This window comes from Periophthalmus magnuspinnatus, chromosome 1, assembly GCF_009829125.3.
Source record: "Periophthalmus magnuspinnatus isolate fPerMag1 chromosome 1, fPerMag1.2.pri, whole genome shotgun sequence".
NCBI lineage: Eukaryota > Metazoa > Chordata > Actinopteri > Gobiiformes > Gobiidae > Periophthalmus > Periophthalmus magnuspinnatus.
The window spans coordinates 26,504,089-26,648,267 of record NC_047126.1 but is presented as its reverse complement, the minus strand read 5'-3'; the positions used below and the strand labels follow the sequence as shown (position 1 = coordinate 26,648,267).

The window sequence follows — 144,179 nt, the reverse complement described above, 5'->3', positions numbered from 1 at the left end:
TGGCTTTAAGTGTTACTTTTTGGAGAAGCGGCAGACTTGAATGTATATCCAGTCATTGGGCAGTGCAAAAACCACGTTAAGTTTGGCTCAGCCCTCGATAACCTGCACTCTGCCCATGGAGCTGAGAAGTGTCCACACACCCTCCATCCTACGTGAATTTAGTGTAGGACAGAGTTATAACACAATATATGTTCCTGAAGGGGAGGGGGAGGCCTCCAGCTGTTTGTTACTTCCCCTGTGTCTAGCTGAGCTGGATTGTAACGTTGTTAAACAGCAGCACTGCAGTGTCCATTCATACAAATATATGTGATCCTTTTTTACTCAATTCCAAGCACTGTTACTTGTACCGTGGAGTGTGTAGGCCGGCCCAGGTCGACCACATTCACACTGCACTCGCCCCAGTGCCAGTGCGAGTGTCAACAGTCACATTCTGGACCGTTTACTTCCTTACTTATAAGATAACTCAAAGTACTTTACAAGTAGCAAAATTGTGATGGTGTCATGTGTAAATTTGATGGGTTTTGTTTACAGTATGTTTGCTGGGTAACAGGCAATGTTCCCTCTAATTTTTCACGAGTCTGAGCAAACACACAAACTCCCTGAGTGTCCCATGGGCCACTGTGAGCGACATCAGACATGCGCACTGTGGTCATGCTGCATCACATCCATCCAAGTTAAATGGTTTATTAAAAGAATCAAATTACCGCATTTACATTTGTGTTATAAGACTTTTAATTAAGTGCTTTAGCCACTTATACAATGAAAATGACAAAAATCTTGCTCATGACCTGTGTAGTATGTTAATGCTATTGGAAGTATAAATATTTAATTTTACAGTTGGCTTGGTTTGGTTGGAAGCTCATGTTTTGCCATAGTTAAACTCCAATGTTGAAAACACACTTAACATTTTTATTATAAAGCTCTGACTTGTATTATGAGTAAAAGCCATTGTGTGAAGCTTTTGCTGTGACTGAGTGAGATTGTCCTACTGTGTCTGGGAGACAGTCCGGTAACTCTTTTTCAATATATGACACGATCATTTGATTTTTACAACTCATAAACTAGTGACAGTTTCAATGACCAATACACACTGAGAGGAATCTGTATCTGCACACCCTGCTGCTCTATTACTGTACATTTACATATCATATAAAAATACAATATATAATGTGTATTTGTATATAAAATATATTCAAAACAAGTGGTATGGGTCAAAATAAATATATTTACAAACCACACACTGCAAACAGTGAACAAACACACACTGGAAACTAAAAATACACTGTACATGTGACAGTGTGACAGTCATTCTGTGACAGAGGTTGGAGGATCGAGTCCCGCTCGGATCAATTTCTGTCATTGTGTCCTTAGGCAAGACACTTCACCCAAGTGGTGTGTGAGTGAAGGATTGGTGGCGGTGGTGCAGATTGGCATTAGCTAATGCTAATAATTACAAATAATACACATTTGACCCACAATTAAGTTAATAGCAGAATAAACCACGCTTACCAATCAGGAACAGCATCCAATCCATCAAAACATAAGGTCCCTCTGCTCCTGAGTCCATCATGAGATCTTCACTCGGTTCCATGAACCGCTCCGGGTCCGAGATGCCTCTAGTTGAACTTGTACAAACATCCACAGTGTCCTCGGTCGCGTACTTCCTTTGTTTTGTCCGTTTCGTCATGTCATGTTTAAAACGCAAAACTGCTGCAAAACAGTGCATAAAGTTACGCAATTAGGCGCGGATCTTTGCCCGAGGGCGGGCCGTCAGAGCGTTAAGGGGTTAAACACTTAGAATCATTAGCGAGTTTTCACTCTGCGTTGGCCATGTCACGTTGCTGTGATTTCTATGCTAGTGTCCAACCAGGAAGTAAAATTAGAAACCAAAATTGTCAAATTAGGAAAATCTAGATTTTATTTACCTGGAGTTTAAAGAATAGCCGGGTCTAACCTGTCGTATATGCACTTTAGACTTTATTCTGTAACATATTAAATTATGACATTAAAACAGTAAATGTTGAACTATAGTGATTCTAGATCATTATGATGTTGTTCCTTCTTTTTTCACTTACATCTGAACTAAACTTCAGCGTACCCATGGTAACCACAAAGCCCTTAACTGGAGTTTAAACAAGATTTTATTCTGTTACATATCAAATGATGCAATCTGACATTAAAACAACAAATTCCACCATAGAATGTGATCCTAGAATATTGTGTGGTTACCATGGATTCCTTCGTATCCATGGTAACGTGTGGTTACCATGGATACCTTCGTATCCACAAAGCCCTTTGAATCAAAGCACTTGAAATTCTGGACAGAAGTGTGTAAAGGACCACTCGGTGCCATCTATCCACATTTGAACCAAACGGAGGTGACACATAACAGAAAGCTTCTAAAGCAGTGAGAGAGAATATTTCAACTTAACATTTTTACATTTTACAACCCACACAGATATACACAAGAGTCCACAATGCCAGTTCACCCCGCATGGTGGACACCCGAACCTGCCCAGGTGGCCACGACACAGCACCTGAATCCAGACTATCTGACGGAGGAAAAGAAAATAGAACTGAAAAAACAAACTAGAGTCAAACCTCAAGTCGACGTTTCTAAACCTCCAGTCATAACTAAACCCAAACCTGTTGTTATAAGTGACCAGACATTAACATCCACGACACAGCACTTGAATCCAGAATATCTGACGGAGGAAAAGAAAATAGAACTGAAAAAACAAACTAGAGTCAAAGCTCAAGTCGACGTTTCTAAACCTCCAGTCATAACTAAACCCAAACCTGTTGTTATAAGTGACCAGACATTAACATCCACGACACAGCACTTGAATCCAGAATATCTGACGGAGGAAAAGAAAATAGAACTGAAAAAACAAACTAGAGTCAAACCTCAAGTCGACGTTTCTAAACCTCCAGTCATAACTAAACCCAAACCTGTTGTTATAAGTGACCAGACATTAACATCCACGACACAGCACTTGAATCCAGAATATCTGACGGAGGAAAAGAAAATAGAACTGAAAAAACAAACTAGAGTCAAACCTCAAGTCGACGTTTCTAAACCTCCAGTCATAACTAAACCCAAACCTGTTGTTATAAGTGACCAGACATTAACATCCACGACACAGCACTTGAATCCAGAATATCTGACGGAGGAAAAGAAAATAGAACTGAAAAAACAAACTAGAGTCAAACCTCAAGTCCAAGTGAGACAGCGTCTTAGAAATATAAGTGACCAGACATTAACATCCACGACACAGCACTTGAATCCAGACTATCTGACGGAGGAAAAGAAAATAGAACTGAAAAAACAAACTAGAGTCAAACCTCAAGTCGACGTTTCTAAACCTCCAGTCATAACTAAACCCAAACCTGTTGTTCCCAAACCAGCTGAGTACCATAAGCCAGCACTGCGTGTCTTAACAGACAATTCCCACCCTGGAGCTTGCAAAAGTAGAAATCTCATTGAGAAGGTGGTGGAAAGAGTGACATATGAAGAAACACACAATATGACTGTATTTCCACCCTCTGACTCTGCAGCTCAATCCAAGACGACGATTCAGTTGATAGCTGACATTCTAGACAGGAATGATAAGCAACTGTTTGTCCTTAAAGACTGCCCAAGTTTAAACCTAACTCTGAAATGCCACATCGCGGTAAGCTTGGTCGATGACACAAAGGAAGCGGCCAAGAAGATCAAGAAAATTTACAGAGAATATTTTGCTGGAGAACTGCAGGTAACAGAGAGCAAACACGTTGAGCGGGTACGTAACTCCATAAGGGAGTTTTTCCTCTATAGAATGGCCAAACAGGGAGTGCTTGCCCTGTTGACCAAGCTGACTTTTCTCTCCAAGAATCACCCTGAACACATTATGGTTGCACTGATGGAGGGGCTGGATTGTTTACTGAGGGATGTACTAGTGCCAATCATCATCAAGTGCTTCTATGGTCGCCTCATATCACAGTCTGATCAGACTGTCTATAGAATTGACAAGTTTATAAATCATCTGGCGAACATCATAGAGTTCCACTTGAAATCTAACAACAAGGCACAAATATTCCAGCAAGTAAAAGATGAGATCCTTGAGGTTTTAGTTATGGTGGACGAGTGGCTGCAAAAGGAAGCACAAAAACTGTCCGGAGGGGAAATCGACCTTGCTTATAGAAATATCCACCAACTAATGTCTGTAAGCAAGCCCAAGACAGCCCCTGTCACAAAGATAATACCAGCTACCTTGCAGCCGACTCCAGCCCCTGTCCCAACTAGGCCCCGTATTTGTCCACGAGTCCCCGTCTCAAGGAAGTCCCCTGTCTGTCCAAAGACACCAGCCCCTGTCCCAACTATGCCCAGTATTTGTCCACGAGCCCCCGTACCCAGGAAGTCCCCTGTCCGTCCAAAGTCACCAGCCCCTGTCTCACTGACACCCCCTGTTTCTACGGAGAAGACCACCCCCCCATATTGTGCAGCAAAGACACCAGAACAGGTTCATATGCTGACCACACCAGTCTCTGTTGAGTCTCAAGAAGCCTCTGTTCTCAACCTCAACACAGATAAACCTCAAAGCTGTTTTATGAGAGTTAGAGAAGCTCCTGTCACAAATACAGAATGTCCAAAGTCACAAGCCTCGGTGATGCCTCCTGCTTCTATGAAGAAGACCGCCCCCCTACATTGCTCAGTTAATAAGCCGACCACACCAGCACCGGTTTATAATGAGAAGGCATGTGACCTTTCCTCAGTCCGACAGGCCAAAACGGTGATAAATAAGATACCGTCCAGCTGCAGTGACAATGAGCAGAGTGAAGACAGCAATGATGAAGAAAGTGGGGAATGCTTATGGAACCTGGAGCTCTTCACGATTATGGCGCACACTATAGTAGAGAGGGTTGAGAAATACAACAAGGTGTATGAAAAGTACGACCTGGATGAGAAGTACTTCAAAATCAACCGTAAGTGCTTAGCAGCAGACCTGGCTGCTGCACTGAAGGGATGGCACATTGCTGTGGTGCCATCTGTTGACAGTGCTCTGAAAGTAGCCAGGCAGGTGATCAAGGAACTGAAAAAGAAGTACTCAAAGAAACAAATCTGTACTTATTTTGTAGAAGGCTCCTTGACACGTATCATCGTCCAGGTGGCTAAAGAGCGTCTGGTCTCAGGTACTGGCATGGTACATAAGACCTACAGCTGGGACAGACGGGACTTCTTGTACTTGACCATCAGACTGCTCGTTAAGCTGTGTAAAGAGGAGCAGGTATCCACCTGCTCCTCTTTACACATTCCAACCATCACCAACCGTATAACTGCTCAGTTATTGGAAGAGCTCCAAGGTGGGCCCATTTTTATCAAACCGAATAAGGATTATTTCATAAAGGTGGCCAACAAAGTGTCTAAGAAGATTAGGAAGTACTACCCCAGAGAAGCCTTCATGGATCTCCTCCAGGATGGAGCAGCGGACAGAGTCATCTTGGATAAGCTGAAGAAGAAGCTGTGTACACCTCAGAAAGGTGTCAGGCCTTTTTTCAAGGCCATAGGCAAAACGATTGCAGCTTAAAACACTGTCTGCAACCAAACAGAGACAGAGCTCTTCAAATTAGCTCAAATTAGACTCACCACGACTAGTAAGAGCAGTTTATAATAGTAAGCTGCTCTTACTGTCATAACTGCTAATGCAGCTACCACAGATACTACTGTTAATGTACATTTACCAAACAATCGCATTTCTGATGTGGTTGGTTGGTGAAACAGTTTTGCATTGAGAAGTCTTGGAATTGGTGCATTTAATGTGAACAATTTTACAAAAATCACAATAAAACAACCTACAACAAAAAACTCTAATAATCTATGAAGTGATTTAAAACGTGTGTGAATTTAGTGTGTGTATTTATTATAAACTTTACAGTTTATGTCACGGTAACTGCAATATTGCAATACAATGGTATGTTCACACCGCACAGATGCTCAAGTAACCACAGTATCCATGTTTTAATGAGGCTCAACACACACACATCCTGTAATTGTTCTATTCAACTATGAACCAATTCATATTTACTCGGCTCTAGGCTGCAGAGTGTGTCATACGGTGGAGGACACTGCCATTTTTACCAGAGAAGGAAAAGGGTACAAAACTAAGCAAAATCACAAATGAAACAATTTTCTTCAATTAACCACTTAGCGTTCCGATGGCCGTCTTTACAGCAATGTACATGTATTTCTGCGTCACCCACACAAACAATCTACACATCAAATGAAAGCTACGGCATTCATCTTTCTGAATATGTAAACCATTTACACCTGTAATCACCACAGTGCTGACAGCACTTACCATTTAGCGCTCTGGTTCTGTCAAACATCAACATATTCACACAAAGTTGGTCTCATTCGTTCTGTAAAGGTCCAGAGAATATAATCCAGTCAAGAAGTTAGAGCCTCCATGTCCAATCTGCTGCAGGAAAGTGAAATCTGTTCTGTCACTTCTCTGCATTTCTTTTGTCAGTTTCAGGCATAATAAACTTCTGACAGCGCCAACTTTGTTCCTCAAACTTGTTAGCTTGTGATTGACACCAAAGTTGGCCAATACGGTGGGGGCTGTGGGTTACTGGAGCCGCGGACAGTGAATGAGTACCACAGATGACTGAAAGAGTACGCCCCACTCTCCCCCTTGTAGAATCAAGCTGTTACATTACACATGTTTAGTGATGTTTTCCTCTTAAAGCCCATGAACTGCGGAACACGCTGATGCGTGACATGCAATGGTTTACTGTAAACAGACGGAGTTTGCTGCGCGCTTAATAAGACAAGGCTAGATATAAAGATCTGTGCGTAATTTCACGCAGCAGTTTTGCGTTTTAAACATGACGAAACGAAATTGTGGGTCAAAATGTGAATCATGTGTAATCATTAGCATTAGCTAATGCCAATTTGCGCCCCCCGACCACCACCAATCATCACGCACACACCACTTGGGTGAAGTGTCTTGCCTAAGGACACGACAGATCTAAGGACACAATGACAGAAATTGGTCCGAGTGGGACTCGATCCTCCAACCTTCGGGTTGCGGGACCAAAGCTCTAACCACTGAGCTGCAGAATGACTGTCTCACTGTACAATCATGTACAGTGTGTTCTCAGTTTCCAGTGTGTGTTTGTTTACATTTTGAAGTGTGTGTGTGTTGATTGTTTGCAGTGTGTGGTTTGTAAATATATATTTATTTTGACCCATAGCACTTGTTTTGACTGTATTTTATATACAAATATACATTTTATATTGTGTTTTGATATGATATATAAATGTACAGTAATAGAGCAGCTGGGTGTGCAGATACAGATTCCTCTCAGTGTGAGTTTTCATTAGAGCCCTCACTGATGTCTGTGGGTTGAAACATTCAAAAGTTATTGCACTTTTTCCAAACGTTCTCCAAATGTCTTCATTCGGATAGGTTTGGAGAGGCCTTGAATAACTCATGATAAAATGACTGTAAAACTCTCATTTTTATGAGAGAATGAGAAAACATTTTTTTTATGTGTGTTCCAAAGTGTATGAATGCTCAGCAGACAAACTTACAGTGATTCTGACGCCTGTGGGTAAAACTATAGGGTGTTACCTTTACAAAGACCCCAAACTAGTGCAGTTACTACTGAGGGTTCAATAATGGTAATTATTTTAATTTGGAGAGGTCAGAACAAAGGCAATTTCACCAAAATCACCCGGAATGCTAAGGGATTAAACCATTAATCTAATTTTTATTTGTTTTGTGTCCAGTAACATGGACAAGCTAGACGGTGTGGTGAAATTTTAAGTAACTAAGTAAACTTTGCCCCATTGTGATAAATCCAACTGTGAAGATTTAAAAAAATACTTTGACTTGCTTCTCTGATGTCTGTTTGACTGTACAAGCTACTACTATAACTATGTATTCACCTAATTTGTCAACACTATCACTTGTATATATTATCATGCAGGTAACTGGACTCAAATGCAACACAAAGAATACAGTCAAACTTCTTAGTCTCAGTAAATACAACAGAACATGTCCTTCAAACAAGTGAGGAATGATTATCTTATTTAATATCAACTAAAATCTCTTTCACTTTGAGGATTCAATATGGGAAACAGGCTGGGGAAATAAACTTAGAAACAGGGCCTTCAAACAGGGATTAATGCAGATTCAGAATTGCAGAAATGAAAACGGCGAGTATTTGCAGCTCTTGAGTGTGTTTCTTGACTGATCAACCATCTAGCAAGGACTGAGTGAACAGAGGGAGTATACTGTATATAGGCTACCCTGGACTGATTAGGAAATGAACGGCAGGTGCAGGGAAAAACAGGGAGGTAGCAAAGGAAGGACCGGAACAGCCTGGGAAACGGAGCTGGACTGGGGATGAACATGAAAACAGGCAGAACTGTGACATATACACTCACCTGAAGGATTATTAGGAACACCATACTAATACGGTGTTTGACCCCCTTTCGCCTTCAGAACTGCCTTAATTCTACGTGGCATTGATTCAACAAGGTGCTGATTCATTCTTTAGAAATGTTGGCCCATATTGATAGGATAGCATCTTGCAGTTGTTGGAGATTTGTGGGACGCACATCCAGGGCACGAAGCTCCCGTTCCACCACATCCCAAAGATGCTCTATTGGGTTGAGACCTGGTGACTGTGGGGGCCATTGTAGTACAGTGAACTCATTGTCATGTTCAAGAAACCAATTTGAAATGATTGGAGCTTTATGACATGGTGCATTATCCTGCTGGAAGTAGCCATCAGAGAAGTCATTCAGTGCTTTGCAGAGACTGGACAGTTTCCCAAGATTGTACTGTATGCAAAGAAGGTCTGTTTATTGCCTGTTAACTTAATACTATGTAATAATCTGAATGTTACTAAGGACAATGGTATTTTTAGGTTGGATATAGAGGATGGGTACATGGTGGTCATGAAGGGATGGACATGGTCAGAAACAATGTTCAGGTAGCATGGCATTTAAACGATGCCCAATTGGCACTAAGGGACCTAAAGTGTGCCAAGAAAATGTAACCCAGGTGTAAAATCCACTTACCTACAGTAACTGCAAATTCCCATTTTCCGTATATCAGTAAACGCGCCGTATAACCTTAGCCCCCTCACGTGACCACCTCAGCCAATCATGCGCTAATAGCACTTCATACAATGCAGCTGCGCTCCTCTCCGGTCAGAGCTGGGAGGAAGCGCAACAGGGCAGCTGCACAGGTACCGTGTCTCCGCTATTTTCGCAATAACTAACACCATCCGTCTTCTAAACCTACCGTTACATGTTTTAAACTCACAGGAGCCACTACTATTATCACGGACGCTGAGTAAAGACCACGGGTTCTGACGCGAACAAGGGGATTTGGTGAGTCTTTGGTTGTCCAGTGCTACGAAGCATTAGCATTACATATATGCCTGTTAATATACCGCGGTGCATTACTGTCAATATAGTCAATTTAAATTGTAATTGTATTTATACAAACAGTATTTTACATGGATTTTGTGTACACTAAACTAAAGACAGCTAATACTAACAGTGATAGTTTTTTTTTTTTTTTGCTAAAAGGTAATTCTGTTTAATACAGGCCAGGGGTGCTCGGGTTGGGCACAATATTTGATGGCGAGCTAGGAGCCCTACCAAGAACTGGAACATCGCATTCAACTCTACAGCCCTCTGCGGTCTGGTAGGAGGCTGTTGCAGTCTGTCCCTCCCATAGACTCAAACATTCGCATTCACAACCTTAACATATGGACTAAAAGGGAAATTTTATGGACAATTAAGCCCATATCAGTGGCAACCTCATTTTTGTTCTATTGTATGCCTCTATTTTTGGGAGATGATATCGAGTGCTGCATTGTTTGTTGTATTGTGTGACCTAAACTTTGAAAGTGCACTTATTTTGCCTTACTCTAAGGGTAAAATATTGAGACTGATACTGAAATCCTGCAGATTTTGTAAATATTGTGTGTTTGTGTGTTTTATGTTTTACTTGCAATACATGGTACCAACCACAAAGTAAATCTGTTCCAGTCTGGTTTATTACACTGCTCTCCCACCTCCCAGTGAGCCGATACTTGACTCTTCTGATTTAGCCCAACGCCCAACTCGATATCCAAGTCCAAAATATCAATTCACCCTCTTTCTCTTTCTGAGCCACATGCGCTACATGCGTGCTACAAAAACATCCCCCACACCATTACACCACCACCACCATCCTGCACAATGGTAACAAGGCATGATGGATCCATGTTCTCATTCTGTTTATGCCAAATTCTGACTGCCATTTGAATGTCTCAACAGAAATCGAGAATCATCAGACCAGGCAACATTTTTCCAGTCTTCAACTGTCCAATTTTGGTGAGCTCGTGCAAATTGTAGCCTCTTTTTCCTATTTGTAGTGGAGATGAGTGGTACCCGGTGGGGTCTTCTGCTGTTGTAGCCCATCCGCCTCAAGTTTGTGCGTGTGTTGTGGCTTCACAGATGCTTTGCTGCATTCCTCGGTTGTAATGAGTGGTTATTTCAGTCAACGTAGCTCTTCTATCAGCTTGAATCATTCGGCTCATTCTCCTCTGACCTCTAGCATCAACAAGGCATTTTTGCCCACAGGACTGCCGCATACTGGATGTTTTTCCCTTTTCACACCATTCTTTGTAAACCCTAGAAATGGTTGTGCGTGAAAATCCCAGTAAGTATCGCTTCCTGCTTCTGAAGAGTGCAGACGCAAACCTTGCTTGCTCCTGCTGCTTCCTCCTTATTTTGCTTTTTAAATAATTTTACCTCTTCCATTGCTGGGAGATTTGTTTAGTTATTATTTTCTCTTAAGTAAACCAAGATTTTTAAACCATTTTCACTTTTTTTAACAAAATTTTTGACGAGCCAACAACATGTCCGCGGGAAGAAACAAAAGGAATTCTTTCTGCAAACGCTGTCGGAACTATCAACAACAAATTATTGAGCTACAAGCGCGGATATTTGTTTTAGAATCTGAAAAAGGACTTCACCGAACGCTCCCTGTGACCTCCAGTGGTAAGCAGCCTACCGTTACTTTCAGAGAAGAGAGTGAAAAAACTGCTACTTTCAACTTAAACCTGAGTGATACGGTGTCTTTTCCAAAACTTTGTAAAGACAAGAATTTCAAGCCAACGCGACAAGTGATAAGAGGCAATGCTAATATAGTTACATCACCCAAAATACAACTTACAAACAGATTTTTACCACTGTCAGACTGATGTTGATGTTAATATACAAACAGAAAATGGAATTTTGTCGCAAAACAAGAGCAATGAAGTTGGCAAAAGAGCGGCGGCAGGCAGGCGGTCTGTGCCAAACGTCAAGGTCACAGATACGCTGCTGCTAGGAGACGGTGCTTTCAGAGATGTGACTCACAGAGGAATCCAAACTTGCTCGTACCCCAGTCACACTGTCTCTGAGATTACAAAACTCCTCCCAAAGGTTTTGTCAACACACCAAGGAGCTAAACAGCTGATTGTGCACGTGGGTGCAGTTGACACCAAAATGAATGAAACTGAAATCTTGAAAAAGCATTTCATTGAATTATTTGAGGAGCTTGATAGAGTGGAGGTTAAGACTTTCATCAGTGGACCTCTTCCTACCATAGACAGAAGGAAGATGAACAAATTTACCCGGCTGCTTCAGCTGAACACATGGCTGTTCAACGAATGTGCAGCCAGAGGACTGCACCACATTGAGAACTTTGATCTTTTCTGGAAACGAGAGGATCTGTTCAAGGGAAATGGCCCACACCTGAGCAGAGGTGGAGTAAGAGTGTTGACGGATAACCTCCTCCACGCTCTGAGAAACCGGCCTGGACAGGGTCCTGGGCCAGTGAGAGAAAAGAGGAATGAGAGAAGCATTCCTGCTGCACCAACCACAGACCGAGCCAATGTGTCAGCAGCACCACAACTACAACCACCACCTCCCCCAGCGAAGGAGTCACCACCAGCAGCACAACCATCTCCCCCAGCGAAGGATTCAGCAGCACCACCACCTCCCCAAGAGAACAAATCAGCATCACCACCACCTTCAAAAGTGAAGGATGCATTTCCAGCGTCACTGAACTTGTCTGTGACAGCCCCAGCAGAGGTTTCAGTCACAACAGCACCCACATCACCTCCCCTGCCCACAGACCAACCCTGGGTCCCCTTTGCTACATCCACTCCCTCTAGGGACTCCTCACTCTCCTTTTCCTCCCCACCTTCACCTATGGCCCTTCTCGGCCGTCTAGAAAGTCTCATCAGATCAGGAATTAAGATGGCTCCTCTCACACCTAATATAGAGCGATCAAGAGTTCTGGCATCAACTATGCTGAACTCTTCCCCGTACCCACCTATCCCCCCTCGTCTTTCACGCAAACCCCCCCCCTGCTCCGCCTCCTCGGCCCTCACCTGGTCCCTCACCCAAACTCCCCCCTGCTCATTCACCTGGTCCCTCACCCAAACTCCCCCCTCCTCGCCCTTCCCTGCCTTCCCCCAGAGCTGTTATCAACAAAAGCTAGGACACGCAGGGCCTCTGCTGTCTCAGGACACACAGTCATGATAAAAGTAATATCATGCTGAGGCCCTGTGATGGAGCTATATCTACAGTTACACCGCGTAGACTGATTAACAGAAGGACACTTAGACCGTCCAATCAGAGACATTTAGTTCACATTCCCTGTAAGAAGATAACATCCAGTCCTACTGAAACTAATCTGAAACTTGCTGTGCTCAATGTCAGATCTTTATGTAACAAGTCCTTTTTAATTAATGATTTTATTTCTTCTTTTAGTCTTGACTTTATGTTTTTAACTGAAACATGGCTCGACAAAAACACAGGTAATGCAATTCTAGTGGAATCAACTCCACCCAACTTCAAATTTGAATCTGAAACACGAGTAAACAAAAAAGGTGGAGGTGTGTGCGCATGTTTTAGAGATAATTTAGTTACTCACAGATTGTCATTTGGAGTGTTTTCATCTTTTGAGTATGTTTCATTCAAAATGGAGCTAAAACAATCCCCCTCCATACTCTACTTAGTCATATACAAACCTCCCCAGCACTGTCTGAGTTTTATTGATGATTTTAGTGAGATGCTTTCAGTCGTACGCACAGACTTTGATGTTTTAGTCATTACAGGGGATTTTAATGTACATGTGGATAATGTGTTTGACAGGAACGCTAAAGAGCTCAGTTCTGTCCTTGAAACCTTTGGTCTGACTCAGCATGTCGGCAAGCCCACCCACAACAGAGGACACACTCTGGACTTGCTCATTACAAAAGGAGTAAATATTTCAAATGTCAATGTGGTGGATGTTGCTCTGTCTGATCATTTCTGTGTCTTCTTTGACCTGTCTGTTATTCCCAAACCAGCGGCTGGTCCTGCAGTTGTTCGAAGGAGACACAAAAATGATAAAACAGGTGCACTGGTCATGGAAATGATACACTTTGAAAATGCCCCATGTTCTGATGTTGATGATTTGTTGAACTCTGTAACTTCGAGTGTTTTGAATGTTCTGGACACCATTGCCCCGATGAAGGTTAAAATGGTTAAAGATAAGCAGAAAGAGATTCCGGTGACGTCATCCTACCGAATGGCAGCCTAGAGCGTTAGCTCTCCCACATTTTGTGGATTTCACCCCGTAAAAGTATCAGAATTCAATATAATATAGAACGTAGTTAAGGTAAAAACGGGGTGGACATGGGAAAGAAGGAGGCAAGGCAGAAAACTACGACCGAAGGCCGGTTAAATGAGGAACATGCTGCGGACGCCACGCCGCCTCGTGAGTGTAACAACAAAGCTAGCACACATGCTAGCGATGACTCAAGTTTGGCAAAGGTGCTGGAAGAAATACGGGACTTTCGTAAGGAATTCCAAGCTTTCAGATCAGAATTAAACAAGACAAACTAAAGAATGACAGAAGCGGAAACTCGTGTTGGCCAAGTAGAGGACCGGGTCCAAAACGCGGAGCAAGTGCTGGTAAAGTTGATAAAAGTTATAAATGAGCAAGAAAGCAAGCTAATTGACCAAGAGAGCCGGTCCCGAAGACAGAATCTAAGAGTGTACAATATTCCAGAAGGAGCAGAGGGTTCATCAATGGTGAATTTTATGGAAAAAGTACTTCGGGGCAGTTTGGACATTCCCCAGTCCATTGCCCTGGACATTGAGAGAGCCCACCGGGCAGGAGCCCCCAATCCAAACAAGAACGGTGAGGATAAGCCCCGCTCAATAATAATAAGATTCGCCCGCTTCACAATCAAAGAAGAAGTTTTACGTAAAGCATGGACCAAAAAGACGGTACTTCTGGAGGGACGAAGAATATATTTTGACCAAGATTATCCTCCCAGTATCCTGCAGAAACGCAGAGACTATGCTGAAGCCAAACGAGTGCTCAAGGAACAAAACATCAGATTTCAAACCCCCTACCCCGCTAAATTGAGAGTATTTTATCAAGATGGGACAGTGCTTTATCAGACAGCGGAGGAGGCGACGGCAGACATGAGAACCAGGGGAATGCCGGTCACAAAGATTACACCGAAGGAGAGTCTGACAGAACAACTACTACGGGCAGTGAGGAAAGTGGTGGAGACGCGACCGCGGCGGGACTCCGAGGAGTTCCGGGAAAGAGCCATCAGAGAGAAACTCCAGGCCTTCAGAAGACGTTCGTCCTCCGCCTCGGAGGAGCAGTGAGATTATAAAATGTTTCTAACAAACCTTTGGTAAGCTTTAAGAAGCCACTTCCATCTTTCCCCCTTAGTAAATGAGGAAATATAAGGGGAGAGACTGTTTTATTTGAAGGAATAGATACACTGAACTGTCTGAGGGGCCCTCTCCCCCCTGAGAGGAGAGGTTTCCCCCTGCTGGTAGAAGTTAATCACAACCGGGTCAGGTAGGAAAGACCCCTACCCTGGAAGCAGGTTTTTTTTAAATGTTTTTTTATTTAGTTCATTGTTCTGTTTTCTTGTGTGTTAAGGGAGTTGACCACCTACTTTTCTGTTTTGAAATTTTACACTACATTGATAAGGTAAGCAATGTCTAACGGATGTATAAAATGTGTTTCATTCAATGTAAATGGGCTGACAAATGTGATAAAACGTAGCAGAATCTTAACCAAAATGAAGAAAGAACAGGCACAGGTGGTGTACTTACAAGAAACCCATTTGAATGATACTGAGCATGAGAAACTAAAAAGAATGGGATTTACAAGCATGTTTTCCTCTTCATATAAGTCTGGCCGCAGACGAGGGGTGGTGATCCTCATATCAAAAAAGCTAAACTTTGAAAAATCATTTGAAATGAAAGATAAAGAGGGGAGATTTGTATTAGTACGAGGTAGTATAGATGGGAATCCAGTCACATTTATGAATGTTTACGCACCCCCTGGGAGCGACTTGATTTTCTTTAAAAAAATTATTAATGTTATAGTAACAGAAACTCAGGGATTTCTAATATGTGGTGGGGATTTAAACATCCGACTACAACCAGAACTGGATAGCTCTAATAGAAGGGTACCTGAATCAAACACCTTATATAAAAAGGTCTCCTCTCTTTTTGAGGAGGTTGGTCTGATTGATATTTGGAGGGATCTTTTTCCCACAAGACGTGATTATTCTCACTATTCAGCTCCACATTCAATATATACCAGAATTGACTATTTTATAACTTTTGGAAAAGATAAAGGCAAAATTCAAACATGTGAGATGGGAACAATAGATGTGAGTGATCATGCACCTCTGTACCTGGTAGTTAACTTAAATTTGAGTCCCAGAGTTACTACTTGGAAACTAAATTCATATCTGCTTAAAGATATCAACTTTAAGAAAGACATTAAGAAGGAAATGAAGGACTTTCTTGATATAAATGATAATGGAGAAGTTTCACCTCCAATACTCTGGGACACACTTAAAGCTGTTATAAGAGGTAAAATTATAGCAATAACCTCTTATAAGAAAAAAATACAAAAGAAAAGGATGGAGGACCTGCAAATAGATTTAAAAAGATTGGAAAAGAAACATAAACAGACCCCTTCATCAAATGTCCGGAAGGAATTAAAAAATGTTAGGACTGAAATAAACAGCTTGGACATACAGGAAACTAAAAAGAAATTAATGTTTTTGAAACAAAAATACTATGAAAGTGGGTCAAAATCAATGAAAATACTGGCATGGAAATTAAAAAAGAAAATTGCAGATAGCACAATAACTAAAATCAAACACCCCAAAACAAAAAAAAAATGTTACAAAACTGAAAGAAATCCAGGAAGCATTTGAAGCATATTACAAAACATTATACTCTAAAGTTCCTGGAGGAAATAAAACAGATATTGATGACTTATTGAACTCATTGGATCTACCAAATTTGAATGAAGAACAAAATGAAAAAATGACAACAGCTATAACAGAGGTAGAACTTAAAAAAGCCATCAGCCGACTCAAATCCAATAAGTCACCGGGCTCGGATGGCTATACAGCCGAATGGTACAAGGAATTTAAAAATGAGCTTATCCCTATAATACTCCCCACATTTAACTGGGTATTAAAAAGAGCACAAGCCCCTCCGAGTTGGAAGGAGGCTATAATTACTGCCATACCTAAAGAAGGGAAAGATGAAACAGAATGCGCATCATATCGGCCGATATCAGTTCTTAATATCGACTACAGACTGTTCACTTCTATAATGGCCAGACAAATGGAGGAATTTCTACCCATGCTGATACACAATGACCAAACTGGTTTTTATAAGAAATCGCCAGACGCATGATAACATACGCAGAACTCTACATATGTTAGATCATATACAAAAAATAAAATAGAAGCAGTGCTTATAAGTGTTGATGCTGAGAAAGCATTTGACTCAGTTAATTGGGAATTTCTCTATAGAGTCCTATATAAATTTGGTCTGCATGAAGCAATTATTGAAACGATTAAAGCCTTATATAAGAATCCCACCGCAAGAATAAAAGTTAATGGTCATCTGTCCAATAGTATTATACTGCAAAGAGGGAATAGACAGGGATGTGCATGGTCTCCGCTTCTGTTCGCATTATATTTAGAACCTCTGGTCCAGATCATAAGACAGGACCAACAAATCAAGGGTATAAGTATCAAAGGGAAGGAGCATAAACTGGCTTGCTATGTTGATGACATTTTAATTTATTTAGGACAACCTACAAACTCCCTACCTAAACTGGTGCAAGTATGTGAACAATATGGCAAACTATCTGGATATAAAATCAATATGAATAAAACTCAGACACTTTCTCTCAACTATAAACCACCAGTGGAAATAATCACTAAATACCCAATGAAGTGGCAGGCTGAATCCTTAAAATACCTGGGTATTAACATACCAAAGGAACTAACTAAATTATTTGAGGTCAACTATGTCCCGTTACAAAAAAAAATAGTTGAAGACATGAGACGATGGAATTTGATTCCCTATTTCACCCTATATTCACGAATAGAGTCTATTAAAATGAATGTTCTACCGAGATTCTTATATCTGTTTCAGACCTTACCTATATATATTGATCAGAATACATTTAATGAATGGGATAAAATTATGTCACGATATATATGGGAGGGAAAGAAACCTAGAGTTAGTTTCAAAACCTTGCAATTGACTAAGAATAGAGGAGGATGGGGCCTGCCATCCCTAAAGAATTATTACCGGGCAGCACAATTGAAGTTTGTCATAAACTGGTGTGATGTATCATATACTGCTCAATGGAAAAGTATCGAGGAGAATACCTTTTCTGTCCCAATACAAGCCACCCTGGCAGACCCAAATATACAAAAATATATAGATCAGGTGGGTAATCCATGGGTGGGATGCACTCTCACTGTGTGGAAGAATGCAGTGAAAGAATACAAATTAGATACAGACATTACAGTTTTGAAGTGGTATGCACATGATACAGATTTTCTACCAAACAGATTAGACTCCCGGTTCAAGATGTGGTCTGCCAGGGGACTTCCAATAATAAGCAAATTGTTTAAAGATGGTAAATTGATTAGTTTTGAAACACTGAGACATAAATACAATCTGGAAAAGCAAGACTTTTACCGATACTTGCAATTACGACATTATATAGAGTCAAAGATTCATACGGTGTCAGAGGCAAACATGGACCTGATAGAAGTGATGAAGAACGCATATGATGGCAATAATAATAAGAAATCCATCTAATTTTTGTACAAATTTATGATAAATCATAAGTCTAATTCAACGGGGAAGGTTAAGGTATTATGGGAAAAAGAAGCAGGAATAAATATAACAGAGGAAGAATGGACATCAATATGGAAACACCAATGGAAATGTACTGCCTCACAAAGATGGAAGGAGTTTGGATGGAAAACTTTGACGAGATACTTTATTACCCCATGTCAGAAGACTCACTATGACAAAAATCCTCCCACCTGCTGGAGAAATTGTGGGAATCAACGAGCGGATCACTTTCATATTTTTTGGGACTGTCCGCTGATTAAGAACTATTGGTCTGAAGTTCATAGGACATTGCAGGACATATTCAAATGTACAATCCCCCTTGAGATAAAAACTATTTTTTTCGGATATGTACCACAGGACTGGATGAAAAAGGATAAATGCTTGTTTGGCTCCTTGATGGTTGCAAGTAAGAAATCTATAACAAAGAAATGGTTGGCACGGGAAGGACCCAATTTGACAATGTGGTGGGAAATTGTATTGGACATTTATCGAATGGAGGAGATGACGGCATTGGTGAATGATAGGCAAGATTGGTTTGTGTCCTGTTGGGAGAAGTGGGTGGAGTATGTGAATCTAAAAATGCCCAATTTTATTTAAGAATATGATAAAAATGGAAGATCATTGTTTATTTTAATTTTACTTTGGGTGGTCTCTCCCTTTTTGTTCCTTTTGTGTTATGTGTTCTGTGTCATGGTGAAATTATGTGAATGTTGTTAAATGTAGAAAAATGTTTATGTTAAAAGTTTTTCACCATTGTTAAACACAAAAATTCATAAATAAAGAATAAAAAAAAAAAAAAAGATAAGCAGAAAGAGCCATGGAGGAATGATGACTCGGTCAGGGCACAGAAAAGGGAGTGCCGGAGGGCCGAGCGGGAATGGCGCAAGTCAAAGCTCCAGGTTCATTATGAAATTTACAGAGAAAAGATGCACATGTACAACCACAGTTTATGTAGAACAAGGCAAAGGTATTTTTCTGACATTATTGGAAGTTGTAGTAAAAACTCTCGTATCCTGTTTGCAACGGTAAACAGATTAACAAACCCCCCAGCTCCACTGCCGTTAGAACTAATTTCTACATCTAAGTGCAATGAATTTGCAGTATTCTTTAATGACAAGGTTCAGGGTATTAAAAATGCCATAAATTCCACAACACAAATAACAACCCAGCACCCACCTAGACACTTAGAGCTGACTCACTTTGCACCTGTAACTGATAAAACTGTCCAAGAGATTGTCACCAGTCTGAGTTCATCTACATGCTGCCTCGATGTGTTACCCACTAAATTTTTAAAGTCTGTGCTCAACAGTTTGCTGTCACCACTCACTCACATAGTTAATATGTCACTTCAATCTGGAACATTCCCAAGAGCTTTGAAAACTGCGGTTATCAAGCCTCTCTTAAAGAAGAACAGTCTTGATGCCACAATATTGAACAATTATCGACCGATTTCAAATCTGCCATTTTTAGGCAAAGTCCTTGAAAAAGTTGTTTACCAATAGCTTATTAACTTCCTCGAAATGAACAACTCCTTTGATGTTTTCCAATCAGGTTTTAGACCCCACCACAGCACTGAGACTGCTCTTATCAAGGTGACAAATGACATCCGCCTGAACACTGATGCAGGCAAAGTCTCAGTCTTGATCCTGTTAGATCTGAGTGCTGCTTTTGACACTGTGGATCATGGGATCCTCTTACAGAGACTGGAGGACTGGGTGGGCATCTCTGGTATGGCACTAAACTGGTTCAAGTCCTATTTAGAAAACAGGGAGTACTTTGTTGAAATTGGAGAATGTATATCAGATAAAATGTCCCTGACCTGTGGGGTGCCCCAGGGTTCAATCCTGGGACCCCTGCTGTTCAATCTCTACATGCTGCCGTTAGGCCAGTTAATACGCAGCAATAATGTGTCTTACCACAACTATGCAGATGACACTCAGATCTATGTCTCACTGCAGCAGGTGAATATGGACCAGTGGATTCACTCTGCCACTGCATCCAACAGATCAGTGTGTGGATGCAAAATAACTTTCTTCTGCTAAACTCAGACAAGACTGAATTCATCATCTTTGGCCCACAGAAACACAGAGAAAGTGTTAGCAGGCACCTCCAGTCTCTCTCTGTAAAACCTTCAAATCAGGCTAGAAATCTAGGGGTAATAATGGACTCAGACTTGAACTTTAACAGCCACATCAAATCAATAACATCTGCAGCTTTTTACCACCTAAAAACATTGCAAAAATCAAAGTTATACTGTCAAAACCAGACTTAGAGAGACTTATCCATGCATTTGTCTCCAGTAGGTTAGACTACTGTAAGGTCCTGCTCACTGGCCTCTCCAAACGAGCCTTAACACAGCTGCAGTACATCCAGAATGCTGCTGCTCGGGTCCTGACTAGAACCAGGAAGTATGAGCACATAAGTCCTGTGCTCAGGTCTCTGCACTGGCTTCCTGTAGCTCAAAGAATAGATTTTAAAGCAGTTCTGCTTGTGTATAAGTCTCTCCATGGCCTAGGTCCAAAGTATATCTCCGACATGTTAGTGCCATATGAACCATCTCGCAATTTGAGGACTTCAGGGATCGGCCTCCTGCTGGTGCCCAGAGTCAGGACTAAACATGGGGAATCAGCGTTTCAGTTTTATGCAGCTAAAACTTGGAACAGTCTTCCTGAAGATGTGAGACGGGCCTCGACTTTGACAATGTTTAAATCCAGGCTCAAAACGGTTCTGTTTAGCTGTGCATACGACTGAAAGATTTTTATTCTGCACTCTTCTCTTTTAATGTTAATTTTATTATGATTATTTATGTTTTGATTTGTGTGATTTTAATGTCTTTCTTATTCTGTAAAGCACTTTGAATTACCTTGTGTACGAATTGTGCTATACAAATAAACTTGCCTTGCCTTGCCTAATTGAGCAGATTGTGAAATACTCAGACCGGCACCAACAACCATGCCACGCTCAAAATTGCTTAAATCACCTTTCTTTCCCATTCTGACATTCAGTTTGGAGTTCAGGAGATTGTCTTGACCAGGACCACACCCCTAAATGCATTGAAGCAACTGCCATGTGATTGGTTGATTAGATAATTGCATTAAGGAGAAATTGAACAGGTGTTCCTAATAATCCTTTAGGTGAGTGTATTCCTCAGGTGCAAACATTGATGCAGACTTTCTCCATCAAGAAAAGCCCTGAAATACTTTTTCCCTGGTCCTGAAAATTTTCTTCACCCAGTGATAAGATTTGCTAAGCGTGAATTAAAGTTTTGGTTTGTCCAGATACCATATTCTCATGGTAATGTTTTGTCTGTATAGGCAACAGAAACATGTGAGAAACCTGAGGGTTATTCTCATTGGGTTAAAACCAGCCCCATCAAGATAGTTCAGCTCCCAAGTCCTCAACATGTGGTTTACCCTGACAGTGAGTTAGGGCATGTTAGGAAAGAGTACCTTGAGTTAAAATGTACAGGATGAGAAAAGGACTGTAGGCTTTCAAAGGAGCTAAACTGCAGGCTCAACAGAAATACTGTAGTGAGCATGGTGTTTACAGTGAGGGCTGCAGGTGGGACTGACTCCCTGTGCTACCCAACCAAGGAGCACCTGCAGGCCATGGCAAAGCAAACCCTCTTGTAGATTTGGGAATAAAAGAAAAACATTCATAATGACATTTCAAAATATGCATTTAAATGTCCAATATGCATCATTCTAATTCATTGTAAATTAATTTGACATGATAGTAGTAGTACTGTATAGTAATTATACGTACCCACGGAGAGTCAGAGTCCGGCTGGTCAATGAGCATGGGGTATATTCAAGTTGCCACCCAACCAAGGAGGACCTGCAGGCCACGGCAAAGCAAATCCTTAGCTATTACCCAATGCTCACTGACCAGGCGGACTCTGACTGTCCATAGATATGTAAAATTACTATGCAATAATAATAATATCGGGTCAAAAGAATTTAAAATTAATTAGGATAATGCATTTTGAAATTTCATCATGGATGTTTTTCTGTTAGTTCCAAATCTACAAGAGGATTTGCTTTACATGGAGGCTACAGAGGAGGAAGAGGCAAGCTTGCACACTAACTGGCTTTAAGTGTTACTTTTTGGAGAAGCGGCAGACTTGAATGTATATCCAGTCATTGGGCAGTGCAAAAACCACGTTAAGTTTGGCTCAGCCCTCGATAACCTGCACTCTGCCCATGGAGCTGAGAAGTGTCCACACACCCTCCATCCTACGTGAATTTAGTGTAGGACAGAGTTATAACACAATATATGTTCCTGAAGGGGAGGGGGAGGCCTCCAGCTGTTTGTTACTTCCCCTGTGTCTAGCTGAGCTGGATTGTAACGTTGTTAAACAGCAGCACTGCAGTGTCCATTCATACAAATATATGTGATCCTTTTTTACTCAATTCCAAGCACTGTTACTTGTACCGTGGAGTGTGTAGGCCGGCCCAGGTCGACCACATTCACACTGCACTCGCCCCAGTGCCAGTGCGAGTGTCAACAGTCACATTCTGGACCGTTTACTTCCTTACTTATAAGATAACTCAAAGTACTTTACAAGTAGCAAAATTGTGATGGTGTCATGTGTAAATTTGATGGGTTTTGTTTACAGTATGTTTGCTGGGTAACAGGCAATGTTCCCTCTAATTTTTCACGAGTCTGAGCAAACACACAAACTCCCTGAGTGTCCCATGGGCCACTGTGAGCGACATCAGACATGCGCACTGTGGTCATGCTGCATCACATCCATCCAAGTTAAATGGTTTATTAAAAGAATCAAATTACCGCATTTACATTTGTGTTATAAGACTTTTAATTAAGTGCTTTAGCCACTTATACAATGAAAATGACAAAAATCTTGCTCATGACCTGTGTAGTATGTTAATGCTATTGGAAGTATAAATATTTAATTTTACAGTTGGCTTGGTTTGGTTGGAAGCTCATGTTTTGCCATAGTTAAACTCCAATGTTGAAAACACACTTAACATTTTTATTATAAAGCTCTGACTTGTATTATGAGTAAAAGCCATTGTGTGAAGCTTTTGCTGTGACTGAGTGAGATTGTCCTACTGTGTCTGGGAGACAGTCCGGTAACTCTTTTTCAATATATGACACGATCATTTGATTTTTACAACTCATAAACTAGTGACAGTTTCAATGACCAATACACACTGAGAGGAATCTGTATCTGCACACCCTGCTGCTCTATTACTGTACATTTACATATCATATAAAAATACAATATATAATGTGTATTTGTATATAAAATATATTCAAAACAAGTGGTATGGGTCAAAATAAATATATTTACAAACCACACACTGCAAACAGTGAACAAACACACACTGGAAACTAAAAATACACTGTACATGTGACAGTGTGACAGTCATTCTGTGACAGAGGTTGGAGGATCGAGTCCCGCTCGGATCAATTTCTGTCATTGTGTCCTTAGGCAAGACACTTCACCCAAGTGGTGTGTGAGTGAAGGATTGGTGGCGGTGGTGCAGATTGGCATTAGCTAATGCTAATAATTACAAATAATACACATTTGACCCACAATTAAGTTAATAGCAGAATAAACCACGCTTACCAATCAGGAACAGCATCCAATCCATCAAAACATAAGGTCCCTCTGCTCCTGAGTCCATCATGAGATCTTCACTCGGTTCCATGAACCGCTCCGGGTCCGAGATGCCTCTAGTTGAACTTGTACAAACATCCACAGTGTCCTCGGTCGCGTACTTCCTTTGTTTTGTCCGTTTCGTCATGTCATGTTTAAAACGCAAAACTGCTGCAAAACAGTGCATAAAGTTACGCAATTAGGCGCGGATCTTTGCCCGAGGGCGGGCCGTCAGAGCGTTAAGGGGTTAAACACTTAGAATCATTAGCGAGTTTTCACTCTGCGTTGGCCATGTCACGTTGCTGTGATTTCTATGCTAGTGTCCAACCAGGAAGTAAAATTAGAAACCAAAATTGTCAAATTAGGAAAATCTAGATTTTATTTACCTGGAGTTTAAAGAATAGCCGGGTCTAACCTGTCGTATATGCACTTTAGACTTTATTCTGTAACATATTAAATTATGACATTAAAACAGTAAATGTTGAACTATAGTGATTCTAGATCATTATGATGTTGTTCCTTCTTTTTTCACTTACATCTGAACTAAACTTCAGCGTACCCATGGTAACCACAAAGCCCTTAACTGGAGTTTAAACAAGATTTTATTCTGTTACATATCAAATGATGCAATCTGACATTAAAACAACAAATTCCACCATAGAATGTGATCCTAGAATATTGTGTGGTTACCATGGATTCCTTCGTATCCATGGTAACGTGTGGTTACCATGGATACCTTCGTATCCACAAAGCCCTTTGAATCAAAGCACTTGAAATTCTGGACAGAAGTGTGTAAAGGACCACTCGGTGCCATCTATCCACATTTGAACCAAACGGAGGTGACACATAACAGAAAGCTTCTAAAGCAGTGAGAGAGAATATTTCAACTTAACATTTTTACATTTTACAACCCACACAGATATACACAAGAGTCCACAATGCCAGTTCACCCCGCATGGTGGACACCCGAACCTGCCCAGGTGGCCACGACACAGCACCTGAATCCAGACTATCTGACGGAGGAAAAGAAAATAGAACTGAAAAAACAAACTAGAGTCAAACCTCAAGTCGACGTTTCTAAACCTCCAGTCATAACTAAACCCAAACCTGTTGTTATAAGTGACCAGACATTAACATCCACGACACAGCACTTGAATCCAGAATATCTGACGGAGGAAAAGAAAATAGAACTGAAAAAACAAACTAGAGTCAAAGCTCAAGTCGACGTTTCTAAACCTCCAGTCATAACTAAACCCAAACCTGTTGTTATAAGTGACCAGACATTAACATCCACGACACAGCACTTGAATCCAGAATATCTGACGGAGGAAAAGAAAATAGAACTGAAAAAACAAACTAGAGTCAAACCTCAAGTCGACGTTTCTAAACCTCCAGTCATAACTAAACCCAAACCTGTTGTTATAAGTGACCAGACATTAACATCCACGACACAGCACTTGAATCCAGAATATCTGACGGAGGAAAAGAAAATAGAACTGAAAAAACAAACTAGAGTCAAACCTCAAGTCGACGTTTCTAAACCTCCAGTCATAACTAAACCCAAACCTGTTGTTATAAGTGACCAGACATTAACATCCACGACACAGCACTTGAATCCAGAATATCTGACGGAGGAAAAGAAAATAGAACTGAAAAAACAAACTAGAGTCAAACCTCAAGTCGACGTTTCTAAACCTCCAGTCATAACTAAACCCAAACCTGTTGTTATAAGTGACCAGACATTAACATCCACGACACAGCACTTGAATCCAGAATATCTGACGGAGGAAAAGAAAATAGAACTGAAAAAACAAACTAGAGTCAAACCTCAAGTCCAAGTGAGACAGCGTCTTAGAAATATAAGTGACCAGACATTAACATCCACGACACAGCACTTGAATCCAGACTATCTGACGGAGGAAAAGAAAATAGAACTGAAAAAACAAACTAGAGTCAAACCTCAAGTCGACGTTTCTAAACCTCCAGTCATAACTAAACCCAAACCTGTTGTTCCCAAACCAGCTGAGTACCATAAGCCAGCACTGCGTGTCTTAACAGACAATTCCCACCCTGGAGCTTGCAAAAGTAGAAATCTCATTGAGAAGGTGGTGGAAAGAGTGACATATGAAGAAACACACAATATGACTGTATTTCCACCCTCTGACTCTGCAGCTCAATCCAAGACGACGATTCAGTTGATAGCTGACATTCTAGACAGGAATGATAAGCAACTGTTTGTCCTTAAAGACTGCCCAAGTTTAAACCGAACTCTGAAATGCCACATCGCGGTAAGCTTGGTCGATGACACAAAGGAAGCGGCCAAGAAGATCGAGAAAATTTACAGAGAATATTTTGCTGGAGAACTGCAGGTAACAGAGAGCAAACACGTTGAGCGGGTACGTAACTCCATAAGGGAGTTTTTCCTCTATAGAATGGCCAAACAGGGAGTGCTTGCCCTGTTGACCAAGCTGACTTTTCTCTCCAAGAATCACCCTGAACACATTATGGTTGCACTGATGGAGGGGCTGGATTGTTTACTGAGGGATGTACTAGTGCCAATCATCATCAAGTGCTTCTATGGTCGCCTCATATCACAGTCTGATCAGACTGTCTATAGAATTGACAAGTTTATAAATCATCTGGCGAACATCATAGAGTTCCACTTGAAATCTAACAACAAGGCACAAATATTCCAGCAAGTAAAAGATGAGATCCTTGAGGTTTTAGTTATGGTGGACGAGTGGCTGCAAAAGGAAGCACAAAAACTGTCCGGAGGGGAAATCGACCTTGCTTATAGAAATATCCACCAACTAATGTCTGTAAGCAAGCCCAAGACAGCCCCTGTCACAAAGATAATACCAGCTACCTTGCAGCCGACTCCAGCCCCTGTCCCAACTAGGCCCCGTATTTGTCCACGAGTCCCCGTCTCAAGGAAGTCCCCTGTCTGTCCAAAGACACCAGCCCCTGTCCCAACTATGCCCAGTATTTGTCCACGAGCCCCCGTACCCAGGAAGTCCCCTGTCCGTCCAAAGTCACCAGCCCCTGTCTCACTGACACCCCCTGTTTCTACGGAGAAGACCACCCCCCCATATTGTGCAGCAAAGACACCAGAACAGGTTCATATGCTGACCACACCAGTCTCTGTTGAGTCTCAAGAAGCCTCTGTTCTCAACCTCAACACAGATAAACCTCAAAGCTGTTTTATGAGAGTTAGAGAAGCTCCTGTCACAAATACAGAATGTCCAAAGTCACAAGCCTCGGTGATGCCTCCTGCTTCTATGAAGAAGACCGCCCCCCTACATTGCTCAGTTAATAAGCCGACCACACCAGCACCGGTTTATAATGAGAAGGCATGTGACCTTTCCTCAGTCCGACAGGCCAAAACGGTGATAAATAAGATACCGTCCAGCTGCAGTGACAATGAGCAGAGTGAAGACAGCAATGATGAAGAAAGTGGGGAATGCTTATGGAACCTGGAGCTCTTCACGATTATGGCGCACACTATAGTAGAGAGGGTTGAGAAATACAACAAGGTGTATGAAAAGTACGACCTGGATGAGAAGTACTTCAAAATCAACCGTAAGTGCTTAGCAGCAGACCTGGCTGCTGCACTGAAGGGATGGCACATTGCTGTGGTGCCATCTGTTGACAGTGCTCTGAAAGTAGCCAGGCAGGTGATCAAGGAACTGAAAAAGAAGTACTCAAAGAAACAAATCTGTACTTATTTTGTAGAAGGCTCCTTGACACGTATCATCGTCCAGGTGGCTAAAGAGCGTCTGGTCTCAGGTACTGGCATGGTACATAAGACCTACAGCTGGGACAGACGGGACTTCTTTTACTTGACCATCAGACTGCTCGTTAAGCTGTGTAAAGAGGAGCAGGTATCCACCTGCTCCTCTTTACACATTCCAACCATCACCAACCGTATAACTGCTCAGTTATTGGAAGAGCTCCAAGGTGGGCCCATTTTTATCAAACCGAATAAGGATTATTTCATAAAGGTGGCCAACAAAGTGTCTAAGAAGATTAGGAAGTACTACCCCAGAGAAGCCTTCATGGATCTCCTCCAGGATGGAGCAGCGGACAGAGTCATCTTGGATAAGCTGAAGAAGAAGCTGTGTACACCTCAGAAAGGTGTCAGGCCTTTTTTCAAGGCCATAGGCAAAACGATTGCAGCTTAAAACACTGTCTGCAACCAAACAGAGACAGAGCTCTTCAAATTAGCTCAAATTAGACTCACCACGACTAGTAAGAGCAGTTTATAATAGTAAGCTGCTCTTACTGTCATAACTGCTAATGCAGCTACCACAGATACTACTGTTAATGTACTTTGCCTTGTAAATTCACTGTTAAATCTAAAACTACAAACTGTTGCAACTTAGAGGGGTAGGGTGGCATGTAAGTCTTTTGGTAAGACCTAAAGACTTACATGCGATGAAACAAATCAAACATTGATCACCAGTTTTAATGCTTTTAAATGCATTTACCAAACAATCGCATTTCTGATGTGGTTGGTTGGTGAAACAGTTTTGCATTGAGAAGTCTTGGAATTGGTGCATTTAATGTGAACAATTTTACAAAAATCACAATAAAACAACCTACAACAAAAAACTCTAATAATCTATGAAGTGATTTAAAACGTGTGTGAATTTAGTGTGTGTATTTATTATAAACTTTACAGTTTATGTCACGGTAACTGCAATATTGCAATACAATGGTATGTTCACACCGCACAGATGCTCAAGTAACCACAGTATCCATGTTTTAATGAGGCTCAACACACACACATCCTGTAATTGTTCTATTCAACTATGAACCAATTCATATTTACTCGGCTCTAGGCTGCAGAGTGTGTCATACGGTGGAGGACACTGCCATTTTTACCAGAGAAGGAAAAGGGTACAAAACTAAGCAAAATCACAAATGAAACAATTTTCTTCAATTAACCACTTAGCGTTCCGATGGCCGTCTTTACAGCAATGTACATGTATTTCTGCGTCACCCACACAAACAATCTACACATCAAATGAAAGCTACGGCATTCATCTTTCTGAATATGTAAACCATTTACACCTGTAATCACCACAGTGCTGACAGCACTTACCATTTAGCGCTCTGGTTCTGTCAAACATCAACATATTCACACAAAGTTGGTCTCATTCGTTCTGTAAAGGTCCAGAGAATATAATCCAGTCAAGAAGTTAGAGCCTCCATGTCCAATCTGCTGCAGGAAAGTGAAATCTGTTCTGTCACTTCTCTGCATTTCTTTTGTCAGTTTCAGGCATAATAAACTTCTGACAGCGCCAACTTTGTTCCTCAAACTTGTTAGCTTGTGATTGACACCAAAGTTGGCCAATACGGTGGGGGCTGTGGGTTACTGGAGCCGCGGACAGTGAATGAGTACCACAGATGACTGAAAGAGTACGCCCCACTCTCCCCCTTGTAGAATCAAGCTGTTACATTACACATGTTTAGTGATGTTTTCCTCTTAAAGCCCATGAACTGCGGAACACGCTGATGCGTGACATGCAATGGTTTACTGTAAACAGACGGAGTTTGCTGCGCGCTTAATAAGACAAGGCTAGATATAAAGATCTGTGCGTAATTTCACGCAGCAGTTTTGCGTTTTAAACATGACGAAACGAAATTGTGGGTCAAAATGTGAATCATGTGTAATCATTAGCATTAGCTAATGCCAATTTGCGCCCCCCGACCACCACCAATCATCACGCACACACCACTTGGGTGAAGTGTCTTGCCTAAGGACACGACAGATCTAAGGACACAATGACAGAAATTGGTCCGAGTGGGACTCGATCCTCCAACCTTCGGGTTGCGGGACCAAAGCTCTAACCACTGAGCTGCAGAATGACTGTCTCACTGTACAATCATGTACAGTGTGTTCTCAGTTTCCAGTGTGTGTTTGTTTACATTTTGAAGTGTGTGTGTGTTGATTGTTTGCAGTGTGTGGTTTGTAAATATATATTTATTTTGACCCATAGCACTTGTTTTGACTGTATTTTATATACAAATATACATTTTATATTGTGTTTTGATATGATATATAAATGTACAGTAATAGAGCAGCTGGGTGTGCAGATACAGATTCCTCTCAGTGTGAGTTTTCATTAGAGCCCTCACTGATGTCTGTGGGTTGAAACATTCAAAAGTTATTGCACTTTTTCCAAACGTTCTCCAAATGTCTTCATTCGGATAGGTTTGGAGAGGCCTTGAATAACTCATGATAAAATGACTGTAAAACTCTCATTTTTATGAGAGAATGAGAAAACATTTTTTTTATGTGTGTTCCAAAGTGTATGAATGCTCAGCAGACAAACTTACAGTGATTCTGACGCCTGTGGGTAAAACTATAGGGTGTTACCTTTACAAAGACCCCAAACTAGTGCAGTTACTACTGAGGGTTCAATAATGGTAATTATTTTAATTTGGAGAGGTCAGAACAAAGGCAATTTCACCAAAATCACCCGGAATGCTAAGGGATTAAACCATTAATCTAATTTTTATTTGTTTTGTGTCCAGTAACATGGACAAGCTAGACGGTGTGGTGAAATTTTAAGTAACTAAGTAAACTTTGCCCCATTGTGATAAATCCAACTGTGAAGATTTAAAAAAATACTTTGACTTGCTTCTCTGATGTCTGTTTGACTGTACAAGCTACTACTATAACTATGTATTCACCTAATTTGTCAACACTATCACTTGTATATATTATCATGCAGGTAACTGGACTCAAATGCAACACAAAGAATACAGTCAAACTTCTTAGTCTCAGTAAATACAACAGAACATGTCCTTCAAACAAGTGAGGAATGATTATCTTATTTAATATCAACTAAAATCTCTTTCACTTTGAGGATTCAATATGGGAAACAGGCTGGGGAAATAAACTTAGAAACAGGGCCTTCAAACAGGGATTAATGCAGATTCAGAATTGCAGAAATGAAAACGGCGAGTATTTGCAGCTCTTGAGTGTGTTTCTTGACTGATCAACCATCTAGCAAGGACTGAGTGAACAGAGGGAGTATACTGTATATAGGCTACCCTGGACTGATTAGGAAATGAACGGCAGGTGCAGGGAAAAACAGGGAGGTAGCAAAGGAAGGACCGGAACAGCCTGGGAAACGGAGCTGGACTGGGGATGAACATGAAAACAGGCAGAACTGTGACATATACACTCACCTGAAGGATTATTAGGAACACCATACTAATACGGTGTTTGACCCCCTTTCGCCTTCAGAACTGCCTTAATTCTACGTGGCATTGATTCAACAAGGTGCTGATTCATTCTTTAGAAATGTTGGCCCATATTGATAGGATAGCATCTTGCAGTTGTTGGAGATTTGTGGGACGCACATCCAGGGCACGAAGCTCCCGTTCCACCACATCCCAAAGATGCTCTATTGGGTTGAGACCTGGTGACTGTGGGGGCCATTGTAGTACAGTGAACTCATTGTCATGTTCAAGAAACCAATTTGAAATGATTGGAGCTTTATGACATGGTGCATTATCCTGCTGGAAGTAGCCATCAGAGAAGTCATTCAGTGCTTTGCAGAGACTGGACAGTTTCCCAAGATTGTACTGTATGCAAAGAAGGTCTGTTTATTGCCTGTTAACTTAATACTATGTAATAATCTGAATGTTACTAAGGACAATGGTATTTTTAGGTTGGATATAGAGGATGGGTACATGGTGGTCATGAAGGGATGGACATGGTCAGAAACAATGTTCAGGTAGCATGGCATTTAAACGATGCCCAATTGGCACTAAGGGACCTAAAGTGTGCCAAGAAAATGTAACCCAGGTGTAAAATCCACTTACCTACAGTAACTGCAAATTCCCATTTTCCGTATATCAGTAAACGCGCCGTATAACCTTAGCCCCCTCACGTGACCACCTCAGCCAATCATGCGCTAATAGCACTTCATACAATGCAGCTGCGCTCCTCTCCGGTCAGAGCTGGGAGGAAGCGCAACAGGGCAGCTGCACAGGTACCGTGTCTCCGCTATTTTCGCAATAACTAACACCATCCGTCTTCTAAACCTACCGTTACATGTTTTAAACTCACAGGAGCCACTACTATTATCACGGACGCTGAGTAAAGACCACGGGTTCTGACGCGAACAAGGGGATTTGGTGAGTCTTTGGTTGTCCAGTGCTACGAAGCATTAGCATTACATATATGCCTGTTAATATACCGCGGTGCATTACTGTCAATATAGTCAATTTAAATTGTAATTGTATTTATACAAACAGTATTTTACATGGATTTTGTGTACACTAAACTAAAGACAGCTAATACTAACAGTGATAGTTTTTTTTTTTTTTTGCTAAAAGGTAATTCTGTTTAATACAGGCCAGGGGTGCTCGGGTTGGGCACAATATTTGATGGCGAGCTAGGAGCCCTACCAAGAACTGGAACATCGCATTCAACTCTACAGCCCTCTGCGGTCTGGTAGGAGGCTGTTGCAGTCTGTCCCTCCCATAGACTCAAACATTCGCATTCACAACCTTAACATATGGACTAAAAGGGAAATTTTATGGACAATTAAGCCCATATCAGTGGCAACCTCATTTTTGTTCTATTGTATGCCTCTATTTTTGGGAGATGATATCGAGTGCTGCATTGTTTGTTGTATTGTGTGACCTAAACTTTGAAAGTGCACTTATTTTGCCTTACTCTAAGGGTAAAATATTGAGACTGATACTGAAATCCTGCAGATTTTGTAAATATTGTGTGTTTGTGTGTTTTATGTTTTACTTGCAATACATGGTACCAACCACAAAGTAAATCTGTTCCAGTCTGGTTTATTACACTGCTCTCCCACCTCCCAGTGAGCCGATACTTGACTCTTCTGATTTAGCCCAACGCCCAACTCGATATCCAAGTCCAAAATATCAATTCACCCTCTTTCTCTTTCTGAGCCACATGCGCTACATGCGTGCTACAAAAACATCCCCCACACCATTACACCACCACCACCATCCTGCACAATGGTAACAAGGCATGATGGATCCATGTTCTCATTCTGTTTATGCCAAATTCTGACTGCCATTTGAATGTCTCAACAGAAATCGAGAATCATCAGACCAGGCAACATTTTTCCAGTCTTCAACTGTCCAATTTTGGTGAGCTCGTGCAAATTGTAGCCTCTTTTTCCTATTTGTAGTGGAGATGAGTGGTACCCGGTGGGGTCTTCTGCTGTTGTAGCCCATCCGCCTCAAGTTTGTGCGTGTGTTGTGGCTTCACAGATGCTTTGCTGCATTCCTCGGTTGTAATGAGTGGTTATTTCAGTCAACGTAGCTCTTCTATCAGCTTGAATCATTCGGCTCATTCTCCTCTGACCTCTAGCATCAACAAGGCATTTTTGCCCACAGGACTGCCGCATACTGGATGTTTTTCCCTTTTCACACCATTCTTTGTAAACCCTAGAAATGGTTGTGCGTGAAAATCCCAGTAAGTATCGCTTCCTGCTTCTGAAGAGTGCAGACGCAAACCTTGCTTGCTCCTGCTGCTTCCTCCTTATTTTGCTTTTTAAATAATTTTACCTCTTCCATTGCTGGGAGATTTGTTTAGTTATTATTTTCTCTTAAGTAAACCAAGATTTTTAAACCATTTTCACTTTTTTTAACAAAATTTTTGACGAGCCAACAACATGTCCGCGGGAAGAAACAAAAGGAATTCTTTCTGCAAACGCTGTCGGAACTATCAACAACAAATTATTGAGCTACAAGCGCGGATATTTGTTTTAGAATCTGAAAAAGGACTTCACCGAACGCTCCCTGTGACCTCCAGTGGTAAGCAGCCTACCGTTACTTTCAGAGAAGAGAGTGAAAAAACTGCTACTTTCAACTTAAACCTGAGTGATACGGTGTCTTTTCCAAAACTTTGTAAAGACAAGAATTTCAAGCCAACGCGACAAGTGATAAGAGGCAATGCTAATATAGTTACATCACCCAAAATACAACTTACAAACAGATTTTTACCACTGTCACAGACTGATGTTGATGTTAATATACAAACAGAAAATGGAATTTTGTCGCAAAACAAGAGCAATGAAGTTGGCAAAAGAGCGGCGGCAGGCAGGCGGTCTGTGCCAAACGTCAAGGTCACAGATACGCTGCTGCTAGGAGACGGTGCTTTCAGAGATGTGACTCACAGAGGAATCCAAACTTGCTCGTACCCCAGTCACACTGTCTCTGAGATTACAAAACTCCTCCCAAAGGTTTTGTCAACACACCAAGGAGCTAAACAGCTGATTGTGCACGTGGGTGCAGTTGACACCAAAATGAATGAAACTGAAATCTTGAAAAAGCATTTCATTGAATTATTTGAGGAGCTTGATAGAGTGGAGGTTAAGACTTTCATCAGTGGACCTCTTCCTACCATAGACAGAAGGAAGATGAACAAATTTACCCGGCTGCTTCAGCTGAACACATGGCTGTTCAACGAATGTGCAGCCAGAGGACTGCACCACATTGAGAACTTTGATCTTTTCTGGAAACGAGAGGACCTGTTCAAGGGAAATGGCCCACACCTGAGCAGAGGTGGAGTAAGAGTGTTGACGGATAACCTCCTCCACGCTCTGAGAAACCGGCCTGGACAGGGTCCTGGGCCAGTGAGAGAAAAGAGGAATGAGAGAAGCATTCCTGCTGCACCAACCACAGACCGAGCCAATGTGTCAGCACCACCAGCAGCACCACAACTACAACCACCACCTCCCCCAGCGAAGGAGTCACCACCAGCAGCACAACCATCTCCCCCAGCGAAGGATTCAGCAGCACCACCACCTCCCCAAGAGAACAAATCAGCATCACCACCACCTTCAAAAGTGAAGGATGCATTTCCAGCGTCACTGAACTTGTCTGTGACAGCCCTGTAACAAACAGCCAAGTTTGTTACTAGATTAATAGCACCTTTCACTACATGCACTTTAAATTGCACATACACTTTAATAGCACACAGCACTTGAAGCATTATTTGCACTGTAAAAAAAAGAATTGCACAAAAGGATTTAAAAATGTTTATTTAATTTGTCTGATTTTACCCAGTTTTAGATCTGGGCACAGAGGCATTTTAATTGAAGCTGCGTGTCCTGGAGGGGAAAGAGGACAAAATTAACAGCTAATTAATACATTGGATATGTGCAATATTAGTGCAATGTTTGTTGAGAATGTTTTGAAGTGTTGGTGTGTTCTGTAATTTGTAGTGTTTTTAGTGAAAGTGTTTTAAAATGTTAACTTACCACCTCCTTGTCCTTGTGTCCAGGTGTCAAAGAGATCCCCAGGGAAACAAGCTCCCTTAAAAAGGTTTCGGGGCAGGACCAAGGCGGGGGAGGTGTAGGGGAGACATGTTGGGCATTTTTAAATGGTTTATGGGTTTTAAGTACATTTGGTGTTTGGTTTTAGGGTTTATGTATTTTAATATGTATAATGTTGATTTGGGTTATGGGTTTATTGGGTTTTATGGAGGTTTGAGTTTTAAAGAGCTAAGGCTAGTTTTAAATACCCCTAGTAATTAATAGTAGTATAGTCCAGTTAGAGGAACAGGATAAAAGGCGCCTGCAACCATCAAACCATGTTCTGCTGCTGGAGATGATGCTGCTCCTCTGATCTCCATTTGCACAATGCACCTGGCACTTTAATAATTGATGGGAGAAAGAAATAAAAAAATTGTGGACCACACCCGTGCTGCTGTCTTCTGTCACACCTCCTACCGCTAACGGCCAGCCTACGTTACATTTGGTGTCGGAAGTGTGTCCTCGCCGCTGTGAGACGAAGAAAATGCCAACACGGGGGAGAAGAAATGAGGAAGACGAGAATAGAGTGGAGTCTACTCACCACCAGGAAGCTCAGGCAAGTGGCTCCAAAGACAGTTTGGAGAAACTGGCAGGCATGGTGAAATGGCTAATGGACTCCCAGGTCGCACGGGACAAAAAAGGGGACAAAGAGCGCATGGTACAGGAGCAGCGCTGGGAGGCCATGCAGGAGGAAGTAAGCAAGATCCAGCAGCAGGTATTGAGGATGCATTCAGAGCGATCTGAGCATCAAAATGACATTGAAGAGCCAACGGCGGCACCAACAGATGATGAGGACAATTACACTTATAGGCCTCAGCGGGAACCAAAGCTGTTGCCACTGACTGCAGAGGATGACATTGAGCATTTCCTCATCACCTTCGAGAGAATGGCCCGAGTGTCACGTTGGCCATCTGAGGAGTGGGCCGTCCGTCTAGTTCCTCTCCTCACAGGCAAAGCCAGGAATGCCTATGTTTTAATGGACTTTGCGGACACTGAAGACTACCACAAGGTGAAAGAAGCCATCTTGGCAAAGTATGAGATCACAGCTGAGACTTACCGGCGCCGTTTCAGATCTCTGAAGATTGAACCAGATGAGACACCTCGAGAACTGTACGTGCGGCTGAAGGAACTTTTCTATAGATGGATACAGCCGGAGAAGTCAGACATTCGAACCATCGCAGAGACACTTATCCTAGAGCAGTTCCTTCGGATGGTTAATCCTGAGCTGGAGGTTTGGATTCGGGAGCGCAATACGACCACCGCTGAGGAAGCTGCTCGTCTAGCTGAGGCCTTTACAGCAGCTCGGAAAGGGACCAGATCCATGCAATTTGGCCGAGAATCTCCCCAAGGCCAGTCAAGTAAGTCCTTTGGGGGTGATAAGAGGTTTGGTCCGGGTCAGGGTAATATCAGTGGTAGGCCATCTCCATTCAACCAACAGTCCCGTCCAGCTAAAAAGCCGTTCTCCAAAACACTAGCACAGGAAATAAGGTGTTATAATTGTAATGAGCTAGGTCATACACAGCACTTCTGTCCGGCACTTAAAGCCAAGCCATCTTTGCTATGTTCCGTACCTAGACTAGCAGTAGTGCAGACAGGGGAGCGGAAGGGGCGTTTAACACCAGTCCTTGTTAATGGCCACCGGCATGAAGCTCTTTTAGATTCGGGCTGTTTTCAGACAGTAGTTTTGTCTAGTTTGGTTCCAGTTGAACGTCAGTCTCCAGACAAGACCCCTCTAATTTGCATACATGGAGATGAGCACTGGTACCCTACAGCTGAGGTGTTTTTGACAGTTGGAGGACAAACTTACCTGGTCACTGTAGCCCTGTCTAAAAACCTGCCTTATGGGGTTATTCTAGGGAACGACATTCCAACCCTTCCTGATCTAATTGCTCAGTCTGACAGTAGCCAGGGTGCAAATGTTTCATCGCCAGAGAGTATGTGCAACCCAAGCCCAATGACAGAATCCAGTCCTGCTAATCATTGTAATATTCTTACCAGAGCCCAGTCAGCTAGAGAAGTCTTAGAAGAGCTGCCTTTCTGTGATGAGGAGCTCGAGGTGCAACCAGGAAAGACGAGAAAGTCAAAGTCCCAAAAGAGAAGGGATAAGTTTGCTGGCTCACAAAGACAAGAAAATGAACTTGCCAAACCCCTCAGTCCAGTTGAGTTCAGTATTCCCTCAGACATAGGTGCCCTTCAGGAAGAAGACCCCACTCTAAAGCCCTGGTTTGAAAAGGTCACAGAGCGGGAGGGGGTCAGCATAGGGAAGGTCAGCTACCTGGATGAAGTGGGTTATATCATTAAAAATGGTCTCCTTTACCAGAGAAAGGACAAGATTGAAGCCTTAGCCTTGCCACAGCAGTTCAGAGAGAGGGTAATGGAACTGGGACACTCCATTCCCTGGGCAGGTCACATGGCATTCCAGAAAACTCTAAGAAGAATTGGTAGCCGTTTTGCTTGGCCAGGAATGTATGCTGAGCTGTCAAAGTTTTGTACATCCTGTAAAACATGCCAGTTAACCTCAGGCAAACGAGTGACACAAGCCCAACTGCAACCACTACCAATTATTGGCACCCCATTTGAAAGAATTGGCATGGACATTGTGGGTCCCCTGGAGAGAAGCTCTGCAGGAAACAAATACATTTTGGTGTTGTGTGACTATGCTACACGTTATCCTGAGGCCTTTCCCCTCAGGTGTATCAAAGCCAAACAAGTGGCCAATTGTTTACTGCAGCTTTTCTCTAGGGTTGGGGTCGCCAAAGAAATTCTCACAGATTGTGGCACAAATTTTTTGTCCAAACTCCTCCAACAAGTCTACCAGCTGTTAGGGGTCAAGGGTATTAGGACAACTCCTTATCACCCCCAAACGGATGGATTGGTGGAGAGGTATAATCAAACACTGAAAACCATGCTGCGGAAGTTTGTCTCTACCACAGGGGCAGATTGGGACCAGTGGCTACCGTACCTCCTGTTTGCCTACAGGGAGGTCCCGCAGGCATCAACTGGCTTTTCACCTTTTGAACTGTTATATGGACGTCAGGTGAGGGGCCCACTAGACCTGCTAAAGGACCATTGGGAGGGTACAGAGTCAGAAAGAGACAACATCGTTGCCTACGTCCTGAAGATGAGAGAGAGACTTGAGGCAATGGCAGTCCTGGCTCAGGAGAACTTAAAGGGAGCACAGGAACGACAAAAGACCTGGTACGATCGTAAGGCAAAGGACAGAGTCTTCGCGCCTGGTCAGAAGGTACTGTTGCTATTACCCACTAGTGAGAACAAGTTGCTAGCTAAATGGCACGGACCTTACGACATCACAAGACAAATTAGCAAAGTTAACTATGAACTGTACATGCCTGAAAGGCGGAAAAAGCACCAGGTTTTCCATGTAAATCTTTTGAAAGAATTCCTCACTCTGCAAGAGCCTTCACAGCAACTTTTGGTGCGTGCTGTGAAGGATGAGGAAGTGACTGACTGTTTCTTTCCTACTTCTGCCACAGAGCCAACTGCTGTTGACCTCTCTCACCTCTCTCCCTCGCAGCAGGAGGAAATCAAACACCTGCTCGATCCCACTCTATTTCAGGAGACCCCCGGCTTCACATCACTGGTGCAGCATAAAATCAGACTAAGAAAAGATGCTCCAGTGAGGCAGAGGAGTTACAGGATACCTGAACGGTTGGTACCAGTGCTGCAAAAAGAAATTAAACTGATGCTGGAGCTTAACATTATTGAAGTGTCTAACAGTAAATGGTGTAGCCCGGTTGTTCTTGTGCCAAAAAAGGATGGTTCGCTTCGATTCTGTATTGATTTTAGACACTTGAATGCAATCTCAAACTTTGACCCCTACCCAATGCCACGCATTGATGACCTGTTGGAGCGTGTGGGAGGTGCTTCATACATTACAACACTGGATTTGTCAAGGGGCTATTGGCAGTTGGCTCTGGCACCTGAAGCTCGAGAACTGACTGCCTTCCGGACGCCATTTGGTTTGTACCAGTTTCGGGTGATGCCATTTGGTCTGCAAGGGGCACCAGCCACTTTCCAAAGGCTCATGGACTTTGTGCTGAAGGATGCCTCAGAGTTTTCTGCTGCCTACTTGGATGATGTTGTGATTTTCAGCAGGTCCTGGGAGGAACATCTCCACCACCTCCAGGAAGTCCTGCAGAAAATCCAAGCTGCAGGACTTACAATCAACCCTCGCAAGTGTGCGGTGGCCCATCGTGAAGTGGAGTACCTGGGCAATACCATTGGCTATGGGAGGATCAGGCCACAGGTACAGAAGATGGAGGCCATACGCTCATTCCCTGTGCACACTACCAAGAGGAAGGTTCGTGGATTTCTTGGCTTGGTAGGGTGGTACAGGAAGTTTGTTCCACAGTTTGCCGAGAGGTCAGCTGTCCTAAACAACCTTACCAAGAACTCTGCCCCCAACAAGGTGAGATGGTCAGCAGAGTGTGATCGAGATTTTACAGACCTGAAGGAGGCGATATGCACTTGTCCGGTTCTGCACAGCCCTGACTTTAACAAACCCTTCATCCTGCAAACCGACGCTTCGGGGGTGGGACTAGGGGCGGTCCTCCTCCAAGAGAAGGATGGAGAGAGGAGACCAGTGGTGTTCCTTAGTCGTAAGCTGCTTGACAGGGAAACCCGATACTCTACAGTGGAGAAGGAGTGTCTGGCGATGAAGTGGGCCATCGACTCCTTAAGGTACTACCTGCTAGGACGTCATTTCACCCTGGAGACTGACCATCGAGCGCTCCAGTGGTTGAACCGCATGAAGGATGCCAATACTCGTATCGCAGGCTGGTATCTATCTCTTCAGCCCTACAACTTTACAGTACAGTACCAACCTGGGAAGACCAACGTGGTAGCGGACTGTCTGTCTAGAATGGCTGAAGACTGAGGTTTCACCTTGTTGAGAGGAGGGGGGAAATGTAACAAACAGCCAAGTTTGTTACTAGATTAATAGCACCTTTCACTACATGCACTTTAAATTGCACATACACTTTAATAGCACACAGCACTTGAAGCATTATTTGCACTGTAAAAAAAAGAATTGCACAAAAGGATTTAAAAATGTTTATTTAATTTGTCTGATTTTACCCAGTTTTAGATCTGGGCACAGAGGCATTTTAATTGAAGCTGCGTGTCCTGGAGGGGAAAGAGGACAAAATTAACAGCTAATTAATACATTGGATATGTGCAATATTAGTGCAATGTTTGTTGAGAATGTTTTGAAGTGTTGGTGTGTTCTGTAATTTGTAGTGTTTTTAGTGAAAGTGTTTTAAAATGTTAACTTACCACCTCCTTGTCCTTGTGTCCAGGTGTCAAAGAGATCCCCAGGGAAACAAGCTCCCTTAAAAAGGTTTCGGGGCAGGACCAAGGCGGGGGAGGTGTAGGGGAGACATGTTGGGCATTTTTAAATGGTTTATGGGTTTTAAGTACATTTGGTGTTTGGTTTTAGGGTTTATGTATTTTAATATGTATAATGTTGATTTGGGTTATGGGTTTATTGGGTTTTATGGAGGTTTGAGTTTTAAAGAGCTAAGGCTAGTTTTAAATACCCCTAGTAATTAATAGTAGTATAGTCCAGTTAGAGGAACAGGATAAAAGGCGCCTGCAACCATCAAACCATGTTCTGCTGCTGGAGATGATGCTGCTCCTCTGATCTCCATTTGCACAATGCACCTGGCACTTTAATAATTGATGGGAGAAAGAAATAAAAAAATTGTGGACCACACCCGTGCTGCTGTCTTCTGTCACACCTCCTACCGCTAACGGCCAGCCTACGTTACAAGCCCCAGCAGAGGTTTCAGTCACAACAGCACCCACATCACCTCCCCTGCCCACAGACCAACCCTGGGTCCCCTTTGCTACATCCACTCCCTCTAGGGACTCCTCACTCTCCTTTTCCTCCCCACCTTCACCTATGGCCCTTCTCGGCCATCTAGAAAGTCTCATCAGATCAGGAATTAAGATGGCTCCTCTCACACCTAATATAGAGCGATCAAGAGTTCTGGCATCAACTATGCTGAACTCTTCCCCGTACCCACCTATCCCCCCTCGTCTTTCACGCAAACCCCCCCCCTGCTCCGCCTCCTCGGCCCTCACCTGGTCCCTCACCCAAACTCCCCCCTGCTCATTCACCTGGTCCCTCACCCAAACTCCCCCCTCCTCGCCCTTCCCTGCCTTCCCCCAGAGCTGTTATCAACAAAAGCTAGGACACGCAGGGCCTCTGCTGTCTCAGGACACACAGTCATGATAAAAGTAATATCATGCTGAGGCCCTGTGATGGAGCTATATCTACAGTTACACCGCGTAGACTGATTAACAGAAGGACACTTAGACCGTCCAATCAGAGACATTTAGTTCACATTCCCTGTAAGAAGATAACATCCAGTCCTACTGAAACTAATCTGAAACTTGCTGTGCTCAATGTCAGATCTTTATGTAACAAGTCCTTTTTAATTAATGATTTTATTTCTTCTTTTAGTCTTGACTTTATGTTTTTAACTGAAACATGGCTCGACAAAAACACAGGTAATGCAATTCTAGTGGAATCAACTCCACCCAACTTCAAATTTGAATCTGAAACACGAGTAAACAAAAAAGGTGGAGGTGTGTGCGCATGTTTTAGAGATAATTTAGTTACTCACAGATTGTCATTTGGAGTGTTTTCATCTTTTGAGTATGTTTCATTCAAAATGGAGCTAAAACAATCCCCCTCCATACTCTACTTAGTCATATACAAACCTCCCCAGCACTGTCTGAGTTTTATTGATGATTTTAGTGAGATGCTTTCAGTCGTACGCACAGACTTTGATGTTTTAGTCATTACAGGGGATTTTAATGTACATGTGGATAATGTGTTTGACAGGAACGCTAAAGAGCTCAGTTCTGTCCTTGAAACCTTTGGTCTGACTCAGCATGTCGGCAAGCCCACCCACAACAGAGGACACACTCTGGACTTGCTCATTACAAAAGGAGTAAATATTTCAAATGTCAATGTGGTGGATGTTGCTCTGTCTGATCATTTCTGTGTCTTCTTTGACCTGTCTGTTATTCCCAAACCAGCGGCTGGTCCTGCAGTTGTTCGAAGGAGACACAAAAATGATAAAACAGGTGCACTGGTCATGGAAATGATACACTTTGAAAATGCCCCATGTTCTGATGTTGATGATTTGTTGAACTCTGTAACTTCGAGTGTTTTGAATGTTCTGGACACCATTGCCCCGATGAAGGTTAAAATGGTTAAAGATAAGCAGAAAGAGATTCCGGTGACGTCATCCTACCGAATGGCAGCCTAGAGCGTTAGCTCTCCCACATTTTGTGGATTTCACCCCGTAAAAGTATCAGAATTCAATATAATATAGAACGTAGTTAAGGTAAAAACGGGGTGGACATGGGAAAGAAGGAGGCAAGGCAGAAAACTACGACCGAAGGCCGGTTAAATGAGGAACATGCTGCGGACGCCACGCCGCCTCGTGAGTGTAACAACAAAGCTAGCACACATGCTAGCGATGACTCAAGTTTGGCAAAGGTGCTGGAAGAAATACGGGACTTTCGTAAGGAATTCCAAGCTTTCAGATCAGAATTAAACAAGACAAACTAAAGAATGACAGAAGCGGAAACTCGTGTTGGCCAAGTAGAGGACCGGGTCCAAAACGCGGAGCAAGTGCTGGTAAAGTTGATAAAAGTTATAAATGAGCAAGAAAGCAAGCTAATTGACCAAGAGAGCCGGTCCCGAAGACAGAATCTAAGAGTGTACAATATTCCAGAAGGAGCAGAGGGTTCATCAATGGTGAATTTTATGGAAAAAGTACTTCGGGGCAGTTTGGACATTCCCCAGTCCATTGCCCTGGACATTGAGAGAGCCCACCGGGCAGGAGCCCCCAATCCAAACAAGAACGGTGAGGATAAGCCCCGCTCAATAATAATAAGATTCGCCCGCTTCACAATCAAAGAAGAAGTTTTACGTAAAGCATGGACCAAAAAGACGGTACTTCTGGAGGGACGAAGAATATATTTTGACCAAGATTATCCTCCCAGTATCCTGCAGAAACGCAGAGACTATGCTGAAGCCAAACGAGTGCTCAAGGAACAAAACATCAGATTTCAAACCCCCTACCCCGCTAAATTGAGAGTATTTTATCAAGATGGGACAGTGCTTTATCAGACAGCGGAGGAGGCGACGGCAGACATGAGAACCAGGGGAATGCCGGTCACAAAGATTACACCGAAGGAGAGTCTGACAGAACAACTACTACGGGCAGTGAGGAAAGTGGTGGAGACGCGACCGCGGCGGGACTCCGAGGAGTTCCGGGAAAGAGCCATCAGAGAGAAACTCCAGGCCTTCAGAAGACGTTCGTCCTCCGCCTCGGAGGAGCAGTGAGATTATAAAATGTTTCTAACAAACCTTTGGTAAGCTTTAAGAAGCCACTTCCATCTTTCCCCCTTAGTAAATGAGGAAATATAAGGGGAGAGACTGTTTTATTTGAAGGAATAGATACACTGAACTGTCTGAGGGGCCCTCTCCCCCCTGAGAGGAGAGGTTTCCCCCTGCTGGTAGAAGTTAATCACAACCGGGTCAGGTAGGAAAGACCCCTACCCTGGAATCAGGTTTTTTTTAAATGTTTTTTTATTTAGTTCATTGTTCTGTTTTCTTGTGTGTTAAGGGAGTTGACCACCTACTTTTCTGTTTTGAAATTTTACACTACATTGATAAGGTAAGCAATGTCTAACGGATGTATAAAATGTGTTTCATTCAATGTAAATGGGCTGACAAATGTGATAAAACGTAGCAGAATCTTAACCAAAATGAAGAAAGAACAGGCACAGGTGGTGTACTTACAAGAAACCCATTTGAATGATACTGAGCATGAGAAACTAAAAAGAATGGGATTTACAAGCATGTTTTCCTCTTCATATAAGTCTGGCCGCAGACGAGGGGTGGTGATCCTCATATCAAAAAAGCTAAACTTTGAAAAATCATTTGAAATGAAAGATAAAGAGGGGAGATTTGTATTAGTACGAGGTAGTATAGATGGGAATCCAGTCACATTTATGAATGTTTACGCACCCCCTGGGAGCGACTTGATTTTCTTTAAAAAAATTATTAATGTTATAGTAACAGAAACTCAGGGATTTCTAATATGTGGTGGGGATTTAAACATCCGACTACAACCAGAACTGGATAGCTCTAATAGAAGGGTACCTGAATCAAACACCTTATATAAAAAGGTCTCCTCTCTTTTTGAGGAGGTTGGTCTGATTGATATTTGGAGGGATCTTTTTCCCACAAGACGTGATTATTCTCACTATTCAGCTCCACATTCAATATATACCAGAATTGACTATTTTATAACTTTTGGAAAAGATAAAGGCAAAATTCAAACATGTGAGATGGGAACAATAGATGTGAGTGATCATGCACCTCTGTACCTGGTAGTTAACTTAAATTTGAGTCCCAGAGTTACTACTTGGAAACTAAATTCATATCTGCTTAAAGATATCAACTTTAAGAAAGACATTAAGAAGGAAATGAAGGACTTTCTTGATATAAATGATAATGGAGAAGTTTCACCTCCAATACTCTGGGACACACTTAAAGCTGTTATAAGAGGTAAAATTATAGCAATAACCTCTTATAAGAAAAAAATACAAAAGAAAAGGATGGAGGACCTGCAAATAGATTTAAAAAGATTGGAAAAGAAACATAAACAGACCCCTTCATCAAATGTCCGGAAGGAATTAAAAAATGTTAGGACTGAAATAAACAGCTTGGACATACAGGAAACTAAAAAGAAATTAATGTTTTTGAAACAAAAATACTATGAAAGTGGGTCAAAATCAATGAAAATACTGGCATGGAAATTAAAAAAGAAAATTGCAGATAGCACAATAACTAAAATCAAACACCCCAAAACAAAAAAAAATTGTTACAAAACTGAAAGAAATCCAGGAAGCATTTGAAGCATATTACAAAACATTATACTCTAAAGTTCCTGGAGGAAATAAAACAGATATTGATGACTTATTGAACTCATTGGATCTACCAAATTTGAATGAAGAACAAAATGAAAAAATGACAACAGCTATAACAGAGGTAGAACTTAAAAAAGCCATCAGCCGACTCAAATCCAATAAGTCACCGGGCTCGGATGGCTATACAGCCGAATGGTACAAGGAATTTAAAAATGAGCTTATCCCTATAATACTCCCCACATTTAACTGGGTATTAAAAAGAGCACAAGCCCCTCCGAGTTGGAAGGAGGCTATAATTACTGCCATACCTAAAGAAGGGAAAGATGAAACAGAATGCGCATCATATCGGCCGATATCAGTTCTTAATATCGACTACAGACTGTTCACTTCTATAATGGCCAGACAAATGGAGGAATTTCTACCCATGCTGATACACAATGACCAAACTGGTTTTTATAAGAAATCGCCAGACGCATGATAACATACGCAGAACTCTACATATGTTAGATCATATACAAAAAATAAAATAGAAGCAGTGCTTATAAGTGTTGATGCTGAGAAAGCATTTGACTCAGTTAATTGGGAATTTCTCTATAGAGTCCTATATAAATTTGGTCTGCATGAAGCAATTATTGAAACGATTAAAGCCTTATATAAGAATCCCACCGCAAGAATAAAAGTTAATGGTCATCTGTCCAATAGTATTATACTGCAAAGAGGGAATAGACAGGGATGTGCATGGTCTCCGCTTCTGTTCGCATTATATTTAGAACCTCTGGTCCAGATCATAAGACAGGACCAACAAATCAAGGGTATAAGTATCAAAGGGAAGGAGCATAAACTGGCTTGCTATGTTGATGACATTTTAATTTATTTAGGACAACCTACAAACTCCCTACCTAAACTGGTGCAAGTATGTGAACAATATGGCAAACTATCTGGATATAAAATCAATATGAATAAAACTCAGACACTTTCTCTCAACTATAAACCACCAGTGGAAATAATCACTAAATACCCAATGAAGTGGCAGGCTGAATCCTTAAAATACCTGGGTATTAACATACCAAAGGAACTAACTAAATTATTTGAGGTCAACTATGTCCCGTTACAAAAAAAAATAGTTGAAGACATGAGACGATGGAATTTGATTCCCTATTTCACCCTATATTCACGAATAGAGTCTATTAAAATGAATGTTCTACCGAGATTCTTATATCTGTTTCAGACCTTACCTATATATATTGATCAGAATACATTTAATGAATGGGATAAAATTATGTCACGATATATATGGGAGGGAAAGAAACCTAGAGTTAGTTTCAAAACCTTGCAATTGACTAAGAATAGAGGAGGATGGGGCCTGCCATCCCTAAAGAATTATTACCGGGCAGCACAATTGAAGTTTGTCATAAACTGGTGTGATGTATCATATACTGCTCAATGGAAAAGTATCGAGGAGAATACCTTTTCTGTCCCAATACAAGCCACCCTGGCAGACCCAAATATACAAAAATATATAGATCAGGTGGGTAATCCATGGGTGGGATGCACTCTCACTGTGTGGAAGAATGCAGTGAAAGAATACAAATTAGATACAGACATTACAGTTTTGAAGTGGTATGCACATGATACAGATTTTCTACCAAACAGATTAGACTCCCGGTTCAAGATGTGGTCTGCCAGGGGACTTCCAATAATAAGCAAATTGTTTAAAGATGGTAAATTGATTAGTTTTGAAACACTGAGACATAAATACAATCTGGAAAAGCAAGACTTTTACCGATACTTGCAATTACGACATTATATAGAGTCAAAGATTCATACGGTGTCAGAGGCAAACATGGACCTGATAGAAGTGATGAAGAACGCATATGATGGCAATAATAATAAGAAATCCATCTAATTTTTGTACAAATTTATGATAAATCATAAGTCTAATTCAACGGGGAAGGTTAAGGTATTATGGGAAAAAGAAGCAGGAATAAATATAACAGAGGAAGAATGGACATCAATATGGAAACACCAATGGAAATGTACTGCCTCACAAAGATGGAAGGAGTTTGGATGGAAAACTTTGACGAGATACTTTATTACCCCATGTCAGAAGACTCACTATGACAAAAATCCTCCCACCTGCTGGAGAAATTGTGGGAATCAACGAGCGGATCACTTTCATATTTTTTGGGACTGTCCGCTGATTAAGAACTATTGGTCTGAAGTTCATAGGACATTGCAGGACATATTCAAATGTACAATCCCCCTTGAGATAAAAACTATTTTTTTCGGATATGTACCACAGGACTGGATGAAAAAGGATAAATGCTTGTTTGGCTCCTTGATGGTTGCAAGTAAGAAATCTATAACAAAGAAATGGTTGGCACGGGAAGGACCCAATTTGACAATGTGGTGGGAAATTGTATTGGACATTTATCGAATGGAGGAGATGACGGCATTGGTGAATGATAGGCAAGATTGGTTTGTGTCCTGTTGGGAGAAGTGGGTGGAGTATGTGAATCTAAAAATGCCCAATTTTATTTAAGAATATGATAAAAATGGAAGATCATTGTTTATTTTAATTTTACTTTGGGTGGTCTCTCCCTTTTTGTTCCTTTTGTGTTATGTGTTCTGTGTCATGGTGAAATTATGTGAATGTTGTTAAATGTAGAAAAATGTTTATGTTAAAAGTTTTTCACCATTGTTAAACACAAAAATTCATAAATAAAGAATAAAAAAAAAAAAAAAGATAAGCAGAAAGAGCCATGGAGGAATGATGACTCGGTCAGGGCACAGAAAAGGGAGTGCCGGAGGGCCGAGCGGGAATGGCGCAAGTCAAAGCTCCAGGTTCATTATGAAATTTACAGAGAAAAGATGCACATGTACAACCACAGTTTATGTAGAACAAGGCAAAGGTATTTTTCTGACATTATTGGAAGTTGTAGTAAAAACTCTCGTATCCTGTTTGCAACGGTAAACAGATTAACAAACCCCCCAGCTCCACTGCCGTTAGAACTAATTTCTACATCTAAGTGCAATGAATTTGCAGTATTCTTTAATGACAAGGTTCAGGGTATTAAAAATGCCATAAATTCCACAACACAAATAACAACCCAGCACCCACCTAGACACTTAGAGCTGACTCACTTTGCACCTGTAACTGATAAAACTGTCCAAGAGATTGTCACCAGTCTGAGTTCATCTACATGCTGCCTCGATGTGTTACCCACTAAATTTTTAAAGTCTGTGCTCAACAGTTTGCTGTCACCACTCACTCACATAGTTAATATGTCACTTCAATCTGGAACATTCCCAAGAGCTTTGAAAACTGCGGTTATCAAGCCTCTCTTAAAGAAGAACAGTCTTGATGCCACAATATTGAACAATTATCGACCGATTTCAAATCTGCCATTTTTAGGCAAAGTCCTTGAAAAAGTTGTTTACCAATAGCTTATTAACTTCCTCGAAATGAACAACTCCTTTGATGTTTTCCAATCAGGTTTTAGACCCCAGCACAGCACTGAGACTGCTCTTATCAAGGTGACAAATGACATCCGCCTGAACACTGATGCAGGCAAAGTCTCAGTCTTGATCCTGTTAGATCTGAGTGCTGCTTTTGACACTGTGGATCATGGGATCCTCTTACAGAGACTGGAGGACTGGGTGGGCATCTCTGGTATGGCACTAAACTGGTTCAAGTCCTATTTAGAAAACAGGGAGTACTTTGTTGAAATTGGAGAATGTATATCAGATAAAATGTCCCTGACCTGTGGGGTGCCCCAGGGTTCAATCCTGGGACCCCTGCTGTTCAATCTCTACATGCTGCCGTTAGGCCAGTTAATACGCAGCAATAATGTGTCTTACCACAACTATGCAGATGACACTCAGATCTATGTCTCACTGCAGCAGGTGAATATGGACCAGTGGATTCACTCTGCCACTGCATCCAACAGATCAGTGTGTGGATGCAAAATAACTTTCTTCTGCTAAACTCAGACAAGACTGAATTCATCATCTTTGGCCCACAGAAACACAGAGAAAGTGTTAGCAGGCACCTCCAGTCTCTCTCTGTAAAACCTTCAAATCAGGCTAGAAATCTAGGGGTAATAATGGACTCAGACTTGAACTTTAACAGCCACATCAAATCAATAACATCTGCAGCTTTTTACCACCTAAAAACATTGCAAAAATCAAAGTTATACTGTCAAAACCAGACTTAGAGAGACTTATCCATGCATTTGTCTCCAGTAGGTTAGACTACTGTAAGGTCCTGCTCACTGGCCTCTCCAAACGAGCCTTAACACAGCTGCAGTACATCCAGAATGCTGCTGCTCGGGTCCTGACTAGAACCAGGAAGTATGAGCACATAAGTCCTGTGCTCAGGTCTCTGCACTGGCTTCCTGTAGCTCAAAGAATAGATTTTAAAGCAGTTCTGCTTGTGTATAAGTCTCTCCATGGCCTAGGTCCAAAGTATATCTCCGACATGTTAGTGCCATATGAACCATCTCGCAATTTGAGGACTTCAGGGATCGGCCTCCTGCTGGTGCCCAGAGTCAGGACTAAACATGGGGAATCAGCGTTTCAGTTTTATGCAGCTAAAACTTGGAACAGTCTTCCTGAAGATGTGAGACGGGCCTCGACTTTGACAATGTTTAAATCCAGGCTCAAAACGGTTCTGTTTAGCTGTGCATACGACTGAAAGATTTTTATTCTGCACTCTTCTCTTTTAATGTTAATTTTATTATGATTATTTATGTTTTGATTTGTGTGATTTTAATGTCTTTCTTATTCTGTAAAGCACTTTGAATTACCTTGTGTACGAATTGTGCTATACAAATAAACTTGCCTTGCCTTGCCTAATTGAGCAGATTGTGAAATACTCAGACCGGCACCAACAACCATGCCACGCTCAAAATTGCTTAAATCACCTTTCTTTCCCATTCTGACATTCAGTTTGGAGTTCAGGAGATTGTCTTGACCAGGACCACACCCCTAAATGCATTGAAGCAACTGCCATGTGATTGGTTGATTAGATAATTGCATTAAGGAGAAATTGAACAGGTGTTCCTAATAATCCTTTAGGTGAGTGTATTCCTCAGGTGCAAACATTGATGCAGACTTTCTCCATCAAGAAAAGCCCTGAAATACTTTTTCCCTGGTCCTGAAAATTTTCTTCACCCAGTGATAAGATTTGCTAAGCGTGAATTAAAGTTTTGGTTTGTCCAGATACCATATTCTCATGGTAATGTTTTGTCTGTATAGGCAACAGAAACATGTGAGAAACCTGAGGGTTATTCTCATGGGGTTAAAACCAGCCCCATCAAGATAGTTCAGCTCCCAAGTCCTCAACATGTGGTTTACCCTGACAGTGAGTTAGGGCATGTTAGGAAAGAGTACCTTGAGTTAAAATGTACAGGATGAGAAAAGGACTGTAGGCTTTCAAAGGAGCTAAACTGCAGGCTCAACAGAAATACTGTAGTGAGCATGGTGTTTACAGTGAGGGCTGCAGGTGGGACTGACTCCCTGTGCTACCCAACCAAGGAGCACCTGCAGGCCATGGCAAAGCAAACCCTCTTGTAGATTTGGGAATAAAAGAAAAACATTCATAATGACATTTCAAAATATGCATTTAAATGTCCAATATGCATCATTCTAATTCATTGTAAATTAATTTGACATGATAGTAGTAGTACTGTATAGTAATTATACGTACCCACGGAGAGTCAGAGTCCGGCTGGTCAATGAGCATGGGGTATATTCAAGTTGCCACCCAACCAAGGAGGACCTGCAGGCCACGGCAAAGCAAATCCTTAGCTATTACCCAATGCTCACTGACCAGGCGGACTCTGACTGTCCATAGATATGTAAAATTACTATGCAATAATAATAATATCGGGTCAAAAGAATTTAAAATTAATTAGGATAATGCATTTTGAAATTTCATCATGGATGTTTTTCTGTTAGTTCCAAATCTACAAGAGGATTTGCTTTACATGGAGGCTACAGAGGAGGAAGAGGCAAGCTTGCACACTAACTGGCTTTAAGTGTTACTTTTTGGAGAAGCGGCAGACTTGAATGTATATCCAGTCATTGGGCAGTGCAAAAACCACGTTAAGTTTGGCTCAGCCCTCGATAACCTGCACTCTGCCCATGGAGCTGAGAAGTGTCCACACACCCTCCATCCTACGTGAATTTAGTGTAGGACAGAGTTATAACACAATATATGTTCCTGAAGGGGAGGGGGAGGCCTCCAGCTGTTTGTTACTTCCCCTGTGTCTAGCTGAGCTGGATTGTAACGTTGTTAAACAGCAGCACTGCAGTGTCCATTCATACAAATATATGTGATCCTTTTTTACTCAATTCCAAGCACTGTTACTTGTACCGTGGAGTGTGTAGGCCGGCCCAGGTCGACCACATTCACACTGCACTCGCCCCAGTGCCAGTGCGAGTGTCAACAGTCACATTCTGGACCGTTTACTTCCTTACTTATAAGATAACTCAAAGTACTTTACAAGTAGCAAAATTGTGATGGTGTCATGTGTAAATTTGATGGGTTTTGTTTACAGTATGTTTGCTGGGTAACAGGCAATGTTCCCTCTAATTTTTCACGAGTCTGAGCAAACACACAAACTCCCTGAGTGTCCCATGGGCCACTGTGAGCGACATCAGACATGCGCACTGTGGTCATGCTGCATCACATCCATCCAAGTTAAATGGTTTATTAAAAGAATCAAATTACCGCATTTACATTTGTGTTATAAGACTTTTAATTAAGTGCTTTAGCCACTTATACAATGAAAATGACAAAAATCTTGCTCATGACCTGTGTAGTATGTTAATGCTATTGGAAGTATAAATATTTAATTTTACAGTTGGCTTGGTTTGGTTGGAAGCTCATGTTTTGCCATAGTTAAACTCCAATGTTGAAAACACACTTAACATTTTTATTATAAAGCTCTGACTTGTATTATGAGTAAAAGCCATTGTGTGAAGCTTTTGCTGTGACTGAGTGAGATTGTCCTACTGTGTCTGGGAGACAGTCCGGTAACTCTTTTTCAATATATGACACGATCATTTGATTTTTACAACTCATAAACTAGTGACAGTTTCAATGACCAATACACACTGAGAGGAATCTGTATCTGCACACCCTGCTGCTCTATTACTGTACATTTACATATCATATAAAAATACAATATATAATGTGTATTTGTATATAAAATATATTCAAAACAAGTGGTATGGGTCAAAATAAATATATTTACAAACCACACACTGCAAACAGTGAACAAACACACACTGGAAACTAAAAATACACTGTACATGTGACAGTGTGACAGTCATTCTGTGACAGAGGTTGGAGGATCGAGTCCCGCTCGGATCAATTTCTGTCATTGTGTCCTTAGGCAAGACACTTCACCCAAGTGGTGTGTGAGTGAAGGATTGGTGGCGGTGGTGCAGATTGGCATTAGCTAATGCTAATAATTACAAATAATACACATTTGACCCACAATTAAGTTAATAGCAGAATAAACCACGCTTACCAATCAGGAACAGCATCCAATCCATCAAAACATAAGGTCCTCTGCTCCTGAGTCCATCATGAGATCTTCACTCGGTTCCATGAACCGCTCCGGGTCCGAGATGCCTCTAGTTGAACTTGTACAAACATCCACAGTGTCCTCGGTCGCGTACTTCCTTTGTTTTGTCCGTTTCGTCATGTCATGTTTAAAACGCAAAACTGCTGCAAAACAGTGCATAAAGTTACGCAATTAGGCGCGGATCTTTGCCCGAGGGCGGGCCGTCAGAGCGTTAAGGGGTTAAACACTTAGAATCATTAGCGAGTTTTCACTCTGCGTTGGCCATGTCACGTTGCTGTGATTTCTATGCTAGTGTCCAACCAGGAAGTAAAATTAGAAACCAAAATTGTCAAATTAGGAAAATCTAGATTTTATTTACCTGGAGTTTAAAGAATAGCCGGGTCTAACCTGTCGTATATGCACTTTAGACTTTATTCTGTAACATATTAAATTATGACATTAAAACAGTAAATGTTGAACTATAGTGATTCTAGATCATTATGATGTTGTTCCTTCTTTTTTCACTTACATCTGAACTAAACTTCAGCGTACCCATGGTAACCACAAAGCCCTTAACTGGAGTTTAAACAAGATTTTATTCTGTTACATATCAAATGATGCAATCTGACATTAAAACAACAAATTCCACCATAGAATGTGATCCTAGAATATTGTGTGGTTACCATGGATTCCTTCGTATCCATGGTAACGTGTGGTTACCATGGATACCTTCGTATCCACAAAGCCCTTTGAATCAAAGCACTTGAAATTCTGGACAGAAGTGTGTAAAGGACCACTCGGTGCCATCTATCCACATTTGAACCAAACGGAGGTGACACATAACAGAAAGCTTCTAAAGCAGTGAGAGAGAATATTTCAACTTAACATTTTTACATTTTACAACCCACACAGATATACACAAGAGTCCACAATGCCAGTTCACCCCGCATGGTGGACACCCGAACCTGCCCAGGTGGCCACGACACAGCACCTGAATCCAGACTATCTGACGGAGGAAAAGAAAATAGAACTGAAAAAACAAACTAGAGTCAAACCTCAAGTCGACGTTTCTAAACCTCCAGTCATAACTAAACCCAAACCTGTTGTTATAAGTGACCAGACATTAACATCCACAACACAGCACTTGAATCCAGAATATCTGACGGAGGAAAAGAAAATAGAACTGAAAAAACAAACTAGAGTCAAAGCTCAAGTCGACGTTTCTAAACCTCCAGTCATAACTAAACCCAAACCTGTTGTTATAAGTGACCAGACATTAACATCCACGACACAGCACTTGAATCCAGAATATCTGACGGAGGAAAAGAAAATAGAACTGAAAAAACAAACTAGAGTCAAACCTCAAGTCGACGTTTCTAAACCTCCAGTCATAACTAAACCCAAACCTGTTGTTATAAGTGACCAGACATTAACATCCACGACACAGCACTTGAATCCAGAATATCTGACGGAGGAAAAGAAAATAGAACTGAAAAAACAAACTAGAGTCAAACCTCAAGTCGACGTTTCTAAACCTCCAGTCATAACTAAACCCAAACCTGTTGTTATAAGTGACCAGACATTAACATCCACGACACAGCACTTGAATCCAGAATATCTGACGGAGGAAAAGAAAATAGAACTGAAAAAACAAACTAGAGTCAAACCTCAAGTCCAAGTGAGACAGCGTCTTAGAAATATAAGTGACCAGACATTAACATCCACGACACAGCACTTGAATCCAGACTATCTGACGGAGGAAAAGAAAATAGAACTGAAAAAACAAACTAGAGTCAAACCTCAAGTCGACGTTTCTAAACCTCCAGTCATAACTAAACCCAAACCTGTTGTTCCCAAACCAGCTGAGTACCATAAGCCAGCACTGCGTGTCTTAACAGACAATTCCCACCCTGGAGCTTGCAAAAGTAGAAATCTCATTGAGAAGGTGGTGGAAAGAGTGACATATGAAGAAACACACAATATGACTGTATTTCCACCCTCTGACTCTGCAGCTCAATCCAAGACGACGATTCAGTTGATAGCTGACATTCTAGACAGGAATGATAAGCAACTGTTTGTCCTTAAAGACTGCCCAAGTTTAAACCGAACTCTGAAATGCCACATCGCGGTAAGCTTGGTCGATGACACAAAGGAAGCGGCCAAGAAGATCGAGAAAATTTACAGAGAATATTTTGCTGGAGAACTGCAGGTAACAGAGAGCAAACACGTTGAGCGGGTACGTAACTCCATAAGGGAGTTTTTCCTCTATAGAATGGCCAAACAGGGAGTGCTTGCCCTGTTGACCAAGCTGACTTTTCTCTCCAAGAATCACCCTGAACACATTATGGTTGCACTGATGGAGGGGCTGGATTGTTTACTGAGGGATGTACTAGTGCCAATCATCATCAAGTGCTTCTATGGTCGCCTCATATCACAGTCTGATCAGACTGTCTATAGAATTGACAAGTTTATAAATCATCTGGCGAACATCATAGAGTTCCACTTGAAATCTAACAACAAGGCACAAATATTCCAGCAAGTAAAAGATGAGATCCTTGAGGTTTTAGTTATGGTGGACGAGTGGCTGCAAAAGGAAGCACAAAAACTGTCCGGAGGGGAAATCGACCTTGCTTATAGAAATATCCACCAACTAATGTCTGTAAGCAAGCCCAAGACAGCCCCTGTCAAAAAGATAATACCAGCTACCTTGCAGCCGACTCCAGCCCCTGTCCCAACTAGGCCCCGTATTTGTCCACGAGTCCCCGTCTCAAGGAAGTCCCCTGTCTGTCCAAAGACACCAGCCCCTGTCCCAACTATGCCCAGTATTTGTCCACGAGCCCCCGTACCCAGGAAGTCCCCTGTCCGTCCAAAGTCACCAGCCCCTGTCTCACTGACACCCCCTGTTTCTACGGAGAAGACCACCCCCCCATATTGTGCAGCAAAGACACCAGAACAGGTTCATATGCTGACCACACCAGTCTCTGTTGAGTCTCAAGAAGCCTCTGTTCTCAACCTCAACACAGATAAACCTCAAAGATGTTTTATGAGAGTTAGAGAAGCTCCTGTCACAAATACAGAATGTCCAAAGTCACAAGCCTCGGTGATGCCTCCTGCTTCTATGAAGAAGACCGCCCCCCTACATTGCTCAGTTAATAAGCCGACCACACCAGCACCGGTTTATAATGAGAAGGCATGTGACCTTTCCTCAGTCCGACAGGCCAAAACGGTGATAAATAAGATACCGTCCAGCTGCAGTGACAATGAGCAGAGTGAAGACAGCAATGATGAAGAAAGTGGGGAATGCTTATGGAACCTGGAGCTCTTCACGATTATGGCGCACACTATAGTAGAGAGGGTTGAGAAATACAACAAGGTGTATGAAAAGTACAACCTGGATGAGAAGTACTTCAAAATCAACCGTAAGTGCTTAGCAGCAGACCTGGCTGCTGCACTGAAGGGATGGCACATTGCTGTGGTGCCATCTGTTGACAGTGCTCTGAAAGTAGCCAGGCAGGTGATCAAGGAACTGAAAAAGAAGTACTCAAAGAAACAAATCTGTACTTATTTTGTAGAAGGCTCCTTGACACGTATCATCGTCCAGGTGGCTAAAGAGCGTCTGGTCTCAGGTACCTTCATGGTACATAAGACCTACAGCTGGGACAGACGGGACTTCTTGTACTTGACCATCAGACTGCTCGTTAAGCTGTGTAAAGAGGAGCAGGTATCCACCTGCTCCTCTTTACACATTCCAACCATCACCAACCGTATAACTGCTCAGTTATTGGAAGAGCTCCAAGGTGGCCCCTTTTTTATCAAACCGAATAAGGATTATATCAGAAAGGTGGCTGACAAAGTGTCTAAGAAGATTAGGAAGTACTACCCCAGAGAAGCCTTCATGGATCTCCTCCAGGATGGAGCAGCGGACAGAGTCATCTTGGATAAGCTGAAGAAGAAGCTGTGTACACCTCAGAAAGGTGTCAGGCCTTTTTTCAAGGCCATAGGCAAAACGATTGCAGCTTAAAACACTGTCTGCAACCAAACAGAGACAGAGCTCTTCAAATTAGCTCAAATTAGACTCACCACGACTAGTAAGAGCAGTTTATAATAGTAAGCTGCTCTTACTGTCATAACTGCTAATGCAGCTACCACAGATACTACTGTTAATGTACTTTGCCTTGTAAATTCACTGTTAAATCTAAAACTACAAACTGTTGCAACTTAGAGGGGTAGGGTGGCATGTAAGTCTTTTGGTAAGACCTAAAGACTTACATGCGATGAAACAAATCAAACATTGATCACCAGTTTTAATGCTTTTAAATGCATTTACCAAACAATCGCATTTCTGATGTGGTTGGTTGGTGAAACAGTTTTGCATTGAGAAGTCTTGGAATTGGTGCATTTAATGTGAACAATTTTACAAAAATCACAATAAAACAACCTACAACAAAAAACTCTAATAATCTATGAAGTGATTTAAAACGTGTGTGAATTTAGTGTGTGTATTTATTATAAACTTTACAGTTTATGTCACGGTAACTGCAATATTGCAATACAATGGTATGTTCACACCGCACAGATGCTCAAGTAACCACAGTATCCATGTTTTAATGAGGCTCAACACACACACATCCTGTAATTGTTCTATTCAACTATGAACCAATTCATATTTACTCGGCTCTAGGCTGCAGAGTGTGTCATACGGTGGAGGACACTGCCATTTTTACCAGAGAAGGAAAAGGGTACAAAACTAAGCAAAATCACAAATGAAACAATTTTCTTCAATTAAACCATTAATCTCATTTTTATTTGTTTTGTGTCCAGTAACATGGACAAGCTAGACGGTGTGGTGAAATTTTAAGTAACTAAGTAAACTTTCCCCCATTGTGATAAATCCAACTGTGAAGATTTAAAAAAATACTTTGACTTGCTTCTCTGATGTCTGTTTGACTGTACAAGCTACTACTATAACTATGTATTCACCTAATTTGTCAACACTATCACTTGTATATATTATCATGCAGGTAACTGGACTCAAATGCAACACAAAGAATACAGTCAAACTTCTTAGTCTCAGTAAATACAACAGAACATGTCCTTCAAACAAGTGAGGAATGATTATCTTATTTAATATCAACTAAAATCTCTTTCACTTTGAGGATTCAATATGGGAAACAGGCTGGGAAAATAAACTTAGAAACAGGGCCTTCAAACAGGGATTAATGCAGATTCAGAATTGCAGAAATGAAAACGGCGAGTATTTGCAGCTCTTGAGTGTGTTTCTTGACTGATCAACCATCTAGCAAGGACTGAGTGAACAGAGGGAGTATACTGTATATAGGCTACCCTGGACTGATTAGGAAATGAACGGCAGATGCAGGGAAAAACAGGGAGGTAGTAAAGGAAGGACCGGAACAGCCTGGGAAACGGAGCTGGACTGGGGATGAACATGAAAACAGGCAGAACTGTGACATATACACTCACCTGAAGGATTATTAGGAACACCATACTAATACGGTGTTTGACCCCCTTTCGCCTTCAGAACTGCCTTAATTCTATGTGGCATTGATTCAACAAGGTGCTGATTCATTCTTTAGAAATGTTGGCCCATATTGATAGGATAGCATCTTGCAGTTGTTGGAGATTTGTGGGACGCACATCCAGGGCACGAAGCTCCCGTTCCACCACATCCCAAAGATGCTCTATTGGGTTGAGACCTGGTGACTGTGGGGGCCATTGTAGTACAGTGAACTCATTGTCATGTTCAAGAAACCAATTTGAAATGATTGGAGCTTTATGACATGGTGCATTATCCTGCTGGAAGTAGCCATCAGAGAAGTCATTCAGTGCTTTGCAGAGACTGGACAGTTTCCCAAGATTGTACTGTATGCAAAGAAGGTCTGTTTATTGCCTGTTAACTTAATACTATGTAATAATCTGAATGTTACTAAGGACAATGGTATTTTTAGGTTGGATATAGAGGATGGGTACATGGTGGTCATGAAGGGATGGACATGGTCAGAAACAATGTTCAGGTAGCATGGCATTTAAACGATGCCCAATTGGCACTAAGGGACCTAAAGTGTGCCAAGAAAACATCCCCCACACCATTACACCACCACCACCATCCTGCACAGTGGTAACAAGGCATGATGGATCCATGTTCTCATTCTGTTTACGCCAAATTCTGACTCTACCATTTGAATGTCTCAACAGAAATCGAGAATCATCAGACCAGGCAACATTTTTCCAGTCTTCAACTGTCCAATTTTGGTGAGCTCGTGCAAATTGTAGCCTCTTTTTCCTATTTGTAGTGGAGATGAGTGGTACCCGGTGGGGTCTTCTGCTGTTGTAGCCCATCCGCCTCAAGTTTGTGCGTGTTGTGGCTTCACAAATGCTTTGCTGCATTCCTCGGTTGTAACGAGTGGTTATTTCAGTGTCATGATGTCAGTTTCCCTGTCCTCCCGTGCTCTCTCCCCCTCCCCTACCTGTGTGTCTGGAGCTGGGTGGAGTGCCTGACTCCTCCCGTGCACACCTGGGGTGCATCAGCCTAATCACCACCACCTGCTGCTGAGTACAAGAAGGCTTGGCAGTCTACACTCGGTGCCAGACCGTCCGCGTGTAAAACGTGAATGTTTCTTGCTAAGCTTTGTTATATGGTACTTTCCGGCAAATGCTCATTTGGATTTATGCACCCTCCAGATTCCTGCCTCTACTCGCCCAGCTCCTGCCGCCACGTTCCAGTCCCGGTATCGCTTCCAGCTCGTCTTGTCTCCTGCTCGTCTCGTCTCCTGCTCGTCTCGTCTCCTGCTCGTCTCGTCTCCTGCTCGTCTCGTCTCCTGTCCGGTCCTGGTCTCTGGTTTGTCACCCGCTCCCCGCTCTGGTCTTCGTCTGATCCGCCTGCCCTGGTACCGCACCTGCTTCCATCCCCGTCCTGGTCCTGTCCTGCCCGCCTCTACCTGCACCGCACCCGCCTGACCCGTCTCCCGCTCCCCGGTTCCTGTACCTGCTCTTGTGACCTGTTTAAAGACTGCATTTTCACCGCTGTAAATAAACACTGTTAAAACTGCTCTGGTCTGCATCCTTTGGTCCTATCCGCACCGTTACGACAGAACGGTCTGGCCACTATGGACCAAGCAGGCTCAGATCCGGACCAGACGCGCCGCCTCACGCACTCTCACCCCGAGGCGGTGCTGGGTCAGCATGAACAATCCATTCGAACTCTATTGGAGCTAAATCAGACATTGTCCCAGCAGGTGGCACAGCTTAACCACCAGGTGGCCGCGCTCCTCGTCACCCCGCCTGCTGCAGCTGGAGCGCCACCATGCCTCCCGGAGCCGAGAGGCACGGATCCGGAGCCGTATGCTGGACAACCTCACCTCTGTCGCGGATTCCTGTTCCAGTGCGAGTTCATGTTCCAGCAATGCCCTTCTCGTTTCAGCTCGGGGGCCACCAAGATCCGATATATATGTGGATTACTCCGGGGCAGAGCTCTCCAGTGGGCAGAGGCGCGCCTAATGAAGACGTCTGTGGATAGCCTGGATTTTAATGAATTTGTGTCCACGTTTAAGCTGGTGTTTGACCACCCGCACTACCAGGACAATGCTGCCTCCCGGTTATTGACTCTCAGCCAGGGCTCCAGGACGGTAGCGGATTATTCCATTGAATTCTGGACACATGCGGCGGAGCTGGACTGGACGGACAGCGCGCTGCGGGCTGTGTTTGTGCGGGGCCTGAACGAGACTTTGAAAGATGAATTGGTTTCCCGGGACGAACCCCCCGACCTGCGGACCCTCATCTCCCTCACTCACCGTATAGACAACCGCCTACGGGCTCGTCGCCGAGAGAGACGCCGGTCACCGGTCCCGCCGGAGCCACGCGCTGCCCCGCCCCCGCCGGATGAGCCCATGCAACTCGACAGGACCCTTGTGTCGGCCGAGGAGCGTCAACGGAGGCGTCGTCTGGCCGGGGCTTGCCTCTACTGCGGTGAGCGCGGACATTATGTGGTCACTTGCCCAGTTCGGCCAAAAGGGGGGGCCCACCAGTAGCACTGGGAGTACTGGTGGGCGAGCAACACATCCTGGACTCTTCTAATAGACTGCGGCTCAGCGCCACCCTGTGCGTTCGCACAGAGACCTTATGCGTTTCCGCCCTTATCGACTCCGGGGCTGAGAGGGACTTTATTGATGCCCAAGTCGCGGAGCAGCTCGGGGTCTACCTGGAGCCCCTCGAACGCCCCTTAAATGCCCAGGGGCTCAATGGACGTTTTCTGGGGCACATCACTCACATCACAGAACCTGTCACCGTGATTCTGTCCGGCAACCACCAAGAGAACCGTCAGTTTCATGTCCTGTCCTCCTCCGCTTCTCCTCTGGTCCTTGGTTACCCCTGGCTACGCGCCCACAACCCTGTTTTCGATTGGGCCAGGGGCGGAGTTTCGGGCTGGAGTCCCGATTGCCACGCCAAGTGCCTTCGGTCCGCCCTCCCTCCGGCCGGGAGGTCCGTTCCTGTCGCTGATCCGTCCCCAGACACCCCCAATCTGTCCTCGGTGCCTGCTGAATATCACGACCTGGGGGAGGTTTTTAGCAAGAGCAAGGCCCTCTCTTTACCGCCCCACCGTCCATATGACTGCGCCATTGACCTCCTGCCGGGTGCCCCACTACCATCTAGCAGGCTATATAACCTGTCTAAACCTGAACGCGAGTCAATGGAGGACTATATCCGTGGGTCCCTGGCTGCCGGAATCATCCGCCCGTCCACTTCACCCGTGGGAGCGGGGTTCTTCTTTGTGGCTAAGAAGGACAAATCCCTGCGGCCTTGCATTGATTACCGGGGTCTGAACAATATAACTGTAAAGAATAAATACCCGCTTCCCTTACTGGACTCGGCATTTACGCCCCTCCACGGTGCGACCATCTTCTCAAAGTTGGATTTGCGGAATGCGTACCACCTGGTGCGCATCAGGGAGGGAGACGAATGGAAGACGGCCTTCAAGACACCCCTGGGACATTTCGAATACTTGGTTATGCCCTTCGGTCTCACCAACGCCCCTGCCGTATTCCAAGCCCTCATCAACGATGTGCTCCGTGATTTCCTTAACCGATTCGTCTTTGTTTACTTGGATGACATCTTGATTTTCTCGCGGTCCCCCCAGGAGCATCATCAGCACGTTCGCCAGGTTCTCCAGCGCCTCCTCGAGAATAAACTGTTCGTGAAAGCTGAGAAATGCGAGTTTCACGCAGAGGAGGTCAGCTTTTTGGGCTTCATTGTGGGGCGGGGCCAAGTAAGAGCTGACCCTGAAAAGATCCAGGCTGTCACTGAGTGGCCCGTTCCTACCAGCCGGAGACAGCTCCAGAGATTTATCGGCTTTGCCAATTTTTATAGACGTTTCATCCGGGATTTTAGTAGGGTTATCTCGCCCTTAACTAAACTCACCTCTCCTGCTTTGCCGTTTGCCTGGTCTCCTGAGGCGCAGACAGCCTTCGAGAAGCTTAAGAGACTATTTACCTCCGCTCCCATCCTGCACCAGCCCGACCCTTCACGGCAATTCATCGTGGAGGTCGACGCCTCCGACTCGGGAGTGGGGGCCGTGCTTTCGCAGAGGTTCGACCCCCACAACCGCCTCTGTCCCTGCGCCTTCTTTTCCCGGCGATTGTCCTCGGCCGAGGTCAATTATGACGTGGGGGATCGGGAGCTCCTTGCCGTAAAGCTGGCCTTGGAGGAGTGGCGCCACTGGCTCGAAGGGGCGGAGCAACCATTCATCGTCTGGACCGACCATAAAAACTTGGAGTACATCCAGTCCGCCAGGCGCCTCAATCCCCGTCAAGCTCGTTGGTCCCTCTTCTTCAGCCGCTTCAACTTTCTCCTCACCTACCGCCCCGGATCTCGGAACGTCAAACCCGATGCCCTCTCCCGCCAGTTCGCCCTGGAGGATAGCCCGGTCACCGCAGAAACAATTATTCCCTCCTCGTGTGTGGTGGCCGCGGTCCATTGGGATATCGAGGACACCGTCCGAGAGGCCCAGACCAACGACCCCGACCCAGGTAACGGCCCTCCAGGTAAACTGTTTGTTCCCGATTCTGTCCGGTCTCAGGTGCTCCAGTGGGTCCATGCCTCCCGTTTCGCCTGCCATCCTGGTGCCGGTCGCTCTCTCTCCCTCCTCAGGAGACGCTTCTGGTGGCCCACGATGGACACAGACACCCGGGCTTATGTCGCCGCCTGCCAGGTATGTGCTCGGGCCAAGGCCTCCCACTCACCCCCTTCTGGTCTCTTGCATCCTCTCCCAGTTCCTCGTCGCCCTTGGTCCCACATCGCCTTGGACTTCGTGACGGGCCTTCCCCCTTCCCAGGGGAACACGGTGGTTCTCACCATTGTGGACCGCTTCTCCAAGGCCGCCCATTTCGTTGCCCTGCCTAAGCTCCCCACAGCCAAAGAAACTGCCGACCAGCTGACCAGTCATGTCTTCCGACTCCACGGCATCCCGGTGGACATCGTGTCCGACAGAGGGACCCAATTCACCTCTCAGGTATGGCGGTCTTTCTGCGACGGTTTGGGGGCCACGGTTAGCCTCACGTCCGGGTTCCATCCACAATCTAATGGGCAGACGGAGCGGGCCAACCAAGACCTGGAGTCGGCCCTACGGTGCACAGCCTCCGCCAACCCCGCGACCTGGAGTACTCACCTGCCCTGGATAGAGTATGCTCACAACTCCCTCGTGAGTTCCGCCACTGGTATGTCCCCCTTCGAGGCATCGCTGGGATATCAACCCCCTCTCTTTCCCACGGAGGAGAGGGACCTCGCCGTCCCGTCTGTTCAGCGCCATCTCCAGCGCTGTCGCCGGATCTGGAAGAAGGCCAGGGCGGCCCTTCTTCGGGCTGGAGCGCGCACTAAGGCGACGGCCGATCGCCACCGTGTCCCGGCGCCCGTATACCAACCTGGCCAGATGGTTTGGCTCTCCGCCAAGACGGTCCCGCTGAAGACGGACTCCCGTAAGCTGTCCCCCCGATTCCTGGGACCGTTTAAGATCATGAGGATCATAAATCCATCGGCGGTGCGCCTCCAGTTACCCCCGTCTCTCCGGATTCATCCGACCTTTCACGTCTCCCAGGTTAAACCAGTCCGGACCAGCGACCTGTGCCCTCCGGCCGATCCCCCACCGCCCGCCCGAGTCATTGACGGCCACCCGGCGTTCACCGTCCGCCGCCTGATTGACGTTCGTCGCCGTGGTAGGGGCCTCCAGTACCTCGTCGATTGGGAGGGTTACGGTCCGGAGGAGCGATCCTGGGTGCCCAGGGCACGCATTCTGGACCCCGACATGGTGAGAGACTTCCACCGCGCTCATCCTGACAAGCCTGGGGGTCCACCAGGAGGTGGACCTTAGGGGGGGGGTACTGTCATGATGTCAGTTTCCCTGTCCTCCCGTGCTCTCTCCCCCTCCCCTACCTGTGTGTCTGGAGCTGGGTGGAGTGCCTGACTCCTCCCGTGCACACCTGGGGTGCATCAGCCTAATCACCACCACCTGCTGCTGAGTACAAGAAGGCTTGGCAGTCTACACTCGGTGCCAGACCGTCCGCGTGTAAAACGTGAATGTTTCTTGCTAAGCTTTGTTATATGGTACTTTCCGGCAAATGCTCATTTGGATTTATGCACCCTCCAGATTCCTGCCTCTACTCGCCCAGCTCCTGCCGCCACGTTCCAGTCCCGGTATCGCTTCCAGCTCGTCTTGTCTCCTGCTCGTCTCGTCTCCTGCTCGTCTCGTCTCCTGCTCGTCTCGTCTCCTGCTCGTCTCGTCTCCTGTCCGGTCCTGGTCTCTGGTTTGTCACCCGCTCCCCGCTCTGGTCTTCGTCTGATCCGCCTGCCCTGGTACCGCACCTGCTTCCATCCCCGTCCTGGTCCTGTCCTGCCCGCCTCTACCTGCACCGCACCCGCCTGACCCGTCTCCCGCTCCCCGGTTCCTGTACCTGCTCTTGTGACCTGTTTAAAGACTGCATTTTCACCGCTGTAAATAAACACTGTTAAAACTGCTCTGGTCTGCATCCTTTGGTCCTATCCGCACCGTTACGACATTCAGTCAACGTAGCTCTTCTATCAGCTTGAATCATTCGGCCATTTTCCTCTGACCTCTAGCATCAACAAGGCATTTTTGCCCACAGGACTGCTGCACACTGGATGTTTTTCCCTTTTCACACCATTCTTTGTAAACCCTAGAAATGGTTGTGCGTGAAAATCCCAGTAATTGAGCAGATTGTGAAATACTCAGACCGGCCCGTCTGGCACCAACAACCATGCCACGCTCAAAATTGCTTAAATCACCTTTCTTTCCCATTCTGACATTCAGTTTGGAGTTCAGGAGATTGTCTTGACCAGGACCACACCCCTAAATGCATTGAAGCAACTGCCATGTGATTGGTTGATTAGATAATTGCATTGAGGAGAAATTGAACAGGTGTTCCTAATAATCCTTTAGGTGAGTGTATTCCTCAGCCGCAAACATTGATGCAGACTTTCTCCATCAAGAAAAGCCCTGAAATACTTTTTCCCTGGTCCTGAAAATTTTCTTCACCCAGTGATAAGATTTGCTAAGCGTGAATTAAAGTTTTGGTTTGTCCAAATACCATATTCTCATGGTAATGTTTTCTCTGTACAGGCAACAGAAACATGTGAGAAACCTGAGGGTTATTCTCATTGGGTTAAAACCAGCCCCATCAAGATAGTTCAGCTCCCAAGTCCTCAACATGTGGTTTACCCTGACAGTGAGTTAGGGCATGTTAGGAAAGAGTACCTTGAGTTAAAATGTACAGGATGAGAAAAGGACTGTAGGCTTTCAAAGGAGCTAAACTGCAGGCTCAACAGAAATACTGTAGTGAGCATGGTGTTTACAGTGAGGGCTGCAGGTGGGACTGACTCCCTGTGCTACCCAACCAAGGAGCACCTGCAGGCCATGGCAAAGCAAACCCTCTTGTAGATTTGGGAATAAAAGAAAAACATTCATAATGACATTTCAAAATATGCATTTAAATGTCCAATATGCATCATTCTAATTCATTGTAAATTAATTTGACATGATAGTAGTAGTACTGTATAGTAATTATACGTACCCACGGAGAGTCAGAGTCCGGCTGGTCAATGAGCATGGGGTATATTCAAGTTGCCACCCAACCAAGGAGGACCTGCAGGCCACGGCAAAGCAAATCCTTAGCTATTACCCAATGCTCACTGACCAGGCGGACTCTGACTGTCCATAGATATGTAAAATTACTATGCAATAATAATAATATCGGGTCAAAAGAATTTAAAATTAATTAGGATAATGCATTTTGAAATTTCATCATGGATGTTTTTCTGTTAGTTCCAAATCTACAAGAGGATTTGCTTTACATGGAGGCTACAGAGGAGGAAGAGGCAAGCTTGCACACTAACTGGCTTTAAGTGTTACTTTTTGGAGAAGCGGCAGACTTGAATGTATATCCAGTCATTGGGCAGTGCAAAAACCACGTTAAGTTTGGCTCAGCCCTCGATAACCTGCACTCTGCCCATGGAGCTGAGAAGTGTCCACACACCCTCCATCCTACGTGAATTTAGTGTAGGACAGAGTTATAACACAATATATGTTCCTGAAGGGGAGGGGGAGGCCTCCAGCTGTTTGTTACTTCCCCTGTGTCTAGCTGAGCTGGATTGTAACGTTGTTAAACAGCAGCACTGCAGTGTCCATTCATACAAATATATGTGATCCTTTTTTACTCAATTCCAAGCACTGTTACTTGTACCGTGGAGTGTGTAGGCCGGCCCAGGTCGACCACATTCACACTGCACTCGCCCCAGTGCCAGTGCGAGTGTCAACAGTCACATTCTGGACCGTTTACTTCCTTACTTATAAGATAACTCAAAGTACTTTACAAGTAGCAAAATTGTGATGGTGTCATGTGTAAATTTGATGGGTTTTGTTTACAGTATGTTTGCTGGGTAACAGGCAATGTTCCCTCTAATTTTTCACGAGTCTGAGCAAACACACAAACTCCCTGAGTGTCCCATGGGCCACTGTGAGCGACATCAGACATGCGCACTGTGGTCATGCTGCATCACATCCATCCAAGTTAAATGGTTTATTAAAAGAATCAAATTACCGCATTTACATTTGTGTTATAAGACTTTTAATTAAGTGCTTTAGCCACTTATACAATGAAAATGACAAAAATCTTGCTCATGACCTGTGTAGTATGTTAATGCTATTGGAAGTATAAATATTTAATTTTACAGTTGGCTTGGTTTGGTTGGAAGCTCATGTTTTGCCATAGTTAAACTCCAATGTTGAAAACACACTTAACATTTTTATTATAAAGCTCTGACTTGTATTATGAGTAAAAGCCATTGTGTGAAGCTTTTGCTGTGACTGAGTGAGATTGTCCTACTGTGTCTGGGAGACAGTCCGGTAACTCTTTTTCAATATATGACACGATCATTTGATTTTTACAACTCATAAACTAGTGACAGTTTCAATGACCAATACACACTGAGAGGAATCTGTATCTGCACACCCTGCTGCTCTATTACTGTACATTTACATATCATATAAAAATACAATATATAATGTGTATTTGTATATAAAATATATTCAAAACAAGTGGTATGGGTCAAAATAAATATATTTACAAACCACACACTGCAAACAGTGAACAAACACACACTGGAAACTAAAAATACACTGTACATGTGACAGTGTGACAGTCATTCTGTGACAGAGGTTGGAGGATCGAGTCCCGCTCGGATCAATTTCTGTCATTGTGTCCTTAGGCAAGACACTTCACCCAAGTGGTGTGTGAGTGAAGGATTGGTGGCGGTGGTGCAGATTGGCATTAGCTAATGCTAATAATTACAAATAATACACATTTGACCCACAATTAAGTTAATAGCAGAATAAACCACGCTTACCAATCAGGAACAGCATCCAATCCATCAAAACATAAGGTCCTCTGCTCCTGAGTCCATCATGAGATCTTCACTCGGTTCCATGAACCGCTCCGGGTCCGAGATGCCTCTAGTTGAACTTGTACAAACATCCACAGTGTCCTCGGTCGCGTACTTCCTTTGTTTTGTCCGTTTCGTCATGTCATGTTTAAAACGCAAAACTGCTGCAAAACAGTGCATAAAGTTACGCAATTAGGCGCGGATCTTTGCCCGAGGGCGGGCCGTCAGAGCGTTAAGGGGTTAAACACTTAGAATCATTAGCGAGTTTTCACTCTGCGTTGGCCATGTCACGTTGCTGTGATTTCTATGCTAGTGTCCAACCAGGAAGTAAAATTAGAAACCAAAATTGTCAAATTAGGAAAATCTAGATTTTATTTACCTGGAGTTTAAAGAATAGCCGGGTCTAACCTGTCGTATATGCACTTTAGACTTTATTCTGTAACATATTAAATTATGACATTAAAACAGTAAATGTTGAACTATAGTGATTCTAGATCATTATGATGTTGTTCCTTCTTTTTTCACTTACATCTGAACTAAACTTCAGCGTACCCATGGTAACCACAAAGCCCTTAACTGGAGTTTAAACAAGATTTTATTCTGTTACATATCAAATGATGCAATCTGACATTAAAACAACAAATTCCACCATAGAATGTGATCCTAGAATATTGTGTGGTTACCATGGATTCCTTCGTATCCATGGTAACGTGTGGTTACCATGGATACCTTCGTATCCACAAAGCCCTTTGAATCAAAGCACTTGAAATTCTGGACAGAAGTGTGTAAAGGACCACTCGGTGCCATCTATCCACATTTGAACCAAACGGAGGTGACACATAACAGAAAGCTTCTAAAGCAGTGAGAGAGAATATTTCAACTTAACATTTTTACATTTTACAACCCACACAGATATACACAAGAGTCCACAATGCCAGTTCACCCCGCATGGTGGACACCCGAACCTGCCCAGGTGGCCACGACACAGCACCTGAATCCAGACTATCTGACGGAGGAAAAGAAAATAGAACTGAAAAAACAAACTAGAGTCAAACCTCAAGTCGACGTTTCTAAACCTCCAGTCATAACTAAACCCAAACCTGTTGTTATAAGTGACCAGACATTAACATCCACAACACAGCACTTGAATCCAGAATATCTGACGGAGGAAAAGAAAATAGAACTGAAAAAACAAACTAGAGTCAAAGCTCAAGTCGACGTTTCTAAACCTCCAGTCATAACTAAACCCAAACCTGTTGTTATAAGTGACCAGACATTAACATCCACGACACAGCACTTGAATCCAGAATATCTGACGGAGGAAAAGAAAATAGAACTGAAAAAACAAACTAGAGTCAAACCTCAAGTCGACGTTTCTAAACCTCCAGTCATAACTAAACCCAAACCTGTTGTTATAAGTGACCAGACATTAACATCCACGACACAGCACTTGAATCCAGAATATCTGACGGAGGAAAAGAAAATAGAACTGAAAAAACAAACTAGAGTCAAACCTCAAGTCGACGTTTCTAAACCTCCAGTCATAACTAAACCCAAACCTGTTGTTATAAGTGACCAGACATTAACATCCACGACACAGCACTTGAATCCAGAATATCTGACGGAGGAAAAGAAAATAGAACTGAAAAAACAAACTAGAGTCAAACCTCAAGTCCAAGTGAGACAGCGTCTTAGAAATATAAGTGACCAGACATTAACATCCACGACACAGCACTTGAATCCAGACTATCTGACGGAGGAAAAGAAAATAGAACTGAAAAAACAAACTAGAGTCAAACCTCAAGTCGACGTTTCTAAACCTCCAGTCATAACTAAACCCAAACCTGTTGTTCCCAAACCAGCTGAGTACCATAAGCCAGCACTGCGTGTCTTAACAGACAATTCCCACCCTGGAGCTTGCAAAAGTAGAAATCTCATTGAGAAGGTGGTGGAAAGAGTGACATATGAAGAAACACACAATATGACTGTATTTCCACCCTCTGACTCTGCAGCTCAATCCAAGACGACGATTCAGTTGATAGCTGACATTCTAGACAGGAATGATAAGCAACTGTTTGTCCTTAAAGACTGCCCAAGTTTAAACCGAACTCTGAAATGCCACATCGCGGTAAGCTTGGTCGATGACACAAAGGAAGCGGCCAAGAAGATCGAGAAAATTTACAGAGAATATTTTGCTGGAGAACTGCAGGTAACAGAGAGCAAACACGTTGAGCGGGTACGTAACTCCATAAGGGAGTTTTTCCTCTATAGAATGGCCAAACAGGGAGTGCTTGCCCTGTTGACCAAGCTGACTTTTCTCTCCAAGAATCACCCTGAACACATTATGGTTGCACTGATGGAGGGGCTGGATTGTTTACTGAGGGATGTACTAGTGCCAATCATCATCAAGTGCTTCTATGGTCGCCTCATATCACAGTCTGATCAGACTGTCTATAGAATTGACAAGTTTATAAATCATCTGGCGAACATCATAGAGTTCCACTTGAAATCTAACAACAAGGCACAAATATTCCAGCAAGTAAAAGATGAGATCCTTGAGGTTTTAGTTATGGTGGACGAGTGGCTGCAAAAGGAAGCACAAAAACTGTCCGGAGGGGAAATCGACCTTGCTTATAGAAATATCCACCAACTAATGTCTGTAAGCAAGCCCAAGACAGCCCCTGTCAAAAAGATAATACCAGCTACCTTGCAGCCGACTCCAGCCCCTGTCCCAACTAGGCCCCGTATTTGTCCACGAGTCCCCGTCTCAAGGAAGTCCCCTGTCTGTCCAAAGACACCAGCCCCTGTCCCAACTATGCCCAGTATTTGTCCACGAGCCCCCGTACCCAGGAAGTCCCCTGTCCGTCCAAAGTCACCAGCCCCTGTCTCACTGACACCCCCTGTTTCTACGGAGAAGACCACCCCCCCATATTGTGCAGCAAAGACACCAGAACAGGTTCATATGCTGACCACACCAGTCTCTGTTGAGTCTCAAGAAGCCTCTGTTCTCAACCTCAACACAGATAAACCTCAAAGATGTTTTATGAGAGTTAGAGAAGCTCCTGTCACAAATACAGAATGTCCAAAGTCACAAGCCTCGGTGATGCCTCCTGCTTCTATGAAGAAGACCGCCCCCCTACATTGCTCAGTTAATAAGCCGACCACACCAGCACCGGTTTATAATGAGAAGGCATGTGACCTTTCCTCAGTCCGACAGGCCAAAACGGTGATAAATAAGATACCGTCCAGCTGCAGTGACAATGAGCAGAGTGAAGACAGCAATGATGAAGAAAGTGGGGAATGCTTATGGAACCTGGAGCTCTTCACGATTATGGCGCACACTATAGTAGAGAGGGTTGAGAAATACAACAAGGTGTATGAAAAGTACAACCTGGATGAGAAGTACTTCAAAATCAACCGTAAGTGCTTAGCAGCAGACCTGGCTGCTGCACTGAAGGGATGGCACATTGCTGTGGTGCCATCTGTTGACAGTGCTCTGAAAGTAGCCAGGCAGGTGATCAAGGAACTGAAAAAGAAGTACTCAAAGAAACAAATCTGTACTTATTTTGTAGAAGGCTCCTTGACACGTATCATCGTCCAGGTGGCTAAAGAGCGTCTGGTCTCAGGTACCTTCATGGTACATAAGACCTACAGCTGGGACAGACGGGACTTCTTGTACTTGACCATCAGACTGCTCGTTAAGCTGTGTAAAGAGGAGCAGGTATCCACCTGCTCCTCTTTACACATTCCAACCATCACCAACCGTATAACTGCTCAGTTATTGGAAGAGCTCCAAGGTGGCCCCTTTTTTATCAAACCGAATAAGGATTATATCAGAAAGGTGGCTGACAAAGTGTCTAAGAAGATTAGGAAGTACTACCCCAGAGAAGCCTTCATGGATCTCCTCCAGGATGGAGCAGCGGACAGAGTCATCTTGGATAAGCTGAAGAAGAAGCTGTGTACACCTCAGAAAGGTGTCAGGCCTTTTTTCAAGGCCATAGGCAAAACGATTGCAGCTTAAAACACTGTCTGCAACCAAACAGAGACAGAGCTCTTCAAATTAGCTCAAATTAGACTCACCACGACTAGTAAGAGCAGTTTATAATAGTAAGCTGCTCTTACTGTCATAACTGCTAATGCAGCTACCACAGATACTACTGTTAATGTACTTTGCCTTGTAAATTCACTGTTAAATCTAAAACTACAAACTGTTGCAACTTAGAGGGGTAGGGTGGCATGTAAGTCTTTTGGTAAGACCTAAAGACTTACATGCGATGAAACAAATCAAACATTGATCACCAGTTTTAATGCTTTTAAATGCATTTACCAAACAATCGCATTTCTGATGTGGTTGGTTGGTGAAACAGTTTTGCATTGAGAAGTCTTGGAATTGGTGCATTTAATGTGAACAATTTTACAAAAATCACAATAAAACAACCTACAACAAAAAACTCTAATAATCTATGAAGTGATTTAAAACGTGTGTGAATTTAGTGTGTGTATTTATTATAAACTTTACAGTTTATGTCACGGTAACTGCAATATTGCAATACAATGGTATGTTCACACCGCACAGATGCTCAAGTAACCACAGTATCCATGTTTTAATGAGGCTCAACACACACACATCCTGTAATTGTTCTATTCAACTATGAACCAATTCATATTTACTCGGCTCTAGGCTGCAGAGTGTGTCATACGGTGGAGGACACTGCCATTTTTACCAGAGAAGGAAAAGGGTACAAAACTAAGCAAAATCACAAATGAAACAATTTTCTTCAATTAAACCATTAATCTCATTTTTATTTGTTTTGTGTCCAGTAACATGGACAAGCTAGACGGTGTGGTGAAATTTTAAGTAACTAAGTAAACTTTCCCCCATTGTGATAAATCCAACTGTGAAGATTTAAAAAAATACTTTGACTTGCTTCTCTGATGTCTGTTTGACTGTACAAGCTACTACTATAACTATGTATTCACCTAATTTGTCAACACTATCACTTGTATATATTATCATGCAGGTAACTGGACTCAAATGCAACACAAAGAATACAGTCAAACTTCTTAGTCTCAGTAAATACAACAGAACATGTCCTTCAAACAAGTGAGGAATGATTATCTTATTTAATATCAACTAAAATCTCTTTCACTTTGAGGATTCAATATGGGAAACAGGCTGGGAAAATAAACTTAGAAACAGGGCCTTCAAACAGGGATTAATGCAGATTCAGAATTGCAGAAATGAAAACGGCGAGTATTTGCAGCTCTTGAGTGTGTTTCTTGACTGATCAACCATCTAGCAAGGACTGAGTGAACAGAGGGAGTATACTGTATATAGGCTACCCTGGACTGATTAGGAAATGAACGGCAGATGCAGGGAAAAACAGGGAGGTAGTAAAGGAAGGACCGGAACAGCCTGGGAAACGGAGCTGGACTGGGGATGAACATGAAAACAGGCAGAACTGTGACATATACACTCACCTGAAGGATTATTAGGAACACCATACTAATACGGTGTTTGACCCCCTTTCGCCTTCAGAACTGCCTTAATTCTATGTGGCATTGATTCAACAAGGTGCTGATTCATTCTTTAGAAATGTTGGCCCATATTGATAGGATAGCATCTTGCAGTTGTTGGAGATTTGTGGGACGCACATCCAGGGCACGAAGCTCCCGTTCCACCACATCCCAAAGATGCTCTATTGGGTTGAGACCTGGTGACTGTGGGGGCCATTGTAGTACAGTGAACTCATTGTCATGTTCAAGAAACCAATTTGAAATGATTGGAGCTTTATGACATGGTGCATTATCCTGCTGGAAGTAGCCATCAGAGAAGTCATTCAGTGCTTTGCAGAGACTGGACAGTTTCCCAAGATTGTACTGTATGCAAAGAAGGTCTGTTTATTGCCTGTTAACTTAATACTATGTAATAATCTGAATGTTACTAAGGACAATGGTATTTTTAGGTTGGATATAGAGGATGGGTACATGGTGGTCATGAAGGGATGGACATGGTCAGAAACAATGTTCAGGTAGCATGGCATTTAAACGATGCCCAATTGGCACTAAGGGACCTAAAGTGTGCCAAGAAAACATCCCCCACACCATTACACCACCACCACCATCCTGCACAGTGGTAACAAGGCATGATGGATCCATGTTCTCATTCTGTTTACGCCAAATTCTGACTCTACCATTTGAATGTCTCAACAGAAATCGAGAATCATCAGACCAGGCAACATTTTTCCAGTCTTCAACTGTCCAATTTTGGTGAGCTCGTGCAAATTGTAGCCTCTTTTTCCTATTTGTAGTGGAGATGAGTGGTACCCGGTGGGGTCTTCTGCTGTTGTAGCCCATCCGCCTCAAGTTTGTGCGTGTTGTGGCTTCACAAATGCTTTGCTGCATTCCTCGGTTGTAACGAGTGGTTATTTCAGTCAACGTAGCTCTTCTATCAGCTTGAATCATTCGGCCATTTTCCTCTGACCTCTAGCATCAACAAGGCATTTTTGCCCACAGGACTGCTGCACACTGGATGTTTTTCCCTTTTCACACCATTCTTTGTAAACCCTAGAAATGGTTGTGCGTGAAAATCCCAGTAATTGAGCAGATTGTGAAATACTCAGACCGGCCCGTCTGGCACCAACAACCATGCCACGCTCAAAATTGCTTAAATCACCTTTCTTTCCCATTCTGACATTCAGTTTGGAGTTCAGGAGATTGTCTTGACCAGGACCACACCCCTAAATGCATTGAAGCAACTGCCATGTGATTGGTTGATTAGATAATTGCATTGAGGAGAAATTGAACAGGTGTTCCTAATAATCCTTTAGGTGAGTGTATTCCTCAGCCGCAAACATTGATGCAGACTTTCTCCATCAAGAAAAGCCCTGAAATACTTTTTCCCTGGTCCTGAAAATTTTCTTCACCCAGTGATAAGATTTGCTAAGCGTGAATTAAAGTTTTGGTTTGTCCAAATACCATATTCTCATGGTAATGTTTTCTCTGTACAGGCAACAGAAACATGTGAGAAACCTGAGGGTTATTCTCATTGGGTTAAAACCAGCCCCATCAAGATAGTTCAGCTCCCAAGTCCTCAACATGTGGTTTACCCTGACAGTGAGTTAGGGCATGTTAGGAAAGAGTACCTTGAGTTAAAATGTACAGGATGAGAAAAGGACTGTAGGCTTTCAAAGGAGCTAAACTGCAGGCTCAACAGAAATACTGTAGTGAGCATGGTGTTTACAGTGAGGGCTGCAGGTGGGACTGACTCCCTGTGCTACCCAACCAAGGAGCACCTGCAGGCCATGGCAAAGCAAACCCTCTTGTAGATTTGGGAATAAAAGAAAAACATTCATAATGACATTTCAAAATATGCATTTAAATGTCCAATATGCATCATTCTAATTCATTGTAAATTAATTTGACATGATAGTAGTAGTACTGTATAGTAATTATACGTACCCACGGAGAGTCAGAGTCCGGCTGGTCAATGAGCATGGGGTATATTCAAGTTGCCACCCAACCAAGGAGGACCTGCAGGCCACGGCAAAGCAAATCCTTAGCTATTACCCAATGCTCACTGACCAGGCGGACTCTGACTGTCCATAGATATATAAAATTACTATGCAATAATAATAATATCGGGTCAAAAGAATTTAAAATTAATTAGGATAATGCATTTTGAAATTTCATCATGGATGTTTTTCTGTTAGTTCCAAATCTACAAGAGGATTTGCTTTACATGGAGGCTACAGAGGAGGAAGAGGCAAGCTTGCACACTAACTGGCTTTAAGTGTTACTTTTTGGAGAAGCGGCAGACTTGAATGTATATCCAGTCATTGGGCAGTGCAAAAACCACGTTAAGTTTGGCTCAGCCCTCGATAACCTGCACTCTGCCCATGGAGCTGAGAAGTGTCCACACACCCTCCATCCTACGTGAATTTAGTGTAGGACAGAGTTATAACACAATATATGTTCCTGAAGGGGAGGGGGAGGCCTCCAGCTGTTTGTTACTTCCCCTGTGTCTAGCTGAGCTGGATTGTAACGTTGTTAAACAGCAGCATTGCAGTGTCCATTCATACAAATATATGTGATCCTTTTTTACTCAATTCCAAGCACTGTTACTTGTACCGTGGAGTGTGTAGGCCGGCCCAGGTCGACCACATTCACACTGCACTCGCCCCAATGCCAGTGCGAGTGTCAACAGCGTTTACTTCTTTACTTATAAGATAACTCAAAGTACTTTACAAGTAGCAAAATTGTGATGGTGTCATGTGTAAATTTGATGGGTTTTGTTTACAGTATGTTTGCTGGGTAACAGGCAATGTTCCCTCTAATTTTTCACGAGTCTGAGCAAACACACAAACTCCCTGAGTGTCCCATGGGCCACTGTGAGCAACATCAGACGTGCGCACTGTGGTCATGCTGCATCACATCCATCCAAGTTAAATGGTTTATTAAAAGAATCAAATTACCGCATTTACATTTGTGTTATAAGACTTTTAATTAAGTGCTTTAGCCACTTATACAATGAAAATGACAAAAATCTTGCTCATGACCTGTGTAGTATGTTAATGCTATTGGAAGTATAAATATTTAATTTTACAGTTGGCTTGGTTTGGTTGGAAGCTCATGTTTTGCCATAGTTAAACTCCAATGTTGAAAACACACTTAACATTTTTATTATAAAGCTCTGACTTGTATTATGAGTAAAAGCCATTGTGTGAAGCTTTTGCTGTGACTGAGTGAGATTGTCCTACTGTGTCTGGGAGACAGTCCGGTAACTCTTTTTCAATATATGACACGATCATTTGATTTTTACAACTCATAAACTAGTGACAGTTTCAATGACCAATACACACTGAGAGGAATCTGTATCTGCACACCCAGCTGCTCTATTACTGTACATTTACATATCATATAAAAATACAATATATAATGTGTATTTGTATATAAAATATATTCAAAACAAGTGGTATGGGTCAAAATAAATATATTTACAAACCACACACTGCAAACAGTGAACACACACACACTGGAAACTAAAAATACACTGTACATGTGACAGTGTGACAGTCATTCTGTGACAGAGGTTGGTGGATCGAGTCCCGCTTGGACCCACTTCTGTCATTGTTTTCTTACCGATCAAGAACAGCATCCAGTCCATCGAAACATAAGGTCCTCTGCTCCTGAGTCCATCATGAGATCTTCACTCGGTTCCACGAACCGCTCCGGGTCCGAGATGCCTCTAGTTGAACTTGTACAAACATCCACAGTGTCCTCGGCCGCGTACTTCCTTTGTTTTGTCCGTTTCGTCATGTTTAAAACGCAAAACTGCTGCAAAACAGTGCGTAAAATTACGCAATTACGCGTGCGTAATTTTACGCGCGGATCTTGCCCGAGGGCGGGCCGTCCGAACGTTAAACACTTAGCATCATTAGCATCATTAGCGAGTCTTCACTCCACATCGGCCACATCTGCTAAACCTCTGGTAGCAGCCTATGAGGACGCCTGACGTTGATAAACTGCTCAAATACGTATGTGAATCACATAATTGGCTGGAGCAGCTCGTCCCCGGTCACACTCACTGACTCACTTTGAAAAATAGCGCAGAATGAATTGTTGTGTGTTTATTTTACTTTCAACCCCGGTTCGATTTTTTTGTGCGCAGCACAGATTTTCTGTGCGCGGAGACCGTCAGCAGTGCGCAATTGCGCACGCGCGCAGTTTAGAGGGAACAGTGCACCTGAGGGAGCGATAGTGGTCTCTTAAATATGCCAAAGCCAAGAAGATGGATTCACTGCGGGGACGGCGTGGGAGGAGGAGAGGAGCGGCGGCCATGATGGATGCGTTCACTGCGCTCACACAATCAGCACAACCGCGCGAGAGAAATCAATATTACACCACCCGAGCCCCGAAAAGAGAGAGCGGCCTCATCCGTCTCCTCCATCAGATCTGCACAGCTAAATTGGACCATATGTTTTCCTGCTAAAGTACTTTGATTTATTTTTATTCTCATTTGTCTCACGTTGTGGTTTACTTTTATAATAAAAAGTAAACACACATTTTCATCGTAGTCATTGTAATCTACTTTCTGAAGCAATATGTCAGACCTAGCGTAATGTTGAATACAAAAATAGTTGTGTTAAATAAATAAATGGACATAGCTAACCTGCTAGCCGCCTCGTTCCAAATAGGAAGTGATCGTGGGCCCTTTCTCCATAACTGATCGTCATTTTGGTCTTAAAATGTTCGTATTAACCCGCTCTATATAATTCTGGTATTTTTATTTCGCTATTGTGTCCGTAAATCAGGATATGAACAAGATTAATAGACAAATCAGCTGCCTTCTTTGCCCGAGGTCACTCCTACTTGCGTTAGCAACAGGTTTGATCGACAGCGTAGCTAAGCACCTGCCCAATGCCAAACCAGTGGTGCTGCTGGGAAGGGGCGTTACCTTCAACAGCTTTGCTCCGGATTGGAGTGTTACTCAAACATGTGTGAATGAAACAAAACACAACTCCGGATCTGTTTTTGATGAGGTAACAATATGACTTAACACTCCCTACTTAAACTAGAGGAAGTAAAAATGACCTAATTTTTAAAAATACTGTTTTTAAAGTGTCCATTTTTAGTTTAGTCAACACACTCTGCATAACATTTGAAAACATTTCCAGGCTTATGTCTCTTATTTGATTCTCGATGTTACGTTTTAAGTCGTTTATTGTCAGAGTTTTATTCACAAACACCTTTTCTTTAAAATAGTCCCACAGGAAGAAATCGGGACTAGTCAGGGCTGTGGAGATGACATACTGCCCCCTGTATGTGAAAACGACAACTGTACAATGAGGGTTCCTCGGTGCTGTATTTGCTCAGATTAATGTCAGAAGGGTCGTTCTAAATGCTCTGAAAAAATAAAATAAAAATATTTTGAAACAAAAGAGTTATGATTTTTTTTTCAACTGTCAGTGACTTTTGGGCCACCCTGTACTACTAGACTATTTACAACTATGACCTTTAGACTGTAAAAGTTGAAACCCCATTGCAAAAAGCAGAGCCTGATGAATGCATAATATAGACCTTTTACATTAAATGTTGCCTGTGCCAATAAATATATAAACACATATTAAATAAAAAAATATATTTTAAAAAGATAAAAATGTGTAAACATGATTCAGTTACAACTTTATTACAATTACTAAATGACACCAAAAGATATGCAGATTTGTACCGTTTTGGCCTGGAACAGAACAGGCCGCTCTGTCCGCCGTCAACACCAGCTAACAACGACAACAACAGCAACTAATGACATCACGGTACAGCTGCCGCCACAAAACAGCATCTGTTTCTCTGTTTTCAAAATGTTTTCTAAAAATTATACTGATTTTCAGTGGTGGATGAAGTACTCAGTTTTGTTGCTAAAGTGAAAGTACAGATACAGAGGTAAAAAGTTACTCAAGTAAAGTATCACATGAAAAAATCGTTACAAATAGAAAAATAGTTGATGACCTTTCCATATGCCCTTTCAAAATACGTTTCTAAAAACACTATAGTTGTGTAAAGGCAAGGCAATTTTATTTGTATAGCACAATTCACGCACAAGGTATTTCAAAGTGCTTTACATTAAAATTTAAATCACAAAAGACATTAAAATCACAATACAACAAATCAAAACATAAATAATCACAAATGATCATCATAAAATTAACATTAAAAGAGAAAAGTGCAGAATAAAAACCTTTCAGTCTTATGCACAGCTAAACAGAACTGTTTTGAGTCTGGATTTAAACATTATCCGAGTAGAGGCCTGTCTGAAGATTGTTCCAGGTTTCAGCTGCATAAAACTCAAACGTTGACTCTCCATGTTTAGTCCTGACTCTGGGCACCAGCAGGAGGCCGGTCCCTGAAGTCCTCAGAGTGTGAGATGGTTCAAGCAGAGCTGCTTTAAAGTCTATTCTCTGAGCCACAGGAGCCAGTGCAGAGACCTAAGCACAGGACACGTGTGAAGTACTTCCTGGTTCTAGTCAGGACCCCAAGCATTATTACACCAAGATTTCTAGCCTGATTTGAAGGTTTTAGAGAGAGACTGGAGGTGACTGCTGACACCTTCTCTATGTTTCTGTGGATCAAAGATGATGACTTCAGTCTTGTCTGAGTTTAGCTGGAGAAAGTTGTTTCACATCCACACACTGATCTGTTGCAGAGACAGAGTGAATCCACTGGTCCATATTCACCTGCTGCAGTGAGACATAGATCTGAGTGTCATCTGCAGAGTTGTGGTAGGACACGTTATTGCAGTACTTAGATCTAACAGGATCAAGACTGAGACTGATCACGGAATTGGCACTTAGCAACGCTGTCAATCCAACCTGTTGTTAACATGAGTGGGAGCGACCTCGTGGAAAGAAGGCGCCAGATTTGTCTTATTAATATTCATATCTTGAGTTAGACACAATAGTGAAATAAAAACACTAGGATCAAAATAAGGAGCCTGTCGCACACACTCTAAAAAGTGTAAATTCTGGATTTTACAAAGAGGCAGAGCTTATGGGCAAGAATGGGGTTTTGAACGAGACGGCCCTGCACTGGAGCGAGAGTGAGGCGGACTGGCAGACCAAAGAATCCCAGTATGTAGTGGAGGTCATGGAATTCCTGAAGGATGCGGAAGCAAAAAAGGGGTATTTGGATTTCCCCGAGTTGCAACGAGAGACAGAAACACCTGGCCATCCGTCACACACACAGAGGGAGAGTATTTTAAGGCTGCCAAAGGAAAAGGCAGATGAGGGCAGCAGCACTAGCTTTAAAAGTATTAGGCAAGAGGACAATATATTGTGTGATGAAAAGTTTATGTTAAGGCAGGAAAATTTGACAATGTGAAAAATGTTGTTGGAGCAGGAGGAGAGCTTCAATGACAAATTTTAAAAGCTGCATAAGGAATTGGAAAAAATGGAGGAAAAACACAAACGGGATGAGCGTGACCAACAGATCTGTGCTGCAGTCTTTATGTTGACGCAGGAGAATGAAAATTGGAAGAAACAGTACCAAGAGCTAGAGAAGAGTTTTGATGAGAAACATAAATTGGAGCAAGAGTTGCAAACTGAATTAGAAAATTTAAACAGAAACATCCACAAGCACAACTCTAATTATGAAAAAAGGGAGAAGGAGCAGGAAACAGGAATAGAGCAATTTGTCCAAACTGACCCTGAAACTGGAACATCAGAGGTTCAAGTTCAGGACAGTAATGACAAAAGTGTTCCTCAACTTGTGCTGTCAACTTGTACAACAACTTCAGTGACAAACATGTTGTGGTACAAAACAACTGCTGTAACCCATGCACCTGCAGAATAAACTTTAAACTATTTAAATGCAAAGAAAAGAGTAGCTCTTAACTACTCACTACCACTTCTGACCAGTGGTAGTGAGTATTTCCCTGGTAGTGGAAGATGCATTTGACATCTGGACCTCGCAGTGGAGACGGTTTCGCCGGGAAGTGGAAATCCACCCAGAAACTGCTGAGAAGAACACTTCTGGGAAGAGGGAGCAGTGCCATGGCAGCCCGGAGAGTACTCATGTCCACCACAAGACTGACCCACAGCGGCTCTTTTAAGAGTCACAAACTAAACTATAAAGAGCTTAACATTTTAGAGTCTATGGTTATGATTCATTACATTTATTCACTTAGCAAATAATATTCTACCTAAATTTTAAGATTGTATATTTTTGTGCTGTTCTTTGTTTCTTGTTTCCAGGTAATGGCTGCCAGGGCTGGGCTTTTTTTTAATGGCGGAAACATAAAATATAAAGGACAAACACTAAATTAAATGCATAAATGAGGGACTGTTACACCCGGTCTAGACCTGATCCTGGTTTAGCCCTGGGCTGATCCTGGTTTAGTCCTGGACTGGTCCTGGGCTGGTCCTGGTTCAGACCTGGTCTAGTCTTGGTCCTGGTCTAGTTTGTCTGTGTTGACCAATCAGAAGGCAGTGAGCCTGGAAACAGCCAATGAAATCATTAATTCTAGGAATCTGTTTGCTCTGCCGTTGATATGGCAGTAATGTCTGTGAACATCTATGGTTTTATGTGTCTCAGAAAAGATACGATTTCAAAGTAGTTTTGTTCAGTTTCAGTCCTGGTCTGGTCCTGGTCTTAGTCCTGGTCTGATCCTGATGTTGAGTTTAGTCCTGGTATTAGTCCTAGTCCTGCTTTAGGATTGGATTAGGACTAGACCAGGACAGGATTAGTCCTGGTCCAGGTTTGACCAAGTTCAGACCAGTTTTAAACCTATTGTGATTGTAAAAATTTGTGTTATCCAATTTGGTTCCGGTTTAGTCCTTGTCTAAAGTTGTTTTAGGCTGGGTCGAGGCCTGATTTAGCCCTGTTTAATTAAAGTCTAGTCTCTATTCTTGCTCTATTCTGGTTTTAATTAGAGTCCTGGTCACGGTCTTGTCCAAAACAGTTCTGGTCCAGATATAAGTGAATGTCAGTGAGCTTCATCTGTGTACTATTTGGTTTTGTAGCCTATTTGTGTTATGGTTTGGTCACTGCTGGTCAGGGTGCAGTCCGTGTGATCCTGTATACTGCTTGCTAAGGTTAACCTTAAAGCTGCTAGACAATGTGTGGACTGCAAATCATCACAGTTGTACACAGTGGCTTTGTCAGCAAGGATGTAGTCTGCTTTTCTCCGTGTCACTTGTGGATCACGGTGGGAGCAGACAATTTTTCAGTTACTGCTACAAGAAGGTCAGCAGATTCTGTAGCACAAGCACAAAATTGGGGCCCTGACGTCATTATTTCAGTAAGATCCGTATATAAAGAAAAATATTTTCTTTACTTTCCAATGAGTTGGCTCAGGTTTGACTCTTAAAACATTTGTTCTATTAATTAGGGCCTGAACACGAATATGCGAAGAGGACGAGTTTCAGAAGCTCAGATCAGGTGCGCCGTGTCAAAATGAGAAAATCATCACAGATAGTAATAGTTTTTTTTGGGCGGTTTCACAGGCCATTAGTGATAACGTGATTTGTCAGATGCCCTTCCATCTTCCTATATCCCTGCAGTGAGATGGGGGCAGCTCAAATGTCTACTTAATCAGCAGATGTTGTATTGTGGTTGGATAAATATAGCGGGAGAATGGACCTTGTCACTAATAGAAATGATCAGAGAAAACATTTGTCACACACGTTAAAGCTTTATAATTTAAGCAACATTTTTTCCATACATGATTTGAAAAAATATTAGAATATTTTAACAATCATATGCAACAAAGACAAAAAATAGGGCATCAAGAACCCCCTCAATAACAGAAACACTGCATTTTCAAAATTTCCAAATTATCCATTATTCTTGGATATTTCAAAATAAAGTTCCTGTTTTCAGTTCAGGCAGTGACAGAGGCGCTGAGGGCGTTACTGACATGAGTCTCACACAGTAAAGAGGTGTCCTGCAGGAGAGAGACCAGCTCCACAGAGTCCTGGACTAAATTGGGACTATGATCCTGCACCAGAGACTGGCCTGAAGGGTTTAGTCCATTATTTGGGTCAAAAATTAATTCCTGGAACTGAACCAAAGTCTGGACCGGATGAGGATTCTGCACTGGACTGGGATTAAGACCGGGATTTGGGACAGGATTTGGAAGACTGGGACTCTTGACTCTGGGATCAGGATTTAGACCAGGATCTAAGTCAGGACTAGGACCAGGCCTGTTCTGGACTGGGTTTAGACTGGTTTTGGCAGAGGTCTTTTTGTCCTCGAATCCACTTAGCCTTGAGGCAAGAGACCGCTTATTTGGAGCTTTCCGGATCTTCTTCCTCTCAGGGTCGTGTATGACTCCGTGACGCTACAAACAGGAATTTTATGAATACAACATGTTATGAATTTATTCAAATAATTAATGATTTCTGAATAATGTAATGTCAGCAAATGTTGCTGTATATTTAATTATTATGGGGATGGGCTATATGTAGGGCTGAGTACCATTTCCATTTATGGGGGTATTAGTACTTATACCTGGATTTTGATTGTGGCACCTACGGCTGGGCAATATGGGGGAAACATGTGTGATGTCCGTGCGCTCAATTAGGTCTTAAATTTCACTCATAAATCCGTAACTCTGGATCATAATGATAAGATGATGAGGTGCTGTGGTTGGATCAGAGAGAGGGAGGGGGAACAGGGCAAAAGGCACTGGATACACAGAGGCAGAGGGAACTGAACACTGGGAACTGGAAGTCAAAACTGGGGAAACACATGAGGAGACAGAAAGAAGAGACGTAATGTGGCCCTGACTCAGTGCTTTCACCTAAACAAGCCTCATCATCAAGATTGACCAAAGTTTAGAACGTGATCCATCGATCTTTAAATTTTTAGCACAGCTCTAGCGGCAACTGAACTGTACGTTTTTTCTGTTCCCAATCCTACCTTTATTTTTACCTAGAAAGTGCCAAATTCATAAGTAAACTTTAACAAAAAATTTCATAGTGAAACAAAAAAAAAAGATTTCTATGGGAAAATACCAAATTTTCTATAATGCTCCCACATCAGGCAATAAACTTGTGATTGACAGAATTTCTTATTCAGTAAATATGGTTTGGTACCAGTAGTTTTATTTCATCAGATGACCACCAGAGAGCGGTGGTGAAAACATTGACCTATTCCCTGCCCATGTGTGAAGCAAATCATTTAGTGCTTTCAGCACCGCCATCTGGTGGTTATGCGAGATTCACAAAACCATAGTCCCATCCAAACTTTTTTTTTTTTTTTCTGGTACTCTACTGGTACTTTTTAACAGTGCCCTTTTGAAGATTTGTGATGAAACTATCAGAGAATGATAATGGCTTCTGCTCCATCAGCACATCCCATCGTCTTAAACATGTAAAAGTCCATGTAAAACTCACCGTCAAACTCTGCTTCATGGAGAAGCTTCGGCCACAACCCGGGTGAGGACAAGTAAAGGGACGAATCTCCTCGTGGAAGGACCATATATGGCTCTGGAGATTAAAGGCTGTGGTGAAGGTGCGGTCGCAGTCGCCTCGGGAGCATTTGAGCACTAGACGTGTGTCACTGTGAATGCGCCGGTGCAGATTCAGACTGGACTGGTCTTTGAAGTTTCTAGAACACTCCTCACAGCTGAAACGTGCTCGGTGCTGCCCCCTCCTGTGAGCCGTATACTCTGTCCATGTCTTCCCCACAAACGCACAGCCCTCCTCCACACACGGATAACCTCTGTGAACCTTCTCATGACGCTTCAGTTTACTCGGGAAGGTGAATCTCATCGTACAACCTTAAGATGGAATAGAGCATTATTCAACAACTTTATTTACAACTATAATCTCAAAGTAGATGCATTCAATAGTTATCCTTGGGGTTCAAAAAAAAATTAGGACTGCTGAACTTGCCAGAGCAAAACAAAATGTTATGTTGCCTATAACAGGGATCTGAAATCCATGAATAGCAGCACTTAACGCTGTAAGGTATTTTTTAACAATGTAATACTACCCCCAGATGCCTGTAGCCCCATTCACCAAAGACCCCCACCCTGAGAGGGTCGTAAAGCAATCTACAGCACTGGGGCCAAGAAGATAACACCTATGACCAGGGCCACTTCTTATCTGTGGCCCTGTTCACCAAGGACTGAGTGCCCCCCATCCTGTGAGGGTCATAAAACAATGAGATTGATTGACTTAAAAACACACATTGTGGGATTTTGCCAAAAGGTTTTTAATGTGTAACCACATGTTGCCGAGAGGAAGACCCGCCTCACACACTGGGAGGCCTAAAGCTGGAAACACAAACATCTCAGGACTCTCTTCCTATCTTTTCCTGAGAGTCCGGTGCTTCATTGTTAACTTTACCTGTGATGAACTCATTAAACCCTTCTGACTTATATTTCAGTCTCTTAGTCCTCTTTGACGCTTGCATCAGAAATGAACATCTCTTACAACACAAAAGTGAGGAAAGTAACACATATTCTAAACAAAAATCAGCATAAGAGGTTGCGTTCATATAACTCTAAGGGTGCCACTGTTTTTGAGGGAAATAACCAAAATCAATGTCCAAAAATCTTGAACCTTAGTTTTTCACTATGGATTGGTTCCACAATTTTGCAATAGGTCCTACATTACGCAAAATTGACTTATGTGAGCTTTTAGTCACGTTATTATAATGTTACTTCCTCAACAACATACCTGGAGTTGTGTTTTTGTTTCATTCACACACGTTTGAGAAATCCTAGATTATAGCTCAAAATGCTCTGTTCCATCTTTTGATGTCATAAAGTGGCAGTTTTCAAGTTACCATCTACCTATACATGACATCCAAAGTGGAACAGTGTTTTCACTTTGAGAGAAGAACTCAGTCAAAATATGCAGGGTTTGTGTGTTAAACATCAGAAAATAGTATAATATGGGCTGTCCTCAAGCTCAAGTTAAACTATACAGTTTCAAAGTGTTGTCATAACACTAAAATTTCAAACTTGATTTTAATATTTGTTCTGATACAGCTCACGATCATTCTAAAAGCTATTCATGAAAGGTTAATTTCTGTCCTATTAATGTAACTTTTTTAGTATCGATACCTGCTCAAATGAGTATCTAGTTGCAATACTAGTTTTGGTATAGATTAGTATCTGATTTTCAATATAATCAATATTTTTGACAACCCTAGTTTAGAAAGTCATGATGTTAGGTGAATCCAACAAACAGAAATAAAGAAAAATACAGCAGACATTCATTTACCTTCAAAAGTACATTGATACGGCGGTAATTTCTCATGTTGTTCACACATGTGGGACTTGAGTTGTTTGTTCTTCTTGAATCTGAGTCCACAGTCCTCAAACTTGCAGACATACAATCGTGGCTCTTGTGTGTCACGATGGAATCGGTCGATATGGCGGAGACGGTTAGAGTTTGTGGTGAATGCTTCGCTGCAGCCCTCCTCAGTGCAGGGGAACGGCTTGTCTCCACTGTGGATCAACTCGTGACGCGCCAAATGGTACGGGCTGCAGAAGGACTTACCTGTAGATGTAAAAAAAAAAGAAAAAAAAAGGGTTAGTAACTGCGCCTTTAAAATGTTCCTTTCTGTGTGAAGTTTGCATGGTCCAGGCACTCCGGTTTCCCCCATCAACCCAAAACATGCACAACAGGTCAAATCCTCCAGCTAAGGTGGTTTTTGACAAAGACTGGCTCAAGATCTGGAGATGGGTTCCCCTGCTCCTGAAAGGTTTAACTCAGAGACACTGAAGGATGGGTCAAATGCAGAGAATGAATTTCCCTACTAGGACAATAAAGGGTGTCTTAATCTTATTCAGAGGTACGTGCGAGGAGTACAAGAAGGGAGACAAGAAGACAGATCAGAGTCAAACATAAGTAAACATGAGTGAATGTTTTTCAAGATGATCCATAAAAACCTCTGAAATAAATAGATTATGCATTTAATACCATACTATGTAATATTCAGACTCCTGGCCTGTCTGCTTCTCCAAAACTGCTCAAATGCCCATTACAGATCCTTGAACAGTAACAACATGGCATATGAAGATCATATTTTATTTAACCTATTATATTTCTTCAAGCAGCAATAGGGCCAATATTTTGTATAAGTTAGAAAGTAAATCAAAAACTAAAGACGTACACAATAATATAATTTATATATGCAGTCTAGGGTTCAAGCTAACAGTGCTGTAACCCTCTTCAGAATGTCACACTTTTTCATTGATACCACATTAATTACGTGTAATATTGTTGTTATCATTATCTTTTTCTGTGCAACTGATAAACATTGAAAATGATAAGGTGTTATTTAAGTTATTATATCTGAGTCCCTCCAGGCACCTCTACCATTTAAGCTGGTCACTCTTACCGCAGCCCTGGTATCCACACGTGTGCGGCTTCACTCCCGTGTGTTTACATAAATGTGCATCTAATTTCCACTGTTTGTTATACGCAGCGAAACAACCCTGAAACGAGCAGATAAACCGCTTATGTTTCTCCGCTTTAGTCTCCATTTTCACTCAAAAATCCGTCAAAATCCAGTAATATTTGTTCGAAGTAATAAACACCACGTTTTAGCTTCCATGACAGCGACACTTGCTGCGATTCATAGACGTCACTTCCGGTATGTCATAAATCCGACAGCTTCAACAAAATAGTGTAAAAACATTTTGTTATCTAATTATTACACCAACATGGACACTCCATTCAATAAATAGAACAGATAATTTACATAGAAAAATATATGAAAGGCAGATGGTTAGCTGTCAAGAATGCAAATGTTTGACTCATAAAAACGTGTGTTTACTATTCAGAACATGCACTTCATTTTAATTTAATTTTTTTTTTTGGGTTCAATTTCTAAAATAATCTGACTTTTGTTTGAGTCCTCTTCCGGTAGTGTACGCAAAATCCGGATGTGACGATTGACCCTCAGATGTTTTGGTGATTTGCAACTTGTTCGCGAGGTAAAGTAGTTTTTTCTTAAATTGAACGAGTATTGCTACGCATAAATTACTGAAAATGTCCCTGCAGATCTTATCGCACAGCCGTTTTCACCACATGGAGTAAATATAGCCCAAATAGTGGGTTTCTAGTCATGATTTTGGCCTGTAAATAACCTTAGCTTCACAGGCTAGCTCGTTCTGCTGTCTAGGAAACCTTTTTATTAACATTACTTTACCCTATATTTCTAATCAGTATATTCATAATCTATTCAGTATGCATGTAACCTCTGTATTTAGCTTTATGGACTAAATTAACTGACTGTTTTTTTTTTATTTTGTGTTTTCAGAATCAAGTTGATTCAAGTTGAAAAAAATTCCTGCTCCACTGAGAACGTCCAGTCGTCACAATGGTAATTCAGCGTATTTATATTGTACTACAGTATAATACCTGTACCGTTTTATTATAGTTAGATATCTTTTCTTGAGTACTACTTTGAGTAAACTGGATTCAATATTATCCATAACATCTTATTAGGGCTGAGGTCCTTTAGTCGCTTAGCGGATTAATCGGTCGACCACAATCTGTATTAATTGGGTCATTTTATTTATTTATTTATTATAAGGATTTATATGTGACAGCAGCAGAAAGGAGAAGTTAGTGAGTGAGTTTGCTGAAGATTTGGTATTTTTGGTATTTATATGTAAAAAGGCAGATTAAACTCATGGTTCACATGATTCTTAATACATATCATTACACTGTTTCTATAAATCCATTATTTCCTACTTTTTTCAACATAAATAGTTGTCCCGAGCAGGTGTAGTCTTGAGTGCAGTTTGAGTCAGATGCATAGAGATACTAGTTCTCAGAGCTTTTTTCCACACACCCTTTTTAGTCGACTGAGCGGCCAGTACTTGTCTTTAGTTTACTGCGTCAATACATCCTATCTATAGGGTGAAAAATGTTATGTTGTGGGAAAACTAAAGACATCCAAAGTAGGTTCTTGGGTATGTTATTGCTGTGTGATGCCATGTTTTAACTTGTATCTCTGTTTACAGGGTGAGAGGAAAGGAACAAACAAGTACTACCCTCCGGATTTCGATCCAGCCAAGGTTGGTCCACTAATTTATATTTTTAAGTTAAATTATCCAATCCTTGACATGTTTTTTGTCTTCTTCAGCATGGGTCTCTCAATGGCTATCACAAAACCCACGCTCTTCGAGAAAGAGCCAGGAAGCTGTCCCAGGGCATCCTCATCATAAGGTATTTTTCAATATATTTTACCCTTACATAGCCTTATATCTATTGTTATCACGATACAAAAATTTCAAAGTAAATTTCAATACTAAGGAATAGACTCAATTCTCAATACCTATTCAAATACCATGATGATAATAATAATAATAATAAAAACAAACATATTCTTTAGGTAATAGAATGTGATTTTTAGCATTAGATCATTGTACTTTCTTTTAAATTACCACTTGGCCTTTTATCTGTGTAATCACTTAGTCATCCAGGTAGGTTTCATAGTGATCCATGGGCGTATACTAGTCTATCTTATACTTGTTCTGATACAGCTCAAGATCTAAAGCTATTAAGGAAAGGTTAATTTTGCTCCTGTAAATATGAGTTTGTTAGTATTGCTACCTGCTTAAATGAGCAGTTTTAATGTTGATTACTATCTGATTTTCAATACTTTTGACAACCCGACATCACAATAATGATAGATGGACAGTTTTTTCTGCACTACTTAACTATGTTAAACAAACATGACATGACCTTGACACAGAATGAGATACCATATATTGTCATTGGGTTATTTACATTTATTTATTATTTACAATGGTAATTTATTTAAAAAAATATTCTGCTTTAAAAGTATTTTAACACTGGCATAAAGTTGTCTTCAGTAGTATCATTTAATGTGATATTTTCTGTTATGGCATCAGAAAAGTGTTATTGTGAAGGGCTTGTTCTTATTAGTGTGAAAATTAACTGTTTTTTCCTTGTCAGGTTTGAGATGCCCTACAACATCTGGTGTGATGGCTGCAAGAACCACATCGGGATGGGTGAGTCAAACCTTCTCAACAGTTTCGGAATACTATGAGAGTTTTCCAAGGGTTCCGCATTCATTAGGGAATGTACTTACCACTTTTGATGTTTAATATTAACTTTTCTGGTGGGGCGTCCATTATCTCCATGGCTTGACATGCTTTGCCTGGAATGTTCCGTAGTATGTCATTAGACTTATCATACTTGTCAGTTGCGTGAATGCCAAATGGATAATTTTAAGGCTATTGTTTGGAACACTGCAGGCAAAGTAATAACATCTCCATGGAGACAAGAAGGTGGCAGACCCCCAACCAGAAAAAAAAACATATAGTGGTTCTATAACCTAAAGCTAGAAAACAAGTTAAAGAGGGATTGTTATGTTCAAAATGACCATGTCTTTAAAAACAGTTGTTATTGAGTAGGTGGTTAATTAGAGAGTTTATACTGTAGCATTTTGGTGTAAGGAAACATGCCAAACAACCTCTTGTTGTTTATTTGCTGAACACAAGGGCTACTGTAGGCCGTAAATCCATGTCAAAACACAAGCAAAACAAACGCAGTATTACTCAGCAGAGCCAGTCTCCTAAAAGACTGTAACTGACAAAAAAGAACCTTCACATCAACTTTGTCAGCATAGCAACTAACACGTCACATGCAAAAGCAGTTACATTAACAACACATTAATAGTTATAAGAACAACAAAAGGTGTCAACCCTGAACAAACTAAAATATCAGATCATTACAGTACTTTCTATTTTTCGTCATTTATCTGATCTGTTTTTCTTTCCTTTCAGGGGTTCGGTACAACGCAGAGAAGAAGAAAGTGGGGAACTATTACACCACTCCAATCTACAGGTAACACATCTGAGCACTGACCTACCCAGCCCGATATCACCATCCTATTATGGCAGATCATATTGCTGTTATTGTTTAGTTTAGGTTATTTTAGCTATTTAAATTGATGGAGAGAAGCAATAAAAGTTCCCTGAATGGACAATTTTTTAAAAGTAAGTATTATTCTGAATAAGCCAAAAGTGGTACAAGTTTATACAAAGCATGCCAACCTAATATGCCATAAAAAGACCCATATTATTAACTATTTGTTGTGAGCTTTGTGCTTTATGTTTACGTGAAAGTTAACTCTCTAAACAATCAGAATCTCTGCACTAGAAGATTTTATTGAAAAGTTGCATTCAAAAAATTATGAAATCCCTAAAACTGAGCTGGACAGGTCAGAATTTTATGGTGGAATTTGCTGTTTAATTGTCAGATCACAGATTTGTTGACTTGATTTATGGTTAATATCTCTGTATTTAATGGGTCTATCCACATTAAACTAAAACTGACACACAGGCCAACATTGTTTCTGTCAGTATAACTAAACAGTGAAAAAAAATTCAGTCTCTTCAGAAAGTCGTGCCATTATTCAACCCCAAAGACATAGTTGTTGTTAGTTGAAATAACTTAAAGCCATAATATTAAAATGATGTTTGTGGAGCCAATCCCAAACAAATAATGATAATGATTTCTTTCAAAAGCACAATCTCCCATGCCCTCCATCAAAAGTCAAACTGTACAATGTGCACACAACGCATATACAATAAAATATACAGGATACTAAAAAGGTAATGTGGGTTATGTCATTTTTAAACATTTTTGCATCTGTTTTTCTGTGTCCAGGTTCAGGATGAAGTGCCATCTGTGCGTGAACTACATCGAGATGCAGACAGACCCCCAGAACTGTGACTATGTGATCGTGAGCGGGGCCCAAAGAAAAGAGGAGAGATGGGACATGGAGGAGAATGAGCAGATCCTCACCACTGGTAGTACTCTAGACCAAGACCAAGTCTAAACCCAGCCAAAAACTTAGTTTTTGAAAAACTTATGTTTTTGGCTGGGTTTAGACTTGGGTTAGACCTGGTGTAGTCTTGGTTTAGACTGGGTTTAGTCTTGGTTCAGGCTTAGAGGAAGGTCAAAGATGAGGTTTAAGGATGTAGAGAAAGAGGATATGAAATTAGTTGATGCAGAGCTCATTAGAGGCTCAGATGGAGCAGAGGATTCAAATGGAGGCATTGTTTTCTCAGAGCACTCGGAGAAAGAGAAGTTGGAGACAGACGCCATGTTTAAACTGGACCACGGTGGTAAAGACAAAGAGAAACTGAAGAGGGCGCTCCCATCTCTGTCTGAGATCCAAGACCTGCAGGCTGGTTGGAAGGACGACTTTCAGCTCAACAGTTCTCTCCGCAAGAAATTCAGGGTATGCCACACTGTCCTAATATACCAGGACATATTTTCATTAGTGGTACTGACTCATAGAGAGACAGCATAAAATGGCTACAGTTCTGTGAATCCCGGATCAGAGGATCTCTGTCAAAACCCCTGCGTTCCTGTGAGAAGATTGTGCAAGAAAAGAGTCTCTGATATAACCATATAGCCTCTGATTGGCCCAAACGGTCACAGGGTGACTTTTTTTAGTATTAATACTCAAACTGTGCATGCATAAAGGGAGTCATTCAGTGCTTTCATCACTGCCCTTTGGTGGTCATTCATGGACCCATAGTTACATGTGTAACTCTTATTTGTGTGTTTTGTTTCAGACAGAGAAGAAGGTTTTAGCTGAGCAGGAAGAGAAAGACAACGCGGTGAGAGCCAGAACTAACCTGTCCATCCCTCTGCTCCCCGAGAGAGAAGAGGACAAGAGACTGGCCACTCTGCTCACCTATGCTACCCCAGACTGTGAGAGCATTATATCATCATGGGTTTAATATGTGGTGTAGCTTAAAAAGTAGTATTAAAAGTATTGGTATTTGTGTTATAGTTGGACTATTTGTCTTGGCAATGGAGGCGTATTGGAAGTGATAGCAGTCGCTGTAGTAGTAGCTGCAGTCTAATCTAAAAGTCTTTTTTCAGCAAATACTTTTTATGCCTATCATATAAAACGCTCTCTGCAGTAGACCTTTTCACAACACTTTTCATCTTTATCTTTATAAACGTAAATACCAATATGAATTTATTTCTTTATTTTCAGCATTTGATGGCAAACAGCAGAGCAAACGTCAAGCGATCTCCAGCCGCTCGTGGTTCAGCTCCTCATCCTCGACTGCAGGAGGCGCTGCTCAAAGTCTACTTCACAGGTTGGGTCAGCAGGGCAAAGAGGCAGCGGTGGTCAAAGCCCTGGGACCATCTCATGGAGCATTCATCCGAAAAAGAACCACAACCACCACAGATGTAACCATGGCATCCACCATGGATGAACCATCTCATGGAGTGCTCATCCGAAAACAAACTGCAACAACCAAAAATGCAACTACAGCAACAAACACAACCACAGAAGGACAATCTCATGGAGTGTTAATCCAAAAACAAACCGCCACAGACTTAACCACGGCAACAACCATGAACAAACCTGAACATGTAACCATGGTGACAGTAACAAGGGAAGCTGCAGACTGTGAGTGTAGAGGAGGAACAGGGGAGGAGAAACAAAATGGACACTTGAATATTATGGATAGAAATCGTACGTCTCTTGTTGCAGATTACAGTGAGTCGGACTCAGATGGTGCGCAGTGAAATATTGATACCACTTTATAATGATTACACCTTAATTACTGGCTCTGTGCACAATGGTAGTTGGCTGCTTCCAGTCAGAAGGAGGTTCTGTCTGGCCATTTCCACTGTAATGAAATCCTTATGATGTTTCTGTCTAAAATTAATAAATCCTTGCTGGATGGGTGTCTGCAAGATATGTCTTTGTGTGTCAGTGTTAATGCTAATTTTGGAGCCTAATAAATGTTAAAATAAAGACAGGATTAATCTACACCTACAAATAATCGGGTCGTCTTTACCATACATTAATTGTGTTGTGTTAGATTTAAGGTAGCATTTGCATTGAGACACAAAAACATACCTTTCTAAAAGCAGAAGTATTCTTCAGTGAAGTTTTCCTCGCATTTAAAACCACCCACAGCTCCCTGTCCACTGCCTGACCCTAACCTTAACCCGATAACCCAAACCAGAATTGTTTATTTTATTTTAAAAATTTTACTTGCATTAGGCTTTATGAGACAGCACAGTAGCACAACAGTCACTGTCATGTTTAGATGTTTGATCTTCAACAAAAAAAAAATTAAAAAAATCATCTCACCTGTCGTGGTTCCAGCTATTCCAGTTGTATCTGGAAGGTGCACTGTCGGCAACTTTTTTGATAGAGATTCTATCCCTGTTTGTCTCCATGAAGATATTATTGTTTTGCCCAAAATGTTCCACAGTATAACAATTAACATCCATTTCCATGGAGACAAGCAAGTGACACTACTAGGCCAAGTTACAGGTCAGATCTGTAGAGAGGTGAGCCTGCTCACAGTAAGGATGCATTATTTTAAGGTATTTTAGAGCTATGAGTATACCTGTGATCGAAGAAATGCAAGATGGATCAGTTTGATGCAATATTGTGGTGAGACAATAAAATCAATGGGGAGATTGCATAGTGCATCTTGACTATTTTCAAGTTTTGGTTTAATTTGATATAATTTTGTTATGGTCATTCTATTAGATTATTTATTTTACAGCTTGTGGAAAATAGTTTGTGTTTCACTGTAACTGTGGGAATCCCTCATGTAAGAGTTACTGAAACAGTTGACCTTTGGTCCTAAAAACATCAATAATAAGGCATAGAAAAACAAATAGAAACTAAACCAGGATCCAGATCAGAGACCAGACCTATAACTAGATCAGGGACTAGACCAGGACTAGATCAGAAATCAGAGACCAGACCACAAACCATAGGACTAGATTAGAAACCAAACTTGACCAGGAGCTATCCATACCTGAGACCAGAGGCTAGACCACAGTTCAAACCATACACCAAACCAGGACTAGACCGGGTATTAGACCAGGGTCTAGTTCGGGGACTGGCCCATGGACCAAACCAGGGACAATCTAGACTAGAACCCAGACTAGATTAATTCAATTCAATTTGTTTTTGTAAAGCCCAGAGTCCAGAGTTACACCAAAATCCTAACCCGAGATCGGAGTCCAAATGAGACCAGAGACCAGGCCAAAGTCTAGATCAAGGACTAGACAAGATTTTTGACTAGATACAATCCCAGACTGGGTCAGGATCTATGTCACGGACCAGGATCCAGTCCTGAATTGAGACCTGGTCCTAGTCTAGAGCCAGTCCAGACTTCACTTCTAGATACCAGACCGTAGAGGATTGTCTGATTATCAAGATCAATTTACATTCCAGAGTCCAGAACAGATCAAGAAAGTGTCCAGAATCTTAACCCAAGACCAAAATCCACATTGGAGTTCGGACAAGACTAGAGACTGGGATTCGGCCAGGGCAGGACGAGGGCAGGACTATATGGGATAGACTATAGTCCAAATTCAGCTCCAAACCATGGCTTATAGTCACACCAAAGTTCACATAGGAATCCTATGGTAGGACTATGGGAAAGCCCATAGACCAGACACAACTAGAGTCACAATTGAAAGCCCAGACCACTGCCAAAAGCTAGATCAGAGTCTAATTTGGGGTCCAAACAAGACCTAACCCACAATGGACCTGGGCGGGACTTGGCAGCACTAGGGAATAGACCAGAGTTCAGCCCTATCTAGAGTCACAAACCAGAGACCGTAATACAGTGGGACTAGACCCTAGTCTCGATCCCAGATCGGAGCTTGGACTACAGTGGGACTAGACCTTGGTCCAGATCCCAGACTTGGACTTGAGTTGAAAGAATCATGGCGAGGTGGAGATTCTTCCTGGAGGTTTTTCTGTGTCTTTGCTGCTCTGTAAATGGACAGTGAGTATTTTAATTTTGATTAATTTACAAATGTTGTGAATTCACTTTTCTAATTATATTTTTAAAAATTGTTTTCATCAGAAATTGGAGAGACAGGTAAATTCCCCAATTTACTAATACTATTAATACTGCTACTACTGCTGCTAATCTAATTTAATCTAATCTAGTTTAGACTCATTTCCTGAATGAACCTAGATAATTGTACTTGTTTCAAAACATTACTTTATTACATTACACTAACTATCAGTTTTTAAATATTTAAAAAGTGCAGTGTAATCTGTAATCAAACAACGGTATGAGTCATTTTGCACTTTTGTGGTATTGAAAATCAGATACTAATCCAAACTAGATACTCGTTCGAGCAAGTGTCCATACTGTCACATTCAGGACAGAAATGAACCTTTCCTGAGTATCTTTAGAATGATCCCGAGCTGTATCTGAACAAGTATAAGACACATAGACTAGTATACACCCATGGACCACTGTGGAAACTATCTGAATGACTGATGGATTACACAGATATAAGGACACATGGTAAAATAAAGGAAAGTACTACCATTTAATGTTGTCATTTTATTGTCTAAATAAAGATTAAAAAAAAAAAATCATGGTATCAGAATTGGTATTGAGTATCGAGTTTGTTCCTGAATACTGAAATCAAGTTTTTAGTATCGTGGCAAAACTACAGTCCAATGTTTATTGCACATTTCTCATAGATTGTCCTGCTATCACCTGAATATTGTCATTGGAATAATACAAAAAAAATCAAATTCTGCTTTATATTTATTATTTTCAGATTTGAGTCATTTAGCCGTTATGAAGAACGTCACAGGTAACTCATGCCACCAAAACCAGACCAGAGACCAGACCAGAGACCAGACCAGAGACCAGACCAGAGACCAGACCAGAGACCAGACCAGAGACCAGACCAGAGACCAGACCAGAGACCAGACCAGAGACCAGACCAGGTTCAGGACTATAACTGACCAGAGACCAGAGACATTTTTAATAATTATAATCAATGTATAACTTAAATTTACAAGACGTTGTGTAAAAGATTCAACAGACAAACTTCACTTTCTCTCTATATAAAAAAATCTTTATTTACAAAGTGAACTGATCTAAGGCTATTCTATTATTATTATTAATTCTGTGTTTTTGTTGCAGTCGTCCACTTGAGATCAGCACAGCACCAAGGTAAGGTTATTTACTCTCTAACTTAAATACTAAGCTGCTCTTTATCTGAGGCTTTGTTTGAAGAATATTTGCAAAAAGTGAAATAAAACAAAGAAATGAAAAATGTATCTTAAAGCAGACCCATTCTGCAAAATCAACATTTTAAAGCAGGAGTGTCAAACCGAAATTCACAGTGGGCCAAAATTAAAAAACTGAGACTAGCAGAGCATTCTGGGATTTGTAGTATTACTGGTGCATGCGCTATATACCGGCGGGTCAGCTCTAATGCAATCTAATCTAATTGGCCCGATCTACCCCCCCTTTTCATCTCCACCAGTACACATCCACTGCTCTGTATTTACTTCTCCAGTTTTATTTTCTTAATCGGTGATACACGTAGGATTCAACAACGTAGCGTAGTCGTTGTAGGACAAATTAATAAAATCTGCAGCTAGCTAGTGTGAATACACAACTATGCAGCTGTTTGTTGTGATGATCTTCAGCTGTTATTGGAAACCGCAGTTTAATGTGGAGGTCAGTGGACTTGTTTCTTTTATTAAGTCATTTAAAATGAATATTATGATATGGCATGTCCAAATTATAACTATATAGCCGACACAAGCTCTATATGTCGTCTTCAAAGTTCAATCAAAATTGTATGATTATGATTTGGTCCTGATTTGTTCTGTTCAGTCCTGATGTCATTTTGTTTGGTCCTGGTTTAGTCTGGTCTGGTCCAGTACTGGTTTATACCCAATATAGTCCAATTTCCAGTGGTCAGTCAGGGTTGTGTGTGTGAAATATTTGCTTTTGTAAAAGTGGAGTTTTGGGGCCAAGGTCCAGAGATGTCATCAGACTAAAAACTCTCACACACTTTATCTTTAGATTACTACAACTTCTACAATTACTACTACTACTACTTTAGTCCTGGTTCAGTCTTGGTTTAGTCCTGGATTAGTCCTGATTTAGTCCTGGTTCAGTCCTGGCTCAATTCTAATTCAGTCCTGATTCTGACCTGGTATAGTCCTGGTATAGTCCTGGTTTAGTTCTAGATTAGTTCTGGATTAGTCCTGGTCCAGTCCCGGCTCAATCCTGGTTCTGTTCTGGTCCAGTCTTATTTTAGCCCTGATTCTGTCCTGGCTCACTCTTAATTTAGTCCTGGTTCAGTCCTAGTTCAGTCCTGGTTCAGTCCTGCTTCAGCCCTGGTTTAGTCCTAGTTCAGTCCTTGCTTAGTCCTGGTTCAGTCTGGCTCAGTCCTGGCTCAGTCCTGGTTCAGTCCTGGTTCAGTCCTGGTTCAGTCCTGGTTCAGTCCTGGTTCAGTCCTGGTTCAGTCCTGGTTTAGTCCTTTTTTGATTGCAGGTTCAGAGTTCTTGCTCCGGATGTACTCAGAGCAGACAGTGAGGAGAACATTGTTCTTCAGGCCGATGGGTTCTCCGATATGCTTCCGGTCATGGTCCAAGTCTGGGACTTCAGCATGAGCAGGGAGCTTGCGCAGAGCGCTACCACCCTGAGCCCAGACAATGGATACCACAAACTACACACCATACAGGTGAGACCTGGTTTAGTCCTGGTGTAAACCTGGTTCAGAACTGATGCAGGCCATGTTTTGCTCTGGTTTAGACCTGGTTTCAGAGCTCAAGCTCAGATTTCATACCTGTGTATCTGACCCAAACTGCAGACTACACCAGCACGGGAGTTCATGCAAAAAGTACTATTTATGCAGAAAACAGTACTAGGAAACTATGTATTTAAATGAAAACAGATCACTTAAACTTCACCTTTATACATATAAATACCAAAAAATACCAAATCTTCAGCTAACTCACTTACTAACTAACTCCTCCTTTCTGCTGTTGTCCCTTATAAATCCTCATCTAAATAAAGTGTAGTGGATACATGTGTTCATTAATCTACTCAAAATAAATAAATAAATGAAAGAAATGAGATTATAAGGATTTATAAGGGACAACAGTGGAAAGGAGAAGTCAGTGAGATATCTTAAGTTGAATCTGTTTTTATATAAATACATTGTTTTCTAGTACTTTTGTCTGCATAAATAGTTGTTTTTGCATGAACTCTTGTGCAGGTGTAGTCTTGTGAATGCAGTTTGGGTCAGATACATAGAGAAGGACAATAAATTTGAGAATTTTGCCCCACCCCCTTTTTAGTTTGGTTAAATACAGCCCTAATATTTTGTGTTGACAGTTTCCATCTATAAACCTGGAGCCCGAGAAGAACAAAGAGAGGTTTGTGTATCTCAAAGTGATTTTTCAAGGATTTGAACCTGTGCTGCGACAGGTCCTGGTCTCATTTCATCAAGGTTACATCTTCATCCAGACAGACAAGCCCATCTACAACCCCGGAGACAAAGGTCCAGATACACTGCACCTGAGCACCAGAGCCTCACAGTGGGGACAAGAGGGAGAACGGTTCTGGAAGGATATCTAAGTGCAGTTTAGATATGGTTTAGATCCGGTTTAGACTTGGTTTAGACCAGGCTTAAACCTGGTTTTGATCTGGTTTAGTCCTGGTTTAGACTTGGTTTAGATCTGGTTTAGTTGTAGTTTAGACGTGGTTTAGTCCTGATTCAGTCCTAGTGTAGTCCTGGTTTAGTCTTGGTTCAGTCCTGTTTCAATCCTAATTCAGTCTGGGGGTTTTGTCCTGCTTTAGTCCTTGTTTAGATATGCTTTAATCTAGGTTTAGGCCTGGTTTAGATTTGGTTTAGATCTCTATCGAGTTTATTCCTTTGTGTGGAAATCAAGTTTGCAGGACAATACAGTATAATGCAACACAATACATGGTCAGTAGTCATTTGTAGTTAAAGAAGACACATTAATCATACCTGACTTGTATTTTATCCCAACAGTTCATCTCAGAGCATTTGTTTCTTCTCCGTTTTTTAAGGCAATCACAAGCACCATCACACTCGACATCAAGGTGAGCTCCTTCAATAAACCTAGTCATAAATCTCACTCTACAGCTCTAACTTAATGCTATGATTAATCCAAACATTGCTGTGAAGTTCTGATTAAATGTTGTTAAAGCTGAGGCACCTGCTTTTCAAACCAGGAAACCTAAAACCCAATCAAAAATAAGTTTTAAACCAATAAGAGATTTGGTATATTGTAAATATCCATCATAGACATTAAAGACCACCAAATTTTCCGTGGCTACAACTCCATCACTTGGCGCCATTGCTCCAGTAGTCAAATAGAACGCCACCCTCACAAATGAACGGTGAAGCCAATCCCTGTATTCAAGTATATAACATGCTTATTTCATGATATTTATCTTAACTGAAAGTGAGTTAGCTGCTAGCTCAGATGCCACTCTAAAATAAAACATCAAAATGTTTACATGCTCAACAGTGACTTGTGTTAAACGTGGTCGATGGGTTGGTATCAACTGATTATTATTCATAATTTGCATTTTTTGTGGGCTAATGCTATAGGGGAAAAAAGGGGGGATTCCAAAATCTTCCCGGACGCTGCTTCTACTAATTATACATCTATGAATGTCCATGATAATATTAAAAATATTATCATAATAAAATATTGTTAAACTGCTGCTGTACAAATGTAACACATGAAAGGTACTGCACTGTGTATTTTACAGAATCCTGACGGTATTGTGGTTTATAATACGGCCAAGATGAGGACCCCCAACGGCATCTTTAGGGACTCCTTCGGCCTCACAGAGCTTGTCAAGTCAGTTCTCTACTTTTAAATATTTCAATTTTTAATTCCTTATATTTGGCAGAATTGACTCTTGTGAGCTTTAATCCTTGTTATAATGCTATTATCTCATCAAAAACATACCTAGACTTGTGTTTTGTTTCAATCACGCAAGTTATCGACTACCTTTTAAATTGTGTTCAGTAGAGGTTGAGAGAGAACTGATCCAAATGATTCTAGTGAAGGTGTGTGGAGTTTAAAAACACAGTGGAGCACTTCCTGTATTGCCACATGACATCACAAGGAGGAGTGTTTTCAGTTTGGGAAAAAAAACTCTAAATATACAGGGCTTGTGTGTTAAACATGTGTGAATGATGTTTTTGATGAAGAAACAACATTATAACATAGATCAGACAATAGTGTAATATGGGCCCTGTAAAGCTGCATTATGTAGCTTTTCTGTTGGGGATTGTGCCACCAGCTTGTCTCCATGGAAATGCTATTATTGGATTATCTAGATTGTTATGTATGTTAAGTATGGCTTTAAACTTAAGTATAAGAAGACAAGCTGGTGATGTTACCAGGTTACATGCCAGCTCTGTGGAGAGGTGGCCACAGTCTTTAATTTTAAAAATAGTTATATGTTATATGTTTAATTTCAGGTTATATGTTGTTTTGTTTTTGAAGTGAAGGTACATGGACAGTAACGGCAAAGTTTGACAACTGGGAGCAGAACACGTTCAACTCCACGTTTGAAGTTAAGAAATACGGTCAGTCTTCTGTCACTGCCAAAAATAAAATTACATACTGAAAAATAACACAACTTATACCTAAGATTAAGCTAATGGCAAAAAATATGGTTTAAGCCTAAAATGGGCTGAACCAGGGCCAGACCAGCACTAAACCAGGAGTAAACCAGAGCTACAACAGGGCTAAACCAGGAATAAACCAGGACTAAACCAGAGCTACAACAGGGCTAAACCAGGACTAAAACAGGACTAAACCAGGTCTAAAACAGGACTAAACCAGGACTAAAACAGGACTAAACCAGGACTAAAACAGGACTAAACCAGGAGTAAACCAGAGCTACACCAGGGCTAAACCAGGACTAAACCAGGACTACACCAGAGCTACACCAGGGCTAAACCAGGACTAAACCAGGACTACACCAGAGCTACAACAGGGCTAAACAGGACTAAAACAGGACTAAACCAGGAGTAAACCAGAGCTACACCAGGGCTAAACCAGGACTAAACCAGAGCTACAACAGGGCTAAACCAGGACTAAAACAGGACTAAACCAGGAGTAAACCAGAGCTACACCAGGGCTAAACCAGGACTAAACCAGGACTAAACCAGAGCTACAACAGGGCTAAACCAGGACTAAAACAGGACTAAACCAGGAGTAAACCAGAGCTACACCAGGGCTAAACCAGGACTAAACCAGGACTACACCAGAGCTACAACAGGGCTAAACCAGGACTAAAACAGGACTAAACCAAGACTAAACCAGAGCTACAACAGGGCTAAACCAGGACTAAAACAGGACTAAACCAGGAGTAAACCAGAGCTACAACAGGGCTAAACCAGGACTAAACCAGGAGTAAACCAGAGCTACAACAGGGCTAAACCAGGACTAAACCAGGACTAAACCAGGAGTAAACCAGAGCTACACCAGGGCTAAACCAGGACTAATCCAGGACTAAACCAGGAGTAAACCAGAGCTACAACAGGGCTAAACCAGGACTAAACCAGGAGTAAACCAGAGCTACAACAGGGCTAAACCAGGACTAAACCAGGACTAAACCAGGACTAAACCAGGAGTAAACCAGAGCTACACCAGGGCTAAACCAGGACTAAACCAGGAGTAAACCAGAGCTACAACAGGGCTAAACCAGGACTAAACCAGGACTAAACCAGGACTAAACCAGGACTAAACCAGGACTAAACCAGGACTAAACCAGGAGTAAACCAGAGCTACACCAGGGCTAAACCAGGACTAATCCAGGACTAAACCAGGAGTAAACCAGAGCTACAACAGGGCTAAACCAGGACTAAACCAGGAGTAAACCAGAGCTACAACAGGGCTAAACCAGGACTAAACCAGGACTAAACCAGGACTAAACCAGGAGTAAACCAGAGCTACACCAGGGCTAAACCAGGACTAAACCAGGAGTAAACCAGAGCTACAACAGGGCTAAACCAGGACTAAACCAGGACTAAACCAGGACTAAACCAGGACTAAACCAGGACTAAACCAGGACTAAACCAGGAGTAAACCAGAGCTACACCAGGGCTAAACCAGGACTAATCCAGGACTAAACCAGGTCTAAACCCTGCTCTCTCTTTCAGTGCTTCCTGCATTCAACGTGACCCTCACTCCACAGAAACCCTTCTTTAGCGTCGACGACAGTGAACTGGTCGTAACCATCACAGCCAGGTACGAGAATACTGGTTTAGTCTTGATTTAGAGTTGGTTTAGTCCTGCTTTAGTCCTGGGTCTTATGTCATAGTTTAGATCTGAATAAGTTTGGTCAGACCTGGTTTACTTGTGTTTTCAGTAGAAAAAGATAACATGCTTAAAAAAATGCTTGAACTAGCTAAATGTAGTAGAATGAGTAAATGAGTATAATGGTTTGTAGTACATCTGTGCCTCTGAGGTGTTACCATTTTCAACTTTGTCTGCAGGCTGGTGGTGATTACTAAAGATGCACTCTGTAGCTTTTCTGAAAGTGCTTGTCTCCCTACTTGTCTATAACTAGTGTTGGGGAAATGAATCCAATTATAATCAAATTCCTTCATTTCTAATGGTCTGTGATCAGCTCGAGTGGAGATGTCTACAGTAGGCCTGTCACGATAACATATTTTAAAGTTTGATATATCGATGAAGTAAATATAGACATTGAGATTTTCCAGTAGTGCAAAGAAAATGTACACATGATAAATATTGGCCCAAAAAAATATAGTTCCATCTTTCATATATTGAATGATAAGTGGATATACTGTAGTCATTATCATGACAGGCCTGGTCTACAGCCTGGTTTGGAGCAGGCGAGACTTATAAGGAACACATTTGACTATTTTCTGTTTTAAATGGGACTAATCAAAAGATGGTACTGTTTATGTTTATAAAAAACAATGATGAAAATTTTTTTTTGTCTTTGAATTTTTTTTTTTTTTAATTAAGCCATATTGCTGTAATACCCAGCACTACCTATAATGATCCAAAGTGTGGCATTAAAGTGCAAATGACAGGTTAGACTATGCATGTTACTAAAACACATCTAAGATATTTAAGATTTTACAAAAAAATGTTACTTTCCCCCCAGTTTTGTCAATCTTTTAGGCTTCATGACATATACTTCCCATACTAGGGAGCGTCAGCTCCCATTGGGCATTGCAGTTTTCTAACATAGACGTCAACAGACTTGTTTCTTTTATTGAGTAGTTTTAGATGAATATTGTGATTTAAAACATGCAAATTATGACATAATGTTCTACATTTGTCATAGATTATAGCTGTATAGCAGACACAAGCACAATAGGTCTAGAAAACACCTTTATTTTGTCGAAACAGTGTTTAAAGTACCTAAAAAATTTGTTTCTATTTCAAATTGTGGCAAATGTTTGAATAGAATTCCCCATAGTTTGTAGTATAGCATAGTTTTCAATACATTTTCAAACTCTACTTCATGTAAATTTTCAACATAGTTTTCACTTACTTTTCCTCACAAATTTCTTCTTGATTGGTGTAAACTTGTCATTTACAGCAGGTATTAAATACAAATGAGAGAATCATCAAAACTATAATACACACTTATTTGTCCTGCATAAAGTGCATAGGACAGGTCTCTAGTTTTGTAATTTTGGTGAAGGTTATAATTTTAATTCACATTCAGCACATATGACATACATAGTGATATGTTACCTAGGAACCATAATGTTAACAAGGGTCAAACTTATTTAAAATTACACAATTGTTATGATTAGACAAATACCTTTAATTACCTTTATTTTGTTGAATGAAAGTTTAACCAAAATGCCTTCTCAATGCGTAAATTGTCTCTGTATTTTGGATGAAGTTTTCTGTGTTGATGACATAGAGGGATTCTATTTTAAAACTCACTGCTACTTAGTGAATTTTACAACTTTTTGTTATTCAAATGCACTTTAAAGGTCCTGTATTATGCAAAATTGACTTGTGAGCTTTAAGCCATATTATAATTTTTATTTTTTATTTTTTTTCTTCCATCAAAAACATACCTAGAATTGTGTTTTGTTTCATTTACGTTAGTATTAGTCTGTCCACATCTCCAGAGCTCAAAATGCTCTGTTCTAATTTGTGATGTCATGAAGACATAGGTTTCAACATTTACCTTTTGTTTAGTAGAGAGTAGCTATTCCAGGGCTGAAAGTATCCAAATGCTTCTAGTGAAGGTGTGTGGAGTTTAAAAACACAGTGGGCACTTCCTGTATTACCACTTAAAAAACACTTAGTGTTTTCAGTTTGAAAGAAGAACTCAGCCTATATATGCAGGATTTGTGAATTGAACATGTGTGACTGAAACAAAACGCATGGTTATGTTTTGATGAGAAAACATCATTATAACATAGATCAGAAAATAGTGCAATATGACCCTTTAAATCTGTGTGTGTCAGGTACCTGTATGGTCAGCCAGTGCAGGGAAAGGCTTATGTAATGTTTGGAGTGAAACACGCAAGAGAGAAGATCCGCCTGAGAGCCATGAAGCAGGTCACCAATGTGAGTCTATGTAACACAATTTATCCATTCATCCATTTTCTTTTTTGCTTTTTAAGTACAGTAACACAGAAATAGCACGGTAAATGGGGTTGTTCCAATTATGTACTTTAATAGCAGACCTATTATACAAAATCTATTTTTTGGAGCTTTTAACCATGCCATAGTTGTTTCCCCTCACCATTTACCCACTCAAAGTTGTACTTGGATTGATTTGTGCATGTTTGAGCCATATTATCGATCTCCCCCAGTTTTCAGTGATTCATGTAGGAATTGGCAGCATTGCATAGTCATTTTTGTACAAATGAAAAAACATCTGCTGCTCACTAGTGTGATCTGCAGCTACACATGAGAGGTGCCAGCAGCATGTGGCACTTTATTGTGTGATGAAGTTTACAGCAATGTCTGATATTCACATACATTCATACTCCGGTGTCTGACTTTGGGAGGAGGGTTAAGTGTCTTGCCAAAGGACACAATGACAGCATTCATCTGTGGGAGCTGGAATGACCAACCTGTGGGTCAGTGGATCTGACCACTCAACCAATGATGTTTATGTTGAAAGCCTGATTCAAAACACCAACCTTCGGATCAGTGGACAAACACTACCAACTGAGCTACTGTTGCCAGCTACAACTGGGCAGTTTTCTAACGCGGTAGTTCACTGGACTTGTTTCTTTCATTAAGTCATTTTAGATGAGTCCGTTTTGAATGAATTAAAAAGTGTAAATCATATCATAATGATCCATGAGTGTCATAGATTATAATTTTATATAACCACAATGGGTCTTATTTAACTGAAAGTTTAAAAAAATTAAACTAAATACTGATGCTACTGATCAATATTTCCTCTCTTGTCAATAACAATAATATTTTTGTTCTACAGCTGGATGAAGGGACAGTCTCTCTGACCCTGAATGACCTGAAAGCGGAGTACCCAGACATCAGGAGTTTAGTGGGAAAGTCCATCTACGTCAAAGCCTCAGTCCTCACTCAATCAGGTACTCAACTTTCACTGTTCATTTAATACTAGGGTCCAGCTAGATACTACAGTTATCAAAATATTGAATACTAATCAATATTAAAATTAGGGTCAAAACTAGATACTGATTTGTGGTATCGCTACTAAAAAAGTCACATTCACAGACAGAAATTAGCTGTATCAGAACAGGTACAAGACCACATAGACTAGTATATGCCCATGTACCACTATGGAACCTATCTTGTTGACAAAGGGATTGTCATTACACAGATATAAGACCACATGGGAATATAAAAGATTAATGTTTTAATGTTGAAACATTTCAGTGATGCATGGGAAACAGAGGAGCTCATTGCTCATCTTACATTTAGAATAAAACCAATGGTACCTCTCCTGACCTCCTGAGGTCAACATCAGTGTAACATTAACTCGACTTTGGGTCTTGTTTGTTCTCATAGACTTTAGACCTACAGACAAACTCTTGCGTCATAGATAGATATTACAAAACCACCAGAAAAAGACCATATGAGATCAAGGATTACTATTTTCAGCCAGGTTGCGCTATATTATGGTAAACTACCTGCAAAATAGTCACCCGCAGTTGCCTACTTTCACTTAAAGTTTCTTCTGTCAGAGCAACAGTGACACATTGTCAGACAGCTGTAAAGTAAATAGTGTCTAGTGGTGAGATGTGAAAACACAACAGAGCCGAGTAAAAATGTTCAAATCAAATACAGCTTTCACTGATAATAATTCTAATTCTGATTTATTCTTAAGAACCAAAACACCAAATAATAAAAAAGACTCTGTCTGATCTGAATCATCTCTGCCTAAACCGAAGCACCTGTAGCCAATCATTAATCAGAGCTAGTGCGGCCTCTGCAGCTCAGTGAGTGATCTCTGGAGCCATGAGGCATGGTCTGTCCATATTCAGAGAATGAGAAAAACCTGTATCTGTTATCTGTTTGCAGGTTAAGGCTCTGGCAACCCAGGTTCAGTTGTGATTGTAGAAACAGTGAGAGTACAGGTTACATACAGTTCATTAAAGACCTTTAATGATTTAGTATCACTGTAACTGAACTAAACATTTTACTAATTTGGTAGTTCTCTCATTTCCCAACAATAATATACAAACTGAACTAAACTCTGATGATAGTGCCTCACTGCTGTCCCCTGTGGTGCTTCCAGGCAGTGATCTGGTGGAGGTAGAGAAGAGCGGGATCCGGGTTGTGATTTCTCCTTTCGTTTTATCGTTCAAAGACGCTCCAAAATACTTCAAACCAGGCCTGCCCCTCGACCTCACGGTAAAATATTATATTACATAACTGAAATAAGTTTATACATTATTTAAACCTTTAATCTTTGGTTTCTGTTCATTAGTTTAACCTTTTTAAAGATGCAATAATTCTGAAATTATTGCATCTTGATCGGATTAATTTTTGATTAACAATTGCACTGTTTAATTATGTGAATTACACTGACTATTATTGTTATAACAATTGTGTGCAGGTGGATGTGAGACACCATGACGGCTCTCCAGTCCAAAATGTCAAAGTGAAGCTGTCATTGGTGGACGCTCCACTAGAGGTCTCTGGGGGCACCATTCGCACCAGTCTGAACATGCCCAAAGGGAGGCACATGCAGCTAATCACGGTCAGAACATATTTATTCATTTATTTATTTACACTGTTTAAATGTATCTGTACTCGGGCTGCACAATTAATCACAGACCGAAGCCTGCAATTTTTGAAATATTGTAATTTCTTCCATAGACAACAAAATATCCTGCCTCATTGATACTTTGTAACAGATGTCATCAACATCCCTGTTATCCCTAGGGGTGTGACGCTAACTAAAGGCACTACTCTGTTAGAAGCTCTAGGCTTTAATCTGAGTTTTATTTTAACGCAGTCTGACCATAAACAACTGACTTAGTATGAACTATAACAGGTGAGCTGATTTCTGCTCTTAAACAAGTCCCTCTCAAATAACATTGCAGTCACAAGCTAGCTAGCATTAGCCAACAGTTTTCACTCTCACCTTTTACGTTGAAAATCGAACATGTTGTTTAAATCCATTTTGTATTTTTTCTTGAGTTTTCAGATTATCTTAAAAATTATTTGGAAGTTGTTTGAATTGTGTCACCATGGTCACTGCTGAACATTCTACCATACAGATACATGTAGAACACTCCCAGTGTGGTGTCGCATTTCTTTATAAAATGTGCTATATAAATGAACTGAATTTGTACATCATCAAATCCTAGAACATGAATGAACACAGTCTTTCCCTCTGTCTTTTTCAGGCAGAGACAGTGGAACCAGGGCTGAGGCCGGAGCAGCAGGCCCGCACAGAGCTCCGGCTTTCGCCCTACACGACACACAGCTCCCCCCTGAACCTGCTCTACATCTCTGGGGTGAACCACAGAGTATCTGTGGGCGAGAGTCTGCGGCTCATGTTCAGTGTCAGCGTGGAGAAGCCAGAGCACCTGCAGCACATCAAACACATCACATACATGGTGAGAAGTGAGTCGTAGTAGTAGTAGTAGTAGTAGTAGTAGCAGTGGTAGTGGTAGTAGTAGTAATGGGTGTCTGTGGGTGAAAGTCTGTGGCTCCTGTTCAGTGTGAGCGTGAGGAAGCCAGAGTAGTAGTAGTAGTAGTACTAGTAGTAGTAGTAGCAATGCCAACATAATGTAAGTGGACGAATATGTGTACCAAATTTTGTACATCCATGACAAAGTAAAATTTGATTGTTCCATGCCAATTCCCTGGGGGAGGCGCTATCGCTCCCATTTTCTTTCTTTCTTATATCATCCATCCATCCATCCATTTTCTTCAGCTTATCCGGGGTCGGGTCGCGGGGGCAGCAGTCTAAGCAGGGACTCCCAGACTTCCCTCACCCCGGACACGTCCTCCAGCTCCTCCGGTGGGACCCCAAGGCGTTCCCGGGCCAGCCGAGAGACATAGTCCCTCCAGCGTGTCCTGGGTCTTCCCCGGGGCCTCCTCCCGGTGGGACATGCCCAGAACACCTCCCTAGGGAGGTGTCCAGGAGGCATCCTGAGCAGATGCCCGAGCCACCTCAGCTGGTTCCTCTCAACGTGTAGGAGCAGCAGCTCTACTCCGAGCTCCTCCCGTGTGACCGAGCTCCTCACCCTATCCCTAAGGGTGCGCCCGGCCACTCTGCGGAGGAAGCTCATTTCAGCCGCTTGTATCCGCGATCTTGTCCTTTCGGTCATTACCCAGAGCTCATGACCATAGGTGAGGGTAGGAACGTAGATTGACCGGTAAATCGAGAGCTTCGCCTTCCGGCTCAGCTCCTTCTTTACCACAAGGAACCGATACAGCGACCGCATCACTGCAGACGCTGCACCGATCCGCCTGTCAATCTCCCGCTCCATCCTTCCCTCACTCGTGAACAAGACCCCGAGATACTTGAACTCCTCCACTTGGGGCAGAGACTCACCACCCGCCCGGAGAGAGCAAACCACCTTTTTCCGGTCGAGAACCATGGCCTCGGATTTGGAGGAGCTGATTCTCATCCCAGCCGCTTCACACTCGGCTGCAAACCGCCCCAGTGCCTGCTGCAGGTCCTGGCTCGAAGAAGCCATCAGCACAACATCATCTGCAAACAGCAGAGATGAAATCCTGTGGTTCCCAAACCAGGCCCCCTCCGGCCCCTGGCTGCGCCTAGAAATTCTGTCCATAAATATAATGAACAGAATCGGTGACAAAGGGCAGCCCTGGCAGAGTCCAACATGCACCGGGAACAGGTCTGACTTACTGCCGGCAATGCGAACACAGCTCCTGCTCTGGTCATACAGGGACCGGACAGCCCTTAGCAAAGAGCCCCGGACCCCATACTCCCAGAGCACCCCCCCAAAGGACACCACGAGGGACACGGCCGAATGCCTTCTCCAGATCCACAAAACACTTGTGGACTGGTTGGGCATACTCCCATGAGCCCTCGAGGACCTGATGGAGAGTATAGAGCTGGTCCAGTGTTCCACGACCAGGACGAAAACCACACTGCTCCTCCTGAATCCGAGGTTCGACTATCGGTCGGATTCTCCTCTCCAGTACCCTGGAATAGACCTTACCGGGAAGGCTGAGGAGTGTGATTCCCCTGTAATTGGAACACACCCTCCGGTCCCCCTTCTTATACAGAGGGACCACCACCCCGGTCTGCCATTCTACAGGTACTGTCCCCGACTGCCACGCGATGTTGCAGAGACGTGTCAGCCAAGACAGCCCCACAACATCCAGAGACTTGAGGTACTCAGGACGGATCTCGTCCACCCCCGAAGCCTTGCCACCGAGGAGCTTGCCAACCACCTCAGTGACTTCAGCCAGGGTGATGGACGAGTCCGCCTCTGGGTCCCCAGTTTCTGCTTCCTCCTCGGAAGACGTGACAGTGGGATTGAGGAGATCCTCAAAGTATTCCTTCCACCGCCCGACAACATCCCCAGTCGAGGTCAGCAGCTCTCCACCCGCACTGTAAACAGTGTTGGTGAAGCACTGCTTCCCCCTCCTGAGGCGTCGGACGGTTTGCCAGAATCTCTTTGAGGCCGTCCGAGAGGCCTTCTCCATGGCCTCCCCGAACTCCTCCCAACCCCGAGTTTTTGCCTCTGCGACTGCCTGAGCCGCGGCACGCTTGGCCCGCCGGTACTCATCAGCTGCCTCAGGAGTCCCACGAGCCAACAAGGCTCGATAGGACTCCTTCTTCAGCTTGACGGCATCCCTTACTTCCGGTGTCCACCACCGGGTTCAGGGATTGCCGCCGCGACAAGCACCACAGACCTTATGACCACAGCTACAATCACGCCCCTCCAAGTGTCACTGTCGTTACCCCGGTTGGTGCACTGTCTAGTACCCCTCCCAGGGACTCCAAGAAGGCCGGGTACTCTGCACTGCTGTTTGGCCCGTAGGCCGACACAACAGTGAGAGACCTGTTCCCGACCCGAAGGCGCAGGGACGCGACCCTCTCGTTCACCGGAGTGAACCCCAACACGCAGCGGCTGAGCTGTGGGGCAATGAGCAAGCCCACACCAGCTCGCTGCCGCTCCCCGCGGGCAACGCCAGAGAAATGGAGAGTCCAACCCCTCTCAAGAAGTTGGGTTCCAAAGCCCAAGCTGTGCGTGGAGGTGAGGCCGACTATATCTAGTCGGTAACGCTCAACCTCCCGCACAAGCTCAGGCTTCTTCCCCCCCAGCGAGGTGACATTCCACGTCCCCAGAGCTAGTCTCCATGTCTGGAGATCCGGTCGTCGAGGTCCCCGCCTTCGACTGCCGCCCGGATCTCTCTGCACCCGCCCCGCATGGCTCCTCCCGCAGGTGGTGGGTCCACGGGAGGACGGCCCCACGTCGTTCCTTCGGGCTGGGCCCGACCGGGCCCCGTGGGGAAAGGCCCGGCCACCAGGGGCTCGCTCCAGGGTGGGACCCCGGTAACGCCAGTCCGGGCGACGTAACTGGCCTTGATCTTTTCCTCTTCATGGGGGGCTTCTGAACCGCTCTTAGTCAGACCCGTCTCCGAGGACCTGTTTGCCATGGGTGACCCTACCAGGGGCGTGAAGCCCCCGACAACATAGCTCCCAGGATCATTCGGGTGCTCAAACCCCTCCACCACGTTAAGGTGGCGGTTCGGGGAGGGGCTTTCTTATATCAATCTTTTTGAATTTCGTTTGACAAAATTCATTTTTAGGGTAAAGCCATACACACAATGTGTTTTGATGCAATAGGGATTGGTATCATACCACTTATTTTTTTTTTTTAGATTTTTTGATGTGGTACATCAAAAATGGGTTACAAAAGGAAATTTTGTAATGTAAAATGTAAAAATTTCAGAAAATCTTTAAAAAGAAATTTTTTTCCTCCGCATATTAAATTTTGTTTCAAACTGTAGGGGGCGCTGACACACCAAATTCCATTTTTTTCTCATTAAATACCTTTACGACAGGGAGTTAAACACCTGATTCAGTGGTAATTCAGTCTTTGAGTGTTTTGACCAAGTGTTTCTCTCATACTTGGAAAAAAACGTTCAACAGCTAAAGCCTTCCGTGTGTCCACTAGATATTAGATATTATCTGGACACTGTTTTTGAAATCAAGAAGTTTCAGCTCCATCCAGAAGCCGAAACGTCTCAGTTTCAAAATCAGTGTCCGGATGACCACCTCTTTAACCTTTTCTACCTTGGCCCATTGCTGGACAAATGAGTGAGTAGACCTGCTCATATAAAAATATACCGGTAGTTTATATATTATTAATTTTGTTCAGAAAGGGTGCTATTATTCATCACAAAGATGTGATTGTTGTCAGTTGAAAGGAGTTTAGGCCGCAAAGTTTGTGGACCCAAGTCCAAGTCTCTATGTGTGAATCCACCTGATCATTTGGGGATTTCTTTCAAAAACTGTGAGCTGTATGGAGCTCAGCAGTGACTGCCCGCCCCTGGTCCCAGAAGTGCATTTTACATTCTTTTTTCTCATAGACTTTCTGAAAAAATTAAATAAAAATAAAAGTTTGAAAGCTCAGGCCTAATCAGCTATGTGGTAACTAAAACCATGTGAAAAGTGAATGGAAAAATAACTTCTAGAAACTGAGCAGGCCGTCACTGTTGAGCTCATAGTCCCCTCAGTCCATCTTCTGAGGTCCACTTCACCCACATTGCCTAGTATGTGGGTGAAGTGGTAGTGTGTGTAGTGTGTGCGCAAATGATTGGTGGTGGTCGGAGGGGCCGATGGCGCAGATTGGCAGCCTCTCTCCCTAAAATAGTAGCTTACGATCACCAAGTGTGGAAATTAATGAATAATGACTATAGTGTAGCGCTTAAAGCACATTACAAGTGTAAGCCATTATTATTATTATCTGAACTTATTACAACGTGGAATTCAAGAACATAATCTTTTGCTCAAGTCTGCATCTCTCTGTCCCAGAAAATCACACTACTTTTACTTATTTTATGTTGTTGCCCCAACAGTTCAGTGTAACTATAGCATATTTACCATATTTGTGTTTTCTGTTTGCTCCCATAGGTGCTAAACAAAGGGCATATCATCAAAGCGGAGCGGGTGAATGTCTTGTCTCAGATTGTAGTGGTGGTGCCGCTCAGCGTGACCCCAGACATGCTGCCCTCTTTTCGCGTAGTGGCCTTCTATTCGCTCCCCTGGTCAGGTCAGGAGGAGGTGGTGGCTGACTCCATCTATGTGGAGGTGCAAGAGTCCTGTGCTGAGAAGGTTTGGATCATTTTCACATGGCACCACAAAGAATTCTGCAGTGTCACAAACAAATCAAAATGTGGTAATACTTAGGAATCACACATATAGTGTTACAATACTAAAATTTGAATAGACTTGATACTCAGTACCCATTCTGCCATGATCATTAAAAAACAGTCTTTATTTAGGCCAAATAATGTGATTTTCAACATTAAATCATAGAACTTTCTTTTATATTACCACATGGCCTTATATCTGTGTGATCCCTCAGTCGTCCAGTAGGTTCTTAGTGGTCCGTGGGTGTATACTAGTCTATTCTAAAGATATTCAGGAAAGGTTCATTTCTGTCCAGTGAATGTAACTTTTTCAGTATCAATACCTGCTCAAACGAGTTTCGATGCTAGTTTTTCTATTGATTAGTATCAGATTTTTGATACTTTAGTTGTGTCTGATTTTCGATATTTTTGACAACCCTACACAGTTGCTAACTAAGTGGTCATTGGTATGTTAGTAGAGGTGGGACATTTATTGAAAAATGAATAATATTGCAATTATTATTTTTAATATATCCAAAATTATAATATTGAGTATCGAATATTGATTGTAAGTGGTATTTCTGTATGCTTTGTGCGATACTTGAACCTTGACACATTTTAGCATGTTCCTGATGCACTATTAAAATATCTGAAAATTAAGATGATGCAAAAATCTGTAAATTCGTTTTTCTCAATATTGCTCATCCCTATATGAGTTGTGTTTGTGTTTCTTCAACTGTTAGCATAGTTAATTAGCTGCTAACATGTTCTAAAATGTCCCCGTGTCAGATGCCCTCCATGTGTCTCAATGGGGTTTTACGCTGCACAAAACCTGCTAACCCTGTAGTTTAGACCTCTATTCCTCTGTTCTGAAATGCATGGCATTCTTGTATTAGTGTTACTCACACTATCGTCCTGTGCCTCTGTTGGCATGTAATGCAAAGAGCATCCTCCAGTAGACCGTGTCCTTGTCTCTGGTCTCCAGTGGTTCCATTGTCGTCTCCAGGCCTGTGCATGCTGTCTCAGTCTTCTTTTTACAGTTAGGTTAAAAGAAGACTGAGACAGCACGCTGTATGGAGCTCAGCAGTGACTGCCCGCCCCTGGTCCCAGAAGTGCATTTTATATTCTTTTTCTCATAGACTTTCTGAAAAAAATAAAATTAATAATAATAATAATAAAAGTTTGAAAGCTCAGGGCTAATCAGCTATGTGATAACTAAAACCATCTAAACCACAGAATCTCGTGTTTTAAATGTGTTTTTTGGGCTTAAAACAACTGCATTATGGATGTTAGTTACCATGTAGCTGACCTTTGATCTCTTAATATATGAAGTCCATAGGAAAAGTGAATGGAAAAATAACTTCTGGAACCTGAGCAGGCGGTCACTGTTGAGCTCATAGTCCCCTCAGTCCATCTTCTGAGGTCCACTTCACCCACATTGCCTTGTATGAAAGTGGTGTGTGCGCAAATGATTGGTGGTGGTCAGAGGGGCAGATGGCACAGATTGGCAGCCTCTCTTCCTAAAATAGTAGCTTATGATCACCAAGTTTCTTTTGACCTTCCTTTACATTTTTTATTTGTAGGTGGAGGTTGGTGTATTAGTCTTGCTTCTAATAAATAATATGTCAAATCTACATGACCAGTCAAATGTTTGGGGACAACCTCTCATTCAGTGTTTTTTTTTTCCTTTATGTTTACTACTTTCTAAATAAATGCTGAAGAAATGTATGAAGCAACATATGTGGAATTACGTAGTAAAGGACAAAAGTAAAAGAATAAATATTTGTTCTATTTTAAATTCAAATCCTCAAAGTAACGATTCTTTGCTGTGTCGATGGTGCTGCAAACCCTTGGCCTTCCCTCAATGAGATTAATGATGAAGTGAAATGGTTTTGACCTCAAAACTGTGGCACGTCTGGGTCAAGAAATGCCAAAAGTGCAAAGCAGGGTTCAAACCAAAAGAAAAAATGATATATTAATAATAATCTAAAACAGTCTTTGCGTTATTTTAAATTTATTTTTTGTTTACTACATTCCATATTTGTTCATTCATTGTTTTGATGCCTTCACTGACAATCATAATGGAAAGAAATAATATGGATCCATAATCATGGAAAGAAAGAAGAAATATAAATGAGAACATGTATCCAAACTTTTGACTGGTTGTGTAATTGCAGTACTGTGGAAAATTCACAGTTAAAATAGTGGGGCAGGTAAAGGTTTATTGGGGTATTTCATATTTCATTGTATTAGATAGAACATACTGCAGCATGTACTTTCTAGTTTTAACCCCACTGCTTTGTCCTCCAGCTGAAGGTGGGACCAGAGGGGAAAGCCTCCGACCTGATGCCCGGGAAGGTGCTCCGTTTTCAGGTACAAGCAGAGCCTGGCTCCACTGTCAGCCTGGTCGCTGTGGACAACTCTGTGTTTCTGCTGCGGAGAGACAGACTCACCCAGAGCAAGGTACTAGTACTAGTTCTACTACTACTACTACAACTACTACTGCTACTACTACTATTACTGCTACCCCTGCTGCTACTACTACTATATCTACTACTACTGGAACTGCTACTACTGCTATTACTACTACTATTACTGCTATTACTACTACCAACTGCTGCTACTTGCTGCTATTTTTACTACACCAAGACTATACCAGTACTACACCATGACTAAACCTGAACTAAACCTGGATTAAACCTGGATTAAACCAGGAGTAAACCAGAACTAACCAGGCCTGACCGGTTGTTGTGCATACTGTGTCCAGGTGTGGGGTGTGGTGCAGAGGGGAGACCTGGGCTGCTCGAGGGGGGGAGGGTCCAGTGCCAGAGGAGTGTTCTCAGACGCTGGGCTGCTCTTCTTCTCAAACTCTGGCTTCCAAACTGTCTTTAGACCAAGTCCGGGTCACATAAACCTAACTCTTTCACCTTCTGCACTTCACACAAGAATCACTAATTAAAAAATAAATGTTCTTTTGTTGACAGCACTGCAATGCCCACGCAGCTCCAGGGGGAGGCGCTCTGCTGATCGGTTAGAACGCAAAGCTGAACTTGGTAAGAAATGCATGATGTCCTTATTTAGTCCTAGTTTAGTCCTGGTTCACTCCTGGTCTAGCCCTGGTCTAGTCCTGGTCTAGTGCTAGTTTAGTCCTGGTCTAGCCCTGATCTACTCCTGGTCTAGTCCTAGTTTAGTCCTGGTCTAGCCCCGATCTACTCTTGGTCTAGTCCTAGTTTAGTCCTGGTCTAGCCCCGATCTACTCCTGGTCTAGTCCTAGTTTAGTCCTGGTCTAGCCCCGATCTACTCCTGGTCTAGTCCTAGTTTAGTCCTGGTCTAGCCCCGATCTACTCCTGGTCTAGTCCTAGTTTAGTCCTGGTTTACTCCTGGTCTACACCTGGTCTAGTCCTAGTTTAGCCCTGGTCTAGTCCTGATCTAGCCCTGGTTTAGTTTTAGTTTAGTCAGGGTCTAGTCCTGGTCTTGCCTTGGTCTAGTCCTGGTCTTGCCTTGGTCTAGTCCTAGTTTAGCCTTGGTCTAGTCCTGGTCTTGCCTTGGTTTAATCCTGATTTAGCCCTGCTCTAGTCCTAGTTTAGTCCTGGTTTACACCTGGTCTAGACATGATCTAGTCCTAGTTTAGCTCTGGTCTAGTCCTGATCTATCCCTGATCTAGTCCTAGTTTAGCATTGGTATAGTCCTGTTCTAGCCCTGGTCTAGTCCTAGTTTAGCCCTGGTCTAGCCCCAGTTTAGCCCTGGTCTAGTCCAAGTGTCTCCCTGGTCTCTCTTCTTTAGAACGTCAGTACAAAGATGACCTGTTACGTCGCTGCTGTCTGGACGGTCTCAGGGACATTCCAATGAAGTATTCTTGCACGCGGCGTTCCCTGTACATCTCCGAGGGTCTGGAGTGTATCCGGGCGTTCCGATACTGCTGTGGCACGTACAGAGAGGAGCCCATCGACCCACACATGCCCACCGCTATGCCCAGCTTCATCACAACCACCACCGCCGCACCCACCACCACCGCAGCCATGAGATGGGGGGGCAGAGTGGTGCCGTACTCTCGGGGCAGGTTCAGTAAGTAAATTCAGAGTGTCATGGTCCCGGTTCAGTCCCGGGCTAGTCCTGTTTTACTCCTGGTTTAGTCCTGGTTCAGTCCTGATTCAGTCCTGGATTAGTCCTGGTTCACTCCTGATTTAATCCTGGTTCAATTCTGGTTCAATCCTGGTTTAGTCCTGGTTCTGTCCTGGTTCAGTTCTGGTTTAGTCCTAGTTTAGTCTTGGTTTAGTCCTAGTTTAATCCCGGTTCAGTCCTGGTTTAGTCCTGGTTTAGTCCTGGTTCTGTCCTGGTTCAGTTCTGGTTTAGTCCTGGTTTATTCCTGGTTTAATCCTGGTTTAGTCTTGGTTTAGTTCTGGTTTAGTCCTGGTTCTGTCCTGGTTTAATCCTGGTTCAGTAAAAGTACTACTCAAGTAAGAGCAATTTAAAAAGTAATTGTTACAACGTAACATCTGATTTATAATTTCAGGTTAGTGTAATGGGAAGGACAAAATAAATAATACTGAACAAAATCCGATCTGTTCAAAAGATAGACTCCAAAATGAGACAAATTAAATAAATATTCAGATCATTTCATATTGTCAACATTGTCACTTGTAGACTAAGGACTAGACTATACTGATTCCAATACCATGATGATATTTTAAAAAAGCACTCTTTCTTTAATAGAATGTGATTTTCTTTTCTTTCATATCACCTTGTATCGATACATTTTTAGTATTGACCAATATTAGATTTTCTGTACTTTTGATAACCCTTCTGTTTCCAGACTTTGAAGAAAGAATTGTATTCTTGCGGAAGGAGACTCGCAAGATCATGGCCCAACCAGTGAGACCGGATCCAGTAAGGGGGGAGGCTGGTCGTGTTGGGATGGCCCGCACAGATGCCACTGAGCTGGATGACTTGTACGAGGAGGAGGAGGATGAAGAGGACTTTGATGAGACAAGAGTGGAAACCAGGTTTAGGTTCCAAGAGTCGTGGCTCTGGGAGGACGTGCCTGTGCCCCTCAAAACGGACCACACCACAAGGTAGGAACAGTCTAACTGGGTCCTGAGGCTCTTTCGTCCTGGTTTAATCCCAGTCTAGTACTAGGTCAGTCCTGGTTTAGTCCTGGTTTAGTCCTGGTTTAGTCTTGTTTTAGTCCTGGTTTAGCTCTTGTTTAGTCCTGCTTTAGCCTTGGTTAAGTCCTGGTTAAGTTTTAATCCTGGTTCAATGCTCATTTATCCCTGATTTAGTTCTGGTTTAGTCCTGGTTTAGCCCTGGTTTAATCCTGGTTTAGTTCTGTTTTAGTCCTGTTTTAGTTCTGGTTCAGTTCTGGTTAAGCCCTGGTTCAGTCCTGATTTAGACCAGGTTGAGTTCGAGTTTGGTCCTGGGTCAGTCCTGGTTTAACCCTGGTCTCTTCTCCTCAGACTCTCTTCTGTGACTCTAATGCGCCCCCTGCCTGACAGTATTACAGAGTGGGGCATCATGGCCGTCAGTGCCTCGGCTCAAACAGGTCTTGATTTATTTACTGTGTTCACGTCAAAAGTCCTGGTCTAAACTAAACTCTATTTTTTTTAACTTGTTTGAAACTTATATAGAACTTTGCAATATCTCAAAAAGGGTCCCTGGATATGTTGAAAAATAGACTTTATTATAAAGCCTATAAAATGTACTGATATTCAAAGTTTAAATGATGTGAAATAGATGAAACAGAGAAAACACATGTGCTCTAACTAATAGTGGGGCCTACTAGCCGGCTAAAGTACTCATGTCAATGTAAAACACAAAAACATTGGTTTAACTTCAGTTTGTTATTTTATTTTCTACAGTCGACAATCTAAGCGGTCAATTAACATTAAGCAAATTATCAGTGTTTAGCAAAAAGCATTTGGGATTGTCTCTTTTCAAACTACTCTCTCTCCGCCTCATTAATAGACTATAAAGCTAATGACAATACACAAACATACAGCTTTTGAGTCGTTATGAGACAATGGTTGAATAGTTCAAAACAAATAAAATTAAAAAATCCAATACTGACTAATTAAGTCCTGGTTCAGTTCTGGTTCAGTTCTGGTTCAGTTCTGGTTCAGTTCTGGTTCAGTCCTGCTTCAATTCTGGTCAAGTCCTGGTCTGAACCACAGACTGTATATATAAAAGCACATTGCTACCTGACGGGTTACAAATAGGAAGTGAGCATGGGCGAACTTCAGCTCCATTAACTCTGGTTTCAATTCAGTTTGTATTGAAAAAATCATTTCCTAATCCATTGCCCTGCTCTCTGTAACTCAGACTCATAATTTAGCTCTTAAAATGTTCGCATTAACCTGCTCTACATGGATTTGATTTCACAATTTCTGCCATAAATTAAGATATGACAATTAATAACAGGTCTCGCTCCTCACTGACTCGTTGGTTGCTATGATACTCAAGGTTGGATTTCCAATATGGAACTTGGCTCCAGATGAGCTTCATTTGGCTGTGGGCGACGTCACACCTCTTTAGTCCACTTCTTTATACAGTCTGTAGTCTGAACCCGGTCTCTCATCTTTCTGCAGGTTTTTGTGTGGCTGAGCCTTATAACGTCCGAGCCTGGAAGCCCCTCTTTGTGGATCTGAAGTTGCCATATTCTGTTGCCCGAAATGAACAAGTCCAGATCCGAGCCGTGGTCCACAACTACTCCCCTGTCAACAGAGAGGTCTGCAACTAATCCAGGTTCAGTCCTGGTTCAGTTCCGGTTCAGCCTTGGTCCAGTTGTATTTTAGTTCTGGCTGGTTTAATTCTGGTTTATATGATTTAAACCTGGTTTAGTTCTGGTTAAGTCCTGGTTTAGACCTGGTTTAGTCCTAGTTTAGTCCATGTTTAGATCTGGTTTAGATCTGGTTTGGAGAAGATTTAATCCTGGTTCAGTTCCGGTTCAACCCAGGTCTAGTCCTATTTTAGTCCTGGGTGGTTATGTTCTGGTTCAGACCTGGTTTACTTCTGGATTAGTCCAGGTTTATTCCTGGTTTAGTTCTGGTTTAGAACTGGTTTAGTCCTGGTTCAGTCCTAGTTCAGCCCTGGTTTAGCTCTAGTTCAGTCTTAGTTCAGTCCTGGTCCAGTCCCTGTTAAGCTCTGGTTCAGTCCTGGTTTAGCTCTGGTTTAGTCCTGGTTCAGACCTAGTTTAGCTCTGGTTTAGTCCTGGTTCAGTCCTATGTTAATCCTCGGTCCTGGTTCTTCTCGCTATATACTAGGTACGTGTGACCTTGATGAGGACTGACAACATGTGCAGCGTTGCGTTTAGGGAGAAGTTCGTTCAGGAGGTGTTGGTAGCGTCGGGCTCCTCCGTGATGCTGCCCTTCACTGTGGTGCCTCTGGCTGTGGGACACCAGCCTCTCGAGGTCATGGTGGTCACCAAAGACCTGATGATGACTGACCGTGTCCAGAAGAACCTACGCGTGGTGGTAATGGGCAAAATACTACGAACTACTGCTCCTACTACTGCTACTACCACTACTACTGCTACTACTACTGCTACTGCTGCTACTACTGCTACTAATTCTACTACCACTACTACTGCTACTGCTGCTACTACTGCTACTAATACTACTAATACTAATACTACTACTACCCTCACACCACCATTACTCACTCACACACACTACATTCGTAATGGGCCATGTGGGTAAAGTGCTTAAAGACACAACAGTAGAAATCAGTCTGAGCAGGAACTGAACATCTGATGAGTGTCAAATTGTTGGTTAGAAGTTCTCAATAAAATTGACAGCATGCTTTAAATGTGTCCTTGGGCATGACACTTTTGGGACTAACTCTGCCCCCAACCACATTTCAAATAGAGCTGCTAAACTGGGCAGTACCTGAACGACTAAAGGGGAAAGTGAGGAGGAGGAGCAAGGTCTGGAGATATAAGGAACGGTGTATTTTTTTATTTATTTACTTATTTATATGTGTGTGTATAATAGAAAAAGCGGCTTATTGTTTAGATCCAGTTTAAGTGAAGTAGGGTGAGTAATGGTGGTGGTCAGGGGGGGCAGTGGTGCAGATTGGCAGCCTCACTTCCTTTGTTCTACCCCAGGGCAGCTGTGACTATAGAAGGAGTTTAGCAGAGTGAATGAATATGTAAAGTGTCTTTGAGTGTCCATAAAAGCACTATGTAAACTGAGTGCATTATAGTTATTCATAAACTGACTCTTGGGAGTTCCTCTGCTTCAAATGGTATACTACTGCATGCTACTGCTACTAATGCACTTCTACCACTACTTGAACATTTTAATATAAGTTGTAGTTTAGTTATAAATTGTTTTGGTGAATTTAAAGTCCTGCCTGTGTTTCTGTCAGATGGAGGGAATGCAGAAGACCAAAGTGTGGAGTGTTGTGTTGAACCCTGCAGCCGAAGGAGGTCTTTTCATTTCACACTGCTGCTAACTTTAAACTCATAAGTAACTGACACTTAGGACTAAATGGCTTGTTGTTTTGTTATTTTGTTGTAGGCACTCAGACGTTGCGGATGGGGAAGATCGAACTGGACTCTGTGGTGCCAAACTCCGTCCCAGAAACCTTCATCAACATCCGAGGTCTGATACAGTATGCTATTATTGTCCTGCTTTAGTCCTGCTTTAGTCCTCCTTTAGTCCTGCTTTAGTCCTAGTTTAGTCTTGGTTGAGTCCTGGTTTTGTCCTGGTTTACTCCTGGATTAGTCATTGGTTAGTTCTGGTTTAGTCCTGGCTTACTCTTAGTTCAGTCCTGGTTTAGTCTTGTTTCATACTAGTTTATTACTGATCTAACCCTCTCGTCTCTCCAGGAAACATGTCAGCGGACAGTCTGGAGAACTCCCTGGACCAGGACTCTCTGTGACCTAGTTTATTCCTGTATTAGTCCTGATTTAGTCTTGGTTTAGTTTTGATTTAGTCCTGGTTTAGTTCTTGTTCAGATCTGGTTTAGTCCTGGATGAGTCCTGGATAAATCCTGGTTGAAACCTTCTCCTCTCTCCAGGTGACGTGTTAGCAGAGTCTGAATAACTCTTTGAACCAGGACTCTCTGGGTTAGACCTGGTGTAGTCCTAGTTTAGTATTGGCTAGTTCTTTCTTTAGTCCTGGTTTTGTCCTGGTTTAGTGCTGTTCCAGTCCTGGTTTAGTCCTGGTTTAGTCCCGGTTTGGTCCTGATCTAACCCTCTTCTCTCTCCAGGAAACGTGCTAGCCGACAGCCTGGAGAACTCACTGAACCAGGACTCTCTGGCGTCTCTGATCCGGTTGCCTGGAGGCTGTGTGGAGCAGAACCTGGCCTCCATGTCTCTGCCCACCATTGCATTCCTATACCTGGAGAGAGCTGATGACTGGGGAAGAGTGGGCGGACATCGCAAAGATGAAGCAATCGGGTTCATACGAAAAGGTAACAGAATGTAGTTACAGGTAGGGGTTGGTGTCAAAAATAACAAAGTTTGGATACTAATCGATACGGAAACTAGTAGCGAAATTAGATATTTATTTGAGCAGGTATCAATACTAGAAAAAGTCACATTTAGAGAACAGAAATAAACCTTTCCTGAATAGATTTAGAATGATTTTGAGCTGTATAAGAACAAATATAAGACTACATAACCCACCTGGACAACTGAGGGATTACACAGATATAAGACCACATAGGAATATAAAAGTACTAGACAGTGCACCAACCGGGGACTCCGTTGTTCTCCTGGGTGACTTCAACGCCCATGTGGGTAACGACAGTGACACTTGGAGGGGCGTGATTGGGAGGAACGGCCTCCCCGATCTGAACCCGAGCGGTGTTTTGTTATTGGACTTCTGTGCTAGTCACTGTTTGTCCATAACAAACACCATGTTCGAGCACAAGGGTGTCCATCGGTGCACATGGCACCAGGACACTCTAGGTCGGAGGTCGATGATCGACTTTGTTGTCGTGTCATCTGACCTCCGACTGCGTGTCTTGGACACTCGGGTGAAGAGAGGGGCTGAGCTGTCAACTGATCACCACCTGGTGGTGAGTTGGATCCGCTGGCGGAGGAGGAAGCCGGACAGACCTGGCAGGCCCAAGCGCATTGTGAGGGTCTGCTGGGAACGTCTGGCAGAGCCTTCTGTCAGGGGGGTCTTCAACTCACACCTCCAGGAGAGCTTCTCCCTGATCCCGGGGGAGGTTGGAGACATGGACTCCGAGTGAACCATGTTCTCCACCTCTATTGTTGATGCGGCTGCTCGTAGCTGTGGTCATAAGGTCTGCGGTGCTTGTCGCGGCGGCAATCCCCGAACCCGGTGGTGGACACCGGAAGTAAGGGATGCCGTCAAGCTGAAGAAGGAGTCGTATCGAGCCTTGTTGGCTCGTGGGACTCCTGAGGCAGCTGATGAGTACCGGCGGGCCAAGCGTGCCGCAGCTCGGGCAGTCACAGAGGCAAAAACTCGGGGTTGGGAGGAGTTCGGGGAGGCCATGGAGGAGGACTATTGGACGGCCTCAAAGAGATTCTGGCAAACCGTCCGACGCCTCAGGAGGGGGAAGCAGTGCTTCACCAACACTGTTTACAGTGCGGGTGGAGAGCTGCTGACCTCGACTGGGGATGTTGTTGGGCGGTGGAAGGAATACTTTGAGGATCTCCTCAATCCCACTGTCACGTCTTCCGAGGAGGAAGCAGAAACTGGGGACCCAGAGGCGGACTCGTCCATCACCCTGGCTGAAGTCACTGAGGTGGTTGGCAAGCTCCTCGGTGGCAAGGCTCCGGGGGTGGACGAGATCCGTCCTGAGTACCTCAAGTCTCTGGATGTTGTGGGGCTGTCTTGGCTGACACGTCTCTGCAACATCGCGTGGCGGTCGGGGACAGTACCTGTGGAATGGCAGACCGGGGTGGTGGTCCCTCTGTATAAGAAGGGGGACCAGAGGGTGTGTTCCAATTATAGGGGAATCACACTCCTCAGCCTTCCCGGTAAGGTCTATTCCAGGGTACTGGAGAGGAGAATCCAACCGATAGTCGAACCTCGGATTCAGGAGGAGCAGTGTGATTTTCGTCCCGGTCGTGGAACACTGGACCAGCTCTATACTCTCCATCGGGTCCTCGAGGGCTCATGGGAGTATGCCCAACCAGTCCACATGTGCTTTGTGGATCTGGAGAAGGCATTCGACCGTGTCCCTCGTGGTGTCCTTTGGGGGGTGCTCTGGGAGTATGGGGTCCGGGGCTCTTTGCTAAGGGCTGTCCGGTCCCTGTATGACCAGAGCAGGAGCTGTGTTCGCATTGCCGGCAGTAAGTCAGACCTGTTCCTGGTGCATGTTGGACTCTGCCAGGGCTGCCCTTTGTCACCGGTTCTGTTCATTATATTTATGGACAGAATTTCTAGGCGCAGCCAGGGGCCGGAGGGGGTCTGGTTTGGGAACCACAGGATTTCATCTCTGCTGTTTGCAGATGATGTTGTGCTGATGGCTTCTTCGAGCCAGGACCTGCAGCAGGCACTGGGGCGGTTTGCAGCCGAGTGTGAAGCGGCTGGGATGAGAATCAGCTCCTCCAAATCCGAGGCCATGGTTCTCGACCGGAAAAAGGTGGTTTGCTCTCTCCGGGCGGGTGGTGAGTCTCTGCCCCAAGTGGAGGAGTTCAAGTATCTCGGGGTCTTGTTCACGAGTGAGGGAAGGATGGAGCGGGAGATTGACAGGCGGATCGGTGCAGCGTCTGCAGTGATGCGGTCGCTGTATCGGTCCGTTGTGGTAAAGAAGGAGCTGAGCCCAAAGGCGAAGCTCTCGATTTACCGGTCAATCTACGTTCCTACCCTCACCTATGGTCATGAGCTCTGGGTAATGACCGAAAGGACAAGGTCGCGGATACAAGCGGCTGAAATGGGTTTCCTCCGCAGAGTGGCCGGGCGCACCCTTAGGGATAGGGTGAGGAGCTCGGTCACACGGGAGGAGCTCGGAGTAGAGCCGCTGCTCCTACACGTTGAGAGGAACCAGTTGAGGTGGCTCGGGCATCTGCTCAGGATGCCTCCTGGACGCCTCCCTAGGGAGGTGTTCTGGGCATGTCCCATCGGGAGGAGGCCCCGGGGAAGACCCAGGACACGCTGGAGGGACTATGTCTCTCGGCTGGCCTGGGAACGCCTTGGGGTCCCACCGGAGGAGCTGGAGGACGTGTCCGGGGTGAGGGAAGTCTGGGAGTCCCTGCTTAGACTGCTGCCCCCGCGACCCGGCCCCGGATAAGCGGAAGAAAATGGATGGATGGATGGATGGGAATATAAAAGAAAATACTTAAATTTCATGTTGAAAATCACGTTGTCTAAATAAAGAGTGTTTCTATTATCGTCGCAGTAGCAGAATCGGAATTGAGTATCAAGTCTATTGCTAAGTATTGAAATCGAGTTTGAAATTTTAATAGCAAGACAACACTTATATATAGTAAAATAGCAACAACAAAAAATGGATTTAGTGTTTAGTTCCACTTTATGGTTTATGGAGCCATACAACATAAAATGAAAGTAACTTATTCACTTTATACTGTCTTAAACCCTCTTAGAAGCATAAATATTCTTTCCCCTAATATTTTTAGGTTACACCAATCAGCTGGCCTACAGGAGGAGTGATGGCTCATACCCCCCCTACAGGAAGCAAGGGGCAAGCACATGGTACTCTGCACAACTACAGATGTTGAGAATTTTTTAGAACCGGTAGTCAAAAATTTTAATATTACTTCTAAATAATATTACTCAAGTAAAAGTACAAAGTAGTGTTCAAATAAATAACTGAAGTAAGAGTAACTTAAACAGCAACTGTCGGGGCATAACATCTGATTCATAACAATGAATAATGCTGAAAATATGATCTTTTCAAAGGATAGACACAAAAATTTGACAAACTAAATCATATCTGGAGGAGCAGAGCAAGAAACACAAATGTTCAGCTCATTTCATATTGTCAACATAAAGCTTTTGTCACTTGTAGACTTACTCACAATGGAAAAAGTAACCAAAACTTTTACTCAAGTAAGAGTACTGTTACACAGTACAATTTATCACTCAAGTAGGAGTAATAGTGTCTGAAATTAACTACACACAATTCTATTTTTGTTGTAATAAAAATAGATTTATGCTGTAGAAAGTTGAATATGTGACTTCTATGGCTAATTGTTGATTCATTCTGCTATTTATCTGCAGTTCTGGCCATTTAATACTATACTATGTATTTAAAAGTGGTTTACTGGAATCTGTTGAATTCTGTTGAATCAGTTTTATAAAGTAGTTTCAATGTTATTGTTTACCGCAATTATTACAAACGCTCCTAGGGACAAAAGGAAGTAACGCAGCCCATATGGTAATTGGATAAATATTTATACACATATAATGTTAACTGCAAGCAATGGAAGGTACAAGCCAAGGGTTGGTGGCATGGAGGAGCAATGTGCCAACAATTGGACGGGGATCCGGAGCCAACCCAGGGGAAGCGCCGGTCCACCACTCAGGAGGCAGGATCAACAGCAGCATTTATCTATATGTTACAAAACCATGGTTAAGCAAACAACAGGGAAGCGCTGGACGTGGCAGGCCAAGGCCAAACGCCGTAACAGCAATATCTCTCTGTAGCAACATACCATGCTTCAAAATTTGTTATTATGACAGGCCTACCAGTAACTGTACCTGACTACTGCCCTCCTCTGCTCAGGATCACTGCATTTGTGGTGAAGGTCTTCTCCATGGCTCACTCAATCATCGGAGTGGATGAGCAGCAGGTCTGTGAGCCTCTGCTGTATCTGCTCAAGCACCGATACAAACCAAAGCAGGGAGTGTTCATCGAGGAGAACCCAGTCTATAGCACCACCATGACGGTACCAGCATCCTCTGCACCCTCTGCATCTACGGCTACTCTGAACCTCTCCTCTGCATCCTTTGTATCCTCTGCTCCTCTGACCGTCTCCTCTGCATCCCCTGCTCCATCTGACCCTCTCCTCTGTATCTTCTGTATCCTCTGCTCCTCTGACCGTCTCCTCTGTATCCTCTGCTCCTCTGACCGTCTCCTCTGTATCCTCTGCTCCATCTGACCGTCTCTTCTGCATCCCCTGCTCCATCTGACCCTCTCCTCTGTATCTTCTGTATCCTCTGCTCCATCTGACCGTCTCCTCTGCATCCCCTGCTCCATCTGACCCTCTCCTCTGCTCCTCTGACCATCTCCTCCATATCCTCTGCTCCATCTGATCCTATACTCTGCATCCTTTGCTCCTCTGACCCTCTCCTCCTTTTCTCTGACCCTCTCCTTTGCATCCTCAGCATCCTCTGCTCCATCTGACCCCTCCTCTGCTCCATCTGGCTCTCTCCTCTGCTCCATGTGACACTCTCCTCTGCTAGTCCTTCTCTGTACTTTAGTCACTTATATGTCTAATCTGTGGTCATTTTAGGGCGGTCTCCGTGGTGATGACCCCCAGGTGACTCTCACAGCTTTTGTTTTGATTGCATTGGCCGAAGCAAAGGAGGCCAATATCCGCTGCAGTGAGGCCGGACTCGACGTACAGGTAAAGATCTTAACGAGACATGATTTGACTGAGCAATCTATTATTGTGTACAGTTGTTGTGCTTTTGAACACTGCACTCCTCTGCCATGTGTGAATGGATGTTGGTACACTAAAATATAAATAGTAAATAAAGCATTTTAAAGAGGGAGTAATGTGCCAAATTGACTTTTTAGAGCTTCCTACCATGTTATTTTGTTGTTCCATCGCCAAAAAAGAGGTTTTACATGTCATCCATACCTATTTGAATAATTTAGCTATCGCTCTCTCTCATGGTGGTCTAAATACATGTTAGCAGTTAATACCCCATAGAAGTGTAATACCCCTCTTTAAGGTAAGAGGTATTGCTGTAACCTTGTGTGCATCTTTAGGACATAATCCGTAACACCGCAACCTACCTGAAGACGGCTCTGCAGCTCCGACGACGGCCCTACACGGTGGCCATCTCATCGTACGCTCTGGCTCTGTTCAAGGACCAGGTGGACTTCAACCCAATACCACCACTGCTCCAAGCCGCCTCTGCTGGTACAGTTACACATAGAGAGTTTCATTATCTGTGTAATCCTTCAGTCGTCCAGGTATGACCCATAGTAAAAGACAAATCTAATCTGTCAACTGGACAAAAAGGGAAGCTCTATCTTTGTTTAGATATAGGTCTAAGAATGTATCTCCTATTTATAACTCCATCCTTAGACCTATATTTAAACAAAGAAAACAATAGGACTAGCCAGTATGCTAATAGGTGTGAGAGCACCCATTAAGGGCCTGAATGATTATGCACACTTTTTTTAATCAAATCAAGATTCAGTCCTTTCTAATGGTCAATGATCAGCTTGGGTCTTTTTAATGGCGAGGTCTACAGCTAATCCTCAGTAATCGTCAGTAAAATGGATGGAAGACATTAGAGAAAGAAATGACTTAATACTTAATTAAGTAATAACTTAATACTTAATTATACTTATATTTTTGTGTTAAATGCCATTGATTTAAAGTCTGTCTTGTTTATTTTCACAATATTATCATTTAAGAACATTTATTTTGTTTTTATTTAAGAAAAAAAAAAGAAAATTGTGACTGGTCAGCACAAGGTAAAAACATTGTGATTATTCATTTTTGCCATTGGTCAACCGCACCAGTTTTTCATACATATACTCTTATATATAGTGAGTAAATCATAATGTGGGACCTAAAACATGAAAATCTTGTAAATATTATAAGGTACTATTAAGGAACATTATACTTAGTTGAATCCCTGTTGTTTGTATCCAGGTGGCAGTCAGTGGGTGGACAGTGAGAACCGCCTCTTCAGTCTGGAGGCTACTGGCTACGCTCTGTTAGCTCTGCTTAAAATGGATGCCATGACAGAGGCTGCTCCTGTGTTTAAATGGTTAAACAGCCAACGCATGCAGGGAGGAGGCTACGGGTCCACTCAGGTGTGTCAGATGCCCTCCCATCCTCCTATCTCCCTGTAGTCTTTAGATCAGGGGTCACCAACCTTTTTTAACCTGAGAGCTACTTTATGGGCACTGAGTCAAGTACGAAGGGCTACCAGTTTGAGACGCTCTTCTGAAATAACACTTTTTTCTCAAGTTTGCCTTTAGTTATACATTATTAATAATGATAAATGATAATCATCTGTGTGAACACACTGATCACGTTGCAAGACACTGATCACATTAATGATTTCTCAAAATAATTATCAACAATGAGCAAGGAGGGAAACAGATATGAGTATTCAGCACTTTAACTTTACTAATCTTAGTAATTGTTAAATTTCCAGATGACACTTACATCACTACATCTCATAGGAAAAGTCCCATTTTCACTATCCATGGACAAACCTTTTTAACAAAACATAAATAATATACATTGCACCAAGTTATCAATTATGCAATGTTAAAGAAAAATAAGCTTACATATTTTTAAATAAATCTCGGTTGCGTTGTGTGACTTTTTCACCGGTGTCGTGAAAAAAGCCTGTTGTTTACCCAAAGCTGCGTTTAGCTCTAGGCTTGTTCTGCCCATAGTGTGCGTCCCCGTGGGGAGTGCGCGTCCCCGTGGGTAGTTAGTGTGGAGTTTTATGAGACGTAGTGAAGTGTCCCTCCACATTGTGCCGCTTTGCCGTCGCCACAGTCACTCCGCAGATGAGATACGCGCAGGTTTCTTTTACCGTCTTAAATCGTTGTGAAAGTGATCTCTTTATTTTCTACCATGTTTTGGAGTAAGAAACTGCATTCAGCGCATCCTCACAGCGCTCGCGAGCGGAGCACTGGTGTTGTCACGCGCACAATACTGACCTTTGAAGTGAGTAGGTCAAAGTTCACCTTAACTTATCTAAACTTCACGTATAATGAACATATGTTTAAGATATTGTCATTTTAAAATCTATATAAACTCAAGTGTGATAAAAAATAGCAACAGAATAAAATTCAATTTTAGATGCAGCTCATTAGTGAGTTGTGCTATTTTTAGAACCGGTCGCGGGCGATTCATGTGGGGCTTGGGGGCGACATGGCGCCCGCGGGCACAGGGTTGGTGACCCCTGCTTTAGATGATAATAATACTACTACAACTACAACTAGTACTACTACAATAATAATAATAATAATAATAATAATAATAATAATAATAATAATAATAATAATAATAATAATAATAATAATAATAATAATAATAATAATAATAATAATAATAATAATAATAATAATAATAATAATAATCTCCCATGCCTCCAGCCCACAGTGGTAGTTCTCCAGGCCTTGTCCGAGTACCTGATCAAAAAGCCACCTCCTCAAAACCTGGATCTGAACGTGGAAGTCCGGATGGGAGCTCGTACAATTCCCTATAACTTCAACCCAGACACCTCCTACGCAGCTCGCTCAACCCGGGTAAGAGCCAGAGGAGCAGAGGATGCAGAAGAGAGCCAGAGGAGCAGAGCCAGAAGGGAGCAGAGGGGGCAGAGGAGAGGGTCAGATGATGGTTAATATAAATGCATATGTTTATTTATTTTTTTACTTTTTTTTTTTCACAGCTTCTTGATAATGTGGATCTGGAGGTGCAGGCTCAGGGGAATGGACAGGGCATCCTCGAAGTGAGTTTGTGGACATTAAAGTTGCACTGTGTAACTTTTATGGTGGTGGGAGGGGTCTGACACATGTGTATTTTCTCTCAGAGGACAAGAACCAGCAAAACGTGGCTAGGTACCAAAATTTTAAGAAATTCTGGCAACTTCTGGATGTCCGAGTCCAAAAGTGGTATCAGATATCAGCGACGATACTGAAAAATCTGATAAATCAGACATCACTTTCACATATTGCTTCAGCTGACATCCTTGTTGGACATTGATGTAATAAAGCTATTTACTGGTCATAGTTGGCCCAGAAACTCTAATAGTATTTGATTTTTTATTTATTTATACAAAGCTGTTCTGTAGTCACTTGAGAGATAAACAACAGCTACATAACATACATAGCTAACATAGCCAACATCCAACACATTTGGATCAGTTTTGTCTTACATTCATTTTGTTTTTAGGCAATTAATGCTATGTTTTGTCGGCACTGGTATCGGTTGATATTGGGTCTGACAGATACTTAAGGCTCTGCATTTCTGAGTAGAAGATTACATCGTATCATTCTAGTGTATGAAACCCACCTGTTCTTCATCTGTGTGACCTTTAGGTGGTGACATATTACAACCAGCTTCACGAGGCGGCGGAGAAAACGCCGTGCAAAGACTTTGAGCTCCAAGTCACAGTGGATGAATCGGATGGTGAATACAAACACTATATATGTGGTTAAAGAGGGGTATTATGCAAAAACTACCATGTTTTCATGTTCCCTCATCAAAACATGCCTAAAGAGGTTTTAGATGTCTGCATGTTTCAGTAATTTAGCGTTCTCTCCCGGGCCCTATTCAAACCTTCCATCGTAGTACTATTCTGTCCAATGCTCACCACACAAACCTACGTCACTCATGCTCCCACAAGATCTCCATAAATATACAATAGCAGGATACATACAATACACTACAACCTGACAAACCTGATGCTATATGCAGTAGTTTTAATAGCAGGATGCACACTGATTGTGTTGTGATGTCACTCTGAAGGGGGTGTGACTTAGCTAAAGTAAGACTTATAAAACATGGTAATACGTTTTTTTTTGTTTTTTTCATTGAATATAGTATTTTTCAAAGAATAAAAGGTAACATGGTGATGTAAATATGTTAATTGTAGCCGTTAATACCCCATAGAAGTGTAATACGCCCTCTTTAATTTTAAATAGGACAGTGACTATTTTAAAAGATATTTGGTTTAACAGAAAAGCCTACTGCAGATGTGGTGAAGTCCTACCTAATGACCATCAAAGTTCGGTGAGTTCAAATCTTAAAGGCGCCGTACCTGATTTTTACTGTTTTAAAATGTGAAAAACAGAACTAGTTAATTTTAAATTGATACAGTGGTCCTTTAACCATGGCTAAGACAGTTGTAAATCAAAGGAAGACTACAACAACAAATATTTATCTAAATAAAACAAACACCGGTACTCAAACTGTTACCACCAGAGTCAGTCTGCATACCACAGTTTGAGAAACACTGGTCCATGCTTGTTTGACCTCTGGTTAATCCGCCTGTCAGTTTCGCCCTCTGAAATCAGGGAGACAGGATACAGATCCAGAGCCACTCGTTTTTTCTTGACACTCGTCTTGTCAAAGCCTGTGGTTCTGGTTGGACAGGTAAGGTTCATGCCACTGTAGCTAACTTAAAGTTTAGTTAATGGATTCACATGTGTGAACGATACAAAGCACTAGTGTTCCTCAGCTCAGTCGCTGAAAATCTAAAGGTTAGTAAATGCCATACTGTGGAACATTATATTCCAAAGTAATATCTCCCTGGAGGCAAACAGGTGATGGTTAGGTCTTACACCTTTGTGACAGCCAATGTGGCGCTAAGTAAATAAACAAACATTTAATTTCTTGTTTTTCATGAGCACAGGGCACTAGGACCCAGAGACGTGCGGATGGTGGTGCTGGACGTGAGTCTGCCCACTGGCTTCACTCCAAACAACGCAGACCTCGACATGGTATCAATATACTGATACTTCAAATATTAACCAGTAGTAGTAATATGCAGTAGTATTAGTAGTATCACCAGCTCTGTAATTACCAGTTAAAATAAACCTGTAAAATTGTAATTATTTTTTGTTTTACAGCTTTCTAACTCTGTGGACAAATACATCGCCAACTTTAAGGTCGTAGACAACCTGAGTGACAGAGGCTCTCTGATCCTGCACTTGTTTAAGGTGGTCCAAATGTTTTATATTGGTTTAAATACAAACAGGTACTACAAACTCTAACACACCTTAAATTACTCTTACACAGCTGTAGTAGTTGCAGTATTTGTTGTAGTAACATAGTAAAATAAAGTAATTGTTGAAGTAGTAGTCCTAGTTTTACTATAAATAGTAGTGATTTGTGATCCATAGTAGTAGCAACAGTAGTAGTAGTAGTATTAACAGGACTTTCAGTAATATGAAATATAAGTATTAATTGTTGTAGTAGTAGTAGTAATCTGTGTTTTTTTCCTTAGGTTTCTCATAAAGAACCGGAGATTCTGATTTTCAAACTGCAGCAGAACTTTAAAATAGGACACATCCAACCCTCCTCTGTCACTGTGTATGAGTACTACAACCCAGGTAAGTACTACAACCCAGTACAACCTCCTTACTGAAGAGGAGACAGGATAACCTGCCTCAGGCGGCTGAGTGGCTGGAACTCACGATTCATAGTAAGAAGAGTCCGAGTTTAAACTATTGTGTGGAGTCTTCTCCAGGCACTTTGGTTTTCCCTATCAACCCAAAACATGCACCTCCAGCTGAGGTCATCCTGACCAAGTCTAACAACAACACAGAGAACCTCTGAACAACACAAAGATGGGGCCCAGGCCTCCGGGGGAGATGCTCAAGATGCACTGAGGAATAGATTAAATGTAGAGGACAAATTTCCCTATGGGACAATAAAGTGTACCTTACCTTAACACATCAAGGACGTGCACTCTCCACTCAGAGAGATCACGAGTCTAACTCACAACCTGCTCCCTGTTTTTCAGATCACCGGTGCAGCCGTTCGTTCACTCCCAGAGAGAACACAGAGGAGCTGACTCAGATCTGTTCGAATAATGTCTGCAGATGCACTCAAGGTCAGGGTTTGGGTTTGGGCTGCACAATTATGGGGAAAAAAAGAGAAATTGCAATTTCTGACAAGTATTGCATTTGTAATTGGATCTGTGATTTGTTTGGAACTGTATGTAATATGTTTTATTTAAAATTTCATAAACTTGACCTAACTGCGTCCCTGGATATGACATATTTAAAACTTTTCCTGATCACAGTTCTAATGCTGATTTATTCTTCAAACCATTGGCCAAGTTGTTTATATTGTCTCTTATATGCCATGTGTTTCTGTGTTCTCAGGAGACTGCTGTGTCCCTAAGGAAGACTCTGAAAACTTCTCAAGTGAAGACCGCGTGTTGTTTGCCTGCACCACTCTGCACCACGGTACAACACACTAACGCACTAACATTTTGACACGGCGCCACATTACATGCTAACACACCAACATGCTAATGCTAATTTCAGACAGAATCCTTGCGTGCAGCCAAGCTTCAAGCTGCCACTCTCTGACCATAGCAGGGCTTAGTTTGAAGTTTGCTCGTGTTTTTTGATATATTTTTGGATATGGCGCATGTTTTCCCTCTGTCGTTCAGTCATGGTGATATAAAGGCTGATATTTTCACTGCTCCATGTGTCCACGAGTTAGCGGGCACTTTACCACCCTCTCCTCTTGACTATAACATTAGCATTCGGACACAATGGATAAAAAGTTTGCCTCCTCCAACACAAAACTCAAAGTCCGTCTGTGCCTTGGACTATCCTTGGACTATCCTTGGACTATCCTTGGACTATAACTTGGACTACACACAGACTATCCTTGGACTATATCTGAACTATATAAAGCCTATTATTATACTCTCTGTTGTTGTTATTGTTGTTGTTGCAGTGTTCAAAGTGAAAGTTCTGAGTGCGACCGAGAGTTATTATGACAAATATGAGCTGCAAATCACACAACTCATCAAACTAGGTACTGGTCTCCTTACACACCTCTGTACAAAACCCTTTAAAATCCATATGACAGGTGTTCATGTTTTTCTAATTCAGGCTTGGTGTGGTGAGGTAGATGTGGTAAATATTGATCATAGTTTCACATCAGTTTAGTGCAGAAGTGGGTAGAGCAGCCAAAAATTGTACTCAAGTAGCGGTACTTCAAAATAATATTAATCAAGTAGAAGTACAAAGTAGTGGGTCCAGAAATTACTCAAGTAAAAGTAAAAGAGGTTTTGGGGAAAGTATTACTCAAGTAAGAGTAACTTAAACAGTAATAATATTGTAAAAGTATAATTTGAAGTGAATGTAATTTGAAGGACAAAACATTAAATACTGCACAAAGTCTGGTACCTTCAAAGGATAGACACAAAAATTTGACAAATTAAATCATATTTGAAGGAGCGGTGGAAGAAACACAAATGTTCAAATCATTTCATATTGTCAACATAAAACTTTTGTCACTTCTAGACTCAACTAAGAGTACTGTAACTGAGGACTACACACCTCTGTGGCAGTTTGTGGGGAAAAAAGTTGAGAAAAATAAAAAAATACAAGCAGTAGCACTTAGTTGTAAAACAGAATTCCTCTATGAATGTCATTAACATGGAAAACTCCATCCAAAATGCAGAGAAAATGTACTCACAAGGAAGGCATTTTTCTGACAATTTAAAACTTAATTAACAAAATAAAGGGGTAACAATTTATTTTTATTTGTCAAATCATAACTATTGTGTAATTTGGAGATATTTTGTTAACATTGTTGTTCAGTAACAGTTATGTAATTATTTTTATGTATGTCACATGTATTTTTTTAATTTAATTTTTATTTTTTTTATTTTGTTGAAGTCATTTTACTTCCTAGTTAGACAGTATGTAGAGGTAATTCCATAACTGGAACCATAATGTTAAGAAGGCCCAAAACTTGTCTAAATCACACAATAGTTATAATTAGACAAATTAAATAACATCTATTCTATCTAAGGCTCCAGCAAAGGGGAGGGGGGCATCCCGTCCCCACGCGTTGAGCCGACCAGGTGAACCAGTTTTTTCCAATGCTGGCGGTCTAGGGCCAGCTGCTCTGCGTTTTTTAATTAAATAACAACACTTTTATTTTATTAAATGAAGGTTGCAACTGTCAGAAAATTTTGTTTTTTGTGTTAATTTGTCCCTGCATTTTGGATGAACTTAAGTAGAGTTATTCTGTTTTAGAAATCTGTTTATTTGTTCTTTTCTTATCAATTTTTTCCCCCACAAACTCCCACTTAACTGATATTATTATTCACCACAGGTACTATCCCACCAAACCAAGTCAGAATAAGAAAAACATGAACAGTTGTCATATGGATCATTCCGTGAAATCATGACCTTTTATATCCCAAAGAAATTAACCGTCATAAAATGAAAAAAAAAAGATGAAATATTAAATTAAATGTGAATATTGTTTATAGTGTTCTGTGTTATACTCAGTCATGTGGCTCTGCACTAACTAATATGGATTAGCAACCGGTAGTTTTTAATAGGACAATCCCATTTAAAATATAAAGAATCATGTCTGAGGTGGACATTAACATTTTTGAATATTGTTAAGTGCTTATTTATATGCATATAACATTTTAATAAAAAAACAAAACAAAAGAAAACAACTCACCATTTAAATTTTTCAAATGTGAAAAGGCACAGATTTCGTGGAATGACACATATGCACTTAAACCCTGTGTGAGGTGCATAGACTTGAACTGTGTCCCGTTCAGGAGCGGAGTCTGGAATTCTGGCCGGACAGACCCGGACTTTCCTGTCTCATGGAGCCTGCAGAGACAGACTCAAGCTGATCCCAAACCAGGAGTACCTCATTATGGGGCCCAAGCACGACCAGTGGAACATTGACAGCGCCAACAACAGGTAACACACGCTACTACACCCCAATGTAGCACCAGCCCTGTGCTACCTGCAATCTGTTTACAAATAGGAGTGCAGGTGTTACTGAAAAGTTGCATGGTTTATTTTCCAAGCGATTATGTTTTAGAGCTTGCCTGCTTCTTTTCCTGTTGGATTTTTGCTTAAAACCTCATATGTGTTAATATCATGTAATAGTGCGTCCATTTTCATTTCATATGTTTCCGTGTCCATCACTGTCGTTGTTCTCTCATGAGCTGGGATTTTTTATTTGTTTGTCTTTCGTTAGCGTGTCTATGGCCTTTCACTCGTCTTTAGTTATATTTTTGCAGCTGTTGAGTATTCTAAGTTCTGCCTTTTTCCCCACATCCTGTATTTAATTGCACTCCAGTCCCTGCAATTTAAATAGAATTTTCAGTGTTGTTCTGAAGGAGGGATTCTCCTTCAGAACTCACCACTTCCTGTATTTTTGTACTTTTCCTCTCAACTTTTTTTTTCCACAAACTGCCACTTAAGTGATGTAAAACTAAGATAAATACATAAAAATACTAAAAAGTTCAATTTAAAGTTATTATTATCATTATTATTATTATTATTTCCAAAAATTGTATGGGAAAAATGTATGAAAGATGTACTACTCCTGGTGGTAGGTTCGTGTACCTGCTGGGTAAGAAGACATGGGTGGAGCGATGGCCGTCTGCAGAGGAGTGCAGCTCCTCCCTCGGGCAGAAGTGTGAAAGTCTGAACGCTATGGCCGACGAGCTGTCCACGAACGCATGCCGACTGTAACTGCAATGTACACAGTGTCCCTGAACGCACCACTACTGGAGCAGTCCCATAACACTGGCCATGTTCTCATGGACACCACAAATCAGGTCCTATGGTAAAATTGGATAGTTTTGATCTAATTTATAGTTAATACTCTGAGCATATCCACATGAAACAAAAACTGGCTCAAAGTTCAACATTTTCTTTGTCAGTATAAATAAACATGTGAAATTATAAGTGTGAAAGTGTCAAAAGCTGTATTATTGAAACTATCAGACTAATAACTAATACCATGTAAAGCTGTTTTACAAAAGCTTCTTGACAAATATAATACATTATAACAGTTTGATTTCTTAGTCCGTATTCAACTGTGTAAAGCTGATATGGGCCTTGGCAGAGTGGTTAGCCTTTTTTGCCTCATAACACAAAGCGTTTGGGTTCTCCTTAGACTTGGCTCCATTCATAAACCTAAAAAAAGCAGATTAAAGGGCTCATATTATTCACATTTTGATATGTTATGTTTCCTCATCAAAAACATACTTGTTCTTTCACACCTATTTAACACAAAAATTCTGCATATTTAATTAGAGTTCTTCTCTGAAACAGAAAACAGTCATTTCCACCTTGTGATGTCATGTGGTAATACAGGAAGTGCTCCACTGTGTTTTTAAACTCCATACACTTTTACTAGAATCATTTGGATCATTCCAGCCCTGGAATTTTGACAGACCGATAATAAAGAGTTACTGAAATATGTGTGAATCAAACCAACTCCAGGTGTGTTTTTGATGAGGTAACAAGATTATAACATGTCTTAAAGCTCACAAGAGTCATTTGCACAGGAAGGGCCTGTTCACTGTTTACATTTACTCACAAGAACACAGTGACAGATTCAAGTGTATGTGACTAATCGAAAAACAGCTAACTAATGTTCAATGTTGGGAAGGAAATACATTTTTAAAAATCCATATTCTGAATAATAATTTTAAGGAGCAGTATTGCAGTACAGGTACTCGTTTTTATTTTATTCAGAATACAGTAACTTTCCTAAAATTAAAACAATACCTCAGGGCACTTTATCAAGAAATTCTGTGTTGAAACTGCCACCATTATGAGTGCAAATGACAAAAAGCTGTTTTAACTGCGGATGCTACAGTATATCGATTATCGGTGATATTGAATATTGTACTGGTAGTTTTTCTGCACTGCACCAGTCTGTGTGCCCATGTGTCATTCCCAGTTTATCCTCAGAGCAGTAGCTTTGTCTTTTTGTCATTCATGAGGAGACATATGAATTTATATCCCAGATAAACCTCAAAATAACATACATTTGGTCTGTACTATAAGCTTAACATGGGAATTGGCAAAAATCTGTTATCGACCACAACAGCATCATATCGAATCTCCTCTAGTTTTAATAATATGTAATGTTTTCATGCTATAATAAAAACTCCAAATTAATGTGTCAATCAAATACATTTAATGCAAATATTCAGTATTTTGCAACATAATGCATTTTATACAGTATTCTTCTCAACATGGCTAATGCTAGCTAGAGTGTAAAGTTATTTGAGAGGGATTTAACAGCACAGCTCACCTGTTGTAGTTTTAACTAAGACTCAGATTAAAGTCTAACTTGAGTAACAGATTCAGACAAAGCAGTGCCTCCTGTTGTGGATGACATCATGTGAAAGGCATCAGTATTCTTTTTTGAGTGCAGTTTTGGCCCCATCAGACCAGCCAAAGCTTATATTCAACTTATGGCCCGCAACCCACCTTCCAAACATTCTCTTGTTTGCTGGTTTAGTTAGTCCTGTTTTAGACCTGGTTTTATTCTGGGTTACTACTAGTGTAGTCCTGGATTTGTCCTGGTTCAGTCCTTGTTTAATTTTGAGTTAGCCATGGTTTGACACCAAGAAGTGTTCAAATTGTTCTCGCATCTCGTCCAGCCCAAAAGCCACACCCCTCTTAAAAATCTGACCCTTGTGCAAATTTGGTTGAAGCCCTTGCTTATACTATACTCTGGGGAAAAACAATCACGTCTCTACTATGGAAATTGCCCCATCCTCCTCTTGAGTTTCACACAAAAGATTTTAAGACCAGTTGAAAAATTGCAAGAATCCACATTTTGCACTATTGAATCTTAAGAAGGTTCAAAGTAGTACTTCAAAATGCAAAAAGCAATGGGAGTGAGACAAGAAAAGATTTTGAATAAGCAATTTATCGGAAACAATCATTAAACTGAAATAGGCTGATCAAAAGTTTAAGACCACGTCTCAAAAACAAAACAAAAAAAACAACAACCCTAAAATAGAAATAAAATGTTCAAAAATGGACTCAGTAATGAGTAGCTGCACGATTCTTGTTAATCACCTGAAAAATTCGTTTCAGCATGTTTGATGCTAGTGTTTCTAGGAGGTTCGTGGGAATGTTGCTCCATGTGGTGAAGATGGCTTCATGGAGGGCATCCACTGTCTAGAACTGGTGTCCATTTTTGTAAACTTCCCTTGCCATCCAACCCCAAATGTTCTCAATTGGATTTAGATCAGGGGAACATGCAGGATGGTTCAAAAGAGTGATGTTATTTCTCTGGAAGAAGTCCTTTGTCAGGGGGTGTTGTGAACTGCAGCATTGTCCTGTTGAAAAACCCAGTGATTACCACACAGACGATGGCCTTCAGTCATGAGGGATTCCCCCTGCAACATCTCCACAGCCAGCTGCCGTTTGACGCCTCTGCACAACCTGAAGCTCCATTGTTCCACTGAAGCAAAAAGAGCCCCAGATCATGATGGCGTCCCCTCCACTGTGCCATGTAGAAAACGTCTCAGGTGGGATCTTCTTGTCATGCCAGTAACATAGGAAACCATCAGGACTGTCAATTTTAAATCTTTTCTCATCAGAGAATAAAACTTTCTTTCATGTTTCAGTGTCCCATGTTTGATGCTCTCGTGCAAACTCCAAATGGAATTAATAAACATTAAATTTTTCCCCGAGTTCTGTCTCTTTGGTCCCCACGTCATTCGTTATGACACATACCCAAAATTGTGTTTTTGTTTCATTCACACATGTTTAACTCATAAATCCTGCATATTTAGTCTTTTAGTTTAGAGTTTTTCTACAGGAATACAGGAAGTGCTCCAGTGTGTTTTTAAACTTCTACACTTTTACTAGAATCGTTTGGATCATTTCAGCCTTGGAATTTTAAACTTTGGAGATGTAGACAGACTGATAATAAAGGGTTTCTCAAACATAGTCTGAATAAAACAAAACACAACTCCATGTCTGTTTTTGATGAGGTAACAAGATTATAACATGGCTTAAAGCTCACAAGAGTTATTTGCACAAGGCGTGTTCGTTGAAACTCCATATGTCACTGACTGTGTTCAAGTGCAAAGGACAAAAAGCTGTTTTAACTGCGGATTCTATAGTATATCGATTATCGGTGAATATTATACTGAGTTTTTCTGCACTGCCCCAGTCTGTGCCAATGTGTCTTTCCCAGTTTGTCTTCAGTGCATCAGGTTTGTCTTTTTTGTCATTCATGAGGGGACATATGAATTTTTATCCCAGATTCCTCTTCTATTTACATTTTTTTATTTATTTATCTTTATTAATATAGGGAGACCCAATGGGAGCACTTAGACTCTCTTTTTCATGGGTGCCATGTTCAAAATACAGAAAAAATAGAAAGGAAAAACAATTTTATAAATCAATTTATAACATTAAAACAGCTGCAGGTGTAATAGTCCTGGATTTGTGTTGGTTTAATCCTTGTTTAATTCTACGTTTGTCCTGGTTCAAAAGATTTTCAGATAGTTTTCAGGAAGAACTTGTTTAAAATTCCAGGAAGTGTTTGTGAAACTTTTATCTGAAAAAGGAAAAAAAAAAAAAAAAAAGACAATGAACTGACTTTAAAAGAGAGGGCGTTGTCTTGAAGATCAAAGCCTGAAGCAAGAGTCTGGTTTTCAACCAGGCCTAAACCAGGTCTGGACCAAGGCCAGCTCTGAACCAGGTCTGAACAAGGTTTGAATGAGGTCTAAACCAGGACTGAACAAGATCTGAACCAAGATTGGGGTTCGGATTGGGATCCAGATTGTGTTAGGAGTACCCAGCTGGAGCATAGTAATAAATGATAACTCTTTGGTCTTATATAGAGTTTTTCAAAGTGCTTTGATGTATTCACTCCATTCAGACGTAAGCTCCCAGGACTGGGCAATATGAAAATACATATATTTTCCTCATGTTGATAAACTAAACTTACTTACTGACTCAGGACAACTATAGAAGAGTCTTTCACTTCAGTCCTCTGATATACACATATACGGCTGTGTATCCATTAGGATTCACAAAACTCAGTATCAGAGGTGGGTAGTACTTGGTTATATTTACACAGTTACTTGTACTTGAATAACTTTTTAAAGAAATTGTACTTTTCAGAGTACTTTTCTAGAGGCATACTTTCACAATACTACTCTTACTTGAGTAATTTCTTGGATCACTACTTTGTACTTCTACTTGAGTAATATTATTTTAAAGTAACGTTACTCTTATTTGACAACAATTTTATTCTATTCACCTCTGCAAGAGCTGTGGCACCTGTTACCCACAGAGTTACCCAATTTAGGTTTTAGAAAATACATCTCTGCACACTAAAGGGGCTGTCAGTCCTACTACTACTATTTCTTTTCCTTTTTTTGTTCTTTTTTTATTTATTTATTTTAATCCTAGCTATACATTAAAAAGTTAAAAAGATATACGTCACGGTTGACTCCAGCTTGCTGATGTTTGCCAGAGAATTCCAGCTCTCTTATCTGTGGTAGGTGGAGTGTGCACAGGTACCAGTTTCTAGGCAGGGAGGCCCCGAAGGAGGGGAGCAACCCGATGGGGGAGCAGCCCAGGTATGACACGACTTTGCCTGAAGATCTTAAAATGACCTCATCTGCTAAAAAAAAGTGCACTGGGGCTTTATGGAGTGGGCTTAGGGATATGCCTGCAGTGCTTCAACAAATGTGATCCATTCTTTATTTGTTAGATCTTATGAGATGTTTAGCGACACATTTTGGGCCTTGGTGTCCTCTTTAATTTGTTTTATTGATTTCTTCCTTTGTCTACCTTCCTGTTTTTTCCCTTTTGTTTTCCAGTCAAGTCTGCCCTTTTGACCTTTTGAATCCTTCAATCTTCCATATTTCTTATCCTTCCTATGTTAGATTTTTCTTTTGGAGATGATGCCCAGAATTTTTAGATACCGGTACTTGCATCTTTGTCTTAATTCTTCTGATGTTACATGAGCACTGAACACCTGCGATCCTTCTCAGGATTTGACTGCTACTACTACTACTATTACTATTGCTGCTGCTTCTTCTTCTACTACTACTACTATTGCATAATATAGATGAATACCATACAACTACAGCTATTATTACTAAGTACTAGAGCCTAATACTTCTACTACCACCATACCAAAAGTACTCCGACAGCTCCTTCTACTACTAACAATAGTAACTGCTTTGTACTGTAGCCAAATTATTACTACTACTACCCCTCCTACTACTAGTACTCCTACTGCTCCTACTACCTGTACTACTACCACTACTTCCTCTAAACTCATTCCTTGTGTATTCACCTTCTGTGTAAATCAGGAAACTGCAGTATTGTCTCTCATCGGTCTTTGTGCAGTTTTTTATGTGTTGATAGACATCTTGTGTCGGGAGGTGACAGGTTCCTCCTCAGACCAAGACCAGATCAGGATCTAAACCAGGACTAACCAGTCTCAGGCTGCAGGGCTCTAGTCTGGTTTAAATACCATGAGGGAGGGTCCAAGCTCAGAAGCTTCTCAGACAGCAGAGAATACACGACTATAACCAGGTAAGAACTATTCACTTTCATGGTTTTATTTTTGTCTCAGATGCCCTCCTGTCCTCTTGCTGTATGTCCCTGTGTGTCAGATGCCCTACCGTCCTCCTATATCCCTGTGTATCAGAAATGAAATGCATTTAGTATATTTTTTGTCTAAAAAGTTAGAT

General features: G+C 42.1%; 3 protein-coding genes across 3 annotated transcripts; 2 read left to right on the top strand and 1 right to left on the bottom strand.

Moving 5' to 3' along the window:
- Positions 1-82,982: 82,982 nt before the first annotated feature.
- On the bottom strand, positions 82,983-87,798 carry LOC117379009 (transcription factor IIIA-like). Its single transcript, XM_033975730.2, has 4 exons — positions 87,562-87,798; positions 86,439-86,717; positions 84,600-84,985; positions 82,983-83,542 (listed from the first exon to the last, which is right to left on the bottom strand). The coding sequence occupies exons 1-4, from the start codon at positions 87,704-87,706 to the stop codon at positions 83,084-83,086; spliced, it is 1,269 nt and encodes a 422-aa protein (XP_033831621.1). The 5' UTR covers positions 87,707-87,798; the 3' UTR covers positions 82,983-83,083.
- A 299-nt stretch (positions 87,799-88,097) lies between these two features.
- On the top strand, positions 88,098-95,839 carry yju2b (YJU2 splicing factor homolog B). The gene is made up of 10 exons (XM_033975744.2): positions 88,098-88,159; positions 88,486-88,548; positions 89,195-89,248; positions 89,317-89,399; positions 90,153-90,208; positions 90,986-91,046; positions 91,872-92,014; positions 92,276-92,448; positions 92,789-92,927; positions 93,220-95,839. Exons 2-10 carry the CDS (start codon positions 88,546-88,548, stop codon positions 93,759-93,761), a joined length of 1,254 nt encoding a protein of 417 aa, XP_033831635.2. The 5' UTR covers positions 88,098-88,159; positions 88,486-88,545; the 3' UTR covers positions 93,762-95,839.
- LOC117370048 (complement C3-like) lies at positions 95,839-140,949 on the top strand. The gene is made up of 44 exons (XM_055224016.1): positions 95,839-95,998; positions 96,080-96,094; positions 96,795-96,830; positions 97,166-97,195; positions 98,534-98,723; positions 99,380-99,545; positions 100,041-100,111; positions 100,790-100,881; positions 101,536-101,618; positions 103,200-103,287; positions 105,507-105,609; positions 106,493-106,607; positions 107,777-107,892; positions 108,098-108,241; positions 108,894-109,106; positions 113,612-113,812; positions 116,140-116,292; positions 116,597-116,726; positions 116,814-116,882; positions 117,613-117,894; positions 118,643-118,901; positions 119,283-119,368; positions 120,411-120,550; positions 121,086-121,295; positions 122,191-122,251; positions 122,343-122,426; positions 123,037-123,240; positions 126,383-126,458; positions 127,492-127,654; positions 128,222-128,335; positions 128,704-128,857; positions 129,602-129,765; positions 131,068-131,220; positions 131,364-131,423; positions 132,013-132,103; positions 132,655-132,706; positions 133,329-133,416; positions 133,546-133,635; positions 133,923-134,028; positions 134,442-134,531; positions 134,806-134,889; positions 135,392-135,472; positions 137,247-137,394; positions 138,039-140,949. Exons 1-44 carry the CDS (start codon positions 95,937-95,939, stop codon positions 138,175-138,177), a joined length of 5,256 nt encoding a protein of 1,751 aa, XP_055079991.1. The 5' UTR covers positions 95,839-95,936; the 3' UTR covers positions 138,178-140,949.
- The last annotated feature ends 3,230 nt before the right edge of the window (positions 140,950-144,179 follow it).

Bases quoted from the DNA above. Each gene is read 5' to 3' on its own strand.
- LOC117379009 (XM_033975730.2), bottom strand. From the start codon at position 87,706: ATGGAGACTAAAGCGGAGAAACATAAGCGGTTTATCTGCTCGTTTCAG. The intron at 86,718-87,561 runs GTAAGAGTGACC...TTACATCTACAG, and splicing joins GTGTGGATACCAGGGCTGCG to GTAAGTCCTTCTGCAGCCCG. The intron at 83,543-84,599 runs GTGAGTTTTACA...TCCTGTTTGTAG, and splicing joins CCATGAAGCAGAGTTTGACG to CGTCACGGAGTCATACACGA.
- LOC117370048 (XM_055224016.1), top strand. From the start codon at position 95,937: ATGGCGAGGTGGAGATTCTTCCTGGAGGTTTTTCTGTGTCTTTGCTGC. The intron at 131,221-131,363 runs GTAAGAGCCAGA...TTTTTTTCACAG, and splicing joins ACGCAGCTCGCTCAACCCGG to CTTCTTGATAATGTGGATCT. The intron at 131,424-132,012 runs GTGAGTTTGTGG...TGTGACCTTTAG, and splicing joins ATGGACAGGGCATCCTCGAA to GTGGTGACATATTACAACCA.
- yju2b (XM_033975744.2), top strand. The intron at 89,400-90,152 runs GTATTTTTCAAT...TTTCCTTGTCAG, and splicing joins CAGGGCATCCTCATCATAAG to GTTTGAGATGCCCTACAACA. The intron at 92,449-92,788 runs GTATGCCACACT...GTTTTGTTTCAG, and splicing joins CTCTCCGCAAGAAATTCAGG to ACAGAGAAGAAGGTTTTAGC.